Genomic DNA, 144179 nt, shown 5'->3' with positions numbered 1-144179 from the left:
ACGCACACAGGCACGCACACACACATACCTCCATGATGAAAGCTTTTGGGAAGAATGTTTCATCTCAGTGCGCCTTCAGTGAGATAGGAAGAACAGGACTACAAGTTTGAAGATATCTTTATGTGTGAGGTCTGTCTGAAGAATGTGTCTGTACCTAAATGTGAAGTGTGTGTGTGTGTGTGTGTGTGTGTGTGTGTGTGTGTGTGTGTGTGTGTGTGTGCGTGTGCGGGTGTGTGTGTGTCCTCATGCGTCTGTCTGCTGACGGCCCTGAGCCAGCTCCTCACCAGAGTATGAGTTTCACACACATTTCATTTCCTGCAGTCAGCATCAATTCAAACCCTCCAAGGAATTAACTCTATCTACCTGCTCGTCGTTTTCTCCTGTCGCTCCAGGTGCAACCTCGAACACACGCGCGCACACACACACACACACACACACACACACACTCGAACGCTCACACACATTTTCCTTTGAAGGTTTTCAGTCTCCCCGCCAGTCTGCGGGGGAGATAAGACCGCGCCGGAGAAAAGCGAAGTCACAGTGATGGATGGTGTGCGCAGCCCCCACACAACGCCATACTATTAATGTGTTATTGATTAATATCTGCCACTGGCCTCCCACTATAAGTACCCGCGCACGTTCCTGCAGAGCACCACATCTCCATGCTATCATTAGCAACTGACACTAATTTGCCCCTCAAGGGTTACATTTGCACTGAGTTATAAATAGCTCCACCTACGTGGGAGTTGGCTGCTGCCAGTATTTTCAAGTTGAAGCTGCTGATCCAGCTGAAAACACTGTTCCTATGTTGTAATACCTTCTGTATTAGTTTCTAATTTCTCGTGTAAACGTGTGAATCAACTTGTGAGTCGCCCAAAGATTCTACTGGTGTGTTGCGTTCCAGCTGTCGTCCGTCCATCTCCACCGGCTGAGGTTTGAATCTGGCAGGGATGTAGCACTGCCAGACAGCTAGAGTTGCGAGACAGAGAGGCGATAATATCCAGTGATAATTACATAATCACACGCGACCACAGTTATAGAGATGTGTTACAAAAACACGCCAATTCTTAGTTTATGGTCATTATACACTATTGAAATCATAGTTCCTGTATATTACATCCCATTTCAAAAAAGTCCTAAGTCCTCTTAAATCCAACACACCTGACCTTCAGGTTCAACATCTGAGGAACAACAGACTGTTTTCTTTTAATGAAGAACAGGCCTTAATTATCTTAGTCTCAGGGGCTTTTTAGTATGTAGTGTGTTCACCGAAGAAAAGTGAAACAAATGTACAGTAGGTGTATGAAAATAAGAATAAATAAGGTTGATCAAAGACGACTTTGTTTTTCTTTTGAGAGTGCTGTTGATAGCACTACAGTGCAGGGGGTTAAGTAAATAGACAGGCTGCTCATAACTAAAATGAAAACGTTAAATAAAATCAGGGCGGCGGTACGCCCACGGAAAACAGGAACCAAAAATGAAATGCCAGCAAAAAATGTTTTGACATCTATTTAGAATTTTCAAATTCTAATACAGTCATTTGTCATTGCTCCATTTTAGCAACAGATTCAGGGCACAGTTAATTATTCAAAAAACAGCCTATTCTCCAACAAAATGGCTAATCAACAATTGACTCAGAGTATAATCAAGTATATCAAGTACGTACATTGTACCCAGTTAGTATGTTTGCAAACTCTGTGGAGCAGTACTTAGAAACAGAAGTATTTTTTTATCATAATGCTAACACAAGGATACATAGACTAAAATAAACTGCAAAAGCTCACATACTGATTAGATAAAATGTTGACCACCATTTTAGTTTAATGTGTTCGCATGCTTCCATTCCCTTACTAGCGCTCAACACAAAATACTGCTCAGGATGGTTTTTGGTCAGAAACCAAAGTTTTTTGTTTTTTTTTCATTTTGTACTAGAGGAAGGAGATTGTCAGAGTCAAAGGAATTCAGCCTCTGGGTACAATTAATATCTGTTCAACTTTTTATGGTGATCCATTTCAAGACATGTCACTTAAAGAAAAAAAAAAAATCAATCTCAAAGGAGCGTTAGGGGATAAGGAGGTTTCCCCTGGGTGGAAAGTCTAAATTAATGGTGATTTGTAAAAAAGCATGCAAACCTTTCTGGATAGGAGTGCAGAAAACCTTTATAAACAAGTTTTTGACCCTGACCAGTGGTGATAACGTCGAACATGTAGTGTTATAATGTGGCAAATAACCAAAAGCAATATGTGAACTAAAGCCAAAATAACAAAATCCCTTGAACGAAATTTCCAACAGACCTTTGTGAAATAAATCCACAAGGTCTGGAGCCTGAGGACAGACTAGGCTGCTGAATCTGATTGGAAATAAATTTGAAATGGGGGGGAAAAAAGTAAGGACTGTGTTTTCACTCTCCCCACACTTGTAAACAACTTAACAAATTCAAGAGTCTGAGAGCCCCTGGAAATCCTGGACTCCACTCTGGGAGCTTCTGATACAGGCAACAGCAACTATGTCTTGGCGGCATGCACGCCCATACACAATGTGTCTCTCCCTCCTTGTGCCACAAACACACCGTGGTACCATTTGATTTCTCCCTTCAGGAGAGGGGATAAATCAGCTGGTTTGAACCTGGCAGTGTTAGTCCAAGAGTTTTCCCTCTTGTGCTGCTCTACTTCCAGCTCACAGTCTGTGCTCATAACGGCAACTCGAGCTAGAATATATTCTTTCACTGTGGATGCTCAAACACCCAGTGCTGACTCTGGGAAATGAAATGCTGCCACTGAAGCGGCAAATTCTATGAAAAATGGAATTCCTTCAAAAAGCAACTAACGCGTGTTCTGGGTTAACCTTTGACTTCAGGCTCTTTGCTCTTTTCTGCTCCTCCGATTAAACTTTTAATGTATTCAATTCCTGAGAGGTGCTCTTGAAATCAGTGCCTGCAGGTAGTTTGAAAAGCAAACAAAATATGTACTAAACATCGGCATGAACTACGTTGTAAGCCTCGTGTGAGAAAGTTAAATCATTTTATTACCAAATGTGTCCATTTTCATTCAGACTCTTAGTTTTGTTGTACCAGTGTTTCTAGCATGTGCTCAAAGCAACACGATCTGGCAGGTTAACATGACATCTATCGTACATGTTTAACCTAGTCTACTTCAAAATATGTTCACTAAAAAGTTGAATCTCTAAAAACGGTTTTAGGAAATGTACTTACTGCCTTGATTGTGTTAGTGGCAATGTTTCCTTTTTTTCAGCCCAGCCAATGACATCCATAGCCTGATGTCCACTGCATGTGGAAAGCCTAGTCCTGACATACTGCACTGTGTATCGTTAGAGCAGCAGATCCACTGGCAGCAAAACAGCCTCACAGCATCATGCTACCAGCACCATGCCTGACAGTAGGTGTGGTGTTCTGTGTGTTAAAGGCCTCACCTTCTGTCCTCCAAATATATTGCTTTTCATTGTGGCTAAACCACACAGTTTTAGTTCCATGTGACCACGGATTTTTCCTCGAGAATGTTTTTTCTTTGTCCATGTGATCAGCAGCAAACTTCAGTTGATCTTAAAGGTGCTGCGTCTGGAGGAAGAGTTTCTTTCAACACAGCAGCCTCTCAGCTCATGTTGGTGTAAAACACACTTGACTGTGGACACTGACAGCTGTCTTCCAGCAGAGAGACCTGTCTTTTGGTGGTTTTTGGTTGACTTTTGACCATCCTGACCAAGTGTTCTCTCAGCAGCAGGTGATAGTTGGTGTTTCTTCCTGACTGTGGCAGTGACACGACTGTGCTGTGCACTTTATACTTGCATATAGTTGTTTGTACAGTTGATCTTGGGACCTGCAGCTGCTTTGAAATGGCTCCAAGTGACTTTCCTTCAATAATACGCCATGTGTGGAAATCAGCCGCAATGGGTCATCTATCCACCAGGAGGAGCAGTAATTATGGACTTCATACTTCCTACTGTATCATAGGCATACAGTACTTGTATGTGTTTGAGAGAGTGTGACTCCCACACAGAGCATATTTAGTGATTATTAGGCTACTGTATCATCATATTATTTTAGGTTTTAGAGCTGTTTTCTTGTTTGTTATTGTAGTTATGTAAATGAAACTTCTCATGGTGTTAGAATACTGCAAGACCACGCCTTCAGGTGCGTGTGGAAATCGAAGACCAAACATTTTTTGCCACAGTGAAAATGTTATTCTTGAAAGGCTAAAGGCCAGTAAGCTGAATCTTTCATTTCAGTAAAAACATGTAGTGGATTTTGGAAATAATTAAATATATTTCGATTTTTGGACTTTTCAAGTGTTCTGCAAATATTACAAATATTCGGCATACACAAGCCAGCAGCAATCCTACACAAAAAAACAAAACAAAAACAAAACTGTTTGCTTATTTTTCTGTATTTCAGCAAATGTGGAAGGGATATTAGAGCAATGATGATATCTAGTCCCTGCTGATGTAAAATTCTGCTTGAATATATGTTTAATGACAAAAACAATACTTTAAGTGTGGCAGAAACAGAGTTTGCTCTTGCATTTCCATATGCATCTGATGATGTCTCACAGTAATCTAACAGCATGAGAAACTACATTTATAAAACTACATAACAAACAAGAAAAAAATTACCTTTTTCAGCTTATACTGTAATATATACTGTGTATATATATATATGTATGTTGATTTACATATATAATGTAATAGTTTGTCCTGCTGTTGTTAACTCATTAATTCTCCAGACATATTACTTTCACCTCCATGCAGTACTGTTTAAAGTACTATTGAATAAAGTGTGTATATTCAGTTTATTCATGCATGAAAACAAAGAGGTTGTTCATTTAGTTAATGAAGGTCTTTTCTTTTCTCATTAAAACCTCTGCAGAATGCAAGTGTATTACAAATATTGCAGCAAGTTGTCCTGACTCACTGTTACTTGTTGAGGGGGTGACGTCTTCACCCTCTACAACCTTACTAAAGATGCACTCGCAAGTACCAGTATTCAGCACCAAATGATTTGATATGAATCAGTATTCAGTAGTACCATTCATATTGGGTCGCTACGCTTTAAAAGTCTGTGTTTGGTATCCAACCATAGAAATGGTGCCCATGCGTTAGTTTTCAGGAAAAAAAAAAAAAAAATTTGTTGTAAAAACCTACAAAACCCACTGAGAGTGAACAGTGTGCAGTTTATGTTCAATATGAAAACATCCCTGGAAGAAATGAGTTTCTTCCGTCTGCAAAAATTGGTTTGTATATGAATGTATATACTACAGTGGGAGGCAGGGTTGACAGTCCCATCTGAGTCTAATGCCATGTGGTTTAATTTTTAGTCAGCACCTCATTCTTAAGTGGTCAAAGCTGCCACTGTTATGATGAAACAAATTTCTTGCTGCACCGCATTTTTTTTTTTTTATATAAAAATACCTTGAAATAAACAGCTTTCTCCCTCTGGGATATTGAAAGGTAAAACATCAAAGGAGTGTGATGCACTGAAAGAAGGCGCCCTGCTCGCATTAAATAATACAGCTATAAAGATCAAAATTTAATGCATCTCCTACTCATCAAGACTCATTTGTGAGTTAAGGCACTTCTCCAGGAATAAAAACAGCCTAATTTCAGAACGAAGATCATGCCCAGATTGCCTGAAAGAAGACCAAGAGCATGTTTGAACTGTGTTTTTGTGACAGAACAAAGGTAAGATATTCTGAATCTATTTTAATGTCTCTTTGAAATAAATTAAGCCCATCAAATATGGGGGTTTATTGATGCAGAACTTTTTTTGCCCTCCAAATCAGTGCTTATTTGATCTTACATAAAGGAGTTATCTCCCTCGCTCTGGCTCGGCTCAGTTCATACACGGAATTTAACAAGTATATCAAACACAAGAAACTCATCATCTCAACAGTTTCAGCCGTGCTAATGCTCTAATCCAATTAGCAAAGTCATGTTTGTAGATTATGTACACTCACTCTAGACTTCCAAACTATGTTAGTCTGCAAATATACACAGCATTAAAGCAATATGAAGATAAAATCGACTATCTCCTACTGTGATATGTATGAGTCTAATAAGACAACCCCATTTTCCAACACTTTTTTTTTTTCTGGAAACGACCCTTTGAAGATAAAAAAAAAAAAGACATTATCAGAGTAGCCATGTTGGTAAAACACTCTGAGGCATTATCTAAAACTGAGACCCCCCTCACCCACGACGACATGCCGTTTATTGTGAAATATCAAGGGGAATCTGGGTGCAAGGTGAATCAGTCATATACTCACACACTCCTTTCCAGCTCAAACTGAACCTGGTTACGTCTGCTGCAAAATGTTACGTCAACTGGCATCCTCTAACTGGACTTCCTGGATTTCACTGTCACACCCAGCGGCAGCCCATCGATAGGCGGCGCTAGGGGCAGATTATTGTATTTTGATTCTTTAAAAGTCACCAGAATTCAAAGTCACGGTTCATTGATTCATTATTGTATGATACCAGGGTTTGAGTCCCTTTATGACACATTCCGGATTAACAAAACAAACGACTTTATCTAATGCAGTGAGGACGATGAGTTCAGGAGTCTCACAGTCTGAGGAGTGAAGCTGCTGTGTAGTCTGGAGGTATGGCAGTGGATACTTGTGTGGTGAACAGACTGTGGCTGGGGTGGGTGTTCTCTTTAGTATCCTTTGGGCTCTGTGCAGATTCTCATGATGAACAAAGTCTTCGAAATGAACCCCCAGATCCGTGCTTTGGTCACATCTGAAGGCTGACAAGTATGATGCAAGTCTAGTATTCACACTTGATAAAAAAACATCTTGGCCTCCAGCTAGCTAGTTCACTCACTCTGCTCCAATTGTGACTTTCTTAGATTCAGTTTCAGTATTTCCTCACCATCTGTGGCTCAGGAGGTAGAGTGAGGTGAGCATGGGAGCATAGAAACCTGCTGGGGCGCTTGGGATCGTCAGTGCTGATGAGCAGGTTGGCACCTCGCATGGCAGCCTCCGCCATCAGTGCATTAAATGTGTGTGAATGTTACAAAGCACTCCATATAAATGAAAGTCCATTTACCATTTACAACAGTAGTTAATATGGCAGGTTTTTGGGAGAGGCGCTCTTCTAGAAATTGGGAGATAATCACACCAGCACAGATAAATACAAACGCATCAGAGGCACACGTACGCACTTAGCATTTCCATAGCCCTGTATGCCATCCAGGCATTTCAGAAGTATTCAACAAGGGAGAGGGCTGTTTGATAATGGTGCACCAGCGAGCAGCATGAGACAAATGAAATGAAAACAGTAGAAGGCATACAGTTCATTTCCCTGTGTTTATTCACAGTGGGCCGAGCTATATGCAACATATTGAGACACCTGCTGAGTCAGTGCTGGAGGGTGGGGGGTCATAAATTATGGAGTGAGACCTTGAAACACAGTGTGATGCATTTGAAAACATTACACCTTGAGGCAGAGTATGAGGCAGGGGATATGCATACTGATGGCTCGAACACTGTGTCTTTGACATGTTCAACAAGCTCAACATCCCATCACCTCAGAGTACAACGCGACAAAAAAGGATATTTTTGAAACCCTACTGAACTGGTAAACACAACCTCTGTATGAGTTTCAGAGTCCTTACATCTTAAATATTTCCCAAGTTGCAACTTCTTCCAAACCAATCCAGTGTTCTCTCTGCATCCTTTGTGTAAGATGCATAAAGTAAAAACTACCCTCGACACTGATGCAACACTGCATGTGCATCATACTATATGTATTCCAATGTTAGGGCCTTTATTTTGAAACCACTTTAGCCCCATTTCCACGTTGTATTATCATGTGATCTGTACCTAGATATATTATCTGGATAATGTCAATTCAACATTTGTTGAAAACCTGGTATTATTAAGTGTTCTCACTATCTCAGTGCTGCCCACACTGTGATCAGATCTCAACATGCACATTAGAGAAGCAGGGCTTGTTGTTGATCCTTTCCAAATCACTTTTCGTGAGGGAAGGCTTTCGAGCTGCTGCAAGGTCTAATAACTTCTGCTGGGCAGCCTCAGCCAACAGGGAGAGGTGGTGTTAAGCAAACTTTCAACTTGCTGGGAAGACTTTTATTTTTCTCAAGGCATTGTTATGTTACAGTGTCACACCCTCTGCCTCATTAAAGGACCTGATGTCACGTTTCTGATGCAGGTAACAAATAAATATTGATTTTGATTGGTTAGAACTAATAACTATCATCTTTATTTTTATTATCTTATTCAGGTACACATTTAAATAACCTATATAGTAAGATAATTTGCACTGAAAGAATAGGATGTGGATCAGTTTTAAATGACTGTGCTACATTTTTCTTCAGACTAGCCGTAGGGTCTAAGTCTAAACCTATATAGGACAGCACAGCTGCTGCTTAGAGCCAGCCAGCTCTGGAATGATAAGGTTTCTGAAACACCTGTATAAGATCCAAACGCACAGCTCAGACTGTTAAAGTTTCCAAAAAGTAGTCTTCACTGAGGGCAGGTTCAGTACAAAGGAAACAGTCAGCTAGGGAACAATAAATACACAAGGGAGGCTATAGGATATTGACACACAGGTGAAACACATAAGTGAGGTTCAGACAATTACAACAATAGAAAACATGCAGCGCCAGGAAACGGATCTGAAACAAGAGAGCATTTGTCACCAAAATGAAACAGGAAACAGAAGTGAAAAATTTGAAAAAGTAAAAACATGACCTTATGCAAAAACGAGACATGACATGGAGTAGAGAGTTGGTGCAGATCCAGACCTTCTGGGAGGAAAAAACACCAAGAGTTACATCTGACTCTTGGTGACTCTGCTCTGTTCTGGAGCCTCTTACTGACAGGAAGAGAGCTCAGAGATTACATTTTAACTTTTGGGATTAAAAAGTGGATTTATCTTCAACCAACCTGACTGCAGCAGTGATCCGTGGAGGTGACCTCTATTGTCAGGTGTTTATGTTCTGTATTGTTGACTGCTGACTGGAGCTGGAGGGGAAATGTACTTTACTTCATAAACATTATGTTGCAGAGAGAAAACCAGTGTATGTGCTGAGTGCTGAGTTTAGTGAGAGGCTGACCCGAATTCAAGTGCACACACACACACACACACACACACACACACACACACACACACACACACACACACACACACACACGCACACACACACACACAGCATGTTATGTCTTGTGGTCACTGAGGCCGAGTTAGGCATGTTGTGGACTCTCTAGGCTATTTAGCTGAAGCTGCTGTTTATGACTGTATTGTTTTATTTATGTATTTGAACAACAGATCTACTGTATATTCTCTTTTTGTCACACCAGCTGAGCATGTTTGTGACTCGTTGTCTGTATGCTTTCATCTTAATGGCAATCTCTGTGAGTCAAAGAGGCAATTATCCCCTCATAACTGAGCTTGCTGACGGGCACAATTTTTCCACCATGCCAGACCTTAAGTCTGTCCTGCAGACTTTGCAGACGATGAGAGCTCCATCTACAATGCAGATTCTTTGGTCATGTTGTTTTTTTTTCTTTTTTGTGTTACTTTTCTTAAAACAGATTTCACTTAAGTATCATTGAAAGCTAGGCAATAATCAAGGAAGAAGTTCTCACTGTTGGGGCCTCATCCACATATTGCAAACAATAGAGTGGCCTGTAGGTAAAACCAGAGGCCTAAATACAGGGCCCGCATTTGTGTATGCAGACTTTACTAAAAAGGTATTTGAACTACTCATTTTAGGAGCTGGATCTCCAGCACACCGCCGTCAGCACTTTTTGTCTGCCATGATGGCAGCACGCCGGAGATCCAGCTCCTACGGTGAGTAGTTCAAAAACCTTCTTTTTGTGTAGAGACCCTGGTGATACTACAAGCAAAGTTTCATGTTTTGTTGAGCCTTATTAGTGTTTTAAAAATAACAATTTTGATGCTAGCGTGCTAGTTCCCCATGCACTCCACTGAAAATTAGCTTGCCCGAAAACGAAACTACGGTAAATCTTAAAAGTGCCACTTTCGTCGTAATTATGCTTTTACATGAAGGTTTGACTCATATTCAATCACAAATAAAGCTTTGGTTGCTTTTTGGTGGGAGTTTCACTTTAAACATGCGGAGCAGTGCCTCCCTTCATGCACATGCCCATGCCAAAAGCTGATAAATCACTGTAAGCTCATCGTGGTCTAGTTGTGGAGTAAAATCACAGATATAAACCCACAGAAAGACCCTAAAACCTTCTATCTTAGGGTATAACACCCTGATGTATCTAAGTCTTATTGTTCAAGAGCGCAAAGCTGATGAGAGCTGGAAACTTGGACCTGAAATGTTAAGCAGTAAAATATTATTACAGGGTGGCATGAATTATGCTTTGTCAAATATGCATTAAGGTCTCAGCTACAGCCAGGAATGTGCTGCATGATTTAAAGACAGATTATTACCCTGATTTTGCCCAGACGACTGATTTTAAAGATGGAGTGTCTGCACTGGGCTGTGTAAAACAGAGCACGTGACTGTGCAGCATGTTGCCCTTTTTCTGATTTAATGCTCATGTAGCAAACTGAGACTCATCAGTCCAGCCAACACTTTTAAAACTGTGTAAGGATTTTCAGAGAAAGAGGATGGGAAAACATGCGCAACATGCAGGGAAGGAGTATTGAAACGTGGGGAGAGAAGAAAGCGGAGGTGCAAGACTAGAGGGGAAGTTGATTAGTCGATATGGACTGAGGAACGGAGGAGAAAAATATGGAAGAGGTATATAGTCGCACTGCAGAAATAAAACAGAGCAATGGCAAGAACCTTTATCTTGTATCCAGATTTATGAACACCAGGAGACTTCCACTCGAACGATCTAAACGGCAGATTTCTGTAACACAATTTCCTTGCTGATTTGGACCAAGTAAATCTCAAGCTTCCACTGCAATTAGCAGGAGGAAAATTCATCAGGAGTCAAGCGTTAAAACAGAAAAACGAAGTGCAGGATTGTCTCAAGAGCATAACAAGGAAAACGTGAGCCAGAAGAAAAAAGGTGAGATAAATGAAAAGGTCGCAGATAGCAGTTGGGGGGGCGAATGGGAGAGATATAAATAAGGTAAAAGGAAAGTGTGAGAGGAGGTGGGAGTGGATTGATTGTTGCCCTGCAGCTCAGGAAACAATCATGGAGCAGCAGCGTTCATGACCTCCTGCAGAAGGCTTTATTACCCAGTGTTATCTGCTGTTGAGAGGAGGCGCCCCACCACGTGCTCTGCTGCAGAAGCCTCTGTGTTCATGCCCACAGACCACAGTCTGATGAAATGTGCTTCTACTGTTAGCTGATGGTTCCGATCTAAAATAATGAACAAACATAATAAACAGAGTGAAGAAACAACAGAGTTGACATGACATGGTGGTGTTGCAGAGATGCCTCTGGAAGCTAACATGCTAGCCAGCTATCCCTGGCTGATCCTGTCCTCTAACTTTTTTTCACAGGCCCTCTTCGCTTTGATTGCAATAAATTAGCAAAACCAACTTACATTATGTCAAGTAACGAAATACTCTTGTACAGAAAAATACAGCCTTACCCAGTCTGAAGTTTTTTTTTTTATTTAACTGCCCTCTCAACTTATCATTACACTTTCAAACTGTTCAATCTCAACATAAACGAAATCAGACTCATCAGAACAGTGTTGGTTTGTCTTTCCACAGTAAATATTCAATTCACATATAAGATATGAAAATATCTGCGCTGATACTAACAATATTTTCACTGCGTCTCCATGAAATAGGTCTCCATGAAATGATGTCTGGGAAGTAATTTTTCTGTTGAGTTGAACTGTGATCATTTTAACAGTGCCATCACCAGGTCAAGTTTGTGTTTTGTGGTTTTAACATCTGTATTTGTATTTTAGGTTTTAGGTTCTTCATGGTAAAGTCAACAAACGCTATTTGTCGGCTGGTTTCGAAGGTAGCTGTTGGTTGGACAAGGTATACACCTGTAAGTGCACTTCATTCCGTCCGACTCCAACTTGCAACCTGCACTGAACTCTGAGAAAAGCGTAAGGGTCAAGAAAAAAAAGGAAAAGAAATCTACTGCTTAAAAGTCACACACTTTGACCATCTATCACATTATCTTCACAGTCATACAGTCATGCGTCCCTAAATTTGAGCAAACAACCATTTCTGCCATTTTGCTAGTAAGATACATAAGGAGTTTTGCTTTTTGGGCAAAAGTCTGGTTAGACACTGAATTAATCCCAAAGAGAGTCAGCACAGCCCCAGCACATTTCATTTTTACAGTATTTATAGTTTCTCGATGCAAACGGCAGCTGCAGATATAAATAAAGAAGATTCCAAGAAATGTTAGACAGCTGTAAGTGAGCTAAAAGTTAGACAGTAAGTTTGTTTTTTCTATTCAGTCTATTAAAATTTAATTAAACTCATCATATTGTCTCTGTATTTAGTCTGACACACACTTATCTGGTGACATTTGTGGTGACACACTGAGGGTAATGTTGGCCTGTAATTAAAAATTGGAAATCCATCAGCAAGTGTTGTCTATTTTAGCCTTTAATGGTTCAACTTACGGTAAAATTAATGAGTGCATTAGGGTTATCTGTGGTTTGACCTAAGAGTCAACATTAAGATGTTAAGAAAGAGGCATTAAGATATTTCGAAAGAGTTATGGCGTGCCACGATCTGAATGCTGCTTCACAGAACGTGCCAACCCCAATGCGTTTTTTTTTTGTTTGTTTTGTTTTTTTTCCTGGCTTGGATACAGTCAAATATAAACCTGGAGATCAGCACAAAATATTGTCTTTCAGCATCTTCAGCCTGGAAATATCAGCATCTGTTCCAACTTTAAAGAATGTCTTGTCAGACAAAGGCACAGTTGCACCCCACAGTCGGAAAGTGATTTTAATTGAGAGTCTCTTCAATTCTTATAGTTTAGGAATCACAGTCTTTGTTTGCAGAGAGAGGAGGCAGTGAGAGGAAGTGAGTGAAAGTGTTGATTAATCAAAGCTAACATGTGTCCTCTGATGTCACAGTGCTGTGTTATAATCCTTTTCAATGAGCCACGGCTAATGAACGACGCTCCTGCACTTGTCTTAAGAAGTGACAGCTAATGGCAGCTGAGTCTCTTGCCAGCAGTTACAGAGCGGCCCAGGATATTTCTCTCTTTCTCCTACATGTCACCCTGTCTCACTGTTTCCCTACTGCTTCCCTCCTCTTTCATTTTGGCCCACTTTTCCTTTCCCTCCTTGCCTTGACTTCATCTGGAAGGAGAGGAGAGGATTCCCAAGTTTTGGCTTATTTTTCTGAGGCTGAAATGTTTTGATGAGGTTGAGGTGGGAGCTGCTCTTATCAGTTTTCTCTTTATTGAATTTGGGTCAAATGATCACTAGAGCTGTTCAAGGTGTTAATCGTAGTGATGAACACACTGGCTCTGAGGTTGCCCCAGCAGTACAGAGCATTTCCTTAGTTTTATGGCCCACAACTTTACTGTTTGGTTCCGCCACCATTAACCTTCTTTCCAGCAGCATCAGGCTGCTTTTGTCAGGGATCTAATAAAACCACTGTTGACCAACTGCTCGGCACCAAACCAAAGAGCTAAGCAGCCACATGTTGCTCTCAGTTGGTAGAGAGCATTATTGACCTAAAAGGAGAGTTAATACAGGAGTTTTCATCAGAAAACTGAAAGCATGATTCTAGATAAATGCTGAGCTTGTGTCTCAGCAACTGAAAACCATTCGCTTGTTTAGTGCAGGTGAGAGTTGGTCAAACATCAAGCTACGACACGATATTATTTCTCGACGTCCTTTATTGCTTGCAGGCAAGAGTCCCTCACCAGCAGAGCACAGCTGTTGACTGAGGAGAGGCAGTCTGTCCTCAGCCTTTGTAATAATAAGAGACATTACATTCAGTTGCAACAAGAATACATATGATCTCTCTCAAAACACTATTCCAATCACCTCCGCCTCCATCTCATGATACACATAACCGTCTTATACACTTCAACCATTGTTGTGTGTCATACGTCAACCTGAGGTCAACAGACTTTTACATAGAAGAGGCTTCACAGCCCCCTCCAGGATGAACTCCTTAAGTTCCTTTATGTAAATTTTCACAGCACATTATACCACATACAATACATGAATACATCCACGCATACTCCGCAGCCACATAGCTATCACAATACAGAACTCATGTTGAAAGCACACAAACAATAAGATTTAAACTTCAAGTGTCATATGTAAGCACGATGTATCAAAATAAGGAGGGACATTTGAGAATTTGAAATCAAAATTGCTCCCGATGAGCACTTGGCCCCTTGCATGGCAGCTTCTGCCATCAATGTATGAATGTGTGTGTGAATGGATGAATGTGACACTTTGAGTGGTCAGTAGACTGGAAGTATGATAGAAATGCAAGTCTGTTTAGCACTTTCACAGCTTTTTGCACTGCCCCCAAGTGGTCACTTGATAGCCTACAATTGAACTGGTTATTAGTCCAGTTATCCTTCCTGTAAACCACCCTGGTTAAAGGACACTTCCAGCTTTTATGACCACAGGTCCTATTTTCATACTTTTGATCATCATATCTTTCAGTTATGATAGCATGTGGAAAATGTGCATTGAAATTACTATGACAGTGCAAACAAAATGTTACAAAGGATCACCGCAACGCATGCACAGACACTGTTGGAAGTTGTATTTTAAAGATGATGGAGGCATGCTTTCGGATGAGGACGTTTCCCCGTGAGAACTTCTCATTCTCACGAGGGCGCCGTGTCATTCACGAAACAAAAATGTTTGCCCCTGCCTCGTCTTGTTTCATTCTTGACATTTTCTTGCATCTCCTCCTTCACTTTTCCTTCTCTCCCTACAGCCTCACTTCACTGTGATGGACAGCGCTTCATTAGAGGCTCCTTCTCTCCCAAATGTCTCTACAATGAGACATCAGGAGTAAAGAACCTATTTGTATCCATGCTAATGAGGCTGAGTCAGTCCATCCCTCCTGTTGAGCCTGCCAGTACACACTCATGCACTCACACACACGCACACACATCAGCCCTCCATGCAGTGAGAGTCTACAGACCAAGGGACTATAATATTCTCTTTTTTCTCCATATCAGGCCTGACGGAGGCTCTCCTCACTGCTATTTACTTTAGTTGAGGCTTTTCAAATTGAGAGCATTATCTGCTGGTGATGGAGGTATAATTACAGGGCCTCAGCAATAACTCCAGAGAGAGGCCTGGACCGTTTCATCATGGCTGGAGACTGGCAAAGTGCATCAGTGTTGAAACACCAGTGGGAATTCGCTCTGTATTGATTATATATTCCTTGTAGTTTAATACACCGTTTAAAGAGTTGCGTTTTGCGTTAGAGTAAACCCACAATTATGATTATTGGCAACTAGGAAAAGCTGGAGCACCAGTGGTTTCAAACTACCAGTTTGTAGCTGCCGGATCTGCATGTTAAACTGTTGTGACATATGTTCCCATGCTCACTTCCAAGTCTTTCTCCACAGTCATATATTTAATAGAAAAAATATCACATTTGCCTTTAATTTAGCTGTGTAGCTGCAGCGGAGATACACACCATCAACAAACTGAGCCTAAAAAAATCTGAGCTGCATGTGCATCTTCTTTTTTTATTACATTTGTTATATAGTGATGCCAATCCCATAAAAGGGTCCCAGGTAAGTGAGTACACAGACTGATCTGTGTTTTACTGCTGCATTCCTACAATTTTATTTTATTGATCTCGAGACGGTTAATCAGCATGAGATATAGGTATCACGCTGAAAGCTCTTTATTGAAGGCAGCCCGGACACTCCTCTATAAAGGTGACAGATGACATTAACATCTTCACCCCACTCTCATGTCTTTATGGGCTAAAAGCATGAAGCAAAAGCCAGTAAAGTGATATTACCACTGAGCACCAAAGAACAGTAAATGTGCCTGAACTAACCCCTGCGAGGAGGCATCATGTGTGTTAAAAGTCGCATGATACCCTACCAACGTGAGCTTGGAGTCACCATTTGCGCAGAGTACAGAGGCCATGGTGACGGGGTCTAGCACTGCAGTCCCAATTGCATAAGTAAGAGAGCGATCTTTTTCAAAACCCCTCATTTCAGCTGGTAATTGCAGAATTCTGGCCTGTGAAAAAATGATAAAAATCTGTAGAAGGAGAAAGCTTTCAAGATGTACTGTGGGGCAGGAGAAAAATCCATCTTTATAGGCTTGAGTGTATAGATAGATTGTGCTTTGTGACTGCAAATGGGGCGCCGAAGCTCATCATTGCATGGTTATCAAATGTTTGTGAGAAGAAAAAAAAAAAAAAAGAAATCACATAAAACCACCAGCTGTCCTAAAAAAGACCCAGAGTGCATCTGGTCCTCACATAAAGGCTTGTTGCTTCAATCACCAGTACAGTTAATTTTTTCTCTCTTCACCTCTCCTGAGCTTCCTCCCTCGTTGAAATTGCAGTTATTTGCGGAAGAACAGTTTTCACTTTCAGCGCTCCTTGAACACTAATGCAGACATGTTTTTTTATCCAAATCATTGATTGGGCATGCTTCAAAAGGATGTTGCTGGGTTGGTGGATGGGATCCAGGCGGAGGCTTTCAGAGATTCTTCTGTTTACAAGAATGCCAGGACGGACAAAAAGAAGAGAGGCAATGCAATGTGGGAGCTTAACGTTGTTTTAGATTCAAAGAACAGTTAGAAACATCTTCAGTGCTGTCGCGTCCATTGTCTCAATTGTGAGTATTTGCTGTTTTTCTGTCTTTGTTTGGATTTGGGTTGTTGAATTTTTTTTTTTTTCCTTTTTTTCTAAATTTTCTGACATGTTACAGACTGAGCAAAGGCTAACAAGTCTCAGCTTTTCTTTATTTGGTAACTACGCAATATTTTGAGTGTTGCAGTGGGTTTTGTATGTTATCATATATAGCGGCACCACAAACCACCAGGACAGCTGTGACAAAAAGGGCCCTGTTTAAATGATTAATGGTCTAAAGGGCATGGCACAGGTGCATTTATGGCATGTGCCAAGTCTATTTTTCTAGTGAAACGACAGATGATCTGAGTGCAACGTGAGGCGCATGTCGCAAAGGGGTTATATTTAAACTCTGAAGTGGTCACGATTGTGCTCACATGTGTTGCCTCCCATTCCCTTTAAGAGCCAGGTGCATCTGGACCTGGAGCATTTAGACTGTAGCGCTCATCTTCACTGAGGGACAGGATGTGATCCTCAGCTGCTGGACCCTCTGGCCCACCATTTCACAATCATCTTTCGCATCAACAACTCTGACTTGGCGTGTGTGGATCTCAGTCTGTGGATCAGGCTGACGGGTCATAAAAAGTCATCCTGATCAATAACAGGTGGGACGAGAGGGAGAAGTACGTCCTCAGTGAGGAAAATATTAATGGCGTTACCTGCAGCGATCCTCAAGCAGCAGAAACCATTCGTGTGATATGTACATTAACATCGCATTTGAACAAAAAGAACAGCTTAAAAACTTCCCGCACGTGTCTAGCTCTGAGTGATAACATTGCGAAACACTGCTAGCTTATCGTGGACACACCGAACTTCACCTCGGGGATGGATGCATCCATCTCAGATATCTCCTATCACCGTGCAGAGGAGGCCGGCCTATGAAAATGACTGACTTTCGTTCCACAACAAAAGGGGCTGAATCTGAACAGCCTGTAGGAGCGCTGCTTTACCAGTGGGTGGGCTGCAGAGACCATGCAGGAATCGCTTGTTTTCCTCATTCTAGGAGGTGGCAGGCTCAGGGAGGACCAGCTAATATATGTAGAGACCAGAGAAAACGTGTTTTTCATAACATGGGACCTTTAAAACTCCTGACTCGTTTCCTCTGGAGAGTTTATAAATACAGCTTAAGTTTTCTTGATTAAATGAGCCATGATATTTTATTACAGTGACATGACTGCACTCATGGAAATGTTTAAAATAACTGAAAGCAGCCTCTTATATCATAAAACCAGAGTGTATGAACAGTGTGAACCCAAACACCCGTTATGCAGTGTGTGTCCCTGCCACCTTGTTGTCTTTTTGAATTTCTCAGTTTACAGAAATGCTCAGCTCGATATCAGGTGTTATAACCCCGTCATAGAGATTATTTCTGTGGTGTTAGCCGAAGTTCACACCTGAGACAATGGTTGCTCACTTGATAAACTTTCCATCAGGGTGCTGCTTACATTTACAGTGTGTCTTCACAATACATATGAAAAATAAAATCATATGTCTGTCATATGCCTTCTTTTTGGACCATTTAACCCTGAAGTCAAAGGAAATTACTTTAAGCTCTTTCAATTATGAACACAGAAGTGGTTAGCCCATTACAGACAGAACACTTTGGTTTTAACCTTTCAAAAGTAGAGTCAGGGAGTAAAAGCACATAAGAGAAACTTAAATTCACCTAGACTAGTGGTTCTCAATAGGCGGCCCCTGGATCGCATCTGCCAGCTGTAGGAGCCTAGATTGCACGAAAATGGCGTGTTCCAAGTTCACTGCTAAAAGAAAAGTGGACAATGAAAATTGGCAATTCAGAGAAGAATGGACTGGAAAATTTGCATTCATTCTCCCTCCAACCAGCACAAGGCCCATATGCTTAATATGCCAGGAGACTATAGCTGTGATGAAGATTTCTAATTTGAAACGGCATTATGAGACGACGCATAGGAATTTTGAAGAGACATTTCCAAGTTCAGAGGTAAGGACAACAAAAATAAATGCACTGAAATCATCATATCAAGCTGCAAGCAGGATTCTTGTCACATCTATGACATAACAACAAAAAGCAACAGAGTGCTTAGAGTGGTGTGGATTTTGGGTCAGCACAAGAAGCCATTCTCAGATGCAGAAATAATGCATGACTGAGGTGATCGACACAATGTTTGAAGGCAAACAAGAATGTATTTTAATCTATGTAAAAATAGAAATGACATTTTATTTTAGTTTGTATTTTTCTTGTCCTTTTGAATGAAAAGGACATTTTGTTTTGAATATTACAGTATTATTGCATGTGGACTGACCGACCTCAACACATGAAAAACATCTTTGTGGCCCTTTAAAATTTGTATTTGAGTATCCATGGGCTAGACCATCACAGTACAGGCCACTAAATTGAATAGCTTATGGTAGAATAGCATGACAGTGTGCGCACCTCTCAACTCTAGTTGAGAAACAGCTAAACATCGGGCCGCACCACCCTGTTGCACTGAGTTAGTTGGCTAAGCCAGGGCTCCTGCTAACTGAAAAACAATTCCCCCCTGCAGATCAATAAAGTATTCTGATTCTGATTCTGAGCTGGCTACATGGTGATGGCCCCCTGCACCAACACCTGACAAATGTTGGTTTTGCCAGTTTACATAAAATTAAACTTGTTTCAGCTTGAACACTGGACCACACCAGCAAATCCGGAATCCTCAAAAGCTGTGTAAGATATGGGCTGCTGTTTATTGCGAATGGGATATAGTGTCACAGCCCAGTGAGGAATTAAAAGGCCCTCAGGAAATGTCAAAATGGGGAGATTGGACTGCAATGGCTGTTGGACCTGCTAGCTTGGGATCCACTGTTGCATTTAAACAGTTTCAGAGTATTCAGATTATCTGTTCAACACAACTTACACAGAGAGCTACGGCTTTATTATAGGCTGTCTCTTTGTTTCTGTATGGGAGATACAGTGTTAGGGTCTGCAGCCATGCTAACAGCTCTGTGGCGCTGTACTTTCTGCCTGGCAGGGCTAACATGAGGATTCTTCCAAGGTTTAATGTTTATGGTCCCAGCCAAAACTGAACTACAGTTGAGGCTGATGTTTCTTTTTGGTTCAGTTAACTGGTTATGAACCAAACTCATTGACAATCCATTCTATATTATATAAACTCCTCAGAGGATTGCCAAAGTCACAGGATTCATCACGTTACTGTGTCATGGCAGTCTGTCCAAGCTATTTCAGTTTTGATCAAAGTAGATCAAAGTGGACCCACCAACAGACTGACTGACATTATCATCTGTAGACATAACATAAAGTGTGTGTGTGTGTGTGTGTGTGTGTGTGTGTGTGTGTGTGTGTGTGTGTGTGTGTGTGTGTGTGCACCGTGTATGTGTGTGAGTCAGTGTGTGTGCATCGGTGTGTGTGTGTGTGTGTTTGTTTGTGTTCCATGAAGCCCCCTCAGTGTTTTAAAGGTGCAGTGTGTATCATTTTTAAACATCACTACATCACTGTCAAATTATAGTACCATCTTGGTACACTACCGTGAACAAATGGGACACTGTGGAGGAGATTGGTGGTCTCTGTCTGTCAGTGTTTGGTGTTGTTAATTCTGGCGTTTCCCCCAAATTATCACCTCAGCGACTACAAACCCCATCCTTTCATTCATTGTCATGCCATAGATTTTAAAGCTCAATATTTCTGAATACCTCTGTATTTGCAACAGTTCATCATTCAAGTCACATTTTTAATGTCATATGGACAGTTAGGAAACATGTTTCCCTGTTCAATTAAATTTTTCCTCCGCTGTCCACAGAATGCCAAGAATGTAAAAACAAATATATATGACCAAAATATAGAAAATAAAGCAAATTCAAAAGGCAGCATGTGAAAAATAAAGAAGAAAGCAATGACAATAATGATAAAGAATAAATAATAATAAAACAGTGTAAATGTAAGCTGTGCAGTTATGCATGTGCAATTTGAGAATGTAAACAGTTGGATTATGCATTTAACAGTGAAAAAGCAAGAACAATCACTGAAATACATATAATATCTGTAAAGGAATAATAAATAATTAAGTACAAGCTTTGGTTACCACACTGAAACAATAGCTATCACATTTAAAGAGTGATGATGTATATAGAAATAGGCTTGGACATGTTGAGTATACTACTTACTATTACATATTATTAATAAAGACAACAAGATGTTTATAAAATATGACACACTATCCTTGGACAAATGCATGTAACTGTGTATTTATATGACAGATGTACCCCTGTTACATATCCATCAAGGGCAATGCTCAGAGGATGAGGAACATGCAGTTTATACAGACTTAATAACATGTATTCTGAATAGTCAGATAGAAGGTTTTTGAAGAATAGGAAGGCGGTCGTGTTTGTTGTTGTTGAGGTCAGTGGATAAAGGAAGAGGGGGTCGATTGCAGGGCATGACCATGCGATGTGGAGTTGCCGGACCATCTAGGAACCTGGATGGTCGAGACCCAGTGGTGGGGGCTGGATGAGTGCTGCTTCTTCCATGGCACCTAAAAGTGGTAGAGAATATCAATATTTTCCAAGGTTTTGGATTTGAGTTAGACAATTGCAGTATCATGGCAACACCAGAATTCATGCATCAGCAGGGATCGGGTGTGCATGTACTGTATATATGTTTTTGTTCATGCTTGTGTTTATGTGTAATGATTTTCATGAATGTCTCTCTTATTTTATCTGGACATGCTTTTGATGATTTTCCCACCTTTTTCTCGCCTTTGTTTTTTGGGACCACCTATGGTCTGTGAATGAAACAATGAAAATCATAATTTAAAAAAAAAAGTATTCATCAGCATTTCAACACAAAGCTGACCATCGACCGCTGCTTCCTGGCCTTACAAACACAGGCCAGACCTCATCTGTGTGCTGTACTGGATCCTGGGACACTTTCTCAAAGATGAGGTCCATCAGTGCATCGATTTAATCTGCACAGGAATGAAAAGTTAGAACATTTTGTGTTGGACCTGAAAACAAATCGGCCTGAATTCCTTCTTCTTGGCCTTTGGAAAATGTATTCTGTCGTTGCTTGGGGGCCTCCAGCCTTTTTTGTTCAGGTCCATAGCTGGCAGGTAAAGGTTTGGGTGGAAAGCAAAACTTGGAACTACAGCTGACAGCATACACATACTGTAAATACTGCATGTAAATAAATTGAAATCTTTAGACAATAGTGCATCATTTTCCTGCCTACATGTAACTGAGTCTGAAGGAAAGTAAACCACATTCTTAGGAGGGTAACAGCTTTTAAATGTCTCAATGACTTTCAAATCAATTTTGCTGAGTTGTGTATTTACATTATCCCAGACGTTTCCAACAAGGTTCAAACCAGAGAAATCCACAAATTTACTCAAGCTAACAATGTTTTTCATTTGGTTCCACTTTTTTCCCCTTTTTCTTGTAAGTGTGTCTTGGGTGTGATAATCTTTAACTGCAACAGGTGGTTGGTTACATACAGTCCAGACTTTGCTAGCACATGAACATGTCATATTCATTTTCTTACTTGCATCTACTGTTCCAATATGAAATTGGCAGAACATACGCAGAAGGTTTTTGACCTTTTTTTTTGACGCCCATGTATTCTGCATGACTGGGTCTGTTCTAGCACAAGCCCCTCGCCCACACTGCTCTTCTCTCTGGTTCTTTTTTTTTTCCTTTTAAAGAGTGAATATTCAAAGTTGCTGTCTTCGTTTTTCATTAGATGATGGTTCTCGCAGGTCCCCGAGGTACACCATTTCACCATTGTTATTCACCGACACTGACGAAAATAGACGTTTCAGAGTGATGACCTGAATGATGCGCAATCTCAACGCCGGCGACCTCTTTCTATGCAGGTCTGCCTATTCTTATGCGCATTCATGCTTGTGTTTATTCAGTGGTTTGTACAGGCTCACAGAAATAATTAATTGCTGCGGCAAGTAAGGTAAGGCAAAAGAAAATGACAGAAGTGTATTGGAGCTGTTGCGGATCCTTACTCTCACAACACAATGAATCAAAAACAGCAGGACTGGGAGAAGGGTTTTTTTTTTTTTTTTTTTTTTGGAAAAATGATCACAGTCAAGTTCTTAACTCATAAAAACACATTCAAATTGACCTGATGAAGAGATGGACAATAGCAGCACAGAAATGCAACACTTCTCTGAAAGTGGCTCTGGTGGATGAAAGTTTGAGCTGAGAATTATTGACGTCTTACTGCACAATTATGCTGAGCAGGAGGAAAGGTTGGCCGTTGAAAGGCTGGAATGTGCTGAGAGCAAACTGGCCTAAATTTGCTGTACAAGTCACGTTTTTGGACCCATGCATCGATTTTAAATGGGGAAGCTTTTTTGTGAATGGAGGCTGGGATGTTTGTTATATTCAACTATTGATTAGCACTCTGTGTGTCAGCGGCTGTAACTGCGCAGCGCTGTGTAGACGCCCTCCTGCCAAGAATGCAAAGAGGTGTCTGAGCAATGTCACAGTGAGATGCAGTCTTGCCTGTGTACTCAGAAAGCATCTATTATGACAGGAAGAGTGGCGTGTGGGGTATAATAAAATACATGGAAAGGCAGTGATGACTGTCACATACACATTAACATGTAAACACAGAAAACAATGTTCTGGTGTCCATACATTTATATATATATATATATATATATATATATATATATATATATATATATATATGTTGAACATACACAAATATATATATATATATATATATATATATATATATATATATATATATATATATATATATATATATATATATATATATATATATATATATATATATATATATATATGTACACACACACACACACACACACACACATCAGCTATCGTGACATGGCAAGAACTTTCTACTCACCTGTTGATGCACATCCTTCAGCTGAAAACTGGTCAATACCCTTATCTGCACTTTCAGAGGAAATGTGAGCTGTCATCTAATTTTTTACCATCTGCAGCACATAGGGCATCTATATGTACTTGCTCACTTACTTGATGCAAGAGTAGCTAAGTTATCCTAGAAGCACCTTTTGTTATTTTTTAGAAAATGTCCCAACATTGTGAGAGCAATCATCAATCAGATGCTCTTGCAAATGAAAAGCGATAAATCAACTCTAATAAGTCCATCCAGTGGTTTCCTTTGGCCCATATGAAAAACACTGGACACTAGCTATCTGCAGGCCTGCCTACATGCACTCTGCACCTATTGGGCATGTCCAGCCTCTTCCTCAAGGCTAGGCTTTGTATTGCTAAAGGTATTAGGGAGCAATTTGCACAAGAGTGGAAGAGAAAGTGCAGCCAAAATAACCCCATACCAGCGTGCTAGTCTTGTTTGATGTCCTTGGATGTGGTCTAAAAGGGTCAAAAATACATGTTTCATTTCAGCTTGACTTTATCATTGGATTCTGTTTTTCCAACCTATTATTTCTTCACAACACAGCGGCGAGTATGATTCCATCTGCATTGTTTGTTGTCCTGTATTTAGCTATTACAGGTCTGCTGAGCTTGAATTATTGTTAAATTATAATTATTGTTTTCATTTAAAGTGATCCTGGTGTGGGACCCAAAGTATTGTTGGGCATATTAATGGACAATGGACAGTGACAAAGACAAGTAAAGGGATTTATTTTAAACTCATGCACATCTGGAAGTTCATGTATGTGCCCAGGGCTATCAAGATTGATATTTGATATTGATGGATATTGGGCTTACTGTATCGAAGGGGTTATCTGGTTTACACAAAGATATGCAATCTATCAAGCGCCATGCTATCTAATGATGCATAAGCGGTATAAGCAGAATTTTTAGGTTTGCATCTGGTAAAGGCTGAACAATTGCTAACGTGTACACATGATGTTGACCAACTGTATTTGTAACACTGCATTTCCTAAACTAATCATATATCATATATATGTTTGCAGACTTACAATTCTAATCTGCAAACTAACTAATTACTTTAATAGTCAGATAAAGGTAGTTAGTGAAAACCTAGTGAAAATGTATTTGTTTTTTTAAGTGTAGTGTAGCCCAAACATAAAATGGCATAAAATTGCAATACTTACATGTGAGTTTAATACTATACTGCAGCCTATGTAATGAGCAGTGTTATACATATTTAGTGTTAATCTGTATAACATCTTAACATAAATCAAATCAATTAAAACACATGCCCTGGCGTGTTTCGCGTGCAAATCATCCATAAGCAGCTGTGCTCCAAAAACTGTGAACATCCGCATTCACACATATATTAAATTGTGTTTGTTTTGTCTGTGCCTCCACAGCACCGCTGGCCAGCACAGCTCATAAATCAACATGTAAGTCCTTTATTTCATTTGCATACCTCCTCGCTGTGAATTCAAACACGATGACTGGCTTGTTCCACAGTGTGGCTTTACGACGCAGAACCTTCACAATCATTCTCCTAATTATCAAGAGACGATACATTTCTGTCAGTTACCAAGCAACAGTGTCATCTGGACACCTTCTATATCATGTACTTAAATATCTATGACGTAAACACAGGACACGTCAGCAGTATATGAGTTGGTTTGTATGCTATACAGTAAATTGACTGCACCCTGTGTGTGTGGGTGCTGTTAGCTCCACAGTTAGCCATGATGAAATTGTCGGGCCATCTCACAAATGGACTAAAATCACATGCACACACCTAGACATTAACACTCTCTCCTGCTCACTGCTGTGCAGGTTCCTCATAGAAAAGTCAAGCTTGTGTTTCATCATCTCAATTTCCCCTGCCTGCGACTGCTCTCCAAATCTCTATGTTGGGGAAAATAACACAGATTTATGGGTGGGGCGCTAACAATATCCTCAGTTATTGCCAGAAGCAAATAAATAAATCACCATGCCAAGATGCTTCGGCTCCACTGCCTGGACTCATAAGAACTGAGTGTTTGTGTATGTGTGTGTGTGTGTGTGTGTGTGTGTGTGCGCACGCGTGCATTTCTTTATGGCATCGTGTGCACACTCTCATTTGTGCCTTTGCACAGGCATGCGTTTCTGTGTTTGTGCATTTCATTTTAAGTGTGATTTGAACCGGCCTCCTTAAACCTTTCCTTGTGTGATTTATTCCGTTGATTGTCTGGTTCTTAGAGGTCTGATCCGACCGGTGAAATGCAGTCAGTTGTGAAACTCAATTGCAATAAACTAAATGTAATTCAGTTGAGAAAAATCTGCTCTCCACCTTCACGCTCTCATTTGTTTAGAGATGCATTCAATTTTTGCAGGGCTGCTTGGAGAAACAGGTGGCGGATGTTCAACTACTCAGTGTATTTTAAATCAACCGTAAATCTCTCACACAAAGGAGGAAATGCATAATTTATATTGGAAAGCCACTTTGATTGGTATCATAAATACACTACGCTGTAGTGACTACAGAAATCCAAATTTAGTCGCTAAGATAAGATCAAAAGTAACTTAATGATATGAAAATCTATAGTAGACCTTACACAAGGTGCCTTCAATGTTTAACACACTGGATTATTAGTAGTATTTTTACTGTTGTTAACTTTCACTGTCATTTCTTCTTTTTAATGTGTGGATCGTTGTTATTTATTCTGTTTACGCGGGCTCACTTTATTCAAACCGTGGCACAGCATGAGCTCCGTCAAGAGAAATCCCAGATAAGCTTTCTGCAAATGAAATAAGTTCCTTTAAAAACCTCTGAATAATACCATCAAAACACTGCACAAGTTTGAATTAAAATACTGAAAAGTTTAAAGTAAAACAAGTTTGTCGTTCGTGTGATATTTTTGATCGGCCTGCCACTTCATCACATTCGTGCACACCCCTCGACCATATGTCATCCATGATTAGTTAAAGAGGTAAACTCATACCATGTTAGCAAGAGCGTAAGTACGGCAGCAAACTACGCAAAACAGTGAGGAAAGTTGAATGGCGCAGGTCCTCACTAATGTGTTCTAACCTCTCTGGTACTTGGTACTTTTTTTTTTTTTTTTCTGAGGGGTTACACTGCGTAGTAAACATTGACTTGTATGAACATGCATCATTGTTACCTACACAGTAATGCATAAGAATGCATGCATTATGAATTGTGTGGGATATTGCAACTATCCCTTATAATCTAAAATGTTAGCTTTATCACCCACTAGGTGACAGCACATTACATTGCATCTCACCATGCAAGTGTGTTTTATTATGTTATCTGCAGATCCCTATGCATGACACTCTGAGGTAAGCCCTGTGACAATGCACTGTGTGAATAAGGAATCATTGAATTAAAGTATGGATTAGCTTTTCTCATTTAGGTTGTCAATCATGCCAAACATACAGATGGCCCTCAGTCAGTAATTTGACAAATGGCTGAACTGCGAGAAAGCAAATTGCTGTGCAGCAGAAGATTTTTATTCCATGTAAAGTACATTTAAAGAAAACTATAATAAATATATGAAACCTAACAGCAAACCTGCATATCCAGTCATCTTCCTGATCTCCTCATGGAAATAATGGCTAATGTTGTAAGTCAACCTACAGCTGTACAAAGTATAGATTTTCATGAAATGCTTTCTCCATGATGTGATCAGGATGATGCCGACTCAGGTGCATGTTGTTGTGTTGCCCATGTACTTCACTTTCACCAGACAGTTCTTGCATATCTTCTGCATTTGGCCACAAATTCTCGCATCAACATAACATCCAAAATCTTCTTTGCAGAAGCAGCTTTGAGGGATGTCTTAGTTATCATTAAAGGATGCACATCTCAACTGTTTGCTGGAAAGTTTGTTCTATTGAGGCAACCGTTGACTGCTGTAGATGTGGTTGCGCTCCTAAACCTGCCTCTCTCGAAGAGAGATCGTGGTTTACAGTGTGGTCACTGAGTGTAACTCAGTAACTCTTCTTTTACAGCAAACCTGTCTTCTTTTTTCCATGTTTCAAAACGAAACAAATCCAAAAATAAAGCTCCTTTATTCAATTTGATAACAAGACTAAAGAGTGCTCTAAAATCTAAAATTAGGACATCTTTACAGGCATTCAGCTGAAATTGCAATCAGCTGTGTTTGGAATGAATTACTATTTCCTTTTTATCTCCACAGAAGAGCTTACATGGCCATTTGTTTGGTTGTTTGGTTGGTTGGTTGGTTGGTTTGTTGGTCAGCAGGTTTACACAAAATCTACTGAAAAGATTTTAAGGAAACCTGGTCGGTATGGAATGTGTCTCAGCCCAGAACCGACCAATTCACTTTTGGTGCAGATTGGGATAAAGGGACAGATCCAGGAATTGTTTTCCCACTTCCTTGATGTTCAAAATGTGTGACACAGGGCTATCAATTTAGAAATTGGATTAAAGATCATTGAATGAAAGGGGACTGCTGAGCCTTTCAAGGATCATAAATATTCTGCTTAGATTATACTGCTATAGAGCTATATGTTTATTGATGAAAGGCATGACATTTTCCATTTACCAACTGTTTTGAACACAGCGTTTTGCAGGTGGTTTAGTATTATTGAGTAAAGAGTTAATGAATTTGGAGAATATGGTCACTGAATGAAAAAAAATGAAATATTTGGTTGGACTGCCTTTAGTTTTTATTATGGCATGCATTCCCCGTGGCATCGTTTTAACAGCCATATGCAATGTCACAACTTTTATTTCCATCCGGAGTTGCAAACATTTTTCACCGAGATCTTGTATTGATGATGGGAGAGTCGGGCCACTGTGCAAAGCCTTCTCCAGCACATCCCAAAGTTTCTCAATGGGGTTAATGTCTGGATTCTGTGGTAAATCAAAGAAACGCCTTTGAAAACAAGAAGAGAATGGAAAACAACCTCCCTCAAAGTCTTGATTACATTTTAGCACCCTGACTAATAGTCATTTGACTTGAAAAACAGTATCAACTGTAGCAGTGCTATTGAGGTTGAAACTTAAGCATGTCAGAGTTTGGTTCCAAAAGAAATGAGCCAAAGTCTCAGAAGTCTAGTCACTTATGTAACATTTAGAAAAGTCAAGAGAAGGAACAGGGCCATTTATTTTAACTTTATCTCTGCAGGTGGTTTCACTCATTGCCAACATTGACTATGCAACATTCTACAAGGTAGGTGTAGAGAGACAGTGTGTTAAGTAGTTTAAAGGATCATTATGCAACTTGTTGACCTTAAAATAACAGCTTCAGAATCATGTTGGATGTACAGTGTCTTGTAACAGAGTGAACGGAGTCTCTGTCACTTATTTCTGCTCTGTGTAACTCCAGTGAGAGGGGAAGATCACACCATGCGTATTTACCTCAGGATGATAAGACAGAGCAAAAACAATTTTCTATTGCCAGTTTGAACCCACAAAATTCACTGTGAGGGAACCAGGAATGTCTGAGCAGGTTTAAATGACAATCCATTTAGTCGATGTTGAGTTATCTCATGGGAATTACACATTTAAAAGGCTGGTGGAGTTAGTTGTCGGATGGCGTTGCATCGTTTCACCAAAGTTTTTTTTTTGCCCCCATAACCACAAAAAAACATGTTTCTACCTTTAGTTCATACAACAACTCCTCCATTCTTGCGTTACCGCTGCTCTGTTGATTACATTTGACTTGAATAAATTGCAGCAAACGTCAACTAGTTCAGTTTACAAGACATGACATAAGCTAAGGAACTTTGAAAAGAAGGCACCAGAATCATGTTGTGAAGTTATAGTAATATTATTTTGTCAGTCAGTCAATTCAGGAACAAATGTTATCTACAGAGGCTTTAATGATACAGCTTTCGTAGTTGATGCCCTTTAGCTTTTAGTTGCAATACTTGAATAAACATGTCAAGAAAAATCCATACTAGCACTCCAGCCAAAGAAACACTGAAAACATTGTTCTGTTTCCCCTTCAAGGGAAGTTTGATGGCATATTGATTTAACAATATGTATGAGAAAACACAATCCATTTGTCATGCTGTATTTTCTTATTGTTTGCCATTTGTCTTTATAGGTTTGGGCGTACTGTGTCTTGTTGCACATTTCTTAATTACATTTTGATTGGCACTCAGAGAGACAGTTTGGCTTTGGGTTTAGATGGGAGTCTGTGTGTGAGTGGGTGGCAGATTGTCAACTCCAGCTCTTTTATAATTGAGCCGAGTGATTTATCCTGTGGTGTTGGTTCAGCGATCTGAACAGTGCTAGTGTGTACCCCACCGCTGGTACAGTACGCCTCCAATCACAGTGATGTGTGCATGTATTAGAGATCAACAGGATGTCAGTTAAAGCTTACTTGGCCTCAAGTACCTGCAAAAGGATAAGTTCACCCAAAAACAGGTAAATAAACAGCACATGTATTTTGTCTCTAAGCAGTGTAAAATGTCACAGGCTTCAGCTAATACTGGTGACTTGTGAACACCAATTGACAGTTAATATAGATCTGTATTTTATACTTTGGTAAAAGTTCTTATAGGTAAGTTATGCGTTCTGTATGCTGGTGGAGTCAGTTTAAAGCTTGAGTGCACTTTGCCAGTCACAAATATTTGTAGGTTGTCATTTTTTTAAATAACTTCAGTCTTCTGCAACTTACCGTGTTAAATGGGCAAATCACATAGTCCCATATTGGTCACAAGCCCCTGAATTAAAATCAAAGTGTGTTCATGAGACTTTGTGATTTCAGCAAATACCTTATTGCTAACTATAGAATGAATACGATTATATATCATGATGAAACTGGAAATAAACAACCCTACTGTTTACCCTTAGTGCAGACTGTGTATATAACCAGACACAGACCCAAATCTTTACTTCATTTTTTAATTTCGGTCCAAACCAAGCCCAACCTGTGATATGGATCTGTGTTTTGTATGTCAAGTTAGATGTACCAACAATATAACAATGATAATAAAAACTATAACATAATATTATAAATATTAAATAACAAATGCAATAATATTATAATAATATGTTATCTTAATATTCATATGTAACACAATAAAATATCATGTAATGATAACCTTTCTAATAACAGCAGTGAGTCCATACAGTGGCAAGGTGTGAGGCTAGACTGGTGAGCAGGGCCCCCCCTCACCTATTCACCCAGCACCATAACTGATAGCCCCACGAGAGACAGACAGGGTGGGCCACCAAGGGACCTTGCTGTGTTCTTCGATGGTCAGTAGGACCTCATGGTCGACAGGCTGGCACATCAGTCAAAGGCAGCTTCATCAAGATTCTGTCATCAAACTATACACAAAGCTCGACGCAGGAGGTGGTGCACTGTGCCCCCAAGTCCACAGTCAGTTGACTTTAACAGCCGTTTAGAGAAACTACAAAGACTTTTCGTGAATCTGTGCTCAAAATGCTTGGATACGAGGTTTCTGAATGTGCACTATCTAGTGGTGGAAATTCACAATGACAAATGATTATAACATTTTCGGCAGGTGTGACCTACATTCCAAGTTTGGTGAGTTTTGGGGTATGTTCAGGCAGTGAAAAATGCAATCAGTTGGGACCAAAAAGCAGTCACTACAAAAACAACTAAAAAAATATCTTATGAGTAATTGCATCAGCACGGTTTAATGGTGATTTCAAGCTTTGGTGCACGCTGCAGGACTGTCTCAAAATCTATTTACACTTGCAGCTAACTTTGAGTTTGACAGTCTCTGAATGCTTTTGTCCTTCTCTGTAGCACCTCAGGTAATTTTGGAAACCAGTGTTCAGAGCAGCCAGCAGCTGCTGAGTCTCCTCCAAGAAACTTTGTGGCAAAAAAAAAAAAAAGAAGATATTTGACTCCCCTCAGGCCTACCGTCAGCAGCGCATTCAACAATAAAAGAGCCAAATAATTACTTTGCCTGAGGAGGTGATGTGTCTGCAGCCCCCAGTGGTGCTCCACACAGTTTTGACTGCCTGCAGGCCTGTGGTACATGGAGATAGGAGGAACTGATAGAGGGAAAAAGTTAGTGATGAAAATAATAAAGAACACAAGGAGGATGGAGGCATGGAGGTTAGAATATAGGTGAGAGAGAAAAGATACAGCACATATATAGTGCTGGATACATTTCTACTGTATGAGAATGTAAGTATTTTATTCACTTATTTCATGTTTACTAGTATTTTGAGTTTGGGAAGTTGTTTGCCCTCTTGGGGAGCTTTTATTACACTTGAGTTGGTATGTGGAACTAGTCTCTAACTCCTTGGAGCCTTGGGCCTGATGTAAAAGGAAGTGAGCTTATCAGACCTCTATTGCCTGCTCCCCATCTCTGCTGCAGGCTACAGGCTCAAGGCCTGTTGGCCAGCACTCCTGAATCTTGCTGGCGGTTGATTTGCAATGCAAGTGAGAACACATCCTGATGTAGATCCATGGACCATATTCTCACAGCAGCCATTTCCCTCTGACATCAAGCTCAAAGTTGGTGGATGGTGAAATCTGGAGAGATGTATTTCAAGGTAAAACATCATATTTTGATAACCCATTAGCGCCTGTTCGACAGCAGCTAACAATAGAGGTCTGTGTATAATTTGTTTGTCTGATATTTAATTGAGAATCCAAAATCCGAACATTATGCAATGGGTACTTATTTCAAAAATAGGGAATTAGAAAACTGGGCCACCAGACGAATTTGGTTTTGACATTGAATTTGTCTGATTTGCGTGACCAAGAAGTTATTTATTCTGGCTTCATTAGGCTCGGCCAAGATGAAATGCACATTAGCTAGAATGTGGACAAGATCCAGCGGCAGTCAGACAGAAAGTGACATCCCAATTACACCAACAACTGTTATATACTTTCACAGGCAGATTTAAACCATCCCAGTGTTAATATAGACAAAGATGATTTGCTATGTGCATTAGTCCAATGGACAATAAGAGGGAGGAAGGTCATGGAGTCATTTTTGTGCTTATTATGCAATCAATGCCTGTAGTCAGCTAGCTGAGCTGTCAGGATTTCCATCCAGCTCTTTTTGATTTTAAAAACAGTGGCAGACAAAAACATCACATTAATACATGACACAAACAACATAAGTGTCACAGTTTGAGGTTTGATTGCTTATCTTGTTGCGCCCTCTTATTCAGCGTTGTTCTTATCACATTTTTATAAGATAAGGCACAACAACTATCGTTAGATCGTTGAACACAAGTCCTTTTAACTTGTGGCAAAACAACCACATGCAGGCTAATAGGCAGCCTATGGAAGTAACGTTAATGTACCTGTGAGAAGCGGTGGACTAGCTAATTGAGCTAATGTTAACCTAGCAGCTAACAAAATAACAATTTAAAATAATTTGTTTTTTTGTTTTTTTTTACCTATTACAATATCACAGATAGATAAACAAAATAAATCCACATGCACCACTTCAAACATTCTTGCCATTGCTAAGATGGAAGTTATGTATAAGGTAATGACTCAAGAGTGAGTCAAGGGCTTACACCCCAATCACATCTAAAACTTTGCATCGTGTTGCAACTGGTCAGGCAGTCCTCCGGACAGCTGGCAAACTTGGCGAATTGACAGAAGACGAATTTTGTTTCTATAGGAAGTTTTTGCTGCAGTAATATCTGACTATACAATGCCAGGTTTGGACAGCATTACAGTATATTCACTATTTATACATTAGCTGTAGAAAATGCTACAGGCAACATACAGGAATAAACTCCTTACTCAGCTGTTGCAGTGCAGGAGCAGGGCAGCATATACATCTGCAAATCCATCTCATCAAAGAGAGAGGGGAACCAACTATTGTCACAACCTGGCATTTCAACATTACTATTGCAACTGCTACACTGCATACCCCCTATCTTGTTCAACAAATGAATCACTAATGCAATTAAACTGTCGTGTCCGTCATTACAGTTTTTTTTTCTGATTGCTAAAACACAATTTTGCAAACTAGTGTGGTTTTATCAAAATATTTAACAGTTCACAAAACCACAAACTGCAAAATATCTCATATGTCCTGCAAAATGAAGCGCTGCAACCAAAACGTCATATATCAAAATCAAACTTTTGCACCAGATGGCAAACACTTCATTCATATTACAGACTCTTGTCTCAAACTACACTGTTGGGCATAATGAAAAGCACTCCTATCTTTAGTACGCTTTGCCATAATACTAACATAGTTCAAACTGTAGAGAATTCTTCAGATTGGTCACATGCATAGAAATATGTGCAGATACACACACATGCTGTTGAAACTTTTTTTTTTTTCACCAAACAAGTCAGTGCAACATATGCACAGCAGATATATTTACATTGGAGTGAACAAAAATATGCTCACAAAACAGTAAACTGAAAAAGAAAATTGCAGAAAAGAAATGCGTCAGTGTCAGCCCATGGTTGATGATATGATGCACTAAGGTTGCTCTGATTTCATTTGAAAGTTGTTGTCTTCTTTGGCCATGACCTCCTCTACCAGCTCTACCTCTCACTCATCCTCCCCCTCTCATTCTCACCTTCCCTCCTCCTCTTCCTCTCACCTGTGGTATTTTAGTGCTTACTTCCTGATTGAAATGGTAACAATTACGGTAACACTCGTTTGGCAGGTGGCCAATGAGCTCATGTAGTGTTATTTTAAATGGCAGTGTTTTGAAATGGCAAACATGTGACTTCATGTCAGATTGTTGTGTCTTATGCAGAGAACTGTGTTCAGTGCATTTAAAATGTGCCATTTTGAATTGCAAAATGTGTGTAAAGCAGAAAATGTGTTTAAAGTTTTGGAGACTTGAGAAGAGGTTTTTGCTCTCTGTGTGTCAGTTTAAATATTTGTGCTATGCATGCCATTTCAGTGTGTTAGCAACTGGAAAAAAACTGTAATATAACTGCACAGGAGACTTGCGGTTAGAATGCTCACTGGTGAGTGCAAAATGGCTTGAAAAAGTGTTGGAAAAGGGACTTTCGTGACAATATCGAGGTTACTGCAGCACCTAAACAGACGAAACTGAAACATGTTTGAAATGAAAGCTTATAGCTTGTAAAGAGGTGACTGCAAAGGTTGAAATGTGGAAGCAGAAGTGACACCTCAGGAGCACAGCACTGGATCATGGTTGGATAATATTTGAAGAGCTTAGTCCCCTCAAACTCTAATCCCCCCCTCTGAGGGATAAATATGTCTGCAGGAGGAAACGACAGAAAAAAAAAAAATTACACTGATGCGTGAGATGTCAAATGCACGTGACTGCTCTGTGTCGTACATATGAAAGATTATCTCTCATTTCTCATGAGTTGTGGATGGAGCTAGTGTGAAGTTTGTTGCGACCAATTTACGCAAGGCCTTTAGTAAGATAACAATGACATTAAATGTCAACATTATGTACGTATGTAGAGTGCAAACTAGCTTTTCCTTGAGCTCTGAAAGTTGAAATGCGGTTTGAAATCAGCTTGAAAGGATTTTAGTCACACAACTTTATTTATGTTCAGGTCTGTGTGACGTGAAGTAGTCATTGCTGCTAGTACAAGGTTACTAGCGGCAATGAAAGGTTAGTCAGTTGGTTCCACAACTTTGGTCCACAGCAACATTAAATCACCTGAATCAGAAGATTTACGATCTTCCCGTGAAATATCTCAAAATTGGCCACATTGATTGAAATTAAGTGTTATACATTCATGATTTACAAAAAATGACTTTGGTGAATCTGTGATTGCATCCCTGAGCTCCCTTGAAGTTGGCCTTTATGGTTTTGAGAGAAAAGTCTAGAACCTGGGGACTGATTACCATGAAATTTGAAACCATCCAACCTGCAATGACTAACTTGTCGGCCACTTGGGGGCAGCAGAAAGAAGTTGTGAACACAATATTGACATATATGTATAAATGTTTTAAATTGATTTTTTTTTAAATTTACACATCCAGCAGATGCAGAGCATTATCATCATTTTAGGTGAGAAAGGGTTCCATGCACATCTTCCAGCAGCATGCAGCTGAATCAGGTGCTTTTTCAGCTCTCTCTGGTTGTTTGCAGCCTTTGCAAAGTGCAATAATTTATACATATGTATTACATTATACATTACAATTCCTTTGGAGCCGTATTTGTGTTCACTTGGCAAATGTAAGCGCCACATCCATTTTCTCATATCTCCTTTTTATAGACATACGCTTGCATCTTCTGCTTGCACACTCTTGCAGAATGTATTAAAAGCATTGTAATTAATACAGAACTGCACCTTCAGTGGGACTTTTAACTGAAAAACCTAAAAAGGAGCAAGTCACCTTTATAGTGGAAGCATTAAAAGTGACGCTGCGTCAAGCACTTTTTACTGTGTTAACAGCATTCACTGCTTCCAGCGGTCTAAGTGCAGCCTGAGGACACAGGTAGTTTTGAGCCCGAGTGCTTGGAGGTCGGGACATGGTAAGATTTGGTCTCCTCAATTCAGCCTCTCAGCTGTTGAGAGCTGAGCTGTGGCACAAAAAAAAAAAAATGGAGGGACAAGTGTTATATAAGTCAACTCAACCTCACTGTGAAATCTGTTTTATATCTTGTACGTTCTTTTGTTTTTAATAATCTCTGAATGTGTAAGGTGTCAAAGTGAGCAGTGAACTGTGCTCACGCTCACGGGAGACTTGTGGTTCTGCGGTGCCTTCTTATTGAAACTGAAATCAATGTGGGAAACAACATCATCTCAAAGTGGATTTGTCTGAAAGCGTATCCAGCTGTCTGAAAGATTTTGGGCCATCTCGCCGCTCTATTTGTCTTTCTTAGTGTCTTCTAAGTGCTGATGCGTCAGTCAGAGTTGTTGCCAAAGGGCAACCGAACTTCTGTCTGTGCGCGGCATGTTTAATATCCCCATTGTCCTGGAGGTGCTGCCTTCACCTGTCTGCGTGATGGCCAGGGGGGGGCTTTGGGAGAAGGAGCTGAGGTTCTCAGCCGGCTCACAGGCCGACTCAATCATCGTGAAGCTGAAATGAAACCTAAATCCTGAGAGTGCTTCATACAGCCTGCCTGCCTCCTCTCCAGCATCAGAGCCACAGCTGTTCGGATGTAGTGTTGCTGTATGGTAATGGCCTGACAGCCCTCACACATCCTACACGTCCGTCTGCGCTAACTGTGGTGTTCCAGTCTTAGGGAGGGAAGCCTCTTTAACCCTGAGACATGACCTCCTCCTGAGCTGGAGTCAATGGATCCACCGCTCACACTGTTGCTTTCATAAATCCGCTCACTTCCATTGTGTACTCACTGGCATCCACTGAGATCGACACACTCAACGGAATATTTCATGTTAAACCACCTTAGCGTGCTCTCCATCGTCCCTTGACAGCCCTTCAACCATGGGTGCGTCACCGTAATCCCATCCAGTCTCAGATACCGGACATTGTTTGAAAATTTTGTCCCCTCTGTCATTGCGGTGAAAAATGCCTATGGCCTGATCTAACACTTGGGCCTTTCATACGTACTGAACATGCAGATTATGTCCACGTACCAATTCCGCACATTAAAGGGCGGAATAATTGCACCTCAAATGATTCAGGAATGCAAAAACGAAAATGACGGTCTGACAGACACTCTGAGGTGCATTTCATCCAGATGATCCAGAAAAGGTCACATCCCTCTTTATACCATCAAACAACTAATTAAAACCCAACTTATCAGATAATTACCATTTGGACCTACATCAGCACAATAAAAACTCCTTATAATGATGGGGTGGGGAGGGGGGTGATCAAGGTGTTTTGGATTCACTTGGAGGGGACCCGATGTTATCGTGTAGGACCACAGCTCAGCGTAGCATCGACAAACACTGACTTTGCAGTGAAGCAGCTGCTGTCTGAGTCTCTGTGACTCCACTGGGCAGACCGGAATACTGTTGTTTTAAAGTTCTCCATGAGCATGTCCACGGTATCAAAAGCGCCTCCTTGTGGCCATTGATAAAATGCTTCCATATCTCTTTCGCACATGATTTGATTAGCTCCAACTTCGGATGGTATCACTAGACAAATTGCCAGCACTGCAGTGAAATGTGAAATCCAGTTTGACTGATTACGATAGCAGAGCTGGCAAATTTACCACTTACAGGTCTTGGATTATTTCACACATTGCTCGCGACAAGAAACATCAGCAGGTGCAGATATCACACACATTTTCCTCAGGAAAGGCAATTATTCTAGTTTACATTGTCATTTTTTTTTTCCACCAGTGCTTTTCAGATTTGCTAATGCTAAAGCAACCAGAAGGCACAAACTGGAGCTACAGTTGTACTTGATGTGGCACCTGCCAGCACAGTTAGAGGGGACAAGATACGTAACTGACTACAGCTGGGAAAGGGACAGAGAGGTTAAAGTTCAAGGCTGTCAAGCAATTAAAAAAATCTATACTAATTAATTAGAAGCTTTGTGATTAATTACTCATGATTAATTGCATATGCCATTTTCTGCAGTAACCACTGAAGAATATTTCAGCGTAAATTTTGGTAGCCTTGTGAATCTATTAGAAAATGGACATTCTTAACTTAAAAAGGAGGTTATATTTCAAGTTTCAAGCACTCCAATGGTACCATTCCTCGACAAATAAAGTGCACAAAGCGGTGCTCCTGTTTGAACTACCAATCCCGTGTGTTTTGATATTTTTATCTTTCCTGACAAGGTTTTTTAAATTTATTTTTTCAAATAACCTGATTTTTGTGCTCAGATTTCAAAAATCAAGCTGTCACTGAAAATGAAATGGACTACAGCGGAATGTGAGACATTCATGCTTCTGGTGTTATTCAAGAAGCTGATTTATGGCTGCATGTAGGCGCTACACAGAGCCGTCGCCGTAACCTACATAGTGAGCGTTTATACGTGTGCACCGGTGTGTTCGTTTTGCTGGCAGCTGACTTTCGCCTTTAAACACACTGACTCACAGCTGTGTCTCTGGAAAAGAGAGAGTGGACAGGCAGAGGGCCGCAGCTCCACGCAAATCCAGCTTGAACGACAGACAATGCTCTCCACGGGGCTGTTCGTTGAGGGACAGCCTGGCCTTCAGATATTCTGCATGTCCATTCTCTCCCTCACCCAGAGGCTCTTTCTGCAGTGAAGAGAGGCTCCGGAGGAGTGGCGTAATCCAAGAAGAGTGGCAGCCGACTGGTCGGGAGGTGCGCCGGAAAATGTTTCCAAGCAGATCAATCGCATTCCTTGCGGCCTGCGTCGTTGCTACATGCAATTAAATCACTGGGAGAGAGCACGTCGGGCTATGCCGTGGGTACGGTGTCGATTCATCAATTAACCACATCCCATTCTCGGTTTGAGAGAAAATGTTCACAGTTAGAGGCTGCGGCTGGACTGGGGCTTGAGTCTTCTTCCTCCATCATGTTTACAAAGCCCCTGGTCAGGGCGTGATTAATCTGCAATGTTTTTTTCTATCCAGGCAGGCAGAGACAAGCTAAGTTTGAAAAAAAATACACACGCAGAATGTGTTATGTTGATGAAAATAAATAGTGTGAAATAAAATGTATGAACATAATACGCCTACTAGAATCTGTGTCATTATGCGTAACAATGACGAGATTCTCTTAGCTCATATATACAGTTTTATTCTCTCTGTAGCATGTTAAACTCCTCTCTCTCTCTTTCACTCTCTCTCTCTCTCTCTCTCTTTCAGTGTTTGCTGTCTCTTTCCAGAGTGTGTAAAATTAGGATGGAATTTTAAATTATGATGTTAAACCAAAAGCTGCTGTGCGAGTGTCGAGTTGTCGACTTCACAAAGTTCAGAAAAGTTGCGCTCCGTTAAGTTTCACATACTTAACTTCGAGTTAAAGGTACAAAATACAGCAGGAGGGCAGATAAAGTGGGAGCTGGATAGCCAGTATGCTCACCCACATTACCACAGATACATAATGTTAATCCAGGAGAAGGAGGTTCATAGCAGCTTGATGCCCAGTGGAATGGCCTCCCCCATATAGCTGCAGGTCCTTTCTTGCATGCCAGTGTAGGGCTGTGATTGGATGGGCCTTCATTTGAATAGCGCCATATACTGTATTCGGGCTTCATTAAAGACTTGCCTCTGCACTCTGTTCTGTGTCAAACCTGCTAATATTTACAGGTTGTCACCTGACCACCCACCCAAGAAATTCACAGGTAACACTGCATTACAGAGGGGAAAAAACAGCAAAATAAAATAACAATTCAAATAAAAAAAAATGTGATTTGAATAAAGATAACACACCATATACAGTAAGTGACCTTGTGTGTACATGACGTGTGTAATATATAATAAATGTACTGTATACATGATGTTTCTAACTTAAGCGTCTTGAGAAGGGATCAGGGTTTATGAACCAGAAGTGTATAGCACCAGTTATGATAGGTATCATATTTATTTTCTATTATCAGCCGTTCATTTTTCTTAATTGCGACTGTGAAAATTACAGTTGGACTTAAGTTTAGCTTACAGGTGACACGGAATAAGGAAATCCTTTTAGCATCATAGAAAGAATAGAGATGATAAAGGGCCCAAACAGGACTGACAGTGGCCTTGAGATGACAAGAAACGCAAAACAGACATATAAAGATGGCTTCAGTTCTGCTTCTTCTGATTGTCTGTGCTTCTGTTGTGCCTCTTTTGATTTCTTCGGGTTTCTTTTGTTGTCTTACTCACAGGTGTTCTTTTCTTCATCTGCTGCATCCTCAAAAAAAATAAATGTTCAAAAGGCGTTCTACAGTGTAATTTTCCAAAACCTGTTCCTACAATCTTTACAGTTTTAGATCTCTTACAATTTCGTGCCATCTACCCTTGGCAAGAAAAAAAAAAAAAAAACCTGTTTGTTCATCACACTCATTTTTAGAAATATGAGTCCCCATCAGCACTTAAATTATCTAGCAAAACCTCTTACTGGCACACATCAAACACGTCAGCAGATGGTCTGATTATTTTGACACCGACGTCATTTAACCTCAGTTTTCAATGAAAGGGAAGAGCATGGCTCACAGATAACTTATACCAGCTGTATGTGTAGCTGTGCCATGGAGGACCATCCTTGACGACACATTCTGTATTGTACAGTAAAGTAACTTTAAAGTTTTTCTTGACAAAACACATTGCGTTCTGAGCTACTCTCTCATTTTAGTGTTAACATGTACATTTTGTCATAATTTGTCATTTTTCCAAACAAGAAAGTTTGGCTGTCATGAGTCATCCAGTGACCTTTTAGACACACATTATCTTTATTATACCTCCTTGCATATTGGCGTTTGCTTTTCTTATCGGAGCATCACAACTTCTGCTTTCAAAGAAGACACATTCTGCTCATTTTCGGTTTAATCATTCGTGATGGGTTAGTGTTAGAGTAGGTTTACATGCTCCAAGCGCATTGGTTGTCTGAACACTCTGTTTAAGCTGTTGTCTCTTTAACCCCCCATACCTAAATTCAGTCAGTGGGCATTGCTTCACTCCTATTACTGTAAATAATATGCATAGTGTGTGTGTGTGTGTGTGTGTGTGTGTGTGTGTGTGTGTGTGTGTGTGTGTGTGTGTGTGTGTGTGTGCACGTGCATGTGTGTATTTGTCAGCCAGACAGGTCAGTAAAAATGACATGAAAAAGAAAAATCAGACATCCGATCAATTTTCAGTGCACTGAAATGCAAAGTGTGTAGAGATACCTCAGTAATGTCAAGGGCAATTTGATAAAATCTTGATGAAAAAAGGAATGAAGTGAAAATATTACAAAACGTCATTAGGCAAAGGCAATGCTAAGAACAGAGCTGGGCACAGAGAGGCAGCGACAGACAGAGACGTAGAGGCTCAAGTAAGTTTGATAAGCATTTATTAAATACCGTTATCAGATAAATTGCCCTCACTCCGCTAGATTTGCAAGTCTGTTGTTTTTATTGTAGCAAAGGGCTGTCAAGTCAGTCCTCTCTTGGACATGAAACTGGCGCTGCTTGCATTAGTGCAGGCCTTAGAAATTGGAAGAAAGCCATCGAAAAAATTCACAGTGCACCAAAATTCCACATCACCACTATGTGAGTGAACATCAGCAGAATCCAGTCAGCACACAGCTATCCAGTACATGGGCTTAACAGCAGGAGGTGGCACGACAAAATTATTAATTCTGTGCGACACGTGGCAAAACAGGTGAAGCCTCAGGAGGCCATGCTGACGGAACTGGTAATCTATATCAGCTCTTGAAACTCGTGCAGAGAAGTGCAGAGAAGGATGATCCCATTTAACTCAAGTGGTCTTAACAGAGCACACCATCAGAATGGGATTCCGAACACTGTGGCCAATACAACAATTTCTGGTATAAGGTCTCCTCCAGGCATCCTCTTTGGCCAGTCAGTAAAGTTTCAGAGCATGTTTGAAACAATCGCTGCATCTGAAAATACACCTCTGTATGAGCAGATACTCAGCAGCCTAGAAGAGATGGCAAAAAGTACATTGAAAACAGTAGAGTTTGAGTACTGCAGCAAAGGTAAGACTGTGCTTGGGCTCACACGTGCCTCAGCTGTTGTTGCAGAGCTTGACGGCCTAAACATTTCCCCGCAGAAGAAATCTCAAACCGTCTCTGGAATGCAGACTGCAGTGGATTGAGAGAACGATGAGTCTCACCTCGAGTTGTGTGAGACACCTACGACATGGGTTGGTGCCACTGAATCCATTGATTCCATTGGGTTAACACATTTAAGATGGATTTCTGGCAGAGCAATGGATTACTACTGGGCAGGGCAAAGTGTCGGATACTCTAGAGGTTCAGTTTGGGGACCGCTTTGACCAAGAGAGTCTAAACATTATGCAAAAGTTAGAGAGCGCGTTCCTGACTAGGAAGTCGGATGATTCCCTCAATCTGTACCCTGTGCTGAACAGAGATTCTCTTTCCATGCAGTTGCCCCCCTTTTTAATAAATACCCTGAATCAGCAGTGGGGAGGTGGCAGATGTCCTCAGGGGGCTGCTCGTAGAGGTGCGTGGGTTGTTTGACCAAGTTGAGATTTTCCTCAGACTTTATGTTGGTGGTGCCAGTGTCTTCATGTGGAGCATGAGGAGCTTTAGTGCACTGTGCAGACTGAAGACTTGGCTATGGGTTAGTATGGCCCAAGACAGACAATTTGATGATCTGTAATGTTCATAAGGAGAGGCTGAACGTAGAAATGATGTGCCTAGAATTTGCAGGATGCAGTGACACCCAGAGACGTGGGTCTTTTATTTAGGTGATCAGCGGTGCTTGCTTGTTGAAGAGAGAAATTAAATACTCTACAGAACATTGTGCTTCATGTTTTAGTGAGCCACACAATTTAATTAAAGGTCCCATATTATACAGTTTTTCATCAATTTCACACAGCTGTCAGAGCTCCAACAACACTGGATTCAAAGTGCATTGCCCTAAACTCATCTGTGGTCCTGAATTTCAGCTGTCTGAAAGCCACTCAAGTGAGCTCTACTGAGAGCAGGCTGTTTCTGTGCCTGCACCTTTAAATGCTAATGTGCTCCGTCTGTCAACGCCTACTTGCCTGCTACACTTCCCTCTCAGGGAGAGGATGCCACTTACGCTAGTGGTAGCATGCGCTAATGTTTACGGTGGATGTAACGCTATGGCTCACGGAGATGCTTTCGTTCAACCATACCAGTTTGACCCAGAATCAGACCCAGAAGGAGAGGCTCCTGAAGAAGTACCGTCTCTGCAGCTGCAGCGGGACGTTTCAGAATGGTTAGTGAGTCTGAATATACTTTATTACTTAGTTTGTTTGTATGTGTTGTTACATTTACTATCATGTAGCTAATGGCTAACAGCTAGCAAAAACTATGTTTGTCCCCAACACAGTCTCCAAACTCTTGGACACTGTTCGCATCGTCTCTGTCTCCAGCCTGCATGTTTCCAGACTTTTTACTGTGACAACCGAGCTCCAGTGTAATATTATTAACATTAAATTCACTTCAAACGCCATTGCATAGCAGCCCGAAGCAGAGCTAACTAGTTAGCCGATTTCCAGCTGACTTCACCATACTCATGGGCAACTGTAAATACTATCAAACCACAGCAACACTTACCTGTGGCTGGGATGCAGTTGCTGGGTATCGCATGGTTTGGACTGATCCTTTTATGAGGGTCAGTGTCGAGGCAAAGCCGGCTTGGTACTGACCTTCATTACTGAAGCAGTCCGACGTAAAGTGGTTAGCACACACATACAAGCTAACAGGGAGCGTAGCTGGCACGTTGACGTTAAAAATTAAATGCAACCACTGTCTCTTCTGTTCCTCTGTTGCTGGGCCAGAATATAGGCACTTATGTTGATTTGTACAACCAACAACCAAGCAATTTCTGTCTAGCTCTGAGCGACGACATTGTAAAACATTGCTAGCTCGCTCGCTGGACACACCTAACAGGGATGGACGCCCCACTCTCAGATATCTATTATCATTGTGCAGAGGAGGCCGGCCTATGAACATCTCTCCTTTCTTTACGTAACGACGGGAGCTGAATCTGAACAGCCTGTAGGAGTGCTATTTTTCAGTGGCATTTCAGTTGGTGAATATTTTGCTTTTTGATTTGGTTGATGGTTTATTAATTTCCTCTGCTTTTATAACTTATCTTGAACTTTTTGTCCAAATGTTATTGAAGCTGTCTCAGAGATAAGACCAGCGACACATATCCACATAAATGTATCGAAAAAATATGATTATAAAACAAACTCATATTGAAACTATATTCATATAGATAGATAGATAGATAGATAGATAGATAGATAGATAGATAGATAGATTGATAGATTTTTTTTTTTTATTTCAGGCACTTCAGGAGCTGTGCTTTGTTTGGGAGAAAGGAGCTTTTGTGCAGACTTACACAAATGTATATGTATATAACACATTATATAACACACTGAAAAAATGAATAACTGGTCTCCTTCAAAAGATCTCTGAAGTATTTGTTTAACAATTAAGCCACAGTACATGAGAAGGTGTCCTCCAATGTTATCGTTGACAAAACAGTGAAGCCTACTGGGACAAGCTGCTTTTGTTGTTAGTTGAGAAGACACAGACATGGTGTCATTTTCATAATGAAAAAGCCTTATTGTAGCAGTGAGGGCTAATCTTTGCCAGCCTCGATGTGCGGCCGCCAGGGAACAATTACCATGTTAATATTTACCGCCCTTGAAAAAAATATATCATAACCAAGCAAGGGTGTAATTTGAAGCGAGAGTGTCCCCCTCACTTTTCCAATTTTGCCTCCTCTAAACACACACACACACACACAAATATTGATGCAATCATTTGGGACACATGGAGCATTATTCACAGTATTTGTGCCCCCACCTATGCTGTCCTGTATAGGATCAGGTATCTTAAATGGAAGCTCAAAATGATTGTAGGCTTAGTGCATTTACAATAGGTCCATGTGGCATCCGTTAATTTGATATTCAATTGAAAAGTATGAAAAATTACATGTTTGTTTTGTTTTTGTATCACAATCAAGAACAAATAATGAAAAAAACTTCTTTTTTTTAAATTATTTTCTGATTGTGTATTCTCAATTGAAGTACAGATTATCCCCAGACTTAAATGGACAAATCGCCTACTCTTGCTGATGTAACGCTTTTGTTCATTTTGTACATAAATGTAGAATGTTTGAAGTGGAAATATCATGGAGGAGAGTCCATGGCAGTCAGCACTCCTTGGTCTGAATTCACTGAGAGAACTGCAAAACAAATAACTAATGAATAATTTCTAAACCGCTTGTCAGGAGGAAAACAAGGACAAGCAGCTTCTGTCGGTAACAGAAGGGTGTAAGTGAGGAGACAGACAGGAGAGAGAATGATACCACAGTGTTTCAAACCTACAGTGAAACATGGTGCAGGAAGAATCAAGTCTGGCGATGTTTTCAGACTCCTGCACAGAGCTGACTCCATCCTGACCGAGGAGGAGCACCACTCCATTCTTCAGAAACAAGCTCCACCCTCTGGTTTGATCTTCCATCTTTATACTGCAGCATGATAATGAGCCCAAACACCTCAACGCTTTGATGCAACCCATTCAACATTTATGGGGCAAATACTGCATGTGCAACAGTCAGTATTCGGATAAATCCATCTAACTGAAATTAAAATAGGCTTGATTTTTATTTATTAAACTATGTTAATCCCAAATTGGGAAAATCATTTTTTCCACTCACATTACACACAAACACACGTGCAGTGTAGAGGAGATGAGTGAAAGGGCTGCCAGATATGCTACGGCTCCCGACGAGCAGTGTTAGGGGTTGGTGCCTTGCTCAAGGGCTCCTCGCCGATGTCCACACCATCCTTTTTTTGGACCGATGACCCTCACGTCCCCAAGCCAAGTCCCTACGGACTGAGCTGTTGCCGCCCCAATACAATGAGGAACTTCACTGGTTACAACAGCTCAAGAGTAAAAAGGAGCAGTAACATTTAAGGTCAAATATGAAATAAATATAAAGAATAAAAATAATAACTAATTACTAATGTATCTCATTTGACTTTTCAACTGTCCTTTGTCACAGCGTTGTCAAAATATTCATGTATTTCGCAATAAGGGAGAATTACTCCATGTTGAGATCCATGTTCTCTGAAAAAGTGAGCAACTCAGATGATTCTTCTCTCTGATGTTCTCCTCCTATGCTAGTGTTGTTCAGCTAATACATGAATGGATAGCACTGCTTTGGGTAAAGTGTTGCTATGGCAACTGCACTCCTTCTGTCATAGAATACAACAGTGGATGGAATGAGGTGTGTAAATGTTTAATTATATCCCAGATGTTTTTTTTTTGTTTTGTTTTGTTTTTCACGCAACTTGAATTGAACTTTGCTTGTTTCGCCCTCACCAGCACTAAACAAGCAACAAGTTTATTCCAGGGTCAGCGATGTGAAAGTTAACTCTCGGCACCGGCTCAACTTCTCACTTGTCAGGAACATTTTGTTTAGTTGCATTACCACACAGCTCCAGCTCTGACTGGACTTGTGATGATCGTCATTAAGGCTGTGGTTGCTCCGAGAAACTGGAGCTGCTTCAGCACGATTAAGTGTTGAAGACATTTGTTACAGTAAATCCCTTTCAGTGTGAGACCTCTGTTATGTTGTAATGTAGCATGTTGGGCTATAATATGATTATACTGTACATAGCCAGGCTAATTTTTGTCTGTTATGTGGTAAATAGTAATGCTCCAACAAGCGCAGATGACAATCCAATCATCTTGTACAGCTGTGTAAGATTGTTATTGACTTATTTCTAATGAGCCCACTAATCCATATGGACAATGCACTGGCATGAATATAGGCACATGTGCATTCAAATGAGCTATCTTTGACCTCATGGTAGAGAAATGCAAAATGTACACATCGTGTTGTCGATGTATTTTGAAGTAGAAGTTCAAGTAGTGGAGGAATGATTATGTTGGGTTTCAGTGTTGGGTTTTGGTATCAACAAAGCAATATTAACGTGTCCAGTGAGGTTTGTGCCTGAGATATTGGTTTTCAGGCTGACCTCGTGTAGCCTCTGAAGACTGCCACTGTTGTCAAGGCTCCATGAAATATTCAACACAGTGGTGACACACCTCAAGAATTCATATCGTGTCACTTCTCAGATTTCAGTCACAGGGTTTTTCAATAAAGTTTGAAAACATGGTGAATGACGTTTGTATATAAATATATACAGATATCAGTGGTAAACTTACAGCAGAGGTTTAACACAATACATAACCACATTTGAAGCATAGGCTGACCTTTGAACAAAGACAAAGCACTGATCAGCTGGCCAGAGACCGAAATCGGCCATGACCAGTGACCGATTGCTGTCAGGTAAATCTGATTCTTTGTCAGTCAAATCTACACACCGCCAGCCAGAACTTGACGACAGAAACTACATTTTTTTCTGTTATATTCCTAATTTATGTTCACGTCATATTATTTCATCTGTTGCAACTGTTTTCTTTTGTGAAAGTAAAGTAGCAAAGGGTTGTGAATGCAAAACAACACTACAGAGTATCCTGTTTCATGCTGTTATTACTTCCACAATGAGTGCACCAGATATTCCAGTATACATTCCATACATGTTTGCCAGGGAGAAATAGGGCTTGGGTATATATACAATATACTGCATATTATATTGATATGAGAATATATCATCATTTTGAAGGCTGCATTACAGTAACACGGTGTCATTTTCTGAACTTACCAGGCTGCTCTACTTGTTCTACCTGCCTTTACCTATTTGGTCCACATCACTGATTATTATTGATCAAAAACTGTACCAAAACCCATTGATTTTGTTGTCCAGTCCTGTCCAAGTGCAAGATTTCAAAATATTATTAAAAGTGTATATTTAGATTTCGATGTGGCGTAAAAATATCATGATATTTGGGGTCTAGGGCTTGATACCAGGGGGAACTTGAGTTCACCTAAACCATTTTTCTGAAAGTCCCTCACAATAAAATAGCTTACAACATGTAATAAAATATACTATATATAATATGGGATATACTGCCATTTGTTTTCAGTTCAGTTTTATTTGTACATGAACGTTGTGTTCTGGCGCCATGGAATGAATGAATGAGAGGGCATCAGGATGATCCATAATGTTTGAAAGAAATTGATATGATATTATTCGTCATGTTCTGGGATGTTGAATCAAGATGTATGTCATAATAGAAGTATCACTTTTGGTTTTTATAAAGAAACACAATGAAGCTGGCAACAGGTAATGTGCAACACTAAGCTGGCATCTGCAGCACTTGGGCCAAGGCTACTTTCCAAGCCCCTCTTATCAGCAAAGCCGCAGGGAAGGGGCGACAAGAATCCACCAGAAAGAAGTGCATGCACCTTGCCAATCCCAGCAAACCTTCAGACATGTTTTGCTGGGGTGAGTTTACTTGTTAGAAAATGTAGACTAAACTATGGTCAAGTAAAAGCCTAAGCCCTCAGAATCTTCAGAAAATAATAATAATAAAAAAAAAGATATATAAGTGGAAATCTAAATGGCAAGCCAGTATATCAATATTTCATAATAGCTAAATAAAGTCTTATATACTTCACAGTACCTCACCTCGATGATGTAATTCAGGTGTGCACAGCTTGGGAAACATTATAAATGACACTGATTTGTGAAACTCTCAGGACTCATAGGAAACATGTAAATTGTGATCCAACTAATTTTTTTCTCTATCTACAATTACATTTGGCTATTCTGGCTGTAAATATCTTGAGTGACAGATACCTTTTACATCCAATAACTGACTTAATTAGGAAACAGGACATGTCATTTTATTTGGTGATACTTTGTCAGAACAGCGACCAACTCCGTTGTGTGTGATCGCAATTTGGAGTAAGAACTGCTCTGAATTGTCAACAGGCTGGGCTATAGGCTGGAATACTAAAATTTAAATCATAAATTAACAAATCTGAATTTCATACATCAAACTCATTTGACACTGAAGTGGCATTTTATGATGAATTTAACTACCTCTCCAAACTGCACGCTGTGTGATTTTAATTCAATTAGGAACACTTTAACAAATCATGTGGGAGTGTCCATCAGTCAAAAGTTTATGGAACAAAACCTTCATGCGAAACTTTGGGCTTTCACATCGAATGTTCTCCAGCATGTGTGCTGCTTAACGATGATTCAGGGAACTTTAACCGAAGGCAGTTATGGCTATCAGCTTGTACTGTTGCTAAAAAGCGGTTAGGTGTCAGCCACCACACACTCTTTCTATTCAGCAGTGGGATTAATCTTTAATAGAGATTTTATCTGTGGAGCTCTCTGCCGCTATGATGAATGGGACAGGCCATGTCGTGCTTGTGGCGAGGAAGGAGGCACTCAGCTCAGCTAGAAATATGATATTAATTTTTATTCATGTGTTGTTTTCATTTTACTCTCTAATGCCGCGAGACAACTCCTGCATGTATATTGGAATTTAAAGAAAGACCCACAGGGAGGGGGTGGGTCAGGCACACAGAGGGATCAGAGCTGCAGGAGTATACTTAACATTAAGTATCTCTGTATAACAATTAAAATGGTAATGCATGAATTTATGAAGCAAAGGAAAAAATATCTACTTTATTTGTTAATATGTCCTCTTTCAAGCATTTTCCTCTCTTTTATTGCCCAGATATGTCTGTATAGTATGATTGCGGCAGTAATTATTTCTTGACGCATACCTGCAGGTGTTGTAGAATATAAATACAAAATTGATCACCAAAAAAAAAATAAAATAAAATAAATAAAAATCTGTCTTATTAAATTGAGTTACCAGGAGGATGTTACCTTAGGATCTGTTTGTCTGAGAGTGGAGATAAGGTCCTGTAACCTGATATAGTTTTGGATAGAATGTATTTTGATAAACAATGTTTTATAACGATACTAAAATTTAACTTCCCATTAAAGAAAGTTTACAAAAATGATTTTGTGTGCTGTCAAATGTAGTTCTTTGAAAGACAGGACATTGGAGTGGGTCAAAATTGGAATAAATGGGTCAGAAAATTACAGCAGGCTGTATCGTAAATTATAGGAATGGTAAGCAATGTGAGGTTAATAACAGAACAATCAGGCAATATTGTATCAAGTAACTGACAGAAAGCCTTGGCAGGATTTATTCATGATGTTAAGTTTTGTGAACAAGTCAAAATGATGAATTACCAGTCTAAATGAAATCAAGAGAAACAACACATTCTTTGTGTAGAGGCTGAGGATGACAAGATTATACATCAACATCACTCCTGCACTGCTGGGTATGTCCCCCTTTTCCCCTTCTCAGGATCAATAAAGTACTTACAGTACAATAATGTATTTAGTCCTGACTAGAGCCTGGGGCTGACTGTTACTTTAGCTAGCCAGTTAACAAGCAGTCTGCTAGTATTAGCTTAACCATATATATACCTGACTATATACGATGTGCTTTGACATGAAGAACTGTATCATCAATATAATTTGACTTTACATTGTAATTTACATTTTAGGGCATTTATCAGACCCTTTTGTCCAAAGCGACAGTTTGGGGCTCAGCTTCTCGCTAAAGGACACTTCAACATGCAGACCAGGGGAACTGAACCAGCGACCGGGCTCTACCCCTGAGCCACAGCTGCCCCTGTTGTTACCTTTTAACACATGTAGGTGTCTTTGGTGACTTTGTTGATGTTCATGATGGTGATGTGAGGTCTGCTGCACAACCTAATCCATTCTTTACATTGGGCAAAATTTGTCTTCAGTTTTCAGAGCAAAATAAACAAAACACCTTTCCACACAGTCAGGGTGTTAAGCGTCGCCTTTACAGCTGCATCACAAGCGATCATCTACATCTCACTTGTCAATCAGCTCGCTCCGTATGGGTGTAGCCAACGGCCTGTCGTTTGTTCGTGAAAATCTTGATGTGGAGACAATGACGTGGCTGTCTAGCTAAGCCTTGTTAGTCTTGTTAAATATAGCCTCAGATTAAATGTACTGTTTCTCAAATGCACACAGCGTTGTTGCATCTTGCAAGCATAATGTTTGCTTCCAGACTGAAAGGTTCTATGAGCTGAGCGGACTGTTGTGTCTCTTGCTGCCAAATCGTATCTAAGGTTCTGGCCTTTGCACTGGAGTAGGATCTCCCTTGCATAAGAAACAAAATGGGATGGCGATGATAGTTCCTGCTGTTGTTCAAACCCTGAGGTGTTTCAGTGAAACTTTACTTGGTCTGGTACTGTCAGGAGCATGTGGTGGCTAACGTTAGCCTCATTTGCCAGTGTTAGCAAACTGTAGATAGCCTGTGAGCAATGTGAGTGGAGTTTGCTGACTTAGTGACTCCTGAGTGTACAGTGGAGGTTTTGTAGACTTACTTTAAAGGGTGACTGATAAACACTAGAAATGCTCATACAAGAGGTCTCGCCATTTTTTGCTAAGCATTTAATGTCCTTGAATTCTTTTCATTGAATTCAATAGACAGTCATGGAGGGTTAGCTTCAGTATTTACTCTGGAGCAAACAGCAGTGGTGACAAAAACAGAGGAACTGTTGTGGTGTCTTGGTTTTTACCATGCTCTATAAAGGCAAGTGCTCTGTCTTTACAGTTCTGTTCAAGTTCCAGTCAAGTGTTAAACATGCACCCTCTGTATTCTATGAAACTCACTCATTAGAAAGTACAGAATCTCAAGGTAACTTCCATGAAATAGAGAAGTGGGGAAAATTGGACTGTTTACTTCACTGAGCCAACAGAATAACTGGCAAAGGCCTGAAATAAATTCAGGGCGAGCATAAAGTGTTTTCCATTTCATTTTCAAGGAACCAAAATGACAGAATGCCTGGAGTTGATGCACCGGGAGTAATAGAGGAGAAGTGGAGGGGTATGTCAACAAAAACTCGTTTCAAAAGATGACAAATCTTCGCTTCTGCTGGGCTGACACACCAGAGACCGTTTTCATTATAGAGACTCGTCAGGACGGAAGGTGACGGGCCATTATTTACTCACTCTATCAAATTCCTATTATGGAATTATTTTCAGTGTCGTCAGTAATTATTTCGCAGATAAATATTAGACTGAAACATTTCATACATAAGGATAAGGATTAACTGCCAAATTGTGTGAGTGTGTGTGTATTACCTTCAATTCTCATCTGGCCTTTTGCTCTACAGTCTGGAACTCAAGACCTCAATCGTGCTTTTATGATATAACCAAAGCAATGAATTAGTGTGGAACTCATACTACAGGAGTCATACGCGTTGATGAAAGTCTCATCACTCATGGGTCAAGTTTATTGAAGTCCTCCTGTTCCTCGCACCTTAGCTGGAACACGGCTTTGCTTTTAACGGGACAACAAATACTCATGAGGCTCAGTATCTCAACCTGAAATCATTGGTGCCATCCGAGGTCCTGCGTTAGTTCCCCGAGCTTTACCGTGGTAAGTACTTCTCGTTTGTCTTTTAGAATGACCCCAGTCTGTTCTTTACAGTGTTATTGCCTGTGTTTTGGGATTTTGGATCCATGGACTTCCGCTTCATGTTATCAGAGCTCCCACTTTTTCCTCACCTTTTTTGCCAAACTTTAACACACAAGCGTATCATTATCTAAAGATCTTCGAGCGTTTAGCCCTGTTGTAATGGAAATGCAAGTCCGGCCAAGCCAGCGCGTAAATTGAAAAAGCCCATTATTTTTTACAGTCCGGACCGACTCAGCTGTGAAGAATGCAGGAAGTTCCCGTAACGTTGGATCAACAGGGACTTTAATTTTCTCTCCTGTGGCAGCAAACCCAACAAGCATTCTTTCAGTAACTAACTTTTATATCACAAACAGGTTATGCCTGACTACAGCAATAACAACATGCATTTTTCTATAACCGTGGCAGTGTGCTGGTTCCTCCCCCACCAACAAATCCTCTTGACTCTGTCACACACACAGAGGTTAGCAGGACCACCTGTGGAGGCTCGGCCAGTAACAAAAGTGCACTGTTAGACAGCATGAGCTTAAATATTATAGCCAAACGCACTATGACCATAATACCTGTCACGCATTATCCACAATACTGCTCACAAAAAGCCTTGTCCCCCCTATTCTGGCACCAGTGCCTGAAAGTAGCAACAGTTAAAAAGAAAAACACCTGACATCTGGTGACTGCTGAGGTAGTACTGGGTCGGAGAGACGTAGGATGTGACCGGTTTAGATTACTGAAGGGACAGAGTGGACATGTAGGAGCCATGAAGACAGCTATAAATGCTCCTGTTTCAATGAATGAGGCGCTGCTAGAAAAGCACAGTCAGCCTCGTAACAGTACTCCCAGGCAAACGGTGAATCTACACCATATATGGCAACAATGGCATCAATGCAACGCTGGCAGAAAAAGAGACACATTAGTGTGTTGTTTGTCCCAAAATAGCTTCTGACAGCATGAAGCCAAATACTGTAAGTTAAAATGCTTCTTGCTCACTAATGAGTTTTCAGGTTTTTATTTATCCCCACCGCGTTGTCATTTTTTTTTTTTTTTCTTTTTAGAGGGACAATTTGTAGATTTGAAATCTGCTGAAGATCCATGCTACATTTCAAAGAACTAGAACATTATAATTGATGGTTTTTGGTATACAGATGCCCTGAGAGTCTGCAGTAAGTCAAAGGCTTGAAGTCACCTCACAATGCATGCTGGGAGAGCCTGAAGGCCTCTCTGTAACCCAAGCATAAACTACATATTCCTTTTCCACGGTTTTACTGGTGCGCTCTGAATTATCATCTTGTTGCACCCAACTCTGCAATCATCTAATCACACCTGATTGGAGGAATAGTGCCGCCAACTATTCATCCTAATGCCCCTAAGACTGATGTAACTACATGTAAAATGTGCATAAATTAGCATTTCCATTCGGCCAATTTTCTGGAAATTCATTTAAATCTGGAATGCATTTGGATGGACATTTACTACTGACTGTGTGGGGCGGTCCTAAACAGCGTGTGATGAATGTGATAAGCACTCTGATATGACTTATTTTAGGTAAGGAGGTTCTTCAGTTTTCTGCTAATGCTAGTGTAAACTGACTAATATGAAAACTATTTGAAAAGGCCATTAGCTCCGTAGTTATCTCATCATGATTGTAGCCTTAGCTGTCTTTTGGTTAGCGTTTAACTAGGAGTTAACATACTGCATGTCACTGCTTAGCTCATGTCACGAGTTGAGCTTCAAGATATGTCAGTTTTTGTACTGAGCACCCTAACCCTCATCGACATGCTAGACATTCCAATTCTGATATGAAATGAGCCATCTTAGAAAGATATATTTAAGATAAGGCAACACTATACATTTTTTTTATTTTTCCAAATATTCCCAGGAAGTCCTGGACCTGGAAGTCCAAATTACTATCCTGATGTCCTCCCTTTTTAATATCTAAGATCAGAAGACTTGACCACACTAAAGGCCAGAAAGGATAACCATTTGTGTTCACATTTGGGCAAAATAATGCACCAATGATTTACTCACTTCATTCAGCAGATATCTAGGGAGGTGGCCCACAAAACGGGTCACAGCACATTGGTGGGAACCAGCTTTTCTTTCAACAAGTTCACCCAGAGATGACTGCAGCAAACATGGGAAAATCTTGGCTGTTTGCTGCAGGCGTGCCAAAGCAGTCTTTGAGATTTTCTAGGCAGATAAAACCGAGCCACTGATGTGCACAGATTGCTGTCTCAGGCTAAGTGCTTAAAACTGAGAAAAATGTTGGTGGATGTTGCTGCAGTGCCCTGGAATTAAGTCCTCAACAACTACACCCACTGAGATGAATATAAACTATCTATAGTAGTCGCACATATCCAGGTGCAGAGCGGGTGGAAGATGAAAAAACATCAAAAACATCAAAAAAGGACCACTCTCTGTTGCTCCCTCAGGCGAGTTTATTAGCACATCCAAGTGCCATCTGGGGTGATACTCCACTGAGATGAATGTAAAATGAATTGTAATTGTATCAACTTCAACAACAAAGTGGAACTGAAATACACATTATGGAAACACATTTCAAATACACGGATGCATGGAGCTCAGGGCGCTCACACTCCTATAGGCAGATGCACTTCTTATTGGTCAGAAAATCGAACGCAGGAAGAAAGTCCTGTTTTCTGGATTAGTGAATGTGTCTGTTCATTGCAAATGAAACACGTTGCAATGGCACTGTTGACATTTCCTCATAACCTTTGCAATGTACCAGGCAGAATTATAATACGAGATGGCCAATTGATCTCTGAAGAACTCTTGAATATACTTTACTGCTCGGTGGAGTGTGATATGTTAACAGCCTTCTCTCTGCATCTGAATCCAGCGGTACGGTTCTGCGCCACACAGAGTGCACTGGAGTCTGTGGATCCACCCATGAAACAATGTGCGGTAGGAGCACATTAAAAAACATCCAGACTGCGGAGCGTGGATCCCTGACCCAAACCGGTCCAGATGGGATGGACTGGGTTTGGCCACATCCATTAATATGTGACTGTGAAATTCTTTCTGTCAAAGTGTTGTGTAAAATTATATACACTGTATTTGCAGGTTATTTGTCACTTCCAGCCACCTGCAGGAACAGAAGCAACAACTGGGATTAGGACCGGAGCCAACAAATTATTTACATATATACATTTAAAAAGTGGCATGTCCAGACTTTGTGCACACAGTGTCTTCTCTGACATTTTCAGTGGGCAAAAATATTCACAGTGGGACAATCATTAAGACAAAGGCTTTGAAAAAACTGTCAGCCCACCTGCTGCGGCCACACTGTGTTGTTATCACCTACTGCAAAAGTGTCCCGTGCTGGGCTTTGTGTGAGGTTCATGGTGATAAATATGGAGGAATATTGTATTTACCGGTAGAAATGGGCTTCCATATGAAGGATCATATCAGGGCAATAAATAAGTCATGTATGTGAGACGTCAGTGTCTTCTGGGTCATTGTGCCGCTAAAGATTTTTTTTTTTAATAAGAGGATTTTCTAATTCTCGTTCTAGTAGGCCAACACTGTTTATCCTGGCTACAGCCCTGCAAGCAAGGAATGATTCCCCATGTAAAAGATGCCGCTAGTCTTTGTTAATATATTTCAACTTGGGATGAAGGATGCAAAATTACTATTTTGTGTGTGTACACAGGTTTAGGTGCGCTCCTCTATCTTTCAAATAGCACTACACCCCTTAACCACCACCCTGAACGTAATGTGGCACACGTTACCAATGCTGAGAGGTAGATTCATATTTGAAAAAGAGGCTGGTGCTAGCTTATGACCACTGTCTGTTGATGTGTATGGATAGAGTGCTGCACGGTGTGCACAGTGCCTGTTATCTTCAGCTTCTGTCTTTGTTGAAACTGCATTTCCTGTGTTGGATGGAACTAAAAACATAGAGAGCATTTGTTTTCACTGTCAAGCTTGGCCAGTGGATGGCAGAATAGGTGATAGGTGGCAGAATGAGATCTAAAATTTCCCCACGTGTGAAAGTGCCCCCTCTGTATATCCAAGTAGAAGGTCCAAGTATCATACCGCATTGTGAGATTATCAATAAATGATTGTATTAATAATGACCATAGTGTGCTATCATGCTGAGATAACTGCAGTTCTTCACAAAGGTAATTAAAAATATCACATCTGATGTCAGTGTATCAGTATTTTTCAGGTAATGATTTAACTGTACAACAAAACATTGTACTACAGTCACAACTCAAATTGACTTTAGTTTGAATTAAAGCTTACGACATGGTTGAATCAGTAAATACAAAAATTCTAAAGAAAAAGCTTCATCATGATATGAAACTAATTAAAGTAGAAAGGGGGCACTAGTTAAGGCAGCAGGGGGCACAGTGAGCACAGTATATAGATAATTTGGTATACTGTGAATAAAACGTGGAGTACTTTTTTTTTGAAAAAAAAAAAAAAGAAGTGAAGGACATGACAAGGACAACATGATGAAGCTCATTACAGACTGTTGGATGTCTTGGGTGATTATCAAACCAACTTCAGCCCGGCGTCTGAGCTGTAGCACTGTCTGCACTCCTCTTCCTCTGCTTGTAACTTTCCCCCTCATCTCCCACTGATGACTGTGACTGATTGAACCATCAGTCTTTACTTTTCCCAAGCAGTAAAACCATTACAAAGTGCTGCTCTGATTATTTGCCAAAAAGTTTTTGAATCAACACAGCCGCAGTGATTCAATTTGGTAACGTACGTTTCTGCAAACCGCTGATAATTTGAAACTTGATGTTTCTTCAGGTCACGCTGTGCTTGTGGTCTGGCTGGATGCGCCGTAGCAACAAAACACACTTGGTTAGAGTTTGGAAAAACATTGTGTTTTGGGCTTGAAATATCTGTTTTTGTCGCCACAAACCAATGAAGAATTGTCCTAAGAGCTCCTCAAAAGTGGTTGCACAAATGTTGAAACGCAGTTTGAACCGTGGACAGTGGCTTGACAGTCCTCTCTCCTGTAACTCCACCCCCGTCCGCTCCACCTCATATTAAGAAAGAAGGTCCTAAATATGTAAAATGGTTTGCAGAAAAAGTTAACTGCAAATATTTTTAACCTGGCAATTGGGCTGATCGCATTCTATGCAATCCACTAATGAGTTGTCAACCGCTAACAATCAGTAAATGGTATTATTAACAATTACCTCATCAAATATACTATATGGCCACTTCTGTGTGATATACCATCTCTAAAGCATAGGGGCATAAACATCTGTAAAGAGCCTGAGCCATGCTGGATTGTGAGATGCTAGATGCCCTGTGGCGCTCATTAAGTTGTCTTTACATTCAGCGCTACTCACCAAAACTCATCGTGTGTATTGTTATGCGCCGACAAATACAACTAAAATGCATTCACTCTCTCATCAAACGTGATTGTTCACATCCATGTTTGCTTGACGATCGGAGGCACAGCATGAAACCCTGGGGAGGAGTGACACATGTATATGTGTCCTTGTAAGTTTTTATTACCTTACCTTATTGATTTCACTATTTTTGGTTTGCTTGTATTGTGTTGCAGCCTTTCTTCTTTTTTTTTTCTTTCAAGCCTTTTACAGTGACACGTGTCTCTGTCAGTTGAGAGACTGCAGGGAATGTTTCCCCTTCTTAGCAATCCAAGACGAGTCACGAGGACAAAAAACAAAGTTGCAACTAAAGAGCTGAAACAAAGGGCAAACCACACCAAAGTGCAAATCAATGAGAAACAAGAGAAACAAAAACCAGAAACACCCAGGCGAGACATGAGGAGGCACCGCAGATAACACGACGGGGGAAGACAGATTAGCGATACTGTTGAATGCGGACGAAGATGGAGGAAGACGGAAAAAGACAGAACGAAGTGACGAAGACATGACAAAAGAACAAACACTATATAACTAATGAGGGGGATAATGAAGAGGTGGACTGAGGTGAGAAGAAGACGGGTGGGCTAAGGGATGGAAAAGCACTAGATCAGTGTTCCAAGTTCACTGCTAAAAGAAAAGTATACAGTGAAAATCGGCAATTCAAAGAAGAATGGAAAAAATGTGCATTCATTCTCCCTCCAACCAGCACAAGACCCATGTGCTTAACATGCCAGGAGACTATGCCTGTGATGAAGATTTCCAGTTTGAAACGGCATTATGAGACGAAGCATAGGAATTTTGAAGAGACATTTCCTCAAAATTCAGAGGTAAGAACAACAAAAATAAATGCACTTAAATCACCATGTCAAGCTGCAAGCAGGATTCTTGTCACATCTAAGACACAACAACAAAAAGCAACAGAGTGCTTACTTACAGTGGTGTGGATTTTGGGTCAGCACAAGAAGCCATTCTCAAATGCAGAAATAATAAAAGAATGCATGACACAATGTTTAGTGGCAAACAAAAAGAGGAAACATTCAATTATGTATTTTATGTCAAAATGGAAATTACATTTTAATTTAGTTTGTATCTTTGTTGTTGTTTTGAATGAAAAGGACATTTTGTTTGAAAATTGCAGTATTATTGCATGTGGCCTGACCGACCTCAACACATGAACCTTTGAGTCGGCCCTTTAAGATTTGTATTTGAGTACCCCTGCACTAGAGGGATGGGGGAAAAAAACACATGAGGAACTGAAAATCAAGACGAGACACATGAGGTAAAATTTCAAAATAAAGCAGGAAACGTGAACATAAAAAAACACCTGTTAGAATGACTCTCTCACTGTCTTGTATGCTGAGAAAAACCTTGCGCTCCTGTTCGAGAAGCAGAGGGGCCGTGACAGTACAGCGCTAGTTGACAACCTGCAAATGAGAATAGAGAGGAGAACCAGCAATCGGGAGCTGCCGTCGTTTGTCTTAGCTATGAGTGTATTTATACCATAAGCAGTACACGTTTCACAGTGAGGCCGACAAAAGTGACTGATGAAAATAGCATACATGTAGCATAGTCCAGAGGACTATGGATTTACCAGCAATGCCACCCCGACGTTCTCTTCAATACAAGAGATCAGACATTCTTCGGCACATTTTTCCAGCTGAACACAATTATTGCCAGTGCTTCTTTTTGATTCCCCTGGCTCCTTTTTTTTTTTAAATATCATCAAAGCCCTCATGGTATTCAGACAGATTGATTGATTTTAAGCATTTGCAGAAAAGTTTGACAATGAGGCTGTTTTCAAGCCTGGCCTGACATTTCATTTAGACAAGTGTGATGTGGAAAATTACAGCAAGTAATGCGAATACAGCAAGATGGCAGATACAAGCAGAGACTAATGATCACCCTCTTTCTTTCTTTTTTTCTCATAATCTAACACACACACACACACACACGCACACACAGTCAGCAGTCAGGGGAGGCAGTACTGCAGACCCTAAAGCCATGTTATAAGTCAAGACAGGGTAGAGGGTGCATGTAGCTCTAATCCTCCAATTAATTCTCATTCTTCACAAGTGGAGGACCCCAGAGAGCTTCCTGACACTTCTATTAAAAAGTAAAAATGAAACACAGCATGAAGGTGAAGCAAGAGAGATCTCTTTCTTCAGAACATCTCCATAGAGGGCGATTTTTGGCAAAAAGCTACATTTTCTTTCTTCTTTTCATTCTTCCAAAGGCTCACGGGGGGAAAGAGTTAGCTTGTATGCAGCTTGTAACATAAGGCATTTTGTACAGGACCAGGAGAATAACATGAGATGAAGTGAAATTGATTTTTGTGTCAAAACTTTTGACCTTGGATTTGCGACAATTATTTAAAAAAACCCATGCACAGATGTTCAGGAAACACACAGAGCAAATGATGAAAGAAGTGGTTAAGATGTGCAAACAGTCAGCACGGCTCAAGCACTTTATCAGCTCTTCCGCAGAAATCAGATTGAAGCAGGAAATCATATCGACTGCTTGACAACCAAACAAAAGTTATCTTGAAAGAAGTTTCTGAGCTCACAGCTCACTTGGCTCACACGTTTCTCTTGACCATGGTTGTCGAAAGGGAAACATTTGACTTGATTTTTTTTCTGCCACCTTTTAGTGGCAAAAGGCTCATCGCAGTGTCAGAGAAGCAGGGCAAGACCTGGTATTAACGTCCGTCCGGAGGTATCCAGTCAAAAGTGTACAGCTCTAAGCCCATCAGTTCACTCCTGGCAATAACACATGTCACATGTGACCACTTGTGATCAGATCTCATTTCACAGGGCCAAACAGAAACAACACTTTTACATGAACAAAGAGATACCCTCATGAGGGCCTCAACTTTTAAGACTTTTGCAGAGGCGTTTCACAAAGATTCTCCTGCACTAAACAAATTAGATATTTTTTAAAGGGGGGGTCTCGCATCTGTAGTTGCTACCACACATCTGTGCAGATACAGTGTCTATAAAAAAGTGAATGAACAATTAAACTACTCATCAGCTCCCTCCTCAGCTTGCTCGTTTATTTCATTGAAAGCTGCGTTTCTCCTGATTTCATCCTCATCGGGAGTGATTTCCTGAGTGGAGGAGGGAGGCTGGGTCACCTTCAGGCTCTGGGTAAGCTCATCATCACCAGGGTGCTGCTGGGCCTTCTGCCTCTCCCCCTCCTACCTCTTACTGATTGATGTTCTGGCAGGAGGAGCCGTCTGTGGCGCACCTGAAGGGCCTCGCTGAGGTTATGGTAGCTGCTTCGGGAGAGCTGGCTGGTTAGCTGCTTGGAGAGCGAACAGGCTGCTGGAGGAACTGGCTGTCTGTGGATGCTGGCTGGCTGATGGCTGAGTAGACTGAAGACAGTGTTTTTTGTATTTCGCGCTGGTCAGCTGTAAGGCCTTGTGTTATATAATGTTATCCCTAACTCTCCTAAAGGTTCAAGAAAGCTTGTGACACCCACTGCATTCATCTGTTTTTCTTTTTTCTTTTGTGTGTGTGTGTGTCTCTGAGCTTTCGCAATATTCCTCTGGTCAAAAAAGGGGAAGTAGTAAGTAACTAAGCAATGAACATTGTGGAGAAAAACAATGTATCCCTCTGTTTTAGTTGTAAAAATGTCAGACACACTTCTTTCATCCGTCCATAGAAAAATCAAGCCTGGTGGCAGACTGAATAACACAGTGAAGGCGAGTTTTATAGGGAAACAATCTATACATGGATGGTTACATTTTTTGTACAGTCATTACATTGTAGCCCCATTTACACTGCCCTTTCAGTGCCAGAATCATGTTATAATTTTCTGCTGTTCACAGTCTGATAGCGTAACACATCCTTCACTCATCAAATAGAAGAGAAATGTCCCACACTTCCACCAACAAAGCAATGTAATGACCAGGAAAAAGTAATGTGGTAACCAATAGTGTCTTTGGCAACTTATGTGAGGAAAAAAGCCTCTGTCATCCTGTCTTTCATCATCTCTGACATTCTGTCTCTCATCATGTCTGTCATCTTGTCTGGCATTGTGTCTGTCATCAGGTGTGTCATCCTGTCTTCCCTGCCGATGCTTCATCACCAACGCTGTTCAATAAAACAGCGTTTGTCCCTGGCAGCAGAGCCAGTGGCTCCCTCACTTTAACTCACATGTCTTTGTAACTACAACTACAACAACGCAATGGTGGAATGTGACAGTCTCTGGGAATCACTGCAACTGTCAGCACGGCTGACAGCGACTTAAGTGAACTCTCCCCCAGAAAACAGCATCCCTTCCCGCAAATGAAAGCCAGACAGGGTCCTCTGTTTGCTGGTGGTGATTACGTAATTATATAATTTAGTGCAAAGAAATTTAACTTTGTTACTTTCCAGGATGCATGGTGAGTCAGGATCTCAATCTCAACAGCATCCATATGATTATAAACAGCCGGCAGATACATAAAAAATAACACACGGATGCAAATGTATAATGTTTACAATCACGCCTCTTTTCCGCAGTGCCACAATGAACTGCTTGGTTCAGTGGGAACAATCAAAGGATGAGAAATGGCAAGCCTTCATTGTATAATGCATAGTCCCTGTGTGTATGGGGATAGATCAGTATTTACTCCATAATTTAAAGTAAAGCAAAATTTTACGTGCTATATTCAAAGGTAAATGCTGCATGGACCTTCTACAGCTTTGCGAGTAACCATGTTTTTCACATGAATCATTTCCAACCCTTGTTTGAACTTGGGTCCATGAAAAGTAAACAGAGAGAAGCTGAGTACAGCCATCTTAGCTAACTGCACTGGGATCTTCATCCGGGGCAACTTAAATGTTATGCATGTGTGTTTAGCTGCGGGCGGCTTTAGCAAACACAGTCAAATAGTTCATGCGTACAAGTTACCGAATTGCAAGAAAGGATGACAAGATATGCATCTTTCAAGATTCAAAACACATTTGTCATTGTGTGCAATACAAGATTGCATCATGAAATTTCCATTTGTAATTCCCTTAAGCTACATACATACATACAGATACAGAGTCATCATGAATATTAACCAAGTAAAACAACAAAATATTCATGGTTATTAGTGTTAGCATTAGTGTTGATGAGCGTTGATGAGTTCAGGAGTCTCACAGCTTGGGGAGTGAAGCTGCTCTGTAGTCTGGTGGTACGGCAGCAGGTATCTGTACCTCATGTCAGATGGCAGCAGGGGGATCAGACTGTGGCTGGGTGGGTGTTGTCTTGAAGTATCTTCAGGCTCTGTGCAGACATCTCACTTCACTGATGTCACTGATGCTCTGTAGATGGTACCAGTGATGTTTTGGGTGGTTTTAATCACCTGCTGTAGAGCCTTCCTGAACTTTTCTTCTGGCAACCACTGTAATTTGGGATCATAGTGGGTCCAGGAACATAACCAAGCTTGGCCCTGTCTAAGTTTTTCGATGAGTGCTGGACCACCGCCTGTTTCCTGACAATATATTGTCCCTTTTTTATAGTTTGTGAAGACCGCAGCTACTGTGTATGTGTGTGTGTGCATGCATGTGCGTGTGCACCCGTGCATGCTTGTTTTATATCATTAATCATACCACCTCTCTAGCTGCTGGAGAGAAGCTGCTGTAACAGTGAGCTGGTAGGCTTTTGTTAACATGCAGGTCACACTCTGCAGCTGACCTGCAGTTATTTTCAATAACTCAAGCTACAGGGTCGTTTTCCTCACTATGAATATATCAGACTATTCTGCAGTAAATGGCCTGATGCTGCAACACTGGTGTGTTCGTGTCACTTAGAACATTACTCATATCCCCATATTCATGCTGAGTTTGTGTTGCACAAGAGTCCACTTCCTCTGTCCTCCTGGTCGAAAGCATGTTTAATCTGATAATCATCAGCGCAATAATGTCAGGCCCTTCTAACTTTCATGGGCCTTGACTTTACTCACGACATAGCAGAGAAAAATGGTTGGAAAGAACACTTATCTGAAAGCATTACTTTCTGCTGAGGCCCCTATTCATTCTTGACAGCTTGATATTCTTTCCTCCCTCTCTCCTCCAGTGGAAAGGATGGCAGAAATTTAAGCTTGGTTTACAATCTATCAGCGAGCAGTGTGCGGGGTGAAGTTAGCCACAGGAGGAAAAATTAGCCATTGAGGCAGGAGGGTAGCTTGGCAGGCGATCTGTCAGAGCTTTTAAACAGAACCCATGCTCTGAACAAACTAGAGGATGTAATAAATGATGAATAATGACATTTACAACCATTGAAAAATAATTATATGCTAACTTGAAGGTAATTGTGAAAAATAATTGTCAGAATTAGGTAACTGCAAAACTACAGAAGGTAGAAGGTAATATATTTGTTTGAATAGGGGGCAGCTTAGCCGCTAAAGCCTCTTGCCATCTTTGGAAGTAGCATCTAGCTAGTGACTAAGCAATTGTGACCAAACCAGAGGCGATTGTGAAAAGACAAACCAAGACCGTTTTTGGTAAGTTTTATTTCATTCATGTCCTCTTTGAGTGCATTTAGGACGAATTAACAGGGCAATTAAGCTCATCTTAATTCGGTATAAGAAAGAACTTGAATTCATAAGGATCACAGTTGTATTTTCTGTTAAGTAAAGGAAAAATGGTCTCCTTTTTTGAAGTTTTGTGAATGTATTTTATTTACCTTGCTGCTAAGACATCTCACCGCTGAAACTACAAGGCTATCAGTCCATCGCCTTTTGTGTTACAAGTAGCTTTACAAGGAAGGACGGGCCAAGGCTAGCTGGTTAGCATACTGACTTCAGTAGACATTTATGCAACACAGTGCCGTGCATAGACATCTTTGATGTAAAGTCAAATCTATTGTTCCTTGACATTCTGTTTATGATGTTAGTCCATTTTTTTTATGTTTTAAAGGAGCTCTGTGGATCCACAGTACTGCAGCATTAAAACAAGTTCAACACATCATCTACAAGCTTGTACAAACAACTGAGAGAGACGGGGAACATCTATTTTTTTATTTTTTTCTCTTCATGATGCAATCTGCTCAAATATGTCCACTACAAAGAGTGATTCATGTAAATTGCCAGAAACTGTTACATGGAGCACCTCTAAACTAAAATCCTGGCTATGTCTTACAAGTTGCTCTTTAAAGGCTGGGCTTCTTATTTCTCCTCCAAAGAACATATTTTGTCAGTCTCGATCAGTCACCCCTTCTCAACGTGAGCATGAAAAGCATGTGCACCATGCAAACTCAAACTTTTAAGAAGCAGTGCTGTCGGAGATGAATGATTTTTTTTTTTTTTTTTTGGGTGGGGTGGGGTCGTTAAAGGACTGTGAAAAACAGAAAACATGAAGCCTGCTGAATAAAAGATCTGATTTAATCAAACAGCTTAGATTTACAGAGGCAAATGCAAGAACTAAATCAAACAAAAACCAACCGAGCATGAAGCTTTAATTCCCTTTTTTGGTGCAGTTCCCTCAGTTTTATAAGTAGAATGTGGCTCATATTAAACTTGACAGAAAAACACCATAGCAAAGAATATGAATCATTATGAAATACATATTTACAAAGGAATACAATCAGATGGAATATAAAATTAAAACAAATATAGTCACAAGCAGCCATTTACAGGCTGAAGGCCATGTGGAAGATGACTGGACAATGAGTGTGCACACTTGACTCACTGTTTTGCAGAAGCACACTATATTAGAACAGGTTATAGATACTCTGTGGTCAGCTGTTAAACAGAGTCAGATGCACAGAGCTAATATTGTTCTCTTTGTTCTCACGCTAACCACAAAACCATTAAAGTTGACCAAAGTTGACATTTTACATACTGTAAAATGTCAACTTTGTCACCAAAAACATGGCTGGGAATAGTGCTAAGGTCTCCTTAAAAATATCCAGTGGTGTCATGCTTGAAAATGTGAAAACAGAGTCTACAACTATGTCCACTGGTTTGGCAGCCTTTCTCGCCTCCACCACCATCCCCTCCACCTTGTGATATAGAACTCTGGTCTTAAACATGTAATGTGACATGACAATGTAAACATGGTATGTATGACTTGTACAGCTTTGAGCGTATCACTGGTTAACATGATGGATTTTGTTTAATGCCCTTAATGTTGTCTTTATTAGCAGTAAGTGTGGCAATGACAGCTCAGTTAGCAGAACAAAATAATTAGTATTTTCCATGTTCCCCAAATGTTTACATTTCTACATGTCGCATTTACCATATCAACATGTATACAATATGAGTAGTATTACACTCACAGTACATGACTGTGAGCTGACTTTCATGGAGGGGGTGGTGGTGGCAATGCAGCTACGTGTAACAGCTTCCAAGCCATTGACCACTGTTCAAGATAGTGTTTTAATTTTTGTGTGACACCAATGGATGTTTTTAAAGAGACGTCAGGACGTTGTCTAGTTGTAGCTGTGCAACATAAAGCATTGTGATGTTGCACGAACGCACATAGCCAACATTTATTCTAGGGTTTGAGTTGGCAGTGGAAACTTATGAGACAGCACATACAGCCCCAGCTGACCTATTGTAATTCTCAATCTTGCAGCAGAACTAGTTAAGTTAATCTACCTTTACTTTTGATAGAGTTGTGGGTCAGTATTCTTGTAATTACATTCATCTTGGACAACTCTGCAGCACATCATCATGTCAAGTGCTAAAATCTAAAGGACTATACATCTAGTCTATACAAAGTGTTCTGCTATTGTTAAAGTTAAGCCTTAATGATGACTCAGGGAGCGCCTTTTTGTGATGGATGGGTGTGAATGAACTCTCTCAACTCTACCATCGGGGAAAAGTTCATGGTATGCAATAGCCCATCAGTTAAAAAAATAAGTCCACCAAAAAATTTTTAAAAATGTAGTCATTATAGTAGTAGTAATATATATGTGCATGGAGAGTCAGGTTAAGTTTTGTAGTCCACAAAATATTTCATGAGCTCCACAGCAAATAAACTTAAGCGCAAATCAACTTAAGTAGCTTAGGCAAGGAAAACCACCATAAAAAGCATAAGATGGCTCTATACAGCTTGTCAGGCATGATCCGACTCTTCCCTGAGATCCCAACTGATTTGAAAAGGTATTATTTACACCTTCAATGCATGGTCAAGTGGAATATGAAACTTCACAACACTGACCATTGGCATGATATCGAGTGGATAATAACTGTTCCTTTAATGTTTCTGTTGCGGTTGACATGAATGGGGGTTTACAGAGCCCTCCAAAATCAATGTTTTTACAGTTGCCCAATTTTATCAATAAACCTCTGATCCCTGAAGGGAAGAAAGCCGCCAAAAACAACGGTACATGAGGAGACCAAACTTGAACAACCCTTGCAAATCACAGTGCCACCGTGCTGAACAGTTTAGGTAAGAAAACATCTCCTAGACTCTTGGCCAATAATATTTGTATATGGAGCTCAGGACTCTTTCAATGTGTTAACCAAACACATCTTCAGCAACCCAGCTACCCAAAGTGTAAGTTCTCGCTATCAGATACACATTTGTTTCTAAAAACTCCCACAGCATTTCTTCATAGGTTTTAAACCCACTGTTTGTTGAACACAGCCCGGAGAAACAAAGGCCTTCCCCTTCCTAAAGATCATTCGGTGTAGTTTTGGTGGACACATTGGTATTGCTGTGCTGACTGACAGAAATATGCCTCTTTAGCCTTGGGAAACGTTTCACCAGCATCTGTCTGAAATAGTTCTGGAACTTTCTCCCAACAAATGTGTAGAAGATGGGACTGATGCAAAAGTAAGTGTAAGCAAAGATACGAGTGACGTGAAGAGCGTAAGTCCATCTCCTTGATTCCTCACAGGGTAAGTCTCTGTCTTGCATCAGCAGTGCAATGTTGAACGGAGTCCAGCACACAAAAAACAGCAGCACAATGATGAATATTAACCTCACTGTTTTGAACTTGGTAGCGAGCCTGGATGATATGACAGTGATAGCAATCCTGACATAGCAGTAAATAATGACAGCGAGGGGAAATAGCAAGAATAGAAAGATCTGAAGGTAAAATCCAGACTCCCTCAGCGTGTCTGAGTTATCGGGCGATAAATTACCTGGATACTCACCACAGTATGTTATGTTATTCAGGTTATGAACATAAGCACTGTGGATAAACATCTGCTTGATGCAGGACAGGGTGCTGACCAGCCACACCACAGCGCAGGAGACCACCGCATACTTTTGATTCCTCAGTCGTGATGCGCTCAAGGAGTACACAACTGCCAGGTGTCTGTCAAAGGTCAAAAGAGTTAGGAAGAGGACAGAACTGTAGAAGCCCAAGTAGTAGGCACTTCCGACAATCTTGCACATGGCCGTGCCAAAGATCCAGCTGGAGAGCTGCATGTAGACTCCCATGAAGGGAAGGCTGCTCACGAAGATCAGGGAGGACAACACCAGGTTCAACAGCAAGATGTTGGTCACAGTGGTCAGTTTCTCAAACCTAGGAGACGGACATTGAAACCGTTAGAAGGAGAGAAATACAAAAAGGCTAAGTGGTCACACAAGCATTTGTGACTGATGTTTCACAATTTTCAGCAATATTTTGTTTGTTCGTATTATAGTATGAAATCAGCATTTCTACACAAGTGCCATATCTTGTTCACATTATTTATTTATGGCCTGACTTTCATATGAGGAGGTGGAGGGGATGGTGGTGGAGTTACAGGCCAGAGGGCTGCCAAGCCAGTGACTGCAGTGCAAGACAATGGTCGAACATTTGTGAACGTGACAACACTACATATTATTTTAAGGAGAACTTGGAAGAAATTCCAGCTGTTTGTGATGACAAAAAACAGACGAAACAGATTTTTGACGGCAAGTCAGGACCCAGAAATGGTGGAGAGCAAAACAGGTCTCTGCCTTAAAACATTTCCCAACCCTACTCTGAAGTGGTTCTTGTGGCTTACCCTAACCCCACCATAAGCATGCCTAAAAAAAGAAATCATAAAACTGAAAATCAAATTGAAAGAAACCTAAAGTTGGTTTGCAGAAACTTATATTGCCAACATTTATTCTGGCTATTGTGTTCAAATCCCTGTTGTGGCTGTAAATGTTTCCCATCTTTAACCTAGTGGAGTGTGGCATGACTTTTCCATTCACAAAAGTAAGCTTAATATCCTTTTCAACAGCATTAGTTGGAGTGGTCAAACTATGAGATAGTGGAAGAACTTCTTTAACTAATTCAACTTTACATAATTCTTTCTTTTCTATTTTGTTGTGCTTAGTGAGTGATCTTTTTGAGGGTGATGCTGTCAGTTATCCTGTTATTCTCAACACTGTGCCTGTCCTATCAAGAAGAATGCCAGCATCAGGCTTTTCAGCAACTGCCCCAAAACCCTCAAGTGTCAAAGACTGAGGGTAGTGGCTGGGGAAACTATGACCATCATTTCCATTGTCCAATCAACGTTGTTTTTTTTTTAAACATGACCAACATTGGTCACCAACCTTAAATGTCTTTAGTACTGTAACAGTCACCTGACCTTACGGTAGTTTTAACCCATGTTACAATGTGTCCCTAACCATACTTAATGTAATCCAAAACATCACCTTTGTACAAACAAAACCAGATTTTTTTGTATTTACACCTAACCGAACCCATCATGATATATCATGAAACAAATATATTTTCAGTAAGAAACCATCTTTTTAAAGGGATCACAGCAGCACCTGCAAACATGTTCCTGTTCTGACCCATGACTACCAATGGTGGAAAGACTACTGAAAACCTGTGCTCAAGTCCGAGTATAGTTATATAAATGAGACTTTACTCAATTGCAAGTAAAACTATTAGTTGCTAAGTTACTTTTTAACTGTTGGTGTTTAAAGGTGCTATTTGTAAAACAATTGATTCTGACTGGGCACCATCACAAATTGAAAGTGAATCATAACCCTTATTCTTAGCGATAAATACATCAAATAATGATGATATTGATATAATTTTATTTCAGCATGGTCTGTGGATAAATGAAGCCGCAGATGAGGCTAGTTTTGAGTTTTCAGTTGTAATTTCAGAGTTGAGAATGCTACTTTCCCTGAGCCCTCATCATGTCAGCATGCAGCTGACACAGCATGTCTTATTGCTACCTTCCCCCTGTAATATGTATTGTCAACACTCCTTTCAGTCCGAGGCCCAGGGAGACTTTGCAAAATTCATCTCTGAATCTGCCACCTGTGTTTCCATGAAGACTGAATGTATTTTCACATTTGCTTGCACTTGAGGGCAGACAGCGGCGATGGAGACAGCGGCAGAGTGCAGACAGTGACAGAGGAGAGGTAACTCTTGGGGGGCTCAGACAGAGGACAGCTACTGTACTCTCCTCTCTGTGGGTACACGAATAAGAGGCTCCTAGTATGACTTCATCTGTACTCTCCCAGTGTGTGTGTGTGTGTGTGTGTGTGTGCGCGTGTGTGTGTGTGTTTTCTGACAACCTGGTGACATCTCCAGTCAAATCTGACAGTCCTACAAATGGTGTTGAACTGAAGCCTGTCGCAGGACTGCTCTGTCCATTCTGCCTTCCCAAATATCAGAATATGAGGCAAATGGACTCAAATATCTCTCAGGATTTTTTTGGCTCAAGAAGTGGACAATGTGGCTAAATGGACAGAGCAGTCCTGCAACAGGCTTCACCATCGAAATTGACTGGATATGTCAAATCCTCTGTATATATGTAATTTTACACTTACAGTTTTAAATCCAACATGGAGGCTATAGTGTTCAGTTTGTTATCATATGTAATATAATAATAAAGTAAAAAAAATATGCAATAGGAGCAATAATAATAATAATGCATATCTATAGTCTTATTATCATTATTATAGCTTGCTGGGCAAGTTATACTCGTTATTATCGCGTTAACTCACTAATTAATTAACGCTGACAATTCGTCGCGCATTAGCGCAGGTTTTATTTTTTTTCATTATTATTGTAAAAGTCTGTTGCTTACAGGCTTTTATTTTGTTAAAGTCTGTTGCTGACTGCTGCCGAACTGGAGAAGAAAATAACTGGCGGAAGAACAAACATGGAGAAGGGAACGGAACTTCTACATGGCCATTTTCAATATTAATGCCCCAGCAGTGGCAGTGACCTTTAATATTGTACTGTATGCTTTGATAACATTTTAAATTAAGATTTGCACTAAATATTTTAATTTAACTGCTACTGTATAAAAAAAATGCTGATGTTAAAGGGATAGTTTGAGTTTTTTGAAGTGGGGTCATATAAAAGTACATATCTATAGTCGATCTGTTCCAACATTTTAAATAAAAGTGCGCTATACGCTACTTTTGAATTCATTACTGGATTTTGTGTATACATATGCAATTAATCGTGATTAATCAGGGAAATCATGTGATCAATCGCGATTAAAACTTTTAATCATTGCCCAGTTGTTGTTGTTGCTGTTGCTGTGATCATCAATAACTGATAGGAGGAACAAGTGAACTGTACCATATTTAATATTGTGTATCCCTTGAATCAAATGAGAGAATATTTCAGCAAAACTCAAGTTAAGCCCATGAACCCATACATCCTGGTAGTGTGCTATGCTCTCCTTTGGCCTGAAAGCAACAACTGTAAAATCAAATACACTAAAACTCAAATTAGGCAAAAGTCAGCACCTCGCACCCCTCAACAAGCTAACCAGTCTATGTAAAAAATATTGTGGTAGCTCATGGCTGATTATTGACCTTGCCCTTAAACATGACTTCTTCGAACACATACAGCACTTGATCTTCTGTCGTACTTCTAACAAAACAGCAGCTCAAGGTTTGCATGCTTGTAGTATTAAATTGCAGTAACCACAGGTGTTGCCGAATCTGCCCCAGATCGGAAATTATAACTCCAGTTTACACCTTGAAAAATGAAACCCAAGGGTAAAGCAAATGTGTGTAAATGACTAGAGAATAAGTGACACACTGTAAGAACTGTCTGAATCAGGGCCATGCAACACCGATAACTTGCTCGTGTGGTATTCTCTTAAAAAAAGACACCTGCGGCACTGTGCGATGCACTGTACTGTTACTGTTCAACCACTCACCGATGGATGATGACCAGAACCAGCATGTTGCCACTGAGGCTGAAGAAAAACATAAAGTAGAGGACGTAGGACAGATGAGACCCCAGGAGGTTGTCGCTGTCCCTGTTACATGGACCAACAGGCGTGTACCCATCGGTGGGATACTCATAGTCAAATGGTGTCGTTGACATCTTTTTTATGCAGTGTCACCAGGGGAATCTGCCAGACACAGAAACACAGCCGTCAAACATAACATTCTCAAAATTATGATCATCAAACAATTCATCTATTAGAAAATGATTGAAGGTGTAGGAGCTAATACATTTAGCATGTGAATAAGGAGAGCTGGACAACAGTGCCTTTAAACTGAGAGGCTCAGATGAGCACAGGAAATAAAAGCAGCTACGGGAATGTGAGGATGATGCTAAGGGGAGCTGACTTACCGTCCGGCCAGCTTGGGAGGCTTCTTCTTGTTGTCCGACTCTGAAGGCCCCAGATGTCTGACTCATGGTGAGTTCAAGCCACTCCATGATAAGTCAGCCAGCAAGGGGAAGTGCCACAAAAAAAGTGGGAGTGTCTGTGCATGTGGGAGGGAGTGATTACCACAAGCAAGACTCCACACAGACAGAATAAATGCATCTGGGCACGTCTCATGTTAGTATCATATTAAAATCATAATAGACTAACTGTAAGGAAACTTAAAGAAGTGTATTTACAATAACAGTAAAGTACAGCTGGTCGCTGATGAGGGTGCAACGTCAGGGAGGAGACTAACATGAGTGTGGTAAAAGCTCTGCAGTGCACCTGCAGAAGCTGCTGTCATATAGTTCACACTAAGCCCAATCAGGTGTTCATACGAAAAACAGGAGGTCAAGGTTGTTTGAGTACTACATTCTGGACTAAAAAGGGTTTACCCTAAAATGTATTAAATCAATAGTTCATTAAAAAAAAAGTTATTGTCCAGAAACCCCACAGCTGACCAGTGCTCACTTCATTTTCACCTGTTTTGGGCCAAAATCATCATTTTAGCTGCGAAGCTAAAAAAAAGAACAAAAAAACAGGGAACTTTACTATGATTAGAGTTCAGGGAAGAGTGTGGTTTGCTCACTACTGTTGAACACTTTTTAAAAGGTTTTTTGTGTGTGTGTGACTGTTTGAAGGTTTGTAGATAGACCCAAAAGTAGACAGTCAGACAGGCTAAGGTTATGAGGTGATAGAAAGCCAAAGTAGCACTTTGAAATTACACTCAGAATTGGGCCGAGTTGACCGAAGTATTTAAGCAAGGGGTGATGGGGAGATTCGGTACAGGTGTGTGTGTGTGTGTGTGTGTGTGTGTGTGTGTGTGTGTGTGTGTGTGTGTGTGTGTGTGTGTGTCCAAGACCAAGCCCCTCCAAGAAAACCACGCCTCAGCCTGAGACGCACCTCTGAAACTGGTTTTGGTTAATCAACCCAAACACCTGGTTAAGGCTTAGGAAGTATTTTTGGGTAATGTTAATTAAATGCTGTATTCTAAAAGCAAGTCTTGGGAAAAGGACCATCTCGATCTCCACACGGAGATGGTTTATCAAAGTACTTTTTAGTATTTTAGTATGATGAGAAGATTTGTATGGCTTTTGTTTGTGGCTGTCTGTGCTCTGGTTATGAAAAAATTCTAAATAAAGAGGAAGACAAGATGACGTCACTGATGATAAGCTAATCTCTTGTCACAACAGCAGCGCACTGTATTTTTCAGAAGGCAGCGTGTGTATGGTGACAAATGATCACATCGCAGGTGTCCTACTTTATATCCGTCACACTTCAGTTGCAAAACAAATACTGTAGCGAATCATGCATACAGCATATTGCAGTTAAATGTGCTAATGATTCAGTTACAGTCAGCTTACACAAGAAAGGGGCCCTAAAGTGGATACTATAATGCTGTAAAGAGTCCATATAAAATGTTAATAAAAGCAAGAAATGGTTGTTGACTTGAGAGAGTCAGTGCCGAGCTGACGGTGAAAGAAATTGACACCCAGGGGAATTTTGAATGTAGTGTGAGGACCGTTTTAAAATGGCACAAAAATGACCAGAAATTGGTTCCTTTGAAGTCATGATGGTTTTTTTTTTCTTTCTTTCTTTCTCCACTTTCTCTTCCTGGGCCAATTTTTGGAACATTTTCTTTAATGCCTTCTCTTTGCCTTCAAGATCCTGACTGTGGCTAACAGGAAGACACTTGAACGCTTCGTTTGGGGTTCAGCAGAGTTATTGTGGTACAATCAGCTCTCTGATATGTACAATATCTCCGCTCTGACCACCATACACTCACAGCACCACCCTACAGGGCAAAAATATCTGCAGGCAAATATTATTATTATTATTATTATTATTATTATTATTATTATTATTATTATTATTATTATTATTATTATTATTATTTGCTAAGCCTACTCTATCCTTGGTTTTTGTTTTGAATTTAAACTCCATTTGAAATCACTGACCCTGGGTAAAAACAATTAACTGTTCAACTGTACAGTCCCCAAGGGGGAAAACCAGAGGAGTAAACATGAAGTCATACAGACTGACAGCTAACGCTGATTGACACTGATTCAACAGTTATGATGAGTAAGATCCTGCGTCATCTGAATTACATACAGTTCAATTTCCCATGACTGACAGCAGACCATGTAACTTTTCATGTGTTTTCCATGTATGTATTATTTGATTGCGGACTGAACATACTGAAGGTTGAGAGCACATTATGAAAATAGGGCATCTTGTGTAGCAATAGAACTGTGAGGTTACAATTTCAACAGACCGCAGTGAGATCTCCTGTGTGATCGATCAGGGGAAACATGCAGTCTCAATTTATGGTACTTTACCTAAAATAACATTTCCACCACACTGTTTTTGATTTGCTTTTTGAGGCCGAAAATGATCAAAAAGAAGTGTCAGAGGGAAATTCTTGCTCCAGGGCTTGATTAACAATTTTAACACCTGCACAAATGATGTGCACTTAACAGGCAAACACGGCAGGGCTGGTTTCATTTGACCCAAGTAACACCTTTACTGTAAATGAAAGACCAAAAAAAGTGAGACATAATTATGGTTTATTTCCATATAAAATCATTTGACAACCAAACTAATAATGCAATGTTTTTTTCAAATTGTACAGTATATATATATTCACATACACAAATACTTTTGTAAACATTGTCTCTTTCCATCATTTACAGATATGAGACATAATATTAACTTTGAGAAGATTATGAATTGATCGATATATTGCCAAAAAAATAAAAAGGAGAATAATCAACATAATGCAAACAAAATGGTTACTGAGCATACCCTGTATGGTATAGTAAGTGTCAGCACCCAGAAATGACTGATTATACATGGAACAGCTGAAGAAGATACCAGTGATAGTGTGTTGCAACCAACCACAACTACACTTTTCTGACACAGTCACAGCGTTGAATGTCAGCGGAAACAATCAGCAGTTTACTCAGTAGCAGAAACAGAAGTAACACAATTTACATGGTGCTGCGAAAAGCCTTAGATAGGAAGGAGCGGGTGTTTGAGTATGCAAAACATGTAACCTTGATGGTGCAGTCTGCCACCATCACACAGTGATGGTTTACCTCACCTTAGATGAGTATTCAGGTTTGTCCTCTATATATCAAATTGATAAATGTAACAGTTTATTACTTCATCTACTGGAAAAATATATTACACACGTCATTGTTAGGTCTTCATATGACACACGTAGGACCGTATCACACAAACACACACACACAGACAGACACACACACACACATAGGACTTGCAGGCGTGCAGCACTGGAGAGATGTCATGAGGCCGCCTACCAGTCAGCGCTGCCAGCAGTTAGGGGTTGGCTGCCATGCTTACGTGGGCACCTCTGCAATGGTGTCAAGTCACTGTAGAGTCAGCTACTGCTGCCATTCTACCAATAGTCAATGTACTAATCACCAGGTCAGCAAAGTGCTATTTTTTTATGTTTTGGAAGTCCCTGACAAACTGAGGCTTTGTTTTTGAATGTATTTTTATATCATAAATGCCTTATCGTGTTTTAATGGTCTGTGGTTGCAATGGATAGTTGAGTGTACAAAGCACAAACCACTGAACAGCGGGGGCATGGATCACGTCCATGTGGTAAAACACTTGCTCAAAGGTTACTCCAGCAATTTGGTATGAAAATTCCAGAAACTCAAAACAGGCAGATTAAAAAAAAGCAAAAACAGGGAAGGGGCCCAGTTTTCCAGACGTTAAGTATTTACCATAATGCAACCAATGGTATTCACCAGACACTACCTCACTACCTGTTAAATGCCCATCTAAAAGTATTCAGTAAATTCTCCTACTCCAGGTCAGGATATTGCCCACAATGCATCTGATCAAATGACAGTGTCTTTCACTGAACTCAGGGCTGCCTCCTGACATTTCTAAGGTTTCAGTTTAAGTCAATTAATGCTCCTCTGAGGATGAACCAACTCTGTTTCCTTTAGAGCCAGCCTCGGGTCAAAATATCAATTTAGTATACAAGAAATATAATATAATATACAACAGATATTAAATATTGCAGTGAGGTTTCTTTATCACATTCATGATGATGAACCTGTATCAATTTAATGACCTCTTAGGCGGACCACAAAGTTCCCAGGGGAAATGTACACAAGTGTAAAGTCTTCACAAACAGCAATATCACATATCACAATATGTTGATATGTGCATCCTCTAAAGGAGGTGTTGGAATTATTTTTGGTCTACATTTAAATAACATAATGGTGCAAACCAAGAACGGGCAAAGCTGGAAGCTAACAGCATGATTTGGTAACATACTGCAAAGTTGTGTGATATCTTCATACAGTAAAATCACATTTTAATCAAAATGTAAAACAACAATAGTAATAAGCTTCCAGCAGGGTTGCTTGACCTTCCCACTTTTGAAGACTCGAAAGGCCCCGTAACCCCACAGCAGTGATACTTTCAAATCTGCCAGGTTTTCTTTGGCAAGACAAAATATAGACTTGAGAACAAAAAAGCAAACTTTTGAAACTCACGTCCTGAGGGCTGGACCCCAGAGAGACTCTCACAAGGCTTTTGGAAGGTTTCCAAATTGTTGGCATATTTTTCTGATGACATGTTTGTCTTATCAGTCCTGACCATAGTTGGAATTTTAAGTTCCTCATCTTGGGAAACCAGGACAGCAGCCATTTCCCACTAAACAAACAATACTTTCTGTAAATGGCAATGGAAACACAGGCTTCCAAATTTGTGTTAATGTCTTCTCTTGCTTTTCAATCCTTATTCCTGTGGCTGAATGCTTATTGCTTTGTGTCTGTCTCAGCTACTATGATCCCTGTAGCAGCTTAGTTGTTGCTAATCCCTGGACCTGAATCTACATAACTGCTCTATATCCACAGACCTGTTTCCTACTGATCGTCCACATAGCTGATGTGAGTGAATGCACAGCTCTTCTATTTTGTAAAGGTTGTTTGTGCATCAATAGCTGTGAAAGCTGCTGATGCGCAAAACAGCCATCTTGGAGCTGTAGAACAAACTGCTTGTTATTCTGTCTTGTTTGTGTCCAATTAAATTTGTCTTACTCTTGGTAACGTTCAACCACTGTCTGTGGACATGTTGCTTCGGTGTTTGTATGAGCAAAGTACCGTGTAATGCTAAAACTGGTATTGCTAACAATGGCTAACCTGATTCGAACTGGTTTCCTTACTTCTGCTCAACTCAGGTATGAAGTCATTCCCAGTAATTCAAGATGTGATCACTGGCCTGTACTTTTCACAAAAAGAACAAGTGTTATTCATAAAAATAAAACGTAAAAAAATAAGTATTTGCATAACTTTAACAGAGCCAACTGAGAAGCGAGCTAGAGGGCTGCACTTATGCTCATGGAGTCTGGTGTCACGGTTAGGGTTACATTTTAAATCCACCACGGAATGAGAGAGAGCCTAGTTTTTATTATCCAACCGGCTGAAAACATTAGCAGAGAAATGCCAATGCGCTCTGCGGGATTTCAAATGTCTGCACTGTAAAAGTGGTTTACTGCTGGGTATGCAGTTCTTATTATCATCTTAGTGTCATTATTGATTTACTGTATTGATTTACATTATTGATGTAGTGTGAATAAATAATAGTACCAAATGATTAATGTTTAATATGGGATAGAAGCATATTAGTACTCATTACTGAGAAGCCTTTTATGCATATGCAACTTCCCAGGGAAGGGGGGCACTCACATGTGGGTGGGCTAGTGGCCAACAATTGTATCAGGGGGTCGCGGCCACCCTTGGGGGCACCACAAACAGGGATTTGATAGAGAATTCCCTCTGAGGCTTTCAGTGATAGACATCAGTACAGGCATGGTGCATGTATACCATAATTTTTTATATAAAGTAGCGATTAGTGCTGTGGAAATTAAATTATACTGTCTTTACCCAAGACAGGCAGACATATTGAGTTTGCAACAACAAACAGCAAATTTAAGTGGGGGCATGGTGAGAAAAGGGAAACTTCTAACTTAAAAAACAAAAGTAAGATACACTCAAAAAAGACAGAAATTAGAACTAAAGGTCTGTCAGTGATATAGGCCTGCGTTTATCTGCAGCTGAGGTAAATAAAGGTCAGTATTTGATAATCCATATAATACTGGCAAACAAGAAAACAAGTCTGATAGGTAAAAAAAGAACAAAACAGTGACAGGATTCTTACAACCAAGTGTGTCACAGTGATGGATTAGCACAAAGCCCGCTTCTGCGTCCACAAAAGGTGATGGAAATGTGTTCTTCCACCAGAGGGGATTACATGTAGGAAGCACTAGACGCAGACAGACAGTAAAATGTGCGCCGCAAACTAATGTTGTAGTCGGAGTGATTTCAACTGAGCTTCCCACGCTCATTTATGAACTTTTGAATTTCTTTAGGTTCTTCTCTTCAACCAGACAGCCTAACAGCTAACCTAGTTAGCTAACCCTTTAACAAGATAATCGTGTGAAAACAGGCTGACCTGTTCTTTCATTGTGACATCGCCCGATTCATTGTTAAGGAATGCACTGTACTCTTCACATAATTTCTAGATACAATCATTTCTGTGAGTCAGAGCTGCACTGAAGGCAGAAATAATCTCTGGTTGATAGACACCTCACTTGGTACAGTCAAGGGAAGTGTAGCCTGAGAGTGGATTTGTGTCTGCTTCTGTTAATAATATGCAGTTTTTACCATAGTCTGGAATAAATTAATAACCACAAAATAATTCAAGAAGACTTCAGTTGAATTGCCTGGTCATCAGTAGGAGATCGCTGATTCAAACTAGTAACTTTTTTGCTACGTTAGCCCACATTGAAAAGCCAAAAGTCTTCTTTAGCATTATTATAAATGGATTTGGATTTTATCTCTTTTAATTTCATTTCATACCTTTTGTTTTTTTGTGTGTGTGTTGTTTGCCTTTTGAACTTTTGGTCTGGCTGCTGGTGTGGTTAGCCTATAAGCACCATGTCTTGTTACTGGCTATTGTTACTGGATATTGGCTTTAACATACAATAGCAACTCAGGTGAAACAGGAGGTAGCTGTTTTTAATGTTATTCCAGATCCTAGCCCTACTATTTCTGTGGATTAGATCTCACTTTTTAACCCTGATATACAAATTTTGCAAGTTTAAAGGTGAAATGTGTAAGAAGTGGCTGCCTGTTATGTTCAGGCAGCATATTACTAGAGTAACCACTTGCTGCTGAGTAACTGCTAACTGCTATTAGCTAGTAAGCTCAGTTAACCGTGCAGCTAGCGGCCATGTTCGCTGACTCTGTCCAGACTGGGAGCTTGGTGGTGTTGTTTACTATCAGACTGTCACCTCTTGAGGAGCAAAGTGGCTAGCTGGCTCGCATGCTAATCTCAATAGGTATCTCAGCAACTTTGACATGACGTCAAGTATGTTATTTCTGCACATTCTGCTGATAATATGAGTTCAATTGTTACTGTTTGAATCCTAAATTCTTCCACATTGCACCTTTATAATGTAAAAAAAAACAAAAAAAGAAACCCATACTTGTCTGGTATATCAGCTAGCTCGCTAGCCTGCCGACTATTTTTCATGATATGTCTTCATGAATTCCATTATCATGAATCAATGCCCAGCCCATTTCAGTTTAACGCAACTAATGAGGTTGTTTCTGCCTCCTGTGCAGCTGTTCTCCAAACACACTTTGTCATAAATGAGTCAACAGTCACACACTGCTCTGTGATACAGTAAATCGCTTTTTAAAAACACTTGGGTGTTTTAGTCACCAGCAGCCTCCCCAATGCTGCTCTGCCATCAGACGTTAGGTCCTTTGCTGTAATGTTCCCTGAGGTTGTACGTCTGATAGCACATGGAAATGTCACAAACCCCTGGAAGGCCGGGATTGCCCCGTTTCCCAGGATCTCCTGGTGGCCCTGGCTTCCCAGGAATTCCCTGGTTTCCTGGATGGCCCATTCCATCGAAACCACGGGGACCCTGAATCCCTGCAGTGACAAGCAAACACAGGATAGAAGCTCAAAAGTCTGACTAAATGTGCCATGGGCTTTGTGCCATGAACCTGAAAATAGCACATGCTATATCACAAATGACGTCTACTAGTTAGTAAACTGTTACAACGTCCACAGAGACGGAGCTGTCGCTAAGAGCACTCCCGGAAAGTTACATACAAGCAGTGTCCACCCACATATTAATCAAAAATGCATGACTACAAACAGCCGTGGATCATTTTTGTTAAAAGTGCACTCACTCACAGATCTAAAAAAGCTTGACGTCGGAACACTGTGGTTAGGTTGCTGAAATAGCTGCAACCCCACAAAAACACTTAATAGCTGGAGGCATTTCAAAGACCAGGCTGACAGGAAAATCTCTTTACATACCTGGCTGTCCAGGTTGTCCTGGAGGTCCACGATCACCCTCTCCTTTGCTGCCTTTGAGCCCTCTCGGTCCCATGTCACCTGGAGACATAATATGTCTGCTTTGAAAATCAGCAATAGGGCTCCTCCAAGCGAGCAGACAGATTTAGAGATGCAGGACGCTAAAGGTGATCTAGAGTTGTGTCCAGTGATGCACTGTGAAAGAGTCTGCATGCCTCCGTTTTATTTAACTTATTGTGATTATAGTCGGATAAAATCAGTGCAGCAGAAACTATCATGACTTTTAGCACTTTGCGTCCTTGCAGAGGCTCTGAAATGTTGGACACACTTCCCACAATCCAAACTTAATGTCTTTAATTTGACCAGGGGGATGAGGGAACTGGATGACCGGAGGAAAAAGGGGTGAAAGTCCAATACGTGTGACAGTTGGTTACTGAACTCCAGATTATGTGGGTGCCACCGACATCACTTTGCATTAAATCAGTCATTTCAGTGCCTTTTAGAGTAATGTTATAAAAAGAGAGAGTTGAGTATAACTGGGCTTTATCTTAGCATTTTTACTAGCGTTAGCCAAAACTCAGCCACAGCCTGTATACTAAATTCCTTACCAAGGTATTGTTGAGCAAGTTTGAACATTATGCAGGGGAATTATCGTGCATCACAATCTTAGCTATTAACCAAAAGTACATGAACTGAACAATGCCAGCAACAACAGACAATGCAGATGTTTCTTCTCCGGCTCTGGGTCAAGCAGGCTAGATGCTCGGCTGCCATACTGCTGCCCTCTTCTGTTTTTTACTGATGGTTCTCTTGACAGTTATTCACATTTCCCTGCAGTCCCAAACTGTCCTGAGACTCCGACGGGTCTCGACATTTGAGTCCAGGTGTCCGCGCTGAGTAAAGTGTAAAGTGAGTACAAACTGTTTCTCCAGCTGCTTCCGGATCTTTGAGCAGCTTCCTGCTTTGAAGCAGTGCTGGCAACTTGAGTTACTTTTTTTTTTTTTTTTTACAAGTGAAAAGACATGTAAGTTATCACAGAGAGAGTAAAATACGGGGGGAAAAAAAGTAGCGTTGGGCACCAGTATGAAATTCCAGGTTCAAATGTGAACGGTACCAATCCCTAATAACAGGTTTTATGATGTTATCGTGCTGTTGTTCCCCTCTCATTGTTAATGACAGATAAAAGCCGTGGGGCAGGTGTTTTGCACTTTCTTTCGGCTTCTATATCATTCGGCCCTCCCTGCCTGGTACGTCTCCACCGCTGACTCCATGCTCCCGGTTTGAGATGCATGTATGATAAAGCTCTAATCCAGTTTTCAGGTTTTCTTTCAGCCTGACACCTCTTGAATTACTGCTCTCCTGACCCACCGAGCGGAAATGGCACGTAGCAGTGAAGTGGTACAGTTTGGCATCTTTCACAGCTGATTAGCCACTCCCTGTCTTGAAGTAGTGATAAATCAAAAAACAGCTCATTGAGATGGCTTTGCATTCAGTGTTTGTTGTCTTTTGCTCTGCTGACTTTCACTGATGTTCACTTGTTTAATGATCTTGTTTTATGGGGTACCATGAACATCAGCAAATCCAATTTGTTTGTCGTTGACACTGTTTTGATTTTAATCGTTGATGAAAGCAGCAGTAAATTTTGCCCAAGCTCTCATTCATGAAGTTTTGTTGTTATTTATTGTCTTGTTTTCATCAGGGTAAATGGACTGATTGAGAGATATTGTCACAGTCTCAGACAGTGGATCAGCACCGCTGGCTTAAAAGAGAGCATTAAACACAGATAACATAAATTTGTCCCAGGTTGTTGATTATTCCCTTAACAATATCCTCCATTTTGTGTCATATCACCTTTGAGGCCTGCAGGACCCTGCATCCCAGGGGGTCCCGGGTAACCAGGACTGCCACTCCTGCCAGGGTAGCCTGTAGTCCCCATGGAGCCTTTGGGTCCTGGTGCTCCTGGCTGACCTGGGGGCCCCTTTATGCTCTGGCAGGGCTCACATTGAGCTGGGGGCGCCAGGCTCTGGAGCAATGCTGGAAGCTGATCTGTGGGACACAGTCACAGGGTGCAGACTTAATCATTAGTGTATTGAATATCATGTCAGAACTCCTTTCAAAACTAAGCGGGACCGCTTACCGCTATCATGTCAGTTTTGCACGTGAAAGTCTCCACGTTAAGTTAGCACATATGTAACATCCTCTGACCCACATTTCACATATTATCACATGTTATGACTTCTGTGCTATTACTCAAGTTGTGATGCGGTCACATTTTGGTTAGGTTTAGGCACAAATTCTACATGCTTTTGGTTAAAAAAAAACTATGATACTTATATATTTTCCATAACATGACTCACATAATTTAGGTTACGTTATTAACCTTCCCTACATAATGTGGCTTAAAAACAAATTAACCTTGACAGTGAGTGGGACTGAAAACACAGTCTTGTGTATGAATCCTTCCAACCACCCCATCCACCTCTGACTATCTATGTATCTATATAAATACATACGTACATGTATACACTGTATACAATGTCACATGATGGACAATGTACCATTCTGGTGAAATATCTGGATATTTAGCATTTGAGATGGTCTGTTGCAGAGACATGGGGTGCATTTGCAATCAGCTAACCGCACTCGCTCCCATCCTTCCCCTTTTCAGCTCATGACCCTGGGTTGACCATCATGGAGGATGTTCCGATTAGAGCTACACCCATACATTGGCCAATATATTTGCTGATATTCATAGCATCACCGCAAATCCAGTAGGAACTGAATAAACAGCATTTTCGTGTTACTGAAAATGTGACGAAAGACCTCAGTTTGAGATTATTTTAGCCCTTTTAGGAAAAAAATTTGTCATCCATGGAAACATAGTTTCCAACACCAGACACTGGCAACTAGCTGGTGAACATTGTGGAGCATTTAACAGCTGAAGAACCTGATTCCTTCAGAGGTTGGTGGAGACCAAACCAGAGCCAGATGACCAAATAAAAGTCAGTGATGCTCAATGTTAGGTAAATATTACGCAACATGTTAGCTATATCAACTTTATGTAAGGTTATGTCAGCCAAATGGAAAGCAGCCATACTTGGATATGTACCGGCTAATGACTGGAACTGAAACTATTCAATGGGTTATTTAACATTGTGCCACTGTTCTATAGGAGGAGTGATCCCAACAAGTCCTAGCTTAACCCTAGCTTGTTATAATCAATGTCAATCAATACAAGGAATTATGTGAACTGTTAGCAGCAGTGTGTGTGTGTGTGTGTGTGTGTGTGTGTGTGTGTGTGTGTGTGTGCGTGTGTGTGTGTGTGTGTGTGTGTGTGTGTGTTGGGAGGGGGTGTCAGACTTTTTTTTTTCCCCTCTGCTTGCTTTCTTTCTCTGGTTGTCAGCAAAGTGACATAAAAAAAAACAAACAGATACTTACTACGCAGAACATCAGCGCAGAGCTTTAGAAGATGTTCATCTGAGGGAGGCTTACCCTGCAACACACAATTACACTTTGATTCAGCTGAATCAACTGCGGGACTGAGAGAACAGACTCGACCTGTGATTGAGCACGCCTGCAGCTTTACAGGATCTTCTCGACGTCTTCACAAAGCCCACACACTGTGCTTCGGTTATTACCCAACAACACCCCCCCAAACCAGGCCGGATGTTACTGACTGTCTCTTTCACACATTTTTTTTTTCTTTTTTTTTTTTTAAAAAATGTCACATGCTCAGAGGAGACGGTCAGGATGAGGTTCACTCACGGGTTTCCCAGGATATCCTGGTTGACCTGGTTGGCCCGGCAACCCGTCCTGGCCAGGAAATCCCCGGGGACCAACAGAACCCATGTGGCCCACGTCCCCTTTCTTTCCTTCAGTCCCCCTGGGGCCCACGTCACCTGTCACCCCTTTCTGAAGAAGCGGGAGAGAGGACAGAAAATCTCTGGTTACTAAAGGAAAAGGGTGAAACTGAGACTGGTTTTACAGTCACTGATGAAATTACATTATCTCGCACATAAGGATCGATTGACCTCTAGCTGAAACCCAGCTTTACATAGTAGTAGTCGTCGGGATAGTAATAGTAAGCTTTACTCAGTATTCAAAGAGTTGTGAGGGTAATGTTTTGATTGATTGATTGATTGATTGATTGAACCGTGTGTCTGTGTTCTCTAATATCAGTTGAAATCACAACTAGCTTATTCTAAAGGAATTCACTGTATTTATTCCTACCAAAGCCAAAAAGCATATAATGCGAGAACAGACTGTTTTTTTGGTTGGTGATCAGAAAGCATGCCAAAACACTGTGGGCTTGATAAATGATAAATGAGATCCTAAAAAAGGTACAGCACTTGCACCAACTGAGGGATGCCATGTCTCCATAAATTGTGATTCTGTAGACGGTACAATAAGTGTTTGATATTTCAGATGTGTGCGTCTTTAGAAAAAGAGGGCTTTGTGATGTATATTTTTTGCCCAGGGGGCCAGATTTCCCCAGGCCTGGAGGTATTGGCTCTGTAAGTCTTCTATAGCAGCCGTGCAGGCTTGACAGGGCTTCTCACTGCGGCGCAGAATAAGACAGAATGGATTATATCTAATACCGCAAAGTCTAATTCGACAAACCTCTCCTTTCCATCCCTTGGGTCCCACTTCGCCCTGGCGGAAGAAAGAAAAGAGAGCAGGAGGGGTTGGGGAGGGAAGGAGGAGAGGGTAGAAATAGAGGGAGACAGTTAGAAACTTCTGTTTACATATCAAAGGCTGAGTTAGTGTGTCAGAGAAGCTCTGCTCGCTGCTCTGCATTGCTGATGCAGAACCGCTGTCTTCCCTGTCAAAGCCGGTGGCTTACAAAACATTTTAGATTGGTTATTGTAATGCATTCTCGGAAGCTTTTTCTTTTCTGCTACTTGTGGTAATGTGATGAAAAATGCATCTGTGGATCTGTGAGTCCTTAAAAATAAATAAATAAATAAAAATAAAAAAAACACCAGCCAGTGGAAACACCTATTTTGTAGGGCTTTTTGTAAAATGAGACACAAGGATCTATCGGAGGCTCCGGGTGTGTTCTGTTTCCTTAACACTGCTCCACCTTTCCCATCCAGTTTTTCTTCTCTCATGGTAAGCGATTTCAGCCATCCCAGTGCTACAGGAATTAAATAAACCGCCACCTCCTCTGTCTGCTTCCAGGAATCTTCCTGGGAGGAAACGCACACGTGAGTTTCATCAAAAGCACTTTTTAATGTAGCGCCCGAAGCGCAGAAACGCTGATCTTCTTTTATCATGACTTCTGTCCGTCATAACGGTTTACGTTTACGCACAGGTACAGAACTCAGCAACTCTTTTCTGTTCGCCTCTGACTCTCTTCTACACAGGTCAAGCTTACGTCTTCCATTACTGTATATGAGGTATGTTTTCTTGACTTATTGCTCAGGGACTTATGACCTGTCTGCTGCCGTCATAATCGGTTGCGATCGGAATCAGAATTGAATTGTCTCGGAATCGTACCGCAGCCCAGTCTATCTGGACATGCACTGTATCATGTTATAAGGGAGTGATGCGCACTTGTGATAATGGAGATGTATATCATTGGGACAAAATGTTCTTACACAAAGAGAGAAGGAACTTAACCTTTTAAGCCCCAAGCCAATTTTCTAGGGTTAGGGTTAGGAGTTAGGGTTTAAAACCCCAAGGTCCCCCAAAGTCTGGGGACTCATTTAAACATACAACGTATCTGTAAAATGTTTTCTTAGAGCTGTCCACTTGTGATCAGATCACTCAGGACAGATGATGAGTCCAGGTCTGAACAGCCTCCCAGAGGTCCGCACTATCATGGAAAGCCTCACTGAAACTATGCAAGCTCAGACTGCTGATGAGGACCGTGTGATCCGATCGAACACTCCGACACAGATGGACCTTCCGCGGAGATCGTTTTCGTCAACCAGCAAAACATCGGCGCAGCTAATGACGAGCCCTCAGGTGCAGCTTCCAGGTTTGTGCTAAAGATGTCGTTGTAAATCTGCCCGATCTAAATGCCGCTACTAATGCTCACATTGTAGTTTACGGGTTTTTGCACAAAAAAAAAAAAAAAAGAGAAAGAAACAAAGAGGTGTGCGCCGTGCCGTCTGCAAGGCCTGTTGTGGAAGGAAACCAAGAAAAACAGAACACACCCTCTCCTGAGCTGCAGCGGAGAGTCATACTTGTTTCACACAGCTGGAATTAGGAAGTCTGTCCGAAGACAAAAATACATCGTATTAGTTGAAGCAGTGACACACTTGTGATTCACCGCTGATGCATTTAGCCTTGAGAGCGTGTCACGGAGCGGCTGGGCTGCTCTCAACTCTGTGGAATTACAGAGTGTGAACATTAAGCTGCATGCTGAGAAATACAATCCGTCTCAAGTGTCAGAGACGAGCCTACCAAACTCCCGTCTCCTCATGATGCAACAGAGTTACTGCTGTACACACACACACACACACACTCACACACATACACTCACACACACACACACACACACACCTCAGACCAGATCATTGCCTAAATCCCCTTCTAGGAATGTGAAGATCGATGCCTCGGCAATCAATACTCACCAATCAATTCTAAAATGCTGCTCATTTGGTTTTGCACCTATCGAAAAGTATAAATTACAAAGCCCGGCCTGAAAGCTGGAAATTGCAGATCACACAGCAATTCACAGGATTATGTTAGTTAATTAGCAAATATTGGATGATAATCTCGACGAGGATAAACATGTTCGATCGATCATGCAAATCTGCCCTTGTTAAAAAAAAAACATTATTTCACCTTGGCGCTCGGATAAAATCATCCCTCCCTCCTGCCAACAGTTTGTAATGATTCGGAGTTCCATTATTCAGCGTTTCCAAACACTCTTTTTTTGAGCCAGCGGCCGACACAAGCAGGCAGAGCTTTAAGAAGAGAGAATATACGATGCTGATACTTTCCTTTCCTCTGTCGGCTCCTGGAGTGCATGTATGTTGTATGTCACTGTTGTCTTCAGTGCGGCTGCGAGTACATTCTGTCTCACTATGTGGCTACACTGATTAACCACTAAATAGATCAGAAAGTTTGGGGCAGAATCATTCCTGTACAATGATCTATTAGTCAACTTACAATGTTCCTTTTTCTGTTTTTTTTTATTTTTTTATGTAAAATGACGGCCTTTCCATCCTTGTCTTTAACCAGTGATAACATGCTTCCAGGTGGCTACCCGAGGCTGTTACTATGTGCACACTGAAATCATGAAGGGGAAACAGAAAAGATTTTCTCTCAGTGAAAAACATAGCTACCTTGAAGTTTTGACAGCTTAACACTGCTTAAAAGCCGACGAAATTTGTAGCGGCGGAATCTTGTTTTGTGGCTGCTAGTGATGAAGACAGGAAGGAATGTGAATGGGAAAGAATCTTTTCTTTTTTTTTTTTTTTTTAATTATACAACAGAAAATGGGTTAAGCAGCTTTCTGTTACTTTACTGTATATCCACGTAAATCTACCTATTAGCTGGAAATTTGCATTAAAATATAAGGGAAAAAGAAAGCAAGTCATACCAAGAATCATTTGCTTGCTGTGATTAATTTGACCCTGACTGTTGCAACGCAGCAATTCCTTAACAAATTGACTCAGTTTTTCTTAAAGCGGAGTGTAAATTGACAAGTGGAAGTCCCTGCGTCCAGCACGTAGTCACAGCCCGCAAGTCACTCAACTATTGTATGGTATGTTCCGGGAAAAAGTTGCACAATAGAAGCACTGAAATGATTCTACCCGCTGAAATGGGCACTACTAACTTTTACCGATTTACCTTAATGCATCTTTAATGGCCAATGCATGTAAAGAGAAATGTTCTGTCTGCTTCACGTGACAGTTACAGCTTAGAATTCATTTAACATGTCCGGGAGGTTCACAGTCGTACACTGCAGTACAGATGTACAATGTTGTGAAATGAATTGTGAAACATTACTTCCTGTTGTTGCTTTTGACTTTCTTTAGAAGTGGAAATGAAAAAAAAAAAACCTACATGCAGCAAAAAACCCTGTTTTTTTTCCCGCTTATTTAAAAGAGCCTGAAAACAGCCACAAGATGGTTGTGATAAAGACGCACGTCACAGGCTGGATGTGACATCTACAGCATATCTATGATCAATTAGTCAACAAGCTGCTGGCGCAGTGAGCTCACGCAGTAATCGGCGTCTGACAACGTATTTCACAAAGCTGACTGTGGCGATGCCTCGTGACAGAATTTGTTTTGCTGGAGAATCTTTCTGGTCCAAATGACGGACCTGAGACCTGCCGTCCTGCCGCCAGGGCGCCCTGAAGTCTGTTAACTGACCAGTGATTGTTAGCTGAATGCCTGTCATTCACCTCAGGTTGTCTGCATTGGGTCGGCTTCACTGTTGCCAAGAGTCTGAACCGTGACACTGTGATCCTCTCAGGGTTGTTCTGAGACTCAGACTGTGGCTTTGCCATAAAGGCCAGCTCCTCTGAACACATCAGCTTGGCTGAGTAGAGGCCTCACTGCTGTGTTCCTGCTTCACTTTTCAGACAACATTTATTTGATTTTATCAATTTATATTACTGTCTGAAGCCTTAAAGCTGTTTTATTCTCTCTTTTTTTTATTTTGGCTCCTCTCCGTTGGTCTGGTTTTTTTTTTTTGGTTTTTTTTTGCTCTACCCTGCTGTTTATTTGCACTGTTTTCTGTCTTTTATTGCATTTTTATGCGTTTTTGTATGCTGTCTGATTTTAATCTTGGAAAGCGCCTTGTAAAGTCACTTTCAGAAAGGTGTTATATTAGTAGGGTTTTATCATTATCATATTTATTTTGTGATAAAATAATTTTGTGTTGGTTTTTTTTTTTTGTTTTTTTTAACGTTACTTGTATCGGGGGATTTATGACATCAACTCCAGAGAGACTTCACACAAAAAATTAAAACGTCAGCTCCAACCCCAAATTAGCTCCTCGTAAATGACGACTGGCTAATACGCTCCTCCTCGTCCTTACGACCTTGCGGGGGACATTTATCCTGGTACCAGCACGCATACACACATACACACAAACAGACACACACATTTAAAACCCAGCCTCCTTGCTCAGGCTGCAGAAAGATGAGCTTCGCTGCCACCTAGTGGAAGCAGAGTCACCTCACACTTACGTTGACACCGGGAGTCCCTGGATCTCCATCTCTGCCGTTCTCCCCCTGCGAGCAGATGCATCATGATTAACTGAGGGTTTGTGACAGTTCGTTTACACACGTGCTGCCGTGGCTCCCATGTTGTGTGTGTGTCTGTGTGTGTGTGTGTTAGGGTGAGATTGAATGTGTACAACAACCGAGAGTGTCGATTTAGGTGTGTGTATTACTGTGTGCTCGTCCATGTCTTCATTCTGTGTATGTGTGCGTGTGTGTGTGTGTGTGTGAAGAAAAGGTCATGATTACCACTAGCAGCCAATAAGAGAAACCCGGGGAGTGAGGGATAGGAATTGGCTAGCGGTGACCTTTAACAAAACCTGACTTTTTGTCTCGTGTGGTTTTCAAACTGCATCGTGCAGCACTGTAACACACTGCTCTTCCTCTCTCTGGGCTCTCACACCGACGCCCCCCCCCCCCCCATTAGTGCACGTTACGGGCCAGCAGCTAAATCAGAGCATCCATCACGTGCTCTGATTGATCAACGTGTGGCCGATCACAGCGGTAAAAGTACTGGGACAGACCTTCAGTGGCACGAAACATAAAACATGAATAAACCACAGCACATGCTGCGCACATCACACACATAAGTGATGACACTGGTGTGAATTGGCTTCCTTGACTTATACCAAGCACAAGTTGCTGGAGCCGACTTAAACATCCCACGTTTCCCAATTATCTGAGGCTGATGTAAATGACTGCAACATAACCGCATCAAACATGCAAGCTGCAGTAATATGGCTGATTTGGTAGTCGCTGAGGAATCAGGTTCAGAGCAGGGGTGTGATACATGGGTTTCCCTTGAGGAATTTAAGGTGGACCGGAGGGGGTCAAAAAAAAAAAAAAACAACCTTTCAGGAAAAAAAAAAAAAAAAAAAAAAAAACAATTCCCAAAACACAATGACATTTCCAAAAACATTGTGTTTTGTGAAATGTGTTTTGACCACGGGAACGTTCCAGCTGACTGAGGTCTTGAGCCCGGCCGTAGCTGCCGGCTGCAGAAGATGCCTTTAAAGCCCATACAGTGTGTTAAAGTCTTCACGATGTTTAGTCAGCTATCGTAGTGTGACACTATACTGCTGGGTTCATGCTCTTATTTCATACCACTGGACAGGGACTGAAAGGAAGAAAGGAAGAAACTAGCAAGAGCAAGCTAAATCCTGCCAGAACCATTCCACTTTTTCAGTCGAATGGACGGCGAGATAAACAAACTATGTCTGTGCCACAATCATATAAACACACGCAGAATAACCGACACGAACAAACGTGATATACCTCAGTCTGAAAAGACCGCCCGGACGCTCCTTTGCGTTAACGTTAGCCACCAACAAGCTCTGCTCTTTGGCTGTGTGGTCACGTCTCGCATGTAAGACGCAACGCGCGTCATCATCATGAACGTACTCGACAGCGGTGAGCACCAAGAACAGTGATGTTCGCCGCTGTCGAGCTAGCATGTTAGCATTTCGTACAGAGACTGGGTAGCTGAACCATGAACTCAAGCGTATATACTCATGACCGTGTGACTATTCAGTAGAAGTGTGAGTTAAAAAGTCCAGTACCTGGTATCCTTTAGGGCCCGTCTCTCCTCTCTCGCCCTAAAAACACAACACGGACCATTAGGACATGTCTGACTTGACACTGGCAGTGTGACATCTGAGTTACAAACTATGGTTTGATGAATTGTAAGGGTTGGCGGCGTACTGCGGGGAAGACAATACACATTATGTTAAGCAGACTGATCCGGACTGGGGACTGCTCGTGTTATGTACCTGGGCGTGCTGTGTTTGAAGTGTGAAGGACAACCTTCAGCGCCATTCAGATTAATCATGTCATCTAAGCAAAGCATGAATAATACATTAACAAGCATGTATTACGTTAAGCTTAGAACATCTCCATAGTACAACATGAAAATGTACAAACTCCTGACAGCCAGAGCTATAAATCATTCATGAAGTGTCGCCTCTGTTGTAGACTTCATTAAGTCTGAAACAAAAGCGTGCGCATCATTTGTTTTATTTTGTTCATGCGAGTTAGCGTGTGAGTTGACTCTCACCTTGTGACCTTTGAACCCCGGCAGCCCCATGGCACCCGGCAGCCCCGGAAAACCCGGCTCCCCCGTTGAGCCCTGCAAGATTGTGGGTGAAATTTAAAAATACGACGCGGTTCTCTTCAAACCGACCATCTATCTCACGCTGGATGGAATACAGAGCAACAAGGGAACATCTTACATCCAGCAGATGAAAGGAGAGAGCTGAACTAAAATATTAAAAAGTTGTCAGAATATCAAACTCGAGCAGTTTCCAGGTGTGTGTGTGTGTGTGTGTTGGTGTGCGCGACTGTCTTTTCTATCCTGCGTGACAACCTCCCCGGCAGCCGCAGCGGAAAAAAAGAAAATGTTCTTAACCAGTAATCACAGCTGGTTAAATACGGGTTATAAGGACGTGAGTGAAAACTTTTCGAGCTCTCGTTTTACTCATGAAATCATCATTTCCTAAAAAGCTGAAGTAATTGCAGCTTTAAAGGATGGCACCTTCAAAATAACTAAGGTTACCTGTAATTAAGTAGCACAACAGAGACATCTTTTTAAAGGAAAAAAAGAAAAAAACTACAACGGTCGACATTTGTGGGCGTAATTGCACAGAAACGTGTCACTTAACAAACAAGCGGCTCTGAAAGTGGAGCTGTCACTCATCGGCAGGATCCAAACTGCAGGCGGCTGCAATGAGAAGTGGATGAGAGGCTGGTTCAGAAAAAGGAGAGGGAGGGCAGGAGCCGTCGCCCAGATCTCGCCCTGATCCCTCAGGGGGGAATTAACGGCGCCCTCGCTAATTCGACGGCCATGTTGAATTCTCATGTGGCCTCTGATAGACTACCTTGGAACAAAGGTGCAAAATGGTGTACATGCTCCTGGCGAGGGAAGGCTAAGGGACAAGACAAATCGAGCGTCCGTGAAGAGCCCACTTGAAGTGACTCGTCGCCAGAGGTGGAGAGGAGGCTGAGCTGAGCCCTTCGCCGGGTTTTGGAGTGACCACGGATTTTGACTTGCGAAAACAGAAGGTTGATGTTTTAGCCTTTCGGAAAGTGAATCATGAATCTTTGAAAAATGCCTGTGAATTTCAAAAATATCTTATTCGTATTTAGTATGCCCTCTTTTTGCTTTAATGACTGCATCCCGGCACGATGTGACAGTGTTCCGCAAAACTTCCTGTGATGCCACACACTGCCTGGCTTTCTCTGTCTCGGTAAGTGCCCCCATGAATGTTGAATGGGGTTGAGGTCAGGACAGTCAGGACTCCTCGGTCTTCTTTGGTCCTCGCGCGGATCTGTCAAAACTTTGAGGTGTTTGGGCTCATTATTACCAGACCTTTTTTTTTTTTTTTTTTACCACGAGGAGGTGAGGAAATAAAGCGATCACAGTTTGCATAACTGGGTTGAAAGTCAAACACAACTATACACACACTTGAAAATCCAATTATCACTAAAGCGTCCGTGATCCGTGGGGTGTCACGTGAGAAAAAGTTCCACCTTAAAAGATGCCAGTAGTCTTTGCGAATGAATGAATGAGTTATTAACGTCGGGTCTGCCGGATCGTGCTTTGGATGCAACTGGTCTGAGTCTCCCGCAGTCAGGTCCTTATAGAGCTCCATGCATGTCTTCCATGATTTGGCGCTGAGAAAAGCCGCCCTCTTTGCCCAGAATGACAATTAGAGTTCAGAAACTTTCACTTTCTTTCTTTCCGACCCCTCAAACTCCCTCATTATTTTCAGGTGTGCGTGACAACAATAGAGATTTTCAAATGACGTCCCGGACTTTTGGACCCCACTGCGAATCTTGTCACCGCGGTGAGGTTGCAACAACAGCAACACCTGTGCACACCACTGAATCTGCCAACCCCACACTACAGCCGGAGAGGCTGCACACAAGTTGCTGGCCGGGTGGAACGCACACACACGGAGGTTTATTAATGAGCTTTAGAGTTGTGGGTGGACATTAAGTAAACTTGTTTTTTAGGCTTACAAAATATTCATCTAGCGACGCTCGTTGTGATGTAAGTGCTAAAAAAAAGAAAAAAATATATGCATCACAGAAAACACACACCGAGAAAGGAGGATGCTGAAACCCAGTGAGGACAGAGGTTGAAGAAAACAATGTAATCAGGTTGATAATCTGCTGCTCCACTCACCTTCAGGCCCGGTGGACCAAACGGACCAGCAGCACCCGGATCTCCACGACTCCCCTGAATAAACACACACACACACACACACACACACACACACACACACCATATTCGTCTGACAATGCTTTGTCGAGTACATTCACTCCTGAATCTAATCCCCAGCACGAGTCTCAGGGCTCCATTTCTACCATCACAAAGAGCAGCACACAGGTCAGCGAGGGCATATCAGAGTGTTGCAGCTATTTGCATTCATATAGGAGCAGCGCAGCATGCACAGAGAGGTTGGCTGAAGTGGAATATAAATCACAGTATGTGGTGATTAATCATTATCCTCTCAGCCAGTCCCATTATTGCTATCTTTCCCATTAAACAGCTGTGCCAGCCGCACGAGGCACGACCGCGGTGCCTCACAAAAAAAAAGCTTGAACACAAAAAACAGGAAAATGAAGCGAGGCACGCGTGAAAGTGATGCCGCTGAGCCCCGAGACGCTCAGAGGGGCAACACGCACATCACACATGTTTTCTGATCGTCTTGGCTAATGCTAATGCTAATTTTGCCTCACAGCTAAATGATGTACACCGCAGGCTCCAGTGGAATAAGTACAATAAAGAGGAATGTGGGTTTTGATTTGAAGGATTCAGATCATTTACTGAAGTTAAGTCTGAATAATTATGATCATAATAATAACTTTATTGATATAGCACAGACCTAAAGTTAGAATCCACAGGTTGGGAGTGTGACTCAGAGATCATCTTCTCTTACAAGTAAAAAGGGCAGTAATGCTGGTAAGGCAAGACTGGTGGGCCTTTTCAGAGGTTTGTATTATTGATTTTGCCGGACCTTTTTACTGACATAGTAACTTGTTGGCAGATGAAAAAAGGAGCCTATCATACCTAGTATGCTTATCTATAACTATACATTTTATAGATTCCAGCAGGAGTGATTCCTAAAACCCAGAGATGGCAAGAATTAGCTTTTTTTTTTTTTTTTTTGCACTTCCTGTTTCCTCATCCTCATAAGTCTATGAGTGATACGCCTTAAATAAGCTCTGTGGTTGACACAAGTTTAAGAAACATTCATGTTTTGTTCTATGACATAAACTATGTAAGTTTGATCATAATGCTCCTCTGTGTGTTTAAAATGAGTCCAATTACAGTTTATTGTTGCTTGTGTAGTAGAGTGGAGTCATGTGGCTGTGAGCTAGTTCATTAATAGCCTAGCATTAGCATTAGCCTAGCACGCTTCAGAAATCTTGACAGTGGTGTTCAGGGCGATGCTAAAGTTCTGGGTAAGCCCACGACAAAACATGATGCAGCGCTCTATTTCATGAACTCTTTACACTGATCATTTTTACATGTAAATCATGCTCCATGTTCTCCAGCGTATGTAGATGCATAGAAATAACTTGTAAACTTTTGTAAAAAAAAGAAAAGTTATTGCAAATGTATGTTCGGTTAATGGTCAGTGGTAAAAGTTAATAAACATCAGTTTATCCAGATTAATGTTTATACATGAACGACACAAACAGCTAAAGTTTAGAATAAACAGCTTTTCATTGTGAACAGTGAGATAACTATTGTATAAACGTACCATTTATTAATGACGGTTATTATAAAGTGCTACCAAAGACTCACGCTGATGACGGACTCGTCTGTCGTGTGCAGACAGTACAGTTCGCCGTGATGTTTGGTTGTGCATGATTTAATCAGGCTAACCATGGTGGCTCATTGTGTATAACGGTGCTGCTCTGTGTGTTCCGTCTTCAATTATGTGCTGCAGATGGAGCGCACAGCCACCAGACGTCAGTGGGGATTTAATCAGCTGATAGAGGGGGGACGCTCCCGTGCAGGTGTTAAAAGCAGGTGCAGATAGGGGGAAAAAAAAAAAAAAAAAAAAAACAGACTGGTGAGAGAATCACCCAAGAATCAGCTCAGCTCAGGACAGCCCGCTTTACTGACTGCTGTGTTAAAAACAAATCATCTAAATTAATTTACTAGTGAGGGTGTGTATAGTCCCGAGTGTTCATTTCCACCTGTGTATGTTTACCGACCGAATCAGCACATTATCAGGAGCCGTTCTGCTGAAAACACGCCGGCTCCTCGTTCTCAAAGAGCCAGTCTTCACCTTCATACGTGTGAAACTTTATCTCCTCTCCCGGCTCTCCCTCCATCTTTGCGCTGTGCTCAGTATACAAATTCCAAAGGGACAGGGAATGTGCATTTCAAGGTCAGGTTTCAAGGAATCTGAACACGCCTTCTTGCCCCTTGTGATAATCTTTGCATAGAAGAAACAGAGCCCACACTTTGTCAGCTGTCATTTTTTGCAGCGTTCTTGGCGCTAAAGTCAGGGTATCGTAATATTTCAACGCTACTTTTATTTTGTCTGTTAAACGATAAGTTCACCCATGAATATATGAAAAAATACGCTCATGACGTCTCATGACATGTGATTTGTATGGAGCCAGTTTTAGAACTAGTCCCCAGCTACTTCAGTTGTTTAGGAGAACGCTGCCAACGTTGTTCTGCTGTGAGGTTTTGTGGCAAATATTTTGGGGAGCGCGACACTTCACCTGACTTTCCATCAGTGTGAGGGGGAGAAAATGATGTCAGGACCTCCATTTCTGGGTGAACTTATCCTTTAATTTGTCTCTTGCAAGTGCCTCAACATTGCAATTAACAAATCCCCAAAATACCCCGTCAGTCTGCAGCCTCATTTCAGGTAAAATATTGCAAAACCTCACTTTTGCATTTTCGTCTCAAAACAAGTATACACTCACACTGACTGTACCTAGCAGGATGACATTTATCACATATTCAGAAACACCTACAATTTGACTCCAAACAAGCCTGACTCCCCTTCAGCAAAATGCACTTTTCTCTATGGGAACATCAAGAGAACGGGGAGGGAGGGTACAACACTTAAACAGGCTGAGAATAGCCGAGCGGCTGGGGAGCGGCAGGCCATTAGCATAATAACTAATTATAACGTTCAACGCACAGACCTTGGGACCATCTCGGCCGATCTCTCCGGGCGGCCCCCGGGGCCCCTGGATTCCCTGGACAGAGGGAGATATTGGAGGGCAGAGGGAAAAAGGGGAGGGGGGAGGGAAGGGGTGGGAGAGGGAGAGAGAGAGAGAGAGAGAATGAGATGAAAGAGACAGACACAGTGCTGTGGGCTGAATGAGACAGAGTGCGTGACGGCTTAGTCAGGAGGCACTGAGGGAGAAATGAGATGGCTCAGGTCCACACACACACACACACACACACACACACACACACACACACACACACACAAGCACACAGTCACAATTGCAGACTCGTGCATGTCCACATTTGCCCACTTGCACACTTTACAGATTCAGCAGTCCAGATTCTCAGTCATTTTCCAAATAATGGTCCTTGAGCTCAGACAGAGGTGAAAGCTAGATGTAGATGAAGTTATCCAGCTAATTAGCTTGATGAGGTGGTTGAGAATGCAGTCCAGGGTTCTTACTGTCAAACGAGTCACCTGCGAAAAATCAAACCTCTGACTTGATGGCTACCTACATGATTTCAGACGGCCTCCCCGAACACTAGACCATGAGGAGCAGAGGTGTCAAACTCATTCAAGTCTGGATATTTAAAAAAAAAAGTTGGTTTGTTTTATTATTCTTATTATTTATCTTGAATCTGTAGCTATGCTCAAACCAATCGTAATAATTACGTCACAGATTGTCTCTCAGAAAGTTGCAACACCCCTTTCCCTAAATTTTTGGTTTCTTCCAAAAGCGCCACGTGAAATTCTTCAGCAGACGGCGTATGTAACACACAGCACGTTGCTGGACTGTCCCTTTTCCAAACGTGTGAAACTGAAATACAATAAGTCACACTTTTTTTTTTAAAGAAATATAAGCATAGTTGGCTGGTTACCAGTTAACTTCAGCTGTCCTTCGACCCAGCTGTTAGCCTACTGGTTCACTAGCTAATGGTCAATAGTGATAGATGGTCTGTGCAGTCCGGGCGGAGAAGAACCCAAGATGTGACTCAGAGATTTCATGGAAATCATACCGGCATGAAAATCCTGTCCCTGGCTATGACTGCTCCCCCTCCCCTCTCTCTCCATCAGTGTGTGATGACGCGGTAATATAAACCTAGGCTGGTGGCGATGATGGATCTGTGGAGGAGGCGTCCTCTCACCCGCGGCTTTATGATCTGCGTTCCCTTAATTAATTTGCATTGTGGATGAAGTCTTTTCATGTGTGTCTAGTTATCCCCCTTCATTGTGGGCGCTGAAGCAGAAGATTTAGCTCCTTTTGAAAAAAAAGTGGAAAATGAGAAGTGAGTTTAAATTTCAAAAGTCATAGCAGCACAAATAATTGCCATTAAGACCTCTAAATAAATATACAGTATTTAGCTTAATATAAAGTGAGAGATTTAATGATATTTTTTCAATAATCCCTCTGAAGTCTTCATTATTTTATTTGTTTTTCTGCAACAGAACGCCGACGAGAACTGAGCCGCTAACGTCTCTAATCGTCTTAGATGGATTTATTATATTCATTACATTTATCACGTTATCATATTCAGAGGATCTTTCTGTTGATTGATTTGTGGTATTGTATTGGCATACAGTTCTGTGTGTGCACATATTCACGTAGCTGAGTGTGGATCCGCTTGAGGTTCAGCCCCGGGGTCAAATCAGGTGTACATGCAGCTTTTTTGCTCACATGTTGAGTACCGCATTGTAATTCAGTGTGTAGGAGGCCGTGTCCTTGATATTGTTCTGATCATGACACAGTTTCACAGGCTTCAAAAGCCCCACAGTTTGCATGACTGCTGCTGACATTTGCGCGCAAACATCTGAAGCCCTTTCAGCGAGTGGAGAAGTCAGGCGTTCGCCGACTCCGGTGCTACATGTGAGAGCTTGTAGCCGAAACAGCGATTGTGACAATAAAAGGAAATGAAGTACGCCGCTCAATGCAAATAGGAACATACGGCTGTGTGAGCCATTGATTTATGGAGGAGTATGCACTTCTCAAATGCCAAATTTGATTGGTGTTGGCTGGGTCAACTGACAATTACTTTGACTTCCATGTATATTTCTTATTGCACGATTGTATGTGGTTGCCTAGATACAAGAGGTGGCTCATCCTGCCTCCTCCTCCTAACTGTGTGTGTGTGTGTGTGTGTGTGTGTGTGTGTGTGTGTGTGTGTGTGTATGTATGTGTGTGTGTCAGATAAGTCAGAGACCCACTGCAGGCTTAATGTCATGGCGATGTTCACTTCTTCTGACAGGAATAGAAAGAGGGGGATGAAGACTAAAAGATGAAGCTTGCGGTTGTGGAAAGGTGAACTCTGTGCACTTTGCAGCGGGCTGCAGCAGCATCTAGATGCTTTTTTAAAAAAAGGGCTGCAGAGAAAGTAGAACAAAATTCATATTGAAACAATCCCAAATAAATCCATTAATTATCAATCCAATTTAAGTTTCATATTTATGATCTGAGTACAGGTAATGTGGTGAATCATTTTTTGCTATTTATTCTGCTCCATGACCATTCATCGGTTCTGCTTAACAGGTTTCTGCAGTGCAAATGTGTCCTGTCATGTGTTAAATGTATTTCTTCTCTTTTGTCACTTCTTCCATATCTTTGTACGGTCTCACCCTGACCACAAGAGGGCGGCAAAGCCACAGACATGCTGCCCATCGACCACAGCAGAGGGCCGCTTCCTCTCAAAGCTGGGCTGTAATTACATGTGGCCACGTGTAATCTTGTTTAGCAGAGGGGGGGTTGCCCTCACTGTGTGTACAGCCGTTAGCCCCGCACAAACTCTGACTCTGGTTCCAAATTAACGACCACTCACCGCCTTAATGGCACTGCTAAATAAACCAAATGGACTCATATGGCGCTCGAGCTGAATTAATGATCTCATTATGAGTCGACTGCAGAGAAGGTAATGTGAGTGGCTTTATGTTTGGAATTCTAGTGTGATCAGAGATAAGAGCGCATTACTAAGGGACAAATGTGAAAAAGTGGGCGAACCTCGTTGCCTTCACGTGTGGATCCTACCGCGGCCGGTGGACAGAATCTCGGATCAGTCGCATCCCTCAAGGCCCGTGTCAGCCGACTGTATGGGACCGTTTCCAGGTGTCTTGTGGACACGGTAAAATTTGACCAAAATGTCCTTCCTCCACTGTCACTGGGACGGGGGATTTGTGTTCCTGTTAAGTCTCTATTTCGACTACAGTGCAGTCCTCATCACTGCTGGCTTCTATCCCCCTTCCAGCAGAGAGCGTCACCGTGGAGGAAAGCTGCTGATGCTGTTCTGCAGGGTCACAGTCAAAAGTCTGACAAAGTTACTAATTAGCTCTTTAAAATGACTGGGCAGAAGAGTGTGTTCAGCGGGAGTCCCAGTCCTGGTCCACTGACAGACATAGAAACTCTTTGCCATCAGACTGTACAACAACTCTCAGTCATGGGCGTAGGAAACAACAGTCAAACTGTGGATTGACAACTCTTTATTGCAACTGGACTTTCTACCGCAAGATTTGGTACGGCCTCATTTGTCAGTTGTTTCAACCTGTTTCGTTCTGCACAACCTGCTGTTTTACACTGTACTGTATGAATATTTAGTTGTTTTTCTCTTTTTTAAAATTTTTTTGTTATCACAGGCCATGTTAATGAATTGGCAGCTGTAAGTGGTTTCACTTGAGACCAAAGTTTTCAGTTATAAATGAGTTTTTCGATGTGAGAAAATGGACGTGTGGCGTGAAAGGTGCTCGTTGGGTGAGTCTCGATTTTGATGCGGGAGGGTTTGCAGCCATGTTCAAGGTTGTAATCCTGATAACAATTAAAATTTTTTCAGTAATCTGACCAGACAACAGAATTTGCTCTTTTTTATTCTAATAACGTAAAGCTGTTCCATGTACTCAGTTACAAGTCAATTTAAGCATTTCTTCTACTTCCCCCTGCCTCGTTAATCTCTCTCTGTGAATTCTGGGTCTTGCGTGTGCCTTTTTAGTCTCAACACAATAAATTGTACTAATGGCGGTAACGACACTCACTCTGTCTCTCTGTGTGTCTGGCCCAGTCACAGTGGACTAAACCTTGTGTGAAAAACCAATCACAAATGAATAAAAAAAACTAATGACTAGCTTTCATACTGCAAAAATAAAGCCACATAAATCATCAACAAGCATTCTGATGAATTCTCACATGCAAACTTCTCAGTAATAACTTGAGTATGTTGAAGAGGATTAAAAGAGCCCTGTTAGACCAACCGTTAGGTTAACTCCAGACGGTCCTTGAGGCCCAGGCAACCCCATCTCTCCCTGCAACGACATTCAAGAACACACGATAAACAACTGAATGACTGGAAGTAACAAACAATTCTGACAAGTTGAGTCAGGTTACATCTCACCTTTGGTCCCACTGGGCCTGCTTCCCCAGGAGGTCCCTGGACACCCTGTGGACGACACAGTGATTGATAACCAATATTACTAATGGCTTCATCAAGTTTCCAACAACATTTCAGTGGGAGGTCTTTGACATGTACTCAGTTCCACTCATGATACTCTGCTGGATGCACGTAGTGTCTATACTGAAAGCATATGGCCGTGACTCCCATCTGTGTATTGGTACAACTGTGGTTCCACCCGACGTCCACTTACTTGCTCTCAACCACATCACACCATCTTTATTATTATGCTTGTCATTAATGTTGGCCTTAATGGTGAGCTTAACCCAGTATTTCTTTACTTTGGAAACACCAGTTGATAAAACAATCTCCCGTCCAGAACAAGCCATTAAGTGGGCCTTGAATGCCCCACTTACTGGGTCAACAACAAGCAGTCTGCTATTTCCAAGGTCAAATGAGTTGAGCTTCAAACACTTTCACCCATGTTAATGTGACCCTAACCCTAAAAATGGACAAAGAATCTCATTACTGTAACTTGACCCGATAGAAAAACAAGTCAACCTGTTTAGCCATGAATATCAATACAAATATGGCAGATGACACAAACAAGTTTCCACTAGGAGACACTCATTCAAGCATGTGTTGTTGCATAGGTCGGGGGGGGCGAAAACCTGGACAGTACCTGGAGCCCATTGGATAATGCCTGGCGGTAGTTAACAAAACTAAAACTGTTAAGAATCTATCAGCAGGGAGAGGTGGGTAGTATCAGCTGATTAACATTACTCTCTCTCTGTTTCCCTCTCTCTCTATGTCAGCTTGTCTCCTCTCCATTTGTAGATGGCTACAGTGGGGGGGAAATGGAATCAGGGCCAAAAGATCTACTAACAACCACAAAAAACAGCAGGCGAGAGAGGCAAGAAACCAGAGCAGTGACATGTTTTGTCTGTCCAGCTGACTGATCGCCTCCGATCAGGACAGCGTTGCACCCTCGCACTTACACACACACACACATCTGAGACACAAATGGCCACTTACTCGTGAGGTTTACAGTCTTTATATGCCAAAATATTTAGACACTGAGAAGCATGCCAGTTTAGTTTGCATTCAGTGCACAAAACTCTCTAAAACAGCTTTAATTATGCTTTTGGCATCACTGTGTGACAGAACCACTCCCTCTGTCTCTTTTTAGAATTAGATTCAAAATACCTCCAAAAAGCAAACAAGTGCTTTTTTTTTTTTTTTCTGACAATCTTTGGCGGCAAAGCTGGGAGGCCCTAAATTGTGTTCTAGCAGGTTGACAGGTTAACCGCTGGATGTTTAAATAAGCAAGTTTCTGGCTACCCTGGCTACGGCCCTGCATGGACTGTACAGTGTGGCATTGTGTGACAGTACCGCTGCAGGAAATAATGGATGTAAAGCAGGATCCACAATATGTTTCATTCACTCTGTAACCTTCCATATCTTACTCATGAAGTCTTTTTTTTATAATTGTAATTTATCTCTTTTTTCGAATTTTAAATCCGCCCCCTGACAGACGGATGGAAATGTCAGTCAAATTGTGCATACCAGTGTGAGTCTGTCTTTTGGACTCAGGAGATGGTACTGATTGTGACCTCGATAAAGTAAATATGAATGGGGGTCACATTATGCTTGGTCCTGTCATGTCACGCATCGTGTTTCAGATGTCAGCCTGTGATCGAGCGATAGTTGAAGGTTTTGGAGAAGCGGCTCGGTTGAAGACTCCGTACCTGTCATGCAAACACTAATGGATCATACTTGAGGATCAAAGTGCTCAGAATACAGACTACGTGAACCTGCACTGATGTTTAACCACGATAAGTCTGCTGTGTGATAAAGTAAACTAAGTGTAATCCTCGGGGGTTTAAGAAGGTCTGATGGATCCCGATATCAGCAGGTGTATGACATGGTGGCTTTACTTCAGTAACAACATTGTGGGTTTTTTCTCTCTCATTCTCTCTGAATCTGCCAGAGCGCAAGGGATTTTAGTCAATGTCACATTTTCATGTCGGAACAGCCAGAAAGACAAATCGAATTGAATCGAAGCGAGTGATTTGTAGAGGGAGGTAGTGTGATGTCAGGCTGTGATGTCAGATGTTGATTCACTGTTATCAAAACTGAACTGTTAACAGAGGTTCCGTGGCTTTTTAGAGATCAGTTTTTCTGGTAAAAACCAGAGTTGAGCATCGATAAGGCTGGTAACAAACATTTTACCCGGGAAAAAACTTCACAGACACATTAGAGCGAAGCGGGCCCTGCATCATAACATTCAACTGACTCATCCGTCTCTCATCGGTATACCAGCAAGTCTGTGGATGGATGATGATTTATGATCGGTCTTTGGATGATCCCGGTTATTGAAAAACCATCATACCTTCACCTCGAGGTGAGCAGAGGGCAGGGCAGGAAAGGGTAGGATGACAGATGGACTGAGAGGCCAGAGAAAGGAAGGAGGTGGGGGTTTAACAAAGAGTTTTAAGTTTTGGATTGAAAAGCAGTGAATCTGCTCAGGAGTAATGCCAGTAGAAAAGAGTAAAACACTAATCCCAAATGCCATGAAGTCTGAAATGATTCACTGATAAAAGCCAAAACATTTGGTCCAATATGTCATGAAGTCAATCTTTTCAGTTTTGGCTCAAGGCTCTTATGTAATTGAGATGCTGTAAACAGGACGAGCCTTATGTCGAAATCAAATGCAAAGAAAATATTTGCATTGCGTTACTCGAACAAAGTTTGACTGTGGGCTTATTAATTCTTATTCATGGCACCCAGCCACTGGGTGGAATTCAGCATCTGGAGCGGTGTCTGGATGACTGCAGCTTCCAGCGCTCCCTGAGGCTGACTGGCCATCTGTCTCCACTGAGTGGCAGCTTCTTAAAAGGTGTGTTAGAATCAATAAATAGCAACTGTGACCAGCAAGTAGACATAAATTGAATTCAACTGTTTTACCACATTGGTATGAACCAAAACAAAGAGTTTTATCTCTGATCTGAATTCATGCTTCATCAGGTCTGTCGGCCAGACGACAAGCAAGCACCTTTTAAAGCTCGGATCGATCGGCGCTATGCTGTGCTGAGACGTATTTCCGAGACTTACCAGGCGGTCAGACTTCGTAACTCACATCCCTACACGGCAGCCCCCTATTTGCCCTTCAGTTTGTTTCAGTACAAGAAGGTAGTGTTACTGTGATTTTTGCGTCTTCGATTCATTCATGTTGCGTGTTATTTGCACTGCCTCTTCGTGACTTTGAATCTACTTGCACAAAAAAATCATCCTGTGGTGTTAAGAGGATGATGCACTGAACAAAGGCACCGTGTGTGTGTACAAGATATTCAGATCAAATACAGACTACAGCACATTACTTGTGCATAACGGTGAACAGACATTTTCACTGGAACTGCTTTTGTAGTTTCTTAAGCATCTGTATACAGAGTTTAATGACACACCATGGAAAAAGTCATTTACAAGTTGTATTTTTTTCAACTTGTGGGTTCTATAAAATTGTATGTATATTTTACCAACCTGTCCGAAGCCACAGCGATAATGCAAGGTGATGGTTCATGAGCGTAACAGACATCTTACTGCACACTACCAAAATCAGGTGAGCACAAATCAGACACCTTAGTTCCCCTAAAAGTAAAACAAACATCTTCTGTATAAATTATTTCTGTAAATGTCATAGTAAGTGTACTCCCATTTGAAAGGTTCTCCATCAAATTATTAGGACAAGAACCAATTAGTCTGTATTGACAGCATCCCGTGTGTATAAGTGAATTAGTCTGTACGTTAAACAGAGACATTTTATGCATTCTGCATTTTTTTCTAGCAAGAACACCTGTCTGGCTTCCCCTCTGACACTAAACAACATATTCTCAAATCCAGCTGGTAAAGAGGCAACAAATCATCACCATATTAGTTCAAAAGGATAGTTTTAGCTTTAGCTCATCATCCTTCATTCAGGGTTGCATTTGCGATACATGTCAGCACTGCTTGCCCCTTTGTGTCTAAGTCTGTGTGACAATCAAACAGCCTGAAATGAACATGGAGACATTCAGTCTCTGTTACAAGGCAATAACAACTGGGGCGATGCAGTATAGTAAAACTATTTACAATAATTAAATCTGCATTCACAGTTTTTTTTTTTTCTTCCACAGCGTTTCATGTAAACATCAGCTTGATTAGGAAGGGAGGAGGGTTTGGTTTTTTGATGCAGTGGTGAGCTGCTCTGCACGCAATACTGTCTGCTGCTGTGGACTAACGATGGTCTGTGTGTGTGTGTGTGTGTGTGTGTGTGTGTGTGTGTGTGTGTGTGTGTGTGTGTGTGTGTGTTCACATGCATATGTTAACACCATGTCCACTGTAATTTAAATAGCCTCACTGGGTGTCTGGATATCAGCACTGAGGGTTGTGTAATTAGCACAGACAGGAAAACAAGCTCCCAGTTGGTGTGGATATATGTTTGTGCACACAAGTCATGCATGTACGAGTGTTTTGCCTTACGCCCTGCCTCCTATAAAGAGTGTGGTTGTGGGTATGTGACAGTGATGAGTTTAGCAGCCTGACACTTACAGACATGTACAGGATGTAAAAGTGCGAGCGTTTAGAGGACATAAATATGGAACACAACATTCAACAGTTCTCTTGTTGGAGGGCTTGAAGAAATATATAGTGACTTTCCGTATGAATAAACCTGTTTCCGTCTGATATAAAAGTATAAATATAAACAAAGTCTGACATAAACTACAGTGCAGCCAGGAAAGAAAAAAACATCAAAGCCTAGTCCTACAAACAGCATGTGCAACTGAGTGTAGAATAATGTGGAATACATCAAACCACAGTATCTTTTGCTATCCAAGCAATGACCTCCATGGCCTGTCAGAGAACAGGTACAAGAGAGAGAAGACAGAAGCAGACCGTAGCCACAGCAATTTAAACAGAGCTAATCCCCTAGGAATAGCCAACTTTCATAGTGGCAGCAATGTAATTACATCATCACGTGATGCACTACATCCCAAAAAGACTTTTTCCCCGTAAGCTAACATTGTTAAGGGGCGTCTCTAATATGTCAGATACATTGCTTGGAGCATCAAAACCCCCTCAGGATGACTTCACTGTCAGGATTTCAGCCATCCGATCTAATAAAATAGAGCCGCATGGTCCAGTTATTTTCTCCCCATTCAAGTTAGCTGGGCACTAAACCAGAAGTCAGCTCACCCGGACAGCGGAAGTCTAATGCGCATGCTATATGGGCCCCACAAACCAGAAGATCCTGGTATTTTCATACCTGGCTTCAAAGCACCACTGAGCAGCTTTCATAGGAATGAACAGGACTCAGCCTCAAACGCTGTGTTCAGATTTAATGTAACATACCTGCACAGCACAGATGGAGCCAGACAGTGGAACTGCACAACGAAGTCAGGAATATTAACAATAAACACACTCAAAACAGAAAAAATTCCAAACGATTTATCTACACATAACTCATACTTAAGTTGAGAGCTCCCCTCTGAATATACCTTGCTGTATATAAAAAGAGCAGACAGCATTTATAGTAAAGCACTATATCCCTTAGTCACAGCCTAAATAAATACTTGGTATTATGGTGGTATTTCCAATGGCCTGTCATTGCCTCCAGCATGTGTAAGAACTGTCATATTGCAGTATAATCAGATATCATTTTATTTGTTCTGTGAAAAAATGAGGTCAAATAGTTTTTTGACTGACTTTTTTCCCTCCAGTATCTATGGTTTGGATGCACATGGGATCAATAACACCTGGTGAGCATGAATGGATTGCTTACCTGTGGGTAGAAAACAGATTCCTGGCTTTAAAAACAAAGTATTTTTTTTTTAAAAACACTGTTCTTTTTATATTTTCAAGCTGCACTTCATAAACACCACTGCCCCTAGGCATTTATCAAACGCAATAGATGTGTTCCAGTTTGTCGGGAACACCACTCAGAACACAGTTAGCAGGACAGGCAGACTTAATGTTACTGTTGTTTAAGACCACAGGTTTACCTCCTTTGTCATAGTGCTAATTTTTTTCTTTTTTTTTTTCATTACCACAAAGGTCAGTTTTACCTTAACACTGACACCCACTGTGGCATGTGGAGGATGCAGCGTAAGCTTCAGCCTGGATTAATGTGCATGAGAGAGCCTGTGTGGTAGGGCTGACTGGAAAGTGAAATATAGTTTGATGGAGCAAAACATGGTGAAAAACAATAATCTTTAATGCTATAAAGAGGAGTGAAAAATGTCATTGGTCCATTATGAAACTGTGGTTGGACAAATAAGACTAAAGTGGGCCACCACAGTATATTGTTTATTAATGGTTAACACTGCACACTATTAATATTGTCCAGTATACATCTATCTTACATCTCCACATGAAATTTGTATTCTCAAAAATGTATTCTTAATCAGTCCCAACAGATTAACCAATGGTTAAAAAAAAAATATGATAAAAAGTTTAGGACAGCTTTGCCTATTCTAGAGTGTGTGTGTGTGTGTGTGTGTGTGTGTGTGTGTGTGTGTGTGTGTGTGTGTGTGTGTGTGTGCATGTGTGCATGAATGCATGTGTGTGTGTGTCTGTGTGTGTGTGCGCATGCGTGCATGCATGCGTGTGTGTGTGTGTGGGCAGTCAGTTTATAGCACACAGCAGTGTGTAAAAGCAGCAGTGAATTGCGAACTCTCATGTTTATGTCGTGATGACTCTTTCCTACAAACCTTTATGGGACCAGTTAAACACCAGTTACTTGTTACGTCCGCAGAACGCTGAGTTGACAGGAATTATGCTCTGTGAGCAGTCTGCATTCATCAGCAGCTGTAACACTGAGCACCGTGTGATGCGCGCTGTGTTGATGCATTGATCCTCGACTGTTGTAATCGCTGCATATCCATTACAGAGTTTCATTATCAACCCTCAACAACTGGCAGATATCACATGTTCGCAATATAAAACACATGCAGCCTTCTGTAAAACAAATGGAAACTACATATAATCACTGCCAACTCACCTGGGCACCTTGAGCTCCAGCAGCACCCGTTGGTCCTGGCTCCCCCCTCTCTCCCTGAGGACACAATGAACATGTCAGTGTCTTTCCCTGTACAGGTGGTGTTGAGTCCCACAGAATAGCATTAGTTTTACAATGTCTGACCATGATCATGTGTTCATACATTCCTGTGAAATGAATGGATACAATTAGAAGAGGAAACGAGAGTGCATCTACTCGCAGTTAAACACAATGCTGTATAAGTTCAGCAGTGCTATGGAGCAAATCCAAACACTAGATCAGATTAAGATGAAGATCAGGAGAGCCCAGGACAGCTGCAGGACAGAATATCTCAGCTCAAGTTCCACTTACTATTTTTTTTTTTTTTTTCTTCACACAGCTGTCTTCATTAGCAACTGGAAATAGAGTCAGATGGGCAACTGGACGACATTTCCATTCGCTGATAACACTGACATAACTACATAACACGGGCAGGTTCATAACTGAACTTACAGAAGTAAAGTAGCAATTTGAATCCACAGTGTTATAAAGTCATTTAGCATTTAAATCATAGCACTTATGCACTTGAGGTATCCTTGATAAATTGTAGCTCTGATGCTGAGATGAGGGCTTGAAAATTGTTTCTATTTTTTCATATCCGTGTATTATCCTTGTGGCTTCCTTCTGGTAGCAAACGCAATTCTTGTAAGTCGCTTTACAAAAGGGTCTGCTAAATGCTAAGAAATGTAAATGTACAGTAAATGTAAATGTTATTTAGTTCCAGTTGATGCAAAACCTTTGGTCATCATAAAAACAGCAGTTATGGTGAAAGATTAGATCTTTAATTACAATTATAATGCACTTTGTTGTCCTCACTATTGTTGAAGACAGAAAAAGTGGCGAAGCATTCAAACACTGCATCAGTTGTCAAGTTAGTCACTACAAAATCTGTTTCTCCATTTGTCAAGTCTCGAACACAAAAGTCATCTTTCAGTGCTGCTTGTGTCTGGGGGAACTGTTTGGATGTGGCTTGCAGTGAGTTTATCCGCGGCCGTGGCTGACGTATGAACACCAGCTTGTGTGGCGAGTCCTGTGGTCAGGGATCTTGCAGGGAGCCGGAGGCTTGTGTGAAAACAAAAAAAAAAAAAAAAAAATGAACAGCGACAAACAAACACATTTTAAGCCACATCACGGCACGCAAATAAAGTTTTAACCGTCCGCGAGACACCAAAGAATCCACTGCTCAGACCTCTCCATGCTGTTTAACTGCGCTTGCTGGATGTTATTACATCAAAAGTGGTGTGTGACCAGGTTCCAGTGTGGACCGCTGTAATATCTGACACTGGCAGTGAACATGTGAAAGAAGCTGTAAAATGTATTGTGGTACTTCAAGCCATTCATTTGTAAGGTTGCATGATATTGCCCGCGGTGCTCTGACGCATGACTGCTTATCATACAGATGCAGGCAAAGACAATCTGTTGATTTCTGCAAAATATATATCAAACACGCACAACCTAAAGACTTTGTGTGTCCTGTGCAACACGGGTAAATGATCTGAACACTATCGTAAAACAGAACATGTTAAAGATGAAACATTTGCGAGTTGGAATCCACTCTACCTCAGCTGTTACTGTCCCGTACCTTATCAATAATCACAGTACTAATTACTTTCGTTTAAAGAGGACTAATATTATTGAAAATAACAGCAGACACAAGCTTAACCGTGCGACCCTGAGATCCTCAGACAGAGAACTCGACAGCTTGAGTGCCTGGCAGACTTCGCAGATAAGCTCCGAAGAATTCATCGATAAAATCTTCAAATCGATTCCGTAACTCGGAGGCAGAAAGTGAAGGGCAGCGAGGATTAGTGTAATTTGATTGTACCTCCTTGGGTTTTGCTCACGCCTGGCAGCCGCGCCTCACACAGACTGCAGACAGGAGATACATCTCTCCGTCCGAGCCCAGAATGAAAGGGATTAGACCAATCGAGCCCGCAGCAAATTCTGCCGTGAATTAAAAAAAATAAATAAAAATGTGATGGCGTTCATCAGCTGAGGTGCGAAAGACGTAGCCGGAGCCTTAATATTACACGACAGACTGGACCGTGGGAGGCTGATGAGGCTGTTGCCATCCACGCAGCAGCCTCAGGTGTCAGGTTTCATTCAGGTTGTGAAGGCTCAGCGTGTATTCAGATATGACCCGACCTCTCAGCTGAATGCTGAGTGAAGGGTTCGCTAAATACAAGTGTCACTTAATGTAAGGAGTCTTTTTTTTGATGTCAGACTGCATCTACTGGATACAAAGGACCATTTGTGAAACATGCCCCTGTATGTGTCACAGCACATCTGAAGGGCTTAAAGGTCCCATGTTGTAGCTTTTTTTTTTATTATTATTATACAGCAGATCCAGGTGCTGCATGAACACTGTGACTGCGCCCAGTCCACGAAGAAGTGCACACAGCCTGTATTCAAAAACCATGCCCCCAAACAAGCTGTCAGGACTTCCGTAAGGAAGAGCTGAGGTCAAAATAAAGGTGAAGCAGTTTTACAGCAGTTGGACAGAATGTCGTGAAACTCGGTGCAGATTTTCAGGCCCCTGAAGGTCTGATTGTTCATCTCGGGCCACCAGCAGATGGATATGGATAAGGTCGATACCTTCTATTGTCTCTCTCTGCTGTCACTGCACCCACTTCAGAGCCTCACCCCACCACCAGCCCACTGCCATCAGTGTCACTCTTCTGTCCTTGTACATCCATCTAATTAACAGGGTCAACTCCAGAATCTTTGGCAGTTAAAGCCCCTGCAGCCATGTTGCCTTGTGTTTTTTTCCTGACAGAACAACAGCCTCACAGAGCAGCGAGCACGGCTGTAGACTCAAAGCGTTGTAAGGATTTTGAGGACAGTATGAAGAAAAAAAAAAAAACATGTTCAATTAAATCCTTTTACAAGATCAAATAAAACAAGACGTTCAAACATTTTTACACACGTTTCTGCATTTATTGTCCTAAACTTCTAAAATCATGGCTCTTGACGCGGTGCTCGGGCCTTTGGAGATAACCCGTGGACTTGACCGAGCACTGCAGGACTTCGAGTGTGACACCATGAGGTTTTCTTTCCTGTTCGAGCTCCCTGCAGACACAGAGGTTACCAGGTCCCACCAGCATATATTTTAAGTGCGGCGCTCTGCACTTGAGGCAGCGAGGAAACAACTGAATTAGCTCTCCACTGCGTCTGTTTTCTTTTGAAGTGTCTCGCCGCACTACGCACATAAACCCGTAAGGGCAGCAGACCTCATAATTACACAGTCAAGACGCCCACCGCGGCCCAATAAATGACAAAATGACATAAATCTCTGGATGGCTAGAACAAGAGAAAATAGACAAGTGCGCAGAGACCAGGCGCACACTGTCCTGTAAGCTGGCTAATCTGCTGTTCAGCCTGCCACATATTGTTTAAGACTAAAGACACTGTGACATGAAGGAATTCTAGTGGGGCATCTGGAACAAAAGTCAATAAAAGATAAAGACAGCCAGCAGAACAAAACAATGACAAACTAGACCATGTCTGACCAGATACTTTTATGACAGAGGATCAAACTAACTGCTCGCTCTGTGCTGGGAGTGAATTACAAGACAGGCGATTCTACGAGTTCATCGTTTGTTTTTGATTTGGCAGGAGCATTTTGTCGCCCTCCCATTCACACAGATCTCTGGCCTAGGGTTAGGTCAACCACAACTGTGGGTTTGAATTTGCTATCGTGTCATTTTTGCCCCCTTTATGTTGGAAAGTACATAAATTCATCTCAAACTGATGTAAGTGTAACATACTTCCGTGCGTCCCCTTATGGCGGCGTGGATGATAAGCAATACATCCACTGGATGGGGAGGCTGTGATTGTGAACCCAGAATTCTTCAGTGGTGCTGCGCAGCCTTCATCCGCAGACAAAGCAGCCAGAAAAGGTTCACAGAGACAGACGAAATGAAGGACGTACGGACAGAGGGTTTCTTCTGTATCCATATCTAAATTTACCAAACAGGCCCAGACAGCTACTAAGAAGATGTTTCATTGCTCTCATTGGTTGTGGGTGAATCCGAATGGGTCTTGGAAAGATGCTAAATTAACTGAGAGGTTCCAGAGTAATTTCAATTAGCAAGTCGGTCTGCTGATATCAGGTTATGCCCCAAGTGAAAGTATGTCAGGAGTGATCGAGCCAAGGGATGCAGCTTCAGTGGGAATAGAGATAGAAGAGAACGAAGCGACAGAAAAGATAGATAAGATATTAGATAGATATAGATATTAATATATGTATTTTCTTATCCATGGAGACTTGGACATGACAAGAAAAGACTAGACAAACTTGGCCCAAACTTTTTTAAGTTTTAAAACAACCCCCATCAGATCAAATGAAGATTGGCAACTAGGGGCATTCAGGTCACCCAATGATATACTGACTGTGCTATAGGAGCTGCAGTGTGTAGTTACACTCTATGATGGTCAAAGGGGCTTCAGATGAGGCTGGTTTTCAGTGACGGGGTAAAACTCCCTTGTATCGCAGCATGATGCTAAAATCAGCTTTAACTGGACGGTGGCTGTGGGGATATCAGAAAAACTGCATCAGTATCGCATCAGCACCAATGTTCCAGTGGCTGTCAGGCTCTTCAACACACACACACACACACCATATTTTCAACACCTATACTTATTGTACCAAGTTCCGAGAGCGCTGACTGTCAGCAGACTGTCAACGAGCTCAGACTTGACTGATCGATTCCAACTTCAAATTATGTCTCTACCCCAGGAAACTGTTGTGTATAAATGAGCAGGGTCTGCGTGTGTGTGTGTGTGTGCACATGCGTGTGTGCGTTTCGAGGGATGTGCCTCATTTGCCTCACTCTGAGCATTTACATGAGTAAAACAGCACCCAATGTGCCTCCATAATCACCATGATTGATCACCTCATTAAATAGTTTGATGTATCACGGTGTAGCTATTACATGTCTTTAGTAGAATTCATTGTTCTAGACATATTTCATTGTGCATCAAAGTGGGGGTGAGTGTTGGAGGCCACCAGGGTTCTTTAAGTAAAAGGCCTCTTCGCTTTCTGCACAGAAAAGAGAGTGAGTCAACGGCGTAAAAGACAAAATGGTCCTGTTATGAAATCATCTGGTCTTGGATTCTGCATTTTGGATGCATTCAGTATCCATGGTACAGGGCGCCATGGCAAGAATATTGGCCAAAAATATTGAAGTCATGAGTTGTTCAAAAACACCCCCTCCATAACATTATCTGCACATCAGGAGCACTTTGGGGTTCAGTATCTTGCCCAAGGACACTTCGACATGCAGACCAGGGGAATCAATCCAGAGACCTTCGGATATCATAACAAGACGCTGGCTCTACCCCTGAGCCGCGGCCGCCTGCCTGTGTGAATGGGGCTTCAATGCTCCTTGCTTCCAAATAAATATGTTTTACTCTCACAGTTTTCTTATCTGTTGTTAGTGAGTGGTGAGTTTATTAAAGTGTTTTCCACATCAGTAGTTTCACCACAACCACTTGACCCCCGGGAGGGTCTGTGCATCTGCACTTGTGGTAAACAACTGATGATTTGGAGGTCCGACAGCTGGCAGGATGGAGGGGCTGATACTTATATATGTAGTTAGGAGCTCTCTGAACTTACTGCTAAATTACAAGCACAAGTTAAAAATAGACCCAGTGGCTTCCCTCTGATTTGTGGCGGAGCTCTATTGTCATGTGTTTGCTTATTCAAGCAACCTAATTGAAAGCATCCGGTTGTTTCTTTGGTCTTCATGACACAATTCTGCCAACGCTGTTTAACTTTTTGTCTTGTGTTTTGGGAAGATTCCCATTTAAAAACGCAAAACCATGTTTCCGAATGTCTACTCACAGGTAACAGTTGTGCTATTAGTAATTATAGGGAAGGGGTGCGTGATGTACAGCATCTTTATCTCTCTGTGACATGAAAACCTCACACAGCTGCATCACAAAATCCATAATTTTGGGTGTAGAACACTTTCTGTCTGATAATAAGAGACCTCCGACCACGACGCTGACAATCTTTAACTTGCTCCGCTTTAGTGTGAAACATCAAATCCCAAATCGTTTGACGTTGCATTCCACGTCGCTGAAAGAAAGTTTAATGTGTATGTGTGAGGGAGCGTGTGATTAAAGAGCGCGCTGACAGCCTTAAGCCTTGTACAGTATATCTAAGTTTAGGCCTCATTAACATTCAATGGCGCTGTCATGGATGGGTGGCGGGAATTATTTACAGTCAAAAGAGGATATTTCCTCAGGCGGCGACCACACTGGGAGGTAATCTGGTTCTGCACGGATCACATCTGGATCCCCCCCTTTTTACAGCTTTGCTATCGCTGGGTGTTCACTCGCACTCCGGCACTTGTACAAGCATACAGTACAGCGGTATTTACAGGTCACATTATGATGATTTCACAACACTGTTACAAAAGATCTATGACAATAAAAATATCTGACTAAGAGCGAGGCCGTGGCCAGCACTTTGGCCAATGGTCTAATTACTGCTTCAAAGGATCAGCCTTGGAGAAAGTCCTCCATGTGGTAACACTTGAACATTGACTCCTTCTCAGGTCATTAAAACCCCCCAAATTCCCAGGAACAACACTGAGGACGTGACCCCAGTAATGCTGGAAGTGTTACAGGTTAAATAGTAAGAGGCTTGTTGGCAACAGAAATCTAGGCTGTAAAGACACTAAATTCAGCCACTAAAACTAACCATAAACTTACCTCACTGTGGTTTAAGAAAGACAGAACTGCTTCACTCAGTTGATTTCTTGTTACAACAGCTGAATCGAAACCTTGTGCGACCTGTGACACTCTCTGCTCACCTGTTGTTTATCTACATCAAGACTGCTCCAAAATAAATGTCCTTGTCAGACTCCAACAAACATTCGAGGAAACCCGACATGTGCAGCCAAAGCGCTTCTTGTTAAATTCAGAGGTTCATGACGGGCCAGCAAGGGAAAATTAGATTCATGACCAACACTGGGTCCTTTGCCATTTGATTTGCATTGTGCCCAGCTTAAGAGGGAACAGTGTGAGAGTAAATATCTCAAATGTCTCAACATGGTAGGAAGTGCCTGCTGTTAAACTAAAACTGCATTTGTAGCATTCTCCTTGCATCTAAACTCTGTCCTTCTGACCTCAACACTCCATTAGTCCTTCTCATAGCTCACGTTGCTTTGTTCTGTTAGAAGCAGTCCGTTCCTTGATAATCATTAGGACGTTCAATGTTCCCTGACGTTGTTTGCGGGAGGAAATTCGGTCTGTTTGTTGGTTTTGTGGACTCTGTCATGCAACTCAGTTCCGGCCAACTGGACTGTTCCAGGAATTTTTGAGACATCTGGCAGGCTAGCGAGCCCTACAGGCACTTTTGTTTCGCTGTGTATTAACATAACATATGTAAACACTGAATCAGTCAGTCAGTCAGTCAAGCTGGTGATGTAAAGAGCCAGAGGTGGCTCTATTACCACTCGTTGAAACGGGTACAACGCCACCTATCGTACCGGGGTATGACAGGCATTGGCCAATAATTCGATTTTCTCACCAGCATGTATACTTAGATAACTGCAAAGCTCTATCACACTTCCTGTCTGAGGGTCCTGGTGAGAGAGTCTGATGGCTCATGGTAAGTGAGCCCTAACAACAAAGTTTACATGCTCCAGGTACCTTGACCCCTCTGCATGACATACTATGCAGCCCTGGGACCACTACAGCTGCTAGGACACCCACTGCACTGTTGAATTTGGAAGGATAGTTCTAGCAACATTGAAGTACTAAAGCAGGAAGTGTTCTGATGTTCAGCAGAAGATATTGAGGTTGAGGACGTAGATCTGTAGAAAAGCTTTGAGTCTTATCTATGCCTGAAATCAGCTGAGACTTGTCAACAATGTAGTTTCTGAAAATGTGTTTAGCAAAGTGACGTTTATTAGGATTGGGTAAACTTCAGCAGGGAAGACACTGCTTACTGTCTTTCCTAAACACACTTACCACAGCGCCCAGCCCTAACCCATCCAGACATCCACACATGGAAGCCAACTGTGGACTGTTTCAGCTCCATGTGCACCACCACCCTCCACTTGGTGCAGAGCAGTTCCAGATTTTGGGGGAAAGTAGTTTATTGTGATAACAGGAAGAGTCCCAAATTGCCGCGCAGGCTGCCAGTGGAACTGGGAGAACACTCGAGGGAATTCAGAGACGACTCAAAATAGCTTCACACACTTGTAGCTGGTGGGCGTGCGCACATGCTTGCAGATGTGTGAGCGTGCTGTTCCATTTAGCCACTTGTTCTTTTCAAGTTACCACAAGAGAACATCCCATACAGTGTGGCCTGCGACCCTGTAGCAGTGTTAATTTCATTAGCTGAAAAAAGAGGAGAGTGTTTTCAGATTTACCGTTTGACCTCATATCAGTGCATGCAAGCCTGTTTGATGATATCACATAATATTTTTTTTTTTTTTTTAAAAATAAGGACCATGTTGACTGAGAGATCCTTTGTTTCGCTTTCACACTGGAAACTACCCACATTCCCTCTGTGGAGCCACTGCAAAAACAAAGTTGTGCTACAGTGCGCTGCAGTTCATCCTGAGCACTATCCTGGCTTTAAATTCTTCAGCCTGGCCACAGAGGAGGTTTGATTGCTACATTATACGGCACAGTCAGGCACCAGGGCTTGAGCTTGTTCTGTCATTTACATTCATTTGCGGCGTTTAAGTGCTTCATCGCGCGGCAACTGAGTGCACAAATTTAGATTCCTGCAGACATGTCATATGACAAAAAGCTTACATTTGAAAGAACCAGACCAGGGTTTGTGCATGCCGTAGTCCATTTAGTGTAAAGGATGTAGGCTTTGCGTTTACTGCTGACCATTTCTTTAAAGCAGAGAGCTGTTTGAATTGTGATGTACTCACATTACACACAGCCTTTTGGTATCTTTTTTTTTTTTTTTTTTTTTTTTTTTTTACAGACTTAATTTGTAGCAGCTACAACTTTCTTTAATTAAATAGTGAGCTAGTAAGTAAGGCTTGCCTGTGCTTTGATCTAAATTACATATGTGGATATAGATGCAGTATTTTTTCGTACTTTCGGCTATAATTTCAGTTAAGATAAATGCTGACACTACGGCATACAATGATATTTAAAGATGTGCTCAGACAGGATGTGAAGCACAATTTATATGCAATGTGATGGCCTGATTGTCACGTAAGTTGCACGGAGAGATGCAAATTCACTCAAAGTTAAACCTGCAGCGAGAGTAAAGACATGTCCACACAAGTTGGCAAAAAATGCTCTCTTATCACGGGTCTTTGTAAAGACTCTTCACAGTCGTACAGAGATGACAAGAGAGGAGCAACAAAAAAAACAGAAACGAACTACAGCTGAGCTCGGAGATCAGTCAGCGTCAGAGTTGTCACACACAGTCAGTGCAGTCTTAACTACAGCTAAAATCAGTACAGAGAGCAAAGAAAATGTGCATCAAGATAGCTTTTAAAAGATAGCTTTTAAAAAGGCAGGAATTCACATCTTTTAAAGCCGGCACACAGCTCCACTGCATATTTGCTCAAGCTGAACATTTTAGAGTGTTTTCAGTGGAAAAAGTAAAATTGTGTGGGGTGCAGAGCTTCTGGAGGAATAGACATCTGCAGTAACATCAGGTTCTGCTCTGATCTGTAGCCATTTAATGATGGGAGGAGAGCTCAGAGATTGCTTTCATTTCATTTTCTGGATTAAATAGGGATTCATCCTGTTTATCAACCTGACTGCGGCAGTGTTCCGCGGATGTGACCTCCGTTGTCAGGTGTTTATGTTCTGTAATGTTGACTGCTGACTGGAGCTGGAGGGGAAATGTACTTTACTTCCTGAACGTAACGTTACGGAGAGAGGAAGGGAGAAAGAAGAGAGAGAACCACAGGTCGGTGAGAGGCTGACCTGAATCCAAACACACAGACACAAGCGAAGACTGCCGCTACTCAGTAGCTTACTGTTAATGTACAGTCAAAATCCTCTGGCTGTTTAGAAAAAATAAACACTTGCATAAGAAAGTGAATAAACACAAATGTTCCTGCGGTCAAAACATCTGGTGGGAAGGTTTCCCAGAACAGTGGAGGCTGTCCTAGCAGCACACCACATCAATCCCAATGGTTTTGCGATGAAGTTTTCAACAACGAAGCAGTGTGATGTCTGGATGTCCACAAACTGTACTTTGGGCTAAGCAGCATATGTGTCTCCTGGTAGCAAAATCCTGCACTGACCTTTGGTCCCTGTGGTCCAACCAATCCACCGGTGCCTGGTAGTCCTGGCTCCCCCTGGTTGGACATTAAACACACTCTGAGAGGCAAAGTGGAGCAGCAGCAGCAGCCAAATGCAACACTATTACAGCAATTATCTGTCCCACTTGAAATACTGCAATGCTAATAGTGCTGTGACAGGAGGAAATCCTAAACACACACACATGCCCGGAGGAAGCCAAACCTCCAGAATAACAGACCAGTTCTATTTCTCTATTTTGGAGTAGAATTATTTACTCTACATCTGGTTTGATGTGGTCACGTTTTTACATCTGGCATAATATTCTATTTTCAGGTTTCATGTCCTGTCAATTAAGGTGGTTTTCATGAATTTTGTTTACATTTAGACACATGACTGTTGAACAGAGCTTGATCTTACCATTGGTCCAGCTTCACCTGGAGTCCCCGGCTCGCCTCTCTCACCGGGAAGACCCTGCATTCAAAGACTAATGTTAGAATCAATAGTGTATCTAGTGACATTGCATGAATGTTAATCAAATCAGATTAAATCATATAAGAAAGACAATACTGACTGCATTATACCAAATTTGAAGGCAATATTTTGGTTCCATATATTAGTCTAGCCCTCATTATGGTGCTCTGTTGGAGGGACACAAAAAAGTCTCTTTAAAGGACCGTTCCAGAATTTCACTTTATGTCCCGTTGGGTGCTGCGGTGTGATGCCAAAAAAGCTTCTTCCACCGGGAGGATTTCTTACTGACAGGAACATGAATCGCCTCATCACTGGAGCAAGATGATCACAGTGAACGTGGTGAAATGAGCCTACAAATAAGGCCACTAAGTATAGCCACTTGAAGTGGTTCTAAAATAAATTGAGGGTTCCTATGTACAGTGTATGTATATGAGTGGTGCTCCTGACATCAGGGCGTGGTATGGTACTCCTGGTTCATTTCCACATTTATGTACTTTACATAAATATATACAAGATATACATAAACATTTATGACATTCAACAGACTTTCTTATTCAGCAAAATGCTTTCCAGCTGTATCAGTAAGACAAGACTATCATCAGATCCAACATCGATTTTATCAATTTCAAATTTGCCTGTGGGAAAATGAATGGTAATTTGATAGGATTAGTTAGGACTCTAGTAAGACGTGGGACTGTGTATTTCAACAAAAGAGAACAATTGTTTTTGAACAAACCTTTGTGGCCATTAGAGTCTAGATTTCTGAGTTTACGAGGTGCATTTCAGTGCATTTGTATGCGTCACAAAGTCTCTGTCACTGTGCTGTGTGTGGAACTCCCGCAGAGACAGAGCCTGTAAATGACACCAAAACTCGGTAGGGAGACTGCATAGTTTTTAATTACATGGCTGTTTTGGTACAAACATTTATATGTCAGTGCAGCAGACTGCCTTTAGAGATTTGCTCGCCAAACAGAAAAGCTGCCTGTATTTGACAATCAGTGGGTGTTGAGAGAGCAGCGAGAGCAGCGAGAGCAGCGAGAGCAGCGAGAGCACTTCGCTCTTCTACATCAGCTGGCTGGCTGGAATCGCCATCGCTGAGAGCAAAAAAGCTCACTCAGCGAAGTCACAACTGTTTTGGCGCCTCAGTGGTGGAACGAACTCCCGACCAATGTCAGGACAGCAGAGTCACTTGCCATCTCCCACGAAAGACTCATATGTTCAGCCTTTACCTCAACCCTGCATAGCATGAATTTTAACATAGTAATGCAGTGAAATAACATCCCTCACATAACACAGCCTGAGTTAAGTAGGTAGCGTATTTTGTATGTAACAGAAGTATTGCAGTGAATGATACCCAAACCATGATGTCTAACTATATATCTAAACCTAAGCATGTATTTGTCTTGCCTTGACTACAGGTTTTTTTTTTTTGTCAAAATGTAACCAAGCTGCCGGTGGACAATAAAGGTCAGCTACAGGTGTCGCTGTGCACGATGAATGAATGGTAATATATGTTGTTTTGGGAAATGAAGAGAATCAACCTATTCAGTTGTTTGAGTATGAGGATCTGCTGACTTAACAATTTCAGCCAACGTCAATGACAACTGCCAATAACAGGGACCAGGGCCGGCTCAAGGCATAAGCGAACTAAGCAGCTGCTTGGGGCCCCCTGGCCACCAGGGGAACCCCAATCAAGAATATTATTTATTTATTTATCGACATATTAAATGAATTAAACAAGTGACATAAATGAATGAATAAGTCAATTCATTTGTGTCAATAATTGCACAGGTGACTCTGCAGTGGTGGTAGGGGGGCCCCAAATCAAATTCTGCTTAGGGCCCCCAAAAGGCTTGGGCCGGCACTGACAGGGACTACAGTAGAACTGCAACAGCAACGACAAACGACAATGACATTGTCCCAATTGTCCTCCATCATAAAAAATCCTCTATGCATCACAGCCTCACCTTCAGTCCTGGGGGTCCTGGGTTTCCTGGTAAGCCTGGTTCGCCTCTGTCTCCCTGGGCAGCATCAAAACAATCAGGTTCTATCAGTACCAGCAAGCAGATTAGAAACAACACAACACTGCTTCGTTAAAGACTCACCATGACACCTTTCAGACCGGGCTCCCCTCTCGCTCCTGCTGGGCCACTTTCACCCTTCCCAGTTAGGATAAAGACAGTACGAGTAAGCAATCAAGGTCAGCCACTTTTTTTCACTTAATGAATACATGAATGGTATCAAACATTTAAAAACAAGGTCTATTACGTGACTTATAATACACGTCTGTGTAATGTTGAAGCACATTCTCATGAATCTCCAGCGAGCAAGAAAGTTCAGAGCATTTACATTTGTCGATCAAACTCCAAGAGGGAGACGTTGGTCATCAAATGCTGGATGACTGAAGCTCATTAACCTACAGATGTTAAACTGACAAACTGAATATAAAGGCCACATTTGGTTTATATTGAGTGGATCCAGAACACGATCCCAAACCTAACAGGAAGCTAATGTGGTCATGTCTGCATTTAAAATGACAGGACTGAAAACCATCTTGCGATTTCATAAACTTGAGGAAATCCATTAAGGTCCTTTCTACTTGGAACCATGGAACTGATATCTGTGTATAAATCAAGGACAACTCAAATGTAATTCTCTTACCACAACACAACACTCTGAAGAGCTGTCTTTAATACAGACATTTATCCAATTATTATAAATTGGTATTATGCAACTTTTCTGTCCTGCAAAACTGTAAGTGACATGTTGAATTTAGAGAACACTGACATGTATTCATCTGTTTATTGTAGCAGCAGTGCAGTAAAATACAAGTAGAAGTAACAGACTCTTTACCTTCATCCCTTTTAGTCCAAGAGGCCCAGGGTCCCCAGGTTTCCCGTCTTTACCCTGAGAAAGGAGACAACATTAGCTGCTGTGTATGAAGGCTGGTGACAACAGTTGGAAGTGGAAAGACAGACAGTGACGAAGAAACTGGTGAGCACTTACAGGCTTACCATCAGGTCCTGGTGGTCCTTCCCTCCCTTTCTCCCCTCGGAAACCCTGCAGTATTAAAACACTCCGTCAAGACACACAGTAACATACTCTGCTGAAATAGTGCATTGTGACATGGCTCTATGATAACAGTGTTGGTCTGAATCGTAGTGACTGTTGTGATTGCCTGAGGTTTCTTCCAGCATGATACAATTATTTTGACTTTTGGTTTAAGACCAAATATCCCATCAGCCTCAGATGTGCTCTCTTTCAACTGCTAGTTAACAACTGTTAGCATGCAATATGCTAAATTAAGATGATGAACATGATGTAAACATATTAAATATCAGCATCCTCATTGTCATCATGTTATCACACTAATGCTAGCATTTAATTGAAATCACTGCTGAGCCTTCACTGTCTATACAGCAGACCAGCTCTCATTATAGCATACGCTAAAAGATAGATTGTAGATAAGCTTGATGTTGACATGTTACCTGAGCACGGACATATGAGTGAAGATTACTGAGAAGACAGCTAATTTTATTTTAGGCGATAAGAGAAGGCGATAAGCCTATCAAGTGCAATTTTAGACTGTGATTCAACATTTCTTAGCATGAAACAGCTTTTTCAAGGAGACCTTCGGACAATTTTAGTTTACATATGAATAAAAGCTTGGGTCCTGGGAGCTTGAAGGGTGTACTTAGCTGGACATATATATATATATATATATATATATATATATATATATATATATATATATATATATATATATATATATATATATATATGGAATATAAGTGGAATTGGTGCTTTATACCAAAAATATATCAGCCTCAGCTTCTGTTCTTTACTAATTAACTCTAATGACACAGCTTCCTCAGCAGTACTTCATGGTTTGGCAGCTCTCCTAAAAGGACAATTAGAGAGTCCAAAAGCCTGGCTGAGGAAACAAATACTACCATGACTCATGAGAGTTGAATCACTACAACCAGAAATTATTAGAGTTCACAGAGGTTGAGGCCTGTATATTGTTATATAGGCATTAGGGCATACTTAAAATCCAGCTATTATTACAATGTTATATTTATGTGTATATTTGTGTGTGCTTTGTGCATGTGTGTGTGTGTGTGTGTGTCTGTGTGTGTGTGTGTGTGTGTGTGTGTATGTGTGTGTGTGTGTGTGTGTGCATGCGTGTGTGTGCATGCGTGTGTGTGCATGCGTGTTACCATGCGTCCTGGCAGGCCACGCTGCCCTGGTGGTCCAACCACACAGTTGCAGTCTTCTTCTTCCACTGTGGCCGTTCGATTCAGCGGACACTAAGGAAACACAAACACACTAACGTCTGCAACACAAGACACACTCAGAGCTTCCTCATTAGAGCAGAAAAGATCAGCCAGGGTGACGTCCAGGCATTCAATGATTTCACAGTAATAATCTAGCTTTTTCCTATTTTTGTGATTTTAGGTCCATTGTGTTAACACAGTATGTCAAAATGACAAAAATAACTGTACACATGTGAGGTTGTGCTGAAAATAATGACACCAAACAAGGAAAGGTACATAGTTTTTAAGGTGATATATATAATGGTAAAATCAAAAAAGTCAAAAACAGCCAATTATATCCCTGACGTCCCAACTTCAAACACAACCTCATTTGGCCATCCATGAAAACGCTACATACCCTCCCACTTTTCTATAGGAATACATGCTTCCTACGGGCAATGCACTGGTGAAATAAAAGTGTGAACAACAGGATAGAAACTGCACTTACCCTTTCATCATCCTGTGTAGCATGAGAGAGAGAAGAGACGATCGTAGTCAGTGTAGCCTTGTACATGCAGCCATATGCAGAATACAAAATATGACCTTTGTAGTGGAAATTACAGTAAAACTGAGCAGCAGCAGAGGTCTTACCACAGAGTAGATCTCACAGGCTGTTTCTCTCTCACTCTGATGAGGATCACAGTACAGGCGCAGCTTCTGAATCTCAACCTGAACAAAAAAGGATACGAAAAATGGAAACGTAAGGGAAAAAGACCAAATCTTGTGGCAAGACTCCCAAATAGGAAAAGCTAAGGGGCTGAAAAATGAAACGAGTAATTGAAAGATAAATAAAAGGGTAAAATAAAATAAGTTTTCTTTTTTTTTTTATCAACAAATGGGTGGTAAATGTCAAAATTAGTAAGATGATTTTCAGAAAATGACAAGTGGTCTAAATAACAATAAAGGTCCAGTGTTCAGACCTCAAATAAGGAAACAAAGAGAATAAGTTCATATTCATTTATAAACAACACAATACTGATGTTTCAACTGAGGAATAGTTCAGTAATCAATATTTGGTGGAATAACCCTGATTGTCTAGCACAGCTTCTGTCTATCACACCAGTCGTTTACATTGCTGTTGAGTGACTTTAAGCCATTCCTGGTGCAAAATGTCAAGCAGCCACGGTTTGTTTAATGGCTTGTGACCATCCATCTTCCTCTTGATCACATTCCAGAAGTTTTTAATGCGGTTCAGGTCCGTAGATTGGGCTGGCCATGACAGGGTCTTTATCTGGTGGTCCTTGATCCACACCTTGATTGACTTAGCTGTGTGGCATGGAGCATTGTCCTGCTGGAAAAAAAAACTAATCCCCAGACTTAGGGAACATTGTCAGAGCAGAAGGAAGCAAGTTTCCTTCCAGGATGACCTTGTAGGTGGCTTGATTTATGCGTCCTTTCGCAAAGATGAATCTGTCTGATTCCAGCCTTGCTGAAGCAGCTCCAGATCATCACCGATCCCCAACCAAATTTCCCCGTAGGTGCAAGACAATGTGGTTTGTAGGCATCTCCAGGTCTCCGTCTATCCATTAGATGACCAGGTGTTGGGCAAAGCTAAAAATTGGACTCATCCGAGAAGATGACCTTACTCCAGTCCTCTATGGTCCAATCCTGATGGTCTTTTACAAACCTCAGCCTGGCTCTTCTTTGCTCTGATACTGTATCAGTATACTTGGCTGTGTACTAATACAATGTGCCAACAGTGATAATAACTCATATTCTCAATAATCATTCCTTGAACCTGCAATGAATGAATATGAGTTGTTATCACTGTCTGTTCTTCATGGAGCATATCAGGATGAGGATCTGCTATATGAGATTTTTGGGCAGATGCTGGAATATTTCATCATTGTTGTGCTGTTTTTTACCTTCTTTGTTTTGTGAAGCAGTTTGAAATTAATCAGGTGTGTGAAACATGCAGTATGAAGGAACTGTCTTTGTTTTGCTTGGGCCTTCCAGTTGCGGCATTATTACTCACAGGCACGGTGATGTCTGTTCCCCGCCTCTTAGCCAGCTGTGTCTCCCCATTGATGTATATGGGCACCACTGTTTCCAGCATTACTTCCTGGATTGGTTGATCATCAAGGAAACTGGTGACCTGGCTTGGTCTGACCAGGAGTTTGAGCTGGTGCCACTTTCCATCGTACAGTGTCTGAGAGGAAGCACAAATAGTAATTTTATCAGTACCACAAGGTTATATCAGTATAAAGAAACATTCAGAGAAGTGCCCTCATTTGTGAGAGCGAAACATATCTTTGTTCAGGCTTTGAATCAGTCATGAACAAAGTTCGATGTGAAATCAATTGTCAACGTGTCAAATCTTCAACTCAAGCTTCCATTCCCACTGGCAGTCTTGTGTGTGTGTGTTTGATCTAATAAATAGTGCGTGATCCCTAAATGCTCCACAAATGGTTTCCGACCGGGAAGGTATTAAGACCAGAACCCCTTCCTTTATCCATCACAATCTATTTTATGAAAAAGCTCAAACCTTACAGAGGGAAGAAAGAGAAAACAGAGCAGCTATTGTTTCACTGGGACGGAGCCACAGACGTCTTTTCCAAATGACAAATCACAGGCTTCTACCTCGCGCCACATCAAACCAAATCAAACATGTGAAAACACAAACTGAACATAATTACAACGCTCTACTCCAGAGTCTAGGTGTGTATTAAGATGGAGGGTGGTGGGTGCCTTTTGGAAAAACAACCTGGCGTGTCCAATTGGATGTATTATTACCTTGTGCTGCCATGGAAACAGAGGCATGCACTCCAAGAGCTACACGTCCACCAACTAGTTTCCACAGGGGGAACACAGTGGTTGAGAGCAGGAAACATTTTCTTCGAGCCTCCGTCCATCACGTAGCATCTTCACCACTTTAGCCGTATATTGAACTGAGCAGCGGTGGTTGTTTAAATAACTGCGAGGTCGGCTCTCGGCAAGTCATCTAAGTCAGCTTCATTCACAGCAGCCCGTCATGAGGGGGAGCCCGAGATTGGATGAGACAGAGAACTCTCCGCTAACACAATATGTTCTTTCAGGGGCAGGAAAATAACGGCAGCACAGCACAGTACGCTCTTTATATTGCCCAGTGGAAACTGTTTTGAACTTTTTGACCATTTATTATTCATATAGTTTACAAAAATCAACTTTTGGGTTGTGAAGATGTAATTTGTGATGCAGGTTTAAATAGATTCATTAAATTATTTTTCTTTAAAGCTGCATGAAGTGATTATTGACCACTAGAGGGCAGGGCGGAGAGATTTTCCATACAACAAGCCTTGTTATGCTGTCTCAATTTATCAAGTTATCACTATTTGTTTGGTTTGTGTTTAGGCTTTGTGTTGACAACAACATTAATGAATTGCTAAACCATGTGCTGTATATTATTGGAGTCAGAATAAAATTCCTCGAATTACATATTGAAAAAAATAGCATTTTACAGTCCATAAAAATCAACCTATTCATGTGAGCAATTCTTTCCAAAGGCCGTATTCATATGGCATCCTGCTCAGGGCTCATTGTCCTTTCCTTGCTGATTAACTGGGGATCTGTGAAATGCTGACAATGTGTCAGTGTCCCTTCATACGACATCATCATTTTGAAAACAGCATTCGAGCTTCCCACCCTGAGCATGACCACTGTGTGAATATGGTCTCTGTGTATATGGCCAATGGAGGTGAAAGTTAATCTTAACACTAACCTGAAAGCTGGCTTTAAAGGTGACTCTCTGCTCCTTTTCTGTTACACTGGTGGTGGTGAAGATGACAGTTTTGTCCTTCCCACTCAGTGTCACGGCAGCCTGGATCTTCTTATCCTTAGACAGCACCCGCCAAAGGTCAAAGGTCAGCTTGCTGGAAGACCCCTTTAGACGCAGGGTGGCTACAAACACATAGGATGGAGGCAGGCCCTCTGGGAAAATCTCCCTGGTTTAAGGATGAAGTAAATAAAACTAAACATAAACAATAGTTGAGAAATTAAATGGAAGAAATGTGAAAAGTAGCAGATTTTGAAGCACTTCATAATGCTCTTTACACAATATTCTACCTGGTATTCTCAGTGATGTCCGTGGAGGCAGTCAGAGCGAAGGCAGACTCAGAAACCAGAGAGCCAGGGATCTTCTTGGCTTTCGTATGAACTTTCATGCCCAGCATCAGCTCAAAGCCTTTCTCATCACGAGACGCCACTGGGATTCGTGTTGGACACACAGACTCTAAAAAAGAAACAAGGTCATTTATTCAAAATCCCTGTATCACTCCCTCTTCGAATATTCAAGTGGAAAAATTGATTTGTTTCCCTGTTGAATATCAGAAAAACAAATGATACAAGCATTATTCAGACAGTATATATGTAAAACACACAAAAGACACACAAAAAACAAAAACACCTATTCATCTGTCTTATTGGGTGGTGTATTTATTTGTATTTTCAGAGACACCATTAAGTGCATTTTTTTGTTTTTGAATTCAAAATAGGTGAAATTCACAATTACAGAACACAATATAGGCCTTATTTCCAGGCAATGCACAGGTGCAACGCAATGAGATTAATGATGTTTCAAATATACTGTGACCCACAACGCACAAAACAGGCACTGAGAACATGAAGGCAAAAGAAACAGATCCATTTTCATTGTAATTTATTACACCTCTGCTTTTTTTCTCTATCCCTTGTCAAAATGGCTGTCCTTTCACCCTCATGGTAACATGGGTTATGAAAAAGAATGACTATACTGTAATGGTGAGTCCAATATTTGCTGACGTTTTAGCTCTGTTTTGGCTTCCATCAACCCCTATGGAAAGCCATATTGCGATCTTGCTTTAGCTGACTTGAACATTTTCCACCTTTTTTTTGCTGAGCTAAAAAACAGACTAAAAAGAAAGCGAAAATTAGCTAATTTCTTGACAAAAAGAACTGATGCTGGTGAGGTTCCACTAGTAAAATGCCATCCATAAACAATGCTAACGGCAGTTCAGTCAGTCACAACATTTGAAAAGTACCTATTTCAAGGTACCACTGGTTCCTGAAGTGAAAGTCCTACTAATTTTTCCCATAGAAAGTGTTAGGAGACTTGCAGGTGTCGAGCTTCTCTGCATCAGATTAGCATTAAGATCTCCTAAATTAGTTTAAAATGTTAACAATGGTGTAAGAAAACTGTTTTGCTCTTTGAACAAAGATTGATGTGCATGAAAAACAAAACTGACAAAACTTCGCAGTAGAAGTAAACTACAACTCCCAAGGTGCATTTCAGCATGACGCCTCCATTCACAAACACGGCTTCAAATTCTCTGTCAGCAGTGGGAAGAAGGTAAGATAACAGTGCTGCAGACACTCCAGCTTAAACACTTCTAACATCTGCGTCAAGTTTGGGTGAATTTAGCAACAAGCAACAGAGGCTCATTAGTATTGTAGTATTTAGACCAATCCACTTGCCAAGCAAATAATAAAATAACAGCAAATAACCAGAAAATAGAGTAAACGTCTGATAAACAAGCCAAAAAGACAGACAAACTATGCATTCTGACCTTCACAGAGCTTTTGCTCCATAGAGTCTCTGATTCGGTCAATGGTGGTGTAGTCTTCAGCATACAGGACATAGGTAGATGATGGTTTATTTGCGATGGACACCAGCTCCGAGGTGGTGATCTCACTGCCAACTCCAACGGCGAATACTATAATGTCCTGCGCTCGTGCCTCCATACTGGCGTCCACCTAAAGAAACAGGCAGTCTGTGGTGAAATTGAGTCTCCCAAGGTTAAGTGGATTTTTATTCAGGCTAATACAGACAAAGAAAGACAGAGACAGAAATACAATACACGAAGCCATCCGCTGTGTTAAATGCGTGGATAATAGTTTGGATATCTCATGGTCCTATAGGTGGGGCAGCTCCTGTCATTCTTTTTCTTGTCCACATTCTTGAACACAGCAAAGTGACATTTACCACATCATCCTGAGATTTGCCATCAGTAACCACCACGGCGATGCGGTTCTTGACCTGATTCGCTCTTTGGGAGGAGGCGAACACATGGTCCACGGCAAACTTAATGGCCCTGCCAGTCTGCAAAACAGTAACGAAAACAGTGATGAGCTGGTGAAGTGAATGAAAAACACCAAGATGCCGCGTAGGGATCGCATGGTGTGTTCACCAGCATCCAGCCATTGACAACTACATCACACCAGAGTGCATCTGGCTGCAAATCAAAATATCAAACATGAAAAAGGAATTTACATGAAACAACAGGAGATTCAGGCTCTGTCCAGTAACAAATGGTAAGTTTTATTCCATCTTTTCTGCCATCTGAAATATTGTGTTTTCTGAAATGTTGTGGTTTGGCTGTCAGGGCCACTGTAAGCATGTCTGCATGTTTTTTTTTGTTTTTTTTCATGTTTACCTTTTCTGTCCTTGTGGTGTTGCTTTGTGGTCATGTCGCTGCAGACGCCAACGTGGTGTTCACTCACCACGTTGGTAGTCTCAACTACTAACCTAGGCCTGCTCCACCTCATCAGTGTCTTTTTTTAGCATTTTGAGGACTGGAATGGGTAAAGATTTATATAGTAGAATTTAGTCTGTTTCATTCTCTCACCACTGTACTGCAGGTGCCAGGCAGGAGGTATATTCAAATGAGGAAGCGCAAAACTATTTGTATCTTGTTTTTGTCTGGAATATATGTACAAAAAAAAAATATATATATATATATATATATATATATATATATATATATATATATATATATATATATATATATAAGAAGAAGTGTTATATATTCTGATAACACCTGTTTGTAACTCAGATTGGTACAGCTGTAGAGAGAAAATGCTGTCCTACCTGTGTGTTTCCCCCCAGGTAGGTGATGCCCTGTATGGCCTGGATGAGCTGTGCTCCTCCCTGGTGTTCACCCAGAGGGATCTCCAGACGTGGAGTGTCGCTGTACTGGATCACAGCCACCTACGGCAGACACAAAGACAACTTATGCAGCTGTGTTACAGATTTTCTGATGGTCTGTGGCACCTGGAATGGGCCATTAACAGTGTAATAGTACAGTTTGTATCAACGCTGGCAACTGTCACACATAAACATTGTTGTAATAAGACTGGTCATAGACTACTGATTGCAAATGCAGATTACAGTCTCAGTCACTTAATTAATGCTTGGTACATAACTGTAGAAGACAACATGGTTAATGTTACCTGTGTGTATTGGGAACTGATGTCAAATTGGCTGGTGATGTTGATCAGCCACTGCTTGGCTGTTTCGAAGTCAGAGGAGCCAACACTCCATGAGCCATCGACAATATAGACCAGGTCATTTACAGCTGTGCTGCAGCCTACACACATACAGACACACACAGTGATCACAGACAGCTTGAAAATTCAAACTGATGAATCAGACTCAGCAGATCGGTATTTAATGCTGCTAACATCTGAATGTTTTATGTCACCAAAACAAGGTGGCTGCTGGTGTTGGCCCCTACATTGTATTCATGAAGCTCGGGTTATAACTCAAAGCTGCTTGGAATGAATGGAATGGCTCTAGCGCTGACTGATTTTTTTGGTTCATTTGAGTCAGCTGTCGGACTTAAATTTCCACTTTTCTTCGCTCGCTTTGTGGAACAGGCCCCTTGGTCAAAAGAGTGACTTACGGTATTGAAATGTTGCTACTTGCTTGAGTTTTAACCATGACGGACTGTGTTGAGCGCTGTATCGTTGTCACCCCTACCTGCTCGGACATCTTCCTCGTCTGCAGCCTCCAGCGGGGTCAGTAGCGCTATTGCACTCCATAATGACCACAGCAACATGGCTTCGTCCGAGAGAGTGGTCGACCTCAGTCCAGTCCAACCTGGCTGAGTTAGTGTTAAAAACAACAAGGACATCAACAGTGATAGCAATTGCTTTCTGGGACTTCCTGAACTTTTCTCTAGTACCCCAATCAAGCCAAAATTTAAATTCTTTTAAATATTTCTTTACAAAATGGTCAGAAATGTGTTACATTTTCTGTGGCTATTCACAACATCCAGATGATGATTCCCCAAATGACTGTGGTAACACCCCTGACAATAAATACTGATACAATTAAATTTAACACACTCACTGAAGTTCTTCAACCATAAACAGTCAAATATGTACTGATAGACTGCAGCAGGTATAATGAAGAAAGATGGAAATTCAGATCAGTACTGAATGATGGAAAACATAATATAACACTGGGTAATTAAGACATCACAATTAGTTTGTAGACTTCAAATTAATTACTTAAGAGTAATAACAGCAATAATAGAGAACATTTGGTTTAAGCTGGTTGGCCAACTGCCATCACAACTGAGAGGAGAAGTAAAACCTTTGTCACATTACACCGCAGTAGAGACCACAGCTGAGCACAGCTTGGAACTGCCGAGTGCTGCACCCTTTGAGGACACACTTCCTTTTCATTTTCTAAATAAAAAATAAAACTATATTTGAGTCCTCTCTGCTGCTTATATTTTAGGAAATGGAGTGTCAATGATGAATGTCAGGATGCTTCCTATTGCTCCTCTGTGAAAGTTGAACAGAGTCTTGCTCTGGAGTTTAGCCTTGCTCAGTTTGCATGGAAAGTGAAGCCTTTCTGTGCTTTTCTAACCAGTGTGGTGATGTATGATGACCAAGATAGATTCTCAGTGATGTTAATCCCCAGGAACTTATAATTCTTCACCTGCTCCACCTCAGCTTCACTGATGTAGACAGTGGTGTGTGTCTTTGCCTCCTTCCTTCTAAAATCAACAATCAGCTCCTTGGTTTTGCTGACGTTGAGCAGTAGATTTTACGCCACTTGCAATAGAGCTTTTGAGTCTCCAGGCACACTGGTGTTGAGCAGTATCTTAAAGGAGGTGTGCCTGCCAATCCAAACTCTGTTCAGCCTGCTTGTGAGGAAGTCCAACATCCAGTTGCAGAGTCTTGTAATGTTATGCTGAACTGAAGTCAACAAACAGCTGCTTGATGTGGCTCTTCTTATTCTCCAGGTATGTGCAGACTGAGTGGAGAGCAGTGGATATGGCATCTAAAAACATACTGGTAAGGGTCTAAATATGTATATATTAGGGCTGTCAACGAATATTCTCAATGTGAATTTGAATATTAAAAAAATACGGAGTTTCGATTGTGAAAATGAATATTCGACTGTGGAAAAAAACACGAGCGGCTGCTTTGCGAGTGGGCGCATGGTATGACGGGTCAGGGACAGGTCACAGGAGTCGCACTTGCCCAGCGTCACTCACTGCTGAAAGTGAGACGCGACAAAAACCGTGGCAGATGCAGATGGCAGAGAGAAAAACGTAATGGCAGAAAATTCAGAGCCCAGCTCGGCAAAAGAGAGAGTGGTTTGGTCTCCAAGCAACCTAAAAAGCCCCGTTTGGTCAGTAGATGGCAAAAATGCGGAGCCTCGAGATAAAGTTGTATGCAAGCTGTGTGAGCTACGGTTAGCATCTCGAAAATGTGCACCCAAATGAGCATGCCATGTTGTCTGGAACTCCAACAGCCACGTCCAGACTAATATTTTTCACCTCCCGAAAGCTCTTTGTCTGCAGCACGACAAGAGGCGTGCAAGAAGAAACTTGCTTCATGCATATGCAAGGACATGAGGCAGGTCAGTATATATATATATATATATATATATATATATGCCTCAAAGCCCTGAGTTACCACTGGAGTATGTTCAGTGTTAAATACCACTTGCTGGCCAAACATGCAGTGATTCAGAGAGCTCTCCGCTCCCTCACCAAAGGCAGACGACACTGTATAGTTTGCAACGGAGACGCCTCAACAACTCTCCATGCGACAAACTTTTAACAGCGATAGCTAAATGGGTGGCTACAGCTTGCACAGAACAGTGTGTGTGTGTGTGTGTGTGTGTGTGTGTGTGTGTGTGTGTGTGTGTGTGGGTGGGTGGTGGTCCTTGTGCCAAACTGAAGTCACTAGAGAAGAACATGGGTACTATATGCATAAATAGCAGCACTTTCCCAAAATACCACTGGTTCTGCGGTGTTGACATTTCAAAACCGATGCCTGCAGTGTGCCACAGGAGCATGAAATGAAGCACATCAAATGAGGAACGTCAATTATCGCTGAGTGTTTAGAGCCTGTTTCCACCCCTGAAAACAGTTCAGAAGGCCCAGAAACTTGGTTACTCGTGAAGCTTTCATACATGTGAGTGAGTGGACACTCTTGCTAAGGTCTATGTTGTTTGAGAACTGTGAGAACCACTGAGTGAAGAACAGGCAGATCCGTATTAAATGTAAATATGTATGAATCAGTCCGCCTTTTTGTTTTCAGTGTCCATTTTAAATCTGCATGTCTGCTTTGCAGCTTCCATATAGATGTGACACTTTGCCAGGAACCACAAGAGAGACATGTTATTCCTTGTTTTGACTTGTTCTACAGTTCCTGGTAGTATTTGGAAGTCAAAGAGCTGTCACACCTGTCACACCTGTGTGCTTAAAACACACTCAGTGCTCAGTTTCAACTTGGCACCTTTAGGAGCAACCTGCTCCAAACAGCGAAACACTAATACTAAAGCTTCTGTTGGAAAAAAAAAGTCTTGAGGCTTTGTATTCTGTTTACACACACATACACACATCATGATACACACCCATTCTTCAGTCCATATAAAGGTCCAATAAATACACTGTGTTGTAATGTTGATAAATGGCTTTAGAATGACTTGTGACTGCCTTGTGAAATGGCATCTCTCTGTTCTTCTGCCCTCCCCCGCTCCCTGTGTAAAGCCTTTTTGTGAGTTTTCATGTTGTGCCATTCGACATATGGTCTCGTAGTGTGTTTTCTGTGGAGCTCGGCCTGTGTTCCCTTTGCAGCACAAACATGGTTCCACCAACCACAAGGCTGGGCCGGAGAAAATAACAACGTGAGCACTATGCTGGGACGGGAAAACAGAAATATAAACATGGCGGAGCGGGCTGCAGAGTGCTGGCAGATGCTTTAAAGACAGGGGAGGATCAGTCAGCTGAGGAGAGTGCAGCTACCACAACCTTTCTTTTACAAAGTCTCCTCCCAGCTCCCGTAACTCTCTTTTTTCGCTCTCTTTCTCTTGTTTGACTCACTGTTACGGAATCCTTTTACACCAAGGTTCTTCCAGTTGTGACTTTCAAGGTTTTTTGTTTGTTTTTGTTTTTTTTCTCCCCATTTGATGAACAGTGAAAATACAATTTGAAATGTGCAAAGTCGGCCTTAAATGTCTTGAAAAGATAAAATAAAAACTTGATGTGTTCAATATTTTCCAGCATTCAATATGCCTTAAACACTGCCAGTATTATGTAAGTGACATAGCTTATAGCTGGGGGTGTAACAGTACAAACACCATTAACAGATACGCTTACAGGGTCTCAGTAACCACTCGACATGCACATGTGTGCGCAGCATGAATTACATGCTGACGACATGTGGAACAAGTGGGCCATGGGCTGGAAATGGTCTAAAGCTACGAGTCCCGAGAGGGCTAAATGTGGACTGTGTGAATTGAGCGTCACAGTTTTGGCCTCGACACGATATCATGTGGGGAAAGTGATTTCTTTTGATAGGCTTTAAAGTGGGCCACAGCACAACAGTAAACTTTTTTTAAAGACAGGCAGGTAAATTCATTTTGCTGACTTAGTTACAGTTTCATCAAGCCATACAATCGATAAGATGTGTGATGAGATATACTACAATAGAGATCCAGACGGGTTCTGACGGGTTTCTCTATAATAGCGTCTTCTTACAGCTTGAACAATGGGTGTGAATATTGACATGATTTAGACTGACTGGCCCGAGCTTCCCCTTTAAATTGATTGATTGATTTTTTTTTTTTTTTTTTTTTTTTACACGCTATGAATCTAAAGATGCCAAACATATTATCATTGCTGTCTTGTTGCTGCCGCTTGCATTCAACCAGATGCAAATTTTTTAAATGCAATACAGAATTATTTCCTGGATTTTATGTATATATGTATAGTCTAAACAACAGTGTTTGTGTTGATGTGATGTTCCATGTTTGGGTAGCCTGGATGAACGACTAACTTGTGTTTCATTATGCAATGTTTAATGGATGAAAGAGCTCTAGTGTGAACAGAACCTCATCAGGAGTAGGTCAGGGGGGATGGACGGGTCGACAAAGTGTGTGACTTTGACATTCGAGGTCACCATTCACTTGACAGTCGACGCTGGTGTCTTTTAACCAGGACCACAATCTTTTCCTAACCCAGTCCAAGTACTTTTGGTGCATAAAACAAACCAAATCTTAACCATAGTGGTGGCAGATCTGGAAACATTCATGGATGTTATTTGGAAGGAACTGACAGACTGTGTTGTTCCGCCAATAGAGATGTTATGAGTTGTTTTTTTTTTTAGAGGCAATGACACATTATGTATTTTGTTGTTTGGTACAAAGGACTTCAGAGCTCTACAGACAGCGCTCTAGTTTGTAGCAGCTTGAGAAAGAGATTGTGCAGAATTTTTAGTCAATGCTCCAATCAACCCGAATGGAAAGAGCAGATATTTGAAAAATGCAGCAACATGTGACAGAAATACACATAGTAAGTACAACGCGAAGTGTATGAAGCATTCACTGGAGAGACGAAATCAGAGCAGAGCAGCAGACACGAATATCAGATGTGTCTGGAGCGATGAGGAGCGGGTAATATCGCATCAAACAAACAGAAATGTAATATTTAAATGAAGCTTTTTCACGGGCGACAGTTTTATTTGTTTGAGGTTTAACTGGCCTCAGTTTTAATTATTGTTGCTCTCCAGTCAAATCCACTCATCTCCAAAATTTCTATTTTTCGTGAGCTTAGAGAAAACAGCCATGCACATTGCAGATGATTCAGTGACTTTGTGAATGGTTTGTATGGCTGAAGAAACAGGAAAATTGTGTCACTGAGGATTATCAAAAACATTTAAACACCAAGTTTGGAGTCACATGGTTTAGACTGGACAGCTATTTTGTATTTATTTATTTATTTATTTGCATTGTTGTCTGCAATGAATTATGTGGTGATCAAGATCTGGTAGCAAGAACACGAGTGTCAAGTTCTGGGCCACAATAGGGCCGGCTATGGTCGTACAGTTGGCTGAGCCAAGACCTGTGTTATGGGCACCTGTGCTTTTAATGCAAGATCTGGATTCCCTGTGGCCCCTTATTCATTGCTGTATGTGGACTGAGTGCGGCTGTGTAGCCCATCACTGTTCCAGAATATCTTTGCTATTCGGAAAGTGGTCTCCAGCTTTATGCCAGCTCAGGGCATCCAAGTTTTGTGGATGTTATACATGAATCCTGCCTGGGCTTTATGCCAATACAGGTATATTTAGGTACTGGATGAAAACAGGAAAACAAGATTTCTACTCAATAAATAAATGTGAGCTACAACTCAGCTGAAACTAAGTATCATCTGAGTAAATGTGTTAATATCTGTCCTCACGATGAGGAAGGAAAACAAAGGGAGGAAAGAAACTCTTCAGTGGTTAAATTACTGTGGTTAACCATTGAGTTTTATAAATAACTTCAATCTGTAAATAGTTTTCTCACTCCTGTGAACCTCAATTCTAACGCTATTCTGTAAAAAAGAGTTTTCTAATATAAGCAAGTATCCATCCATATGAATTTCAGGCTTAAATGAGCAACTTTGGTTCCCGTTTTTCTTCATTTAAAGCTCCATCCATGCCGAGTACAGATATGGATGCAAATGATTTAGTTGGTTGACACTGGGCCATGATGCAGGACGTAAACTCCATTCACAGATGGTCCTAGTTTAGATATTAGTTTTAGTTTTAGATTTCCATTGATATCCAGCTCAAACCTCATGACGCTGAGGCCGCTGTAAATATCACTGAGACAGCAAGCCACTGTAGGATGTTTCACCTTTTCTAAAAGTGTCTCGACCAGGATCCTCAAACATACACTGATCCCCCCCCCCCTTCCTTAGATCCATCTATACATCCTTCCTCAGTGCCACACTCTTTCATGTTAGAGCATGTTAGTCATTACATACACACAGCGTGGATAGGTGGGTAGTAAACCTGAATTCCTCCGAACCTCACTCTACATTTGGCGAACCAGAAGTGCAGTATACCGACCACATCAACGGCCTCCACTGGCTTCAGCCTCACAGAACATTCCTTGTGCGCAGATGTTCGTGGGATTGCTCAGCGCGTTTGGTTGGTTTACGAAACAGAGCCGGCTTCAGGGAGCAATCTCTCTACTGCCATGTATTTATAATAAGATCCACTACTACGACTGATGGCTGGGAATATTATTTGCTCATTACAATATTTATGAGATGTGAGATCAAGCAGGATATTGTTTGTCAGTGTGGTTAAGTACGCCACTGGTGTGAAGTTTAATTAAATGCCTTCTTTAAAAGACCAGTGTTTTTGCATGGAGACAGTTTACTGTATAATGTACATCTAATGTACACTTTAGTCCCTACTGATCATTTTCCAAAACACATGCTGTGTTTTGTTACATTTTAAGTGTTGTTTCACTTTGTAGCCATTGCTTTCAGTTCAGTCCGCTATAGTATGAAAATCAATTTGCGTTGACTTTCCATTACAAGTTTTGTGTTGCCATGCAGTGTGTTCATTATCATTGTATAGTTGTGCAGTTAAATGGTGCAGATTGATTCACAAGGCTCCCAGTTTATTCTAATGCATTGCAAATATGCCTAAAAAAATAAGCATTCACTGTGATCAACTTTTGGAAGGATTTGGATAATAAGTATACTACATTTAATACTTTGGATGATGCTTGTCTTTCCATCAACTGTAGAAAGTGAAAACATACTGAAAAATACCTGTGTGACATCACTAGAACTTTTAACCAAAAATTACAAAAAAAACAGAGAAATTGGAAAAGAAAGTTGAAATGTTTTGAAAGGCTTCTTTATGCCTCGTTGAGGTGGAAAACTCGGGGTACCGATAATTACACATGTGACCAGTTGCGATGCAAACAGTAGAGATAAGATCTTTAGCCCGAGCCCGAGCCCGAGCCCGAGCCCGACCCGGCCCGAAATTCGGGTCGGGTCGGGCCTAAAATGTCAATCATTACGTTCGGGTCGGGTCGGGCTCGGGCTTCTCTCTCGCTGACTTTTTTTTAAATAAAAATATGTTTATAAAAATGTATACTAAAACGATGTGTAGATACTAAACTAAGGAATACTTGTTGTAAATAAATAATTTGGATAAAACAGAGAAGGCGGCGCTGTAAGGTAATTGCTATATAACTACTACTAAACAGGAGGCGCGGAGCAAGAGCACGATTTGCGCACGGCTTTGCGGACATTTCGTGAACGTAATCTTGAAATTTCGGGTTTGCTTCGGGCTCGGGCCTGCAAATCAAGTTAATTGGTCGGGCTCGGGCTGGGTCGGGCTTTAATGCCTGCGGGCCTGGGTCGGGTCGGGCTGGATTTTTTAGGCCCGATCTTACCTCTAGCAAACAGATAAGGTTAATAAATCATGATGTACATGAATCACGCGATTTGACATGACTCATGACCAAAGACACTGACACATCAGATGTGTTTGGAGTGACAAGGAGAGCGTAAACCTTCCTCACATTAAAGCTGCTGTAAGTTAACTAGTGGTGATGCCTGACATGACAGCATAATAGTGACACACATGCCGGACCTCTGTCGTACAGTCACAGTTCTGTTGAGTTTGGACAGGAAACGTACACAACAGGTTTAGGCACTAAACCTCTTTAGTTAGGATTAGGAAAACTCACTACAACACGTTTTCTGTAACTTCCCTTACAAATGTGCCTACGTTATCTAGGTAACTCAGATTATGTTACGTTCCTGACATAACTGCACTATATTATAAGAATTTATGTCTGGTTTCACATTGGTCAATAACAAGAGTCTCTTGAATGTAGTCCTGTGCTTGTTTAACCCAACCATCCAGCACTGACCTAATAATTTCATTTAAAATTTTAAATGTTTGTCTTTCTGATGAGTACAGGCTCAAAACTGCTCACAAGGCCTTGGAGATGATCTTGAGTAACCAAGTCAGGACAAATTTATGTAAAAAAAAAAATATATATATATATATATATATATATATATATATATATATATATATATATATATATATATATATATATATATATATATATATATATATATATATATATATATTTGTTCTAATCTAATCTAATCTTTTTTATTTTTGTTTTATTTTTTAGCGCCATCTAGTTCCATTATATTCAGCCAAAGGGAGACATCTCTACAGCTGATACTTCTACAACTCTGCAACTCACATCAATATAATCTAGATGGTTAAATAGGGGTAGGGGGAAATTATGCTTATAAGTTTCCTAACATCAGCTGACATTAGCCTGCATAAGCTATGCTCATACCAGAGCATGAGAGGCTGTGTCTGAACTGAGTGAGAGTAGATATTTTGCTTAGGGATTAAGTTAAGCTGAAAATTCAGAACTTTTTCATAAACCTTTTTAAAGGAATGAATAACTCCTATTTAAAGCAGAAACAAAACTACAGTGAGCCAAATGTTTTAGCTGTCATGTAAAAGCTCTTGATTACAGATAATTGGATGACTTCCTCCGAAGCTTACACTTTTATGACATTTACTGATGAATTGATCTTGAACTAACATCTCTGCCTTTACTACCTTGAACACCGGCCCACATACCTTCTCCAACATTTTGAGTTCATTCAGGAGTTGAGCATACAGTAATTAGAATGGAAGACCAAGTTATTTAAGGCTACAGGCTTAGCTGACAGCATAACTCAGAGAGAGGCTGGTGCACTGCGTTGTGCTGTGCTGAGGCAGAAGACCTCTGTGACCCATAATCACAGAGGTGCATGTATGCAGTTATACTGTATATTTAGCTTGTCTTCTCATTGTCCTGATGGATGGTCACTGCTGGCCAAACCAAACTCATTCCTTGGTAACATCAAATTTGGAATAGGCGACTAAAAAAATAGCGATGATACATGAATGCACAAATACCATGTACAGCTGCAGATTAAGTGGTAAGTGAAACATCAACCAGTACCTAAGCAACAAACAACCACCAGCAAGAACAGAGATCAGGGATATTCTCTTAAAAAGAACCGATTAATGCTTTTCAAACACTGCCTACCCCACTTTGAAATGGATGAGTGCGATCTCAAAATGATCACAAAACGTGATCTGAGCCTGAACAGATCAGATAAGGCACACTTACCCCCCGTAAAATCCCATCACATAATAGCTCGTGCAGTAAAGAAGTGATGACAGGGCCTTACCTTTCTCTTCCAGCTGCAGGCGGACAGTGATGAATGCCACTTTGCAAGGAGAAAGTGAAGAGAGAGAAGCCCTGACTTGTGACAGTCCTCCCACTGGTTGGCAGAGGGAGTGGTGGGAGTGGCAGGGCAGCCTTCATAAATCGTGGCCAGCTTTACCACAGAATGTGACACTACAGAGACCAATGTGGATCCAAAGAGGATTTACACACATACGCACATCCGATGTGTGGACACACCACAGTGTGAAAAGGCATTGGTGTTTGATTGTAAGTGTTAATCATATTGAATCATTGTTACCATCTGCCATTAAAAAATGTAGAGTTAAGCGAGTTTAGAAGATTTTCAGTCACTTTGAGGTTTGTAATGGGACAGCAATAGGCTAGGATAGCACACAGGCTCATGACATGTGACCAGCAGCACGCTCTTATTTTGAAATGATGAGATTGCGTGTGGATAGTTGAAGCCATGATCAGTAGCCATACCATAAACTGGAGCAGGGCTGTGGTTTAACAGCCAGCATGTTTTCACTGCAGCTGCGCAGGAGTTTAATTAAATTACAGGTTTCAGAATCCCTTTGTGGGAAGAGATGAAATAGCATCTGTGGCTCGTGTTGGACCTCTGTGATGTGTAAGTAATGAATCAGCCTCAAAAGTGATTATAATAGGCCCAAATGCACATATTTGATTGGCATTTATGTCATTTGTGTCTAAATGACAGGTCAAAATCAAAATGTTATGATTGAAGAAGTGTTTTCATGTTCTATTATACGTTAAAGAGTGACTCAACCAATTTTAGATGAAGTTGCATGTATTCCGATAAACTGCCACCAGTTGTGCTGCAAGTGGCTAAATTGCATTTTGGGTAATGTATGCGCCACGATTTGAAAAGCAGACAACTGTTCTAACATTCATTCCCATAACACTGTTGTACTCATTGTGGAAAGTATAAAAACAAATGGTAAAAATCAATACAGCAGAACAGAGATATCGACTTTTTTACTTCATGTATTCCTCTTCTTCTCAAAACCTGGCACCTAAATTACCCACAATGCAACTGTGAATGGCATCACTGCAGGCAAATTATCAGATTACATTCAGTTTCCTCTGGATCCACAAAAGACTTGATACTAGTGTTTCACATATACAGTAGTGCTCCTAAGACCTGTAAACACACTTTAATGTGTAAAATTGGTGGAGTTACCCTTTAATATACAGTACCTTTTAAGTAGAAGAGGATTTGTAGCTGACTTTAATCTGTTTTGCTGTAGTTGATAGATTAAAAAAGGATATACAGTGTGTGTGTGTATATTATATATAGAAACACTGTATATATACACACACACATACACACACACTTATTCTATATTTGATTTCAAATTCCATGAAAGGACTCAAATAGATCCTTACAAGTATTGCATATGTACCCAACCGCATATGATATATTGTATTACTCTGTACCATTGTTGTTCAGAGATGAAACAAAATAACCAAAACAATTCTGCACATTTTGCTCAGCTTGGTGAGAGTCTGAGGACAGAAACTGTGTCAGAGTAATGATCCAATGTACCCCTTATGCACCCTTCCATAAGAGTTTAGAGTTGGGGTCTGCAACTGCTTTCTGACCAAGGACCCATTACTGACAGAGACACACAGCAGGGAGCCCTTACTACATCGACTGCAAAAATCTGCTTCATATGAACCTGGGCCTGCAATAACCACTAGGGTGCCCTATAGACACACGTAAACAAGTCATCAGCAGTTGAATCATGGCTAATGTCAGGTGCATTAGAGAATATTTCAGATTCTGTTCGATAACTTTAAAAAAAAAATAGTCTTTGGAAAATAATACAGAAAACTGTCCAATATGTTTTAGAAATGAATAGGTACTGCACAGTGATTTATAGGGTATGGTTAAGTTAGCTTGTAGCTTGTAGACCATCATGGTGTTGTTATTGTGGTTTATTTTAAATGTATCTTAAACAGTAATTGATTTACTTAATTATAATTTGGTAGCCATCCTAAAGTGACTCTGAGGACGCCCTGTAGATGACCGAGCATTTAAAAGTTCTTGCATCTAAAAACTATTAAAAACCCATCAGTGAGTCCCAACGCTGTCCGAGGTGACACGTTCCTTCATCGCCATGAACTTTGACTCAACCCCATAAACACCATCCTGCTGCTGTAAAATACTTACTAAAGCACAACATGTGTATTAATCCTCCATGTCTTCTGAGTAATATTGATTAGAAAACGGTATGCATCCGTGACTCACTTCACTCCCCTTGGGCCTGTATATCCTAAGGAAACATCAATAAACAACTTTGTTGACAAATGTACCTCAGTCCAAAAGGGCTACCGAATGTGATGTCAGGTGTGCGCTTTGGGCTGATATTAGCCGCTGAATCTGAAATCTGGTAGCCTTACTCACTTTATCCAATCAGAACTCAATAGAGGCAATCCCGGCACAATGACAGCAGGGTCCTCCAGCCATGGTGGAAAACTACCAATTCCAGCGCTCATGGTGACGGCTTATACTACCAAATATGCAGAGCGAAGAAAAATCCTTGAAGAAAAGAAGAGGCAAAGAGAGTTGCCTTGAAAAAAAAAAAAAGAAGAAAGGAGGCCTGCCGGTGTTGTGACTTAGAGAGCAGGGAGGGGATTGCTACCGGCAGAATGGACAGTCAGCTAAAACGTCGACCACGCTGACAGCAACTTTAATTTGTAACTAGACTAACAAGTAACTAGACTGCCAAAATAATACCGTGGAGTGAAATGTAGAGTACTTACTCACAACTGCAGTGGAGTACAAGTAAAGAAAAATGAATCAGGTGTAGCACACTTATGTCAAATTTGTACTTATATGCAGTATTTGTGTAAATGTATTCATTACATTCCACTACTGTCAAGAACCACCATCAGGTTACCCATCAGTGACAGAAGAGGTAACTTCCTAACCCTTTACATACATACATACATACATACATACATACATACATAACAGTGAACTGCCATTGCCCCCTGTTGGAGCAGCACAGTGAAGATCAGTGTGGCTCTCTTCCCGCAGTGCTTGGCTTGGGTTCGTTTTTATTGTTGCCAAGGCCTTTGAGAGCACAGAAAATAAATAAGCGAAAATATACGACTGAAAAACAAACAACAAAAAAAAACATGTCCAAATATGTGCTCTTACTTCCTCTTCACTCAGACCACATGAGGCTGGAAGGAAGACAGGGCGCAGAGGACTATGTTAG

The 144179-nt window shown here is 41.3% G+C and overlaps 2 protein-coding genes across 2 annotated transcripts; both read right to left on the bottom strand.

Moving 5' to 3' along the window:
* Positions 1-65220: 65220 nt before the first annotated feature.
* Positions 65221-72495, bottom strand: LOC119009122 (C-C chemokine receptor type 3-like). The gene is made up of 3 exons (XM_037080143.1): positions 72357-72495; positions 71935-72132; positions 65221-68339 (listed from the first exon to the last, which is right to left on the bottom strand). Exons 2-3 carry the CDS (start codon positions 72102-72104, stop codon positions 67481-67483), a joined length of 1029 nt encoding a protein of 342 aa, XP_036936038.1. The 5' UTR covers positions 72105-72132; positions 72357-72495; the 3' UTR covers positions 65221-67480.
* Positions 72496-74982: 2487 nt separating this feature from the next.
* Positions 74983-131630, bottom strand: si:dkey-225n22.4 (collagen alpha-1(XXI) chain). The gene is made up of 31 exons (XM_037080176.1): positions 131383-131630; positions 130854-130990; positions 130492-130611; positions 129607-129723; positions 129191-129377; positions 127713-127878; positions 127369-127591; positions 125647-125820; positions 124263-124340; positions 124120-124131; positions 123576-123665; positions 122362-122415; positions 122209-122262; positions 121461-121514; positions 121323-121376; positions 119302-119355; positions 118887-118940; positions 108607-108660; positions 101574-101618; positions 101434-101484; positions 97178-97231; positions 94182-94235; positions 92052-92123; positions 91558-91593; positions 89966-90010; positions 85432-85464; positions 84577-84723; positions 84250-84304; positions 82663-82857; positions 80815-80892; positions 74983-80421 (listed from the first exon to the last, which is right to left on the bottom strand). Exons 1-31 carry the CDS (start codon positions 131534-131536, stop codon positions 80234-80236), a joined length of 2889 nt encoding a protein of 962 aa, XP_036936071.1. The 5' UTR covers positions 131537-131630; the 3' UTR covers positions 74983-80233.
* Positions 131631-144179: the final 12549 nt, after the last annotated feature.

The sequence above is a fragment of the Acanthopagrus latus genome, chromosome 19, assembly GCF_904848185.1.
Source record: "Acanthopagrus latus isolate v.2019 chromosome 19, fAcaLat1.1, whole genome shotgun sequence".
Lineage (NCBI taxonomy): Eukaryota > Metazoa > Chordata > Actinopteri > Spariformes > Sparidae > Acanthopagrus > Acanthopagrus latus.
The sequence above is the reverse complement of the archived record's forward strand: the minus strand, read 5'-3'. Positions and strand labels throughout refer to the sequence as shown.

Coding starts and splice junctions, on each gene's coding strand:
- LOC119009122 (XM_037080143.1), bottom strand. CDS start 72,104: ATGTCAACGACACCATTTGACTATGAGTATCCCACCGATGGGTACACG. Junction 68,340..71,934: donor GTTCTGGTCATCATCCATCG/GTGAGTGGTTGA, acceptor TCCGTCTCCTAG/GTTTGAGAAACTGACCACTG.
- si:dkey-225n22.4 (XM_037080176.1), bottom strand. CDS start 131,536: ATGTCCTTGTTGTTTTTAACACTAACTCAGCCAGGTTGGACTGGACTG. Junction 85,465..89,965: donor CAGGGACTCCCGGTGTCAAC/GTAAGTGTGAGG, acceptor TTCTTCCGCCAG/GGCGAAGTGGGACCCAAGGG. Junction 84,724..85,431: donor CCAAGGGATGGAAAGGAGAG/GTTTGTCGAATT, acceptor CCGCTTCTTCAG/AAAGGGGTGACAGGTGACGT.